The sequence below is a fragment of the Amblyraja radiata genome, chromosome 14 (assembly GCF_010909765.2).
Source record: "Amblyraja radiata isolate CabotCenter1 chromosome 14, sAmbRad1.1.pri, whole genome shotgun sequence".
Taxonomy (NCBI): domain Eukaryota; kingdom Metazoa; phylum Chordata; class Chondrichthyes; order Rajiformes; family Rajidae; genus Amblyraja; species Amblyraja radiata.
In genome coordinates, this window is record NC_045969.1 from 55,011,651 (window position 1) to 55,141,185 (window position 129,535).

Genomic DNA, 129,535 nt, shown 5'->3' on the forward strand with positions numbered 1-129,535 from the left:
ATGGACAGAGCTAATGGTACGACAGGCTGGGCCAAAGGGCTTTTGGTGCTGCGTAACTCCAAACTATAAATAATTAATGAAAAAATAAGTGAACATATTGAAATATTAACTTGCTCTTAGTTTCCACTGCTGCACTATACCAAACCCAGTGTTTTAGAATTACTCTGAATTGCAACAAATAATTAAGTCATGGTGATGGCCCGTCAGAGACGACAATAGCATGGTTTTGTCTAGACTTGCACAAAAAGCTGTGCATGGGAGACATTAAGGTGGAGAGGAACACACGAGCAACCCCATCCTCTCGGCCGCAGGAGCTGGATTCCGTGGCACAGTTAGACGTTACTGCTGGAATCTCCCTTGTAGCGTTGTTCCAATCCTGCCATCAGTGGTGCTCCAGATCTGCAGACTGCTGTGCGCGGGACTCGAGAGGCTGTAGGGGGGTGGGGAGTAAACTGCAGGTGTTTTATTCTTGTCAGGGAGGGATTTCCTCTTACAACAACCTTATGATGTTGAGGAAATCCCGTTTTGTCATCCGTTCGCGTTTTTTTTCCAACACGTTGCTGGTCTATTGAATCGCTGGATTTGAAAGTCGGGGCTCAAATTCAAGGCCTTCAAAATCACAGATTGCAAGTTCAGGCTAAAACAAAAGGTATGTAGGACGTTTACTTAACTTCTTATCTATTTTTTGGTGTAATTTAATTTTAATCTGATGATGCGAAATGTTAATTAGGCCCCGATATCGGCAACATGATCATTATCCGTATTGTGTAATTGTCTATACCTGATCATGCTAAATATCTGACTAAAAACTTCCACAGTACATACAGATCAGATTGTGGCCGCCGCCATGTTGAACCTGTATGTATGTCTGTGTAAAACAGCCCTTGTGACAAGGGTTGTCCTCGATCACAGCTTTTGAGTTAAATCAATATAAATCAATAGGGAACAAGATGCTAATTTCCTAGTATGAAAATGACCATAATTTTTTTAATACTGAAGATATGGAAGTGAATTAGGTAAATATTAAAGGTTTTTTAATGCTTTATCTGATGGGATAAATTACAGAATTGATTTTTAAAGTCTCAAAATTTTGTGACATTCCTATCCCATGTCTTCTTTCGTGCTTTGACATGCCCTTTGCACACCAGTCTTCCTGGCTGTTGAACCCTCCAGTGGATTTCCTCCGCCCAATCCTCCGGAACAGAGTACGCACGTTAGGCTGAATCTACCGGCGGTTTGATTTGAGACCCGTCCGCAACCCTCACTTGGTTTAGCCCGCCAGCCGAAGCAGCTTACCTAGGTATGTTGCAAAATCTACCTTAAGCGTCGCTGCAGATCTGTCCAGATCTGTCAAGTATGCGATTTTGGCACCATTGAGAGGGGGGCGGGTTTAAAACACGATTTTCCCTAGGCTGTTCAAATCGAGCTTGTTCAGCCTGCTGAGTTGCTGACGAAAAATCGCTTGGAAGTTTGTTCGCTGGAGATATTTTTACATTTAGCGGGTTTATTTAATTATAATAGTTTAAAAATTATCCTCCAAACCCGCGACCGCCGACCACGGGCCGGATCTCATACAGGGAACAACGGAAGGTAGGTTGTTTATTTTTACATTAAAAAGCGCTTCTTAAGATCCCTTTATACAAAGTTTAATGTTGCGAGTAGCTAATTTGGGGCCCCATTAAATCCCGCCGTATTTTTCTGGGCATTTGGGCTTCAAATCTACTGCAATGGGAACGTTCTAAACCAGCGCGTTCCACAGGGTCCCACTCGAAAGCTGATTTAAATGGCCATTAATTTACAGCAATTGAACACTAAATTCCTTCCATTTGACCTATAAATTAATGTAAATGAGATTTAAAACATGTTTTATTGTGAATTCTTTGTGAATGTTATTTGGACACTTAGGCTATTTAAAAATGTTAATCTTTTCTTAAGAAATGGATAGATGTTTAGATCTAGTAATTGAAGTTTGGAATTAGCTACAATTTGGTAACTAGCTAATTATATGCTTTAATTTCAGGTCATCCAAGTAAGATTGTTTTATATTTGTTTCAGAATGCTTCAATCTATGATAACTGAAAATTTCATTCAATTCTCTTAATTTTTAAGAAAGTTATGGGCTTTTGACTGTCCACGATCACAGCTTTTTTGTTATGTCCATAGAAAATCAATAGGGAACAAGATGCTAATTACCGAGTATGAAAATGGCCATAACTTTTTTAATACTTGAGATATGAAAGTGAATTAGGTGTCAAATTAAACTTCTTTTTATACTTTATCTGATGGGATAAATTGCAGACTTGATTTTTAAAATCTCAAAATTTTGTAACATTGCTAGTTTACCAGGATGTGGCCGCTGTCGCATGTGAAGAGAGAGCAGCAGCAGCTAAACCGCGCCAGCGTACACTCTCCCTTCCGACAGCCATCTTGGACACAGACTAACATATTCACTTACACACTTACACACAAGATCCAGCGCGGCGACCCAGGCAAGACATCGCCCGCTCCGCTCCGCGATAGCGCTCCAGCACTGTGCCGCCACCGAAGCGCTGGGCGGTCCCCGCCAGGAAAACGCTGCTCCACTCCCGCTGGTAGGCCACGAGGACGGGTCGACGGGGCAGCCCAGAGAAAAAGCTGCCTCACCGACCAGGTAGGGACCTAGAAATATTGTTACCCCTTTCCCCCCACATTAAAAAGTCTATTTCTCCCACAAACAAGGCACAGGACTCACTAAAACTACAAAAAAAAGTGAATTAAACGGACGGCTGCTGGTTAGCAGCCGTTCCCCAAGATGGCTCCTCCTCCATGTTAACAGGAGCACAACTGGGTGCCAGGTGTGGACCAAAGGTGGACGAAGTACCCCTCAAAGGAGCACGACATGTCCCCACCCACCACCACCCCCAGAGGTGCTACCACCCCCCAGAGGTGCTACCCCTCCCCGAGCACTCCCACACACCTAAATTAAGTCACAGAGGTCGGAAATACTATTATTTAAATACTATCTATACTAAATAGGCCTCCCGGCCCACTCGTCCATGATGCCCCATCTACACAGGTCTACTTTGCCCACGTTTGCCCTGTATCTCTCTGAACCTTTCCTATCCACGTACCTGTCCGCATTCTCGTGGGGTGGGGTTTCTCCAGGTGACGGGAAAGCGTCGAGGTCCTGCCCGGGGACTGAGGCGAGGCGAACCCCAGCTCAACCGTCCCGGCGCCCGTCCGCCCTGAGGCGGCAGGGCCACGTGTTAGGGCGTTTGGGCGGTTGCACGTGTTTGGGACGGGCGGGGGGGGCACGGTCACGTGCCGGGGGTTACGGGTTCTGTCACGTGCCGGGGGTTGCGGGCTGGTCTATGGCGTCGCTGCCGCCGCTCGTTCCCGTCGCGATGCCGCAGAAGAAGCCGATGAGGAACCCGTACTACTTCTTCATGCTGGAGAAGATCCCCGAGTTGCGCCGGCAGGGCGTCGAGGTGCAGGGGCTGAGGGATGCCGCCCCGCTCTGCAGCTCCGAGTGGGAGGTGAGAGGGCCCGGGCGGGGGCGGGTGTCACCCCGAGGCGGGGAGACAGCCTGTCTTGGGCGGGAGTGGAGGGTGAGCATGGCTGGGGAAGGAGCAGGGTGCATTCTAGGTTCCTTGCAGATCCTCTTTCCTCTGATTATTAATAATTTCAAATAAGCTTTGAATGAATCCTAAATTGGAGAATTCCAACGATTTACAAAACATATAGTAATGCTATTTTTTGCCCTAAGGTGTTGGAGGAGATAATCTTGCAATATCTACTATCTTGCAATGTCCCAGAATCGAGATCTTTTTAATGCATTTGTACTATCTAATGCACTTGTAGATGGTACAAAGTTTGAGGAACCAGTGATGTGAACCAGAGTATGGTCTCTTTTTAAAATATATATATTTTCTTTCCTACTGAAGACAGCATGTACCATGATGCCCCTGATAATTATGATATTTTTAATTCCAATAATCAAGGTTGTTCCCCTCCTATAACTTACAAATGGAAAACAGTTTAATCTAGCAGGCACAAAAACACAGGGTTGGGCAATATCAATATTCTTAACCTGAGCTGGAGAATTCCAATGATTCACACCCCATCGATTAAAGGCAATTTTGGTCCTAAATTATGGTGGAGTAGGAACTGCAGATGCTGGTTTACAAGAATGAGACAAAGTTCTGGAACATCTCTGGAGAACGTGAATTAGTGGTGTTTCAGATAAGGACCCTTCTGTAATTAGATGTAATGTTTGGAAGGGAAACAAAATAAACAATCAAGTTATCAAATCGATACCTTCTCAGTAGTTTTTTTTAAAAGAGATAAGAATGTGGATGGTTCCAACCTTTGTACAATGCTTGTTATATTTAATCTTTATTGAAGTCGCTGAGTGAAGTGGAGAAGGAAAAGTTTATTCGGATGGCACATCAATGGAAAGCTAAGAAAAATAATAAAACTCTGAACAAATCTGAAGGAAAAGAACAGGTTAGTTTATTTTATTTGTCCCTTGGAAAGTATGTTTGCTCTATCTCAGTCTAACTCTGACCCTGTCTAGTACAGTGTTAAACAAAATGGAACAAAGTATTTTTTTCTCATTTTTCAGAATCACATTTTGCCTTTGAGAACTTTGTAAATTTTTTAGATTGAGCAAATAATTTTGCCGATGAATGCCGATGTCTAATTAAAGCATGAATAATAGGTATTGCAATATAGTCATGTGGGAAGGAATGGCAGATGCTGGTTTAAACCAAAGATGGATACAAAAAGCTGGAGTAACTCAGTGGGTCAGGCAGCATCTATGGAGAAAAGGAATAAGTGACATTTTGGGTCTGAAGAAGGGTCTCAACCTGAAACATCACCTATTCCTCTTCTCCAGAGAAGCTGCCTGACCGGCTGAGTTACACCAGCTTTTTGTGTCTATCTTAATGCGATATAGTCGTTGAATACTCAATTCTCACCTAGCTTGTTATGTTTCTTGCAGATGCAAGATCCTGTCTGCTTTGTAACTACAAGGGAAATGAGCAATCCTCATGCCAACTGGTTTAGTGACAAAGGTATTTTAACTTTACTGAATCTAAAGCTTCTGCGGTAACATTAAAATAACTTTTTTTTAATTTCCATGGTATTTTTTTTTAATGTACTGGTTCTACTTTTTCCAGAAGTAACCGTCAGTTTTTCCTTGGAATAATCTTAGTTCAATTGATGAAGTCACAAGGTACTGCAGATGCTGGAATCTTGCAGAGAACACTTGCTAGAGTAACTTGGTGGGTCAGGCAGCATCTCTGGAGAACAAGAATAGGCAATAAACTGGAAAAAGCTTAAAATTACTGACTTGAATTACATTGCTCAACTATGTTTCTTTTTCATGATATTTATAATGCTGGGTTAGTTGCAGGATAAAGTTGCTGTGTCACATTTCCAGATGTGATCCTGTGGAAGTGCCTCAGTGGCTAGTGGTGTGCCTCAGGATTCGATGCTGGACCCATTGCTGTTTGTCATCTGTATCAATGATTTGAATGAGAACATTCATGGTATAGTTAGCAAGTTTGCAGATGACACAAAATTGGGGTGGTTTTGTAAATAGTGAAGATGGTTGTCAAAAATCGCAGCAGGATCTTGAACGGGTGGATGGGTGGGCTGATGAATGGCTGATGAATTTAATACAGAGAAATAAGGTGTTGCATTTTGAGAGCACTAACATGGGCAGAACCTACACAGTGAACGATAGGGCTCTGGGGAGTGTTGTAGAGCAGAGGGATCTAGGAGTATAGCAAGGCAACCTTGGCAGCTTTTTAGGTTGCCAAATGACATTTTAGGTGGTCATTTAAGATGGCTTGCATGACGCGTGCGATAATGTGCTCGGACGAAGTGCATAGTTACCAGTCGGAATTATACTCAATGAAGCATTCACATATTATTTCTGCTTCAAATAAAGTCACAAACTAAACATTCACCAATCAAGACATGATATATCCCACAATGACATGCAGCAAAATTATAAGACAGTAGATCCACTCTTTTTACACATTGCAATTAATGCAATTTCTATTAGTTCTTTCCACTTCCAAACAAAAATGTGGTTGAATTATTCAGCGTATGATCAACCTGTGTCAATAAATCCTGGTCCATGGTAACATATATGCGTACGTATAGTTGTGAATGTTGCTCATTAAATAACTACAGTACTGATATTCCATATTAAGAGCATTGATTTGCCGTTAAAATGAATTATGTAATAACGTGTCAACGGTAGACAGTGACACTGCGGTTTTAATGTTTCACGTGTTCACAATATAATTAATCCATCTTTATGGATTAAAACAATTAATAACATTGGGAATTAAAACATATTTGATTGCATTCCGTTATCAAACATAGTCAATGTTCGCTCTGAAGACATTTCCAGGACAATAGGGTCAGGGAGGGGGGTGTGTGTGAATCAGTGCGGGGTGGATAGATGGCGGGGGGGGGGGAGGGGGGTCAGAAGGCAGTCGGTGCAGAATGGATGGATTGAGGCAAGTGAATTAGTACGTGTTGGTTGGAGTAGGTAAAATTGTGAGGGGAGAGCACGGGGGATGTCAGTGATGTTGAATGGGGGGGTTCAGTACGGGATGGATGGGGTAGACAAAAGTGCTGGAGAAACTTAGCGGGTGAGGCAGCATCTATGGAGCGAAGGAAATAGGCAACGTTTCGGGTCGAGACCCTTCTTCAGACTGTTCCCCCCATTCTTCTTGAATGGGAGGATCAGTACAGGTTGGATGGGGGGGAGATCAGCGCAGGATGAATGGAGGGGGGGGGTCAGTACAGTGTGGATCGGAGGGTCTGTGCAGAATGATGGGGGATCACTACAGGATGAATGAGGAGAAGGTACTCTGTAAACAATGTTATAAAAGAGAAAACAAAACAGTGTCTATTTCTTTATGAATATATATATATATCCACACAAATACACACAATCTCCCTCCTGGGATTAATAAAGTTCTATTATATAGTATCGTGTGTGTAGGAAGGAACTGCAGATGCTGGTTTAAACTGAAGATAGACACACAAAGCTGGAGTAACTCAACAGGTCAGACAGGCTCTCTGGACAAAAGGAAAATATTACGTTTTGGGTTGGGTCTGAAAAAGGTTCCTGCACACCTTTGGAATATGGAAGGAAGCAAGAGCACCCGGAGAAAACCCATGCGATCAAAGGGAAAAGGAGCAAGCTCCATACAGACAGCACCCATATTCAGGATCAATTCCGGGTGTCTGGCACTTTTAGGCAGCAACTTTATGGCCAATGTACTGCCCCATAATCTTGAACGAATTAAAACATACAGTAGCTGTAAAGGGGGACATAGCGTCAGAGATTTAAGACTGAAAATGGATAGTTTCTTTTTTTAGTAACCAAAGTTATCAACGTATAATTTTTTGTGTGTTGGAAAACAAAATATAGTGGCACAGCTGGTGGACTTGCTGCCTCACACGCTAGGGATGTGTGTTCGATCCTTTCCTCAGGCACTGTCTGTGTTGAATTTGCACATTCTCCCTGCAAGCGTGTGGGTTTCCTCCCACATCCCAAAGACACATTGGCTTTGAAGGTTAACTTGTCTCTGTAAAATTGCCCCTAATGTGTAGGGAGTGGGTGAGGAAACTGGGATAACAGAACTTGTGTGAATAGGTAGACAAAAATGCAGGAGAAACTCAGCGGATGAGGCAGCATCTATGGAGCGAAGGAAATGGGCGACGTTTCTGGTCGAGACCCTTCTTCAGACTGATGTGAGGGTGGGGGCAGGAAGAATAATGGAAGAGGCGGAGACAGTGGGCTGAGGGAGAGCTGACGAGTGGTGGCGCCATAGAGTGTGGCAGCCTCGCCTGCAGCTGTTCGTTCATCACCCTTTTTAATTTTTAGTTTGTTAAAAATATTTGTTCTGGAGGCCTTTTAGTATTGTTATGTGGGGGGGGGAGGGGGAAACCGTTTTTTCCAATCCCTACCTGGGCGAGGATGCATCCTTCCGCATCTTCGCCCCCTCCTCGCAGACTACCATTTGGATTGGTGCGGCCTTTCCTGTCGGAGACCTGCCAGAGCTTCGAGCTGCAGCCTCAGCACTGAGGTGCCATCGCGGAACGTGGCGATGCCTTACCCGGGTCGCCGTGTTGGTGCTCCGGAGTGCTGGGCCTGCTGACTTCAACTTCGTGGAGCTGTGGTCTGCGGAGCTTCCAGCCGCGGCGGCGCTGACTTTATAAAAGCGGAGCCTGGGATCTCTCGCCGAGGTCGCCAGTGTTGGAGTTCCGCCCAGCGGCCTGTGGACTTCGGGAGCCGCGGTCTCCGGGAGGAAGTGGCCTTCGGAACTCCGAGCCACTGAGAGTGTTCTTCTGTTCCGACGTCGGAGTTCCGTCATCCCGGCGAGAGGGCCTGAAATATCAGGCTGCCGTAGTGGCGACTGCGAAGGCCTCAATAGGCCTCGACCACGGGTGAACATCGAGGAAGTGGACTGAACTTTGCTGCCTTCCTACACAGTGGGAAACGTTGATCCTGCTATGGGGGGATGTTTTTTATGTTTAATGTTAAATTCTATAATGTTGTGTTTGTTTTATTTGTGTGCTGCGATGCCAACTCAAATTTCACTGCACCAATTGGTGCATGTGACAATAAATGTCCTTTGTCCTTCGGAAGGGGAGGAGAAAGCAGGGACTATCTGAAATTGGATGTCAATGTTCATGCCGCTGGGGTGTAAACTGCCCAAGCTAAATATGAGATGTGCTCCTCCAATTTATGGTGGGCCTCACTCTGGCCATGGAGGAGGCCCAGGACAGAAAGGTTGGATTCGGAATGGGAAGGGGAGTTGAAGTGCTGAGCCACTGGGAGATCAGGTTGGTTATTGCAAACTGAGTGGAGGTGTTGTGTGAAGCGATCGCCAAGCCTGTGCTTGGTCTCACCGAGGATCATACGCTAAATAATCCAACCACATTTTTGTTTGGAAGTGGAAAGAAATAATAGAAATTGCATTCATTGCAACATGTAAAAAGAGTTGAGATACTGTATTATAATGTTGCTGCATGTCATTGTGGTATATATCATGTCTTGATTGGTGAATATGTTTAGTTTGTGACTTCATTTGAAGCAAAAATAATATGTGAATACTTCATTGAGCATCCCACTGGTAACTACGCACTTCTTCCGAGCACATTATCGCACGCGTCATGCAAGCCGTCTTAAATGACCACCTAAACTGTCATTTGGCAACCTAAAAAGCTGCCTAGGTTGCCCGGCTGGAAACATAGAAAAAAAGTTAAGTGAGAGCCCTGCACTAGCTTAAGTGATTGCAGTCAACATTTGGGGGGGAAATAGCATTTCAAAATAACCTAACCAAAGACAGTGAACAAACTTTAGAGTTGGATCTTGTCAAGATTCATTGGTTTGTGTAGAAAAAAATAATCATTTCAGTGGTCCCTTTGGGCCTGAGATGGAGTTGTTGCCTGTTCAACTTTTCTGTTATTAGTTATATCAATTGATATTAAGGTTTAATAAATGGCTAACAGGAAAATTCAGAGTCATCTGAAGGGGAATGAGAAAGTTGGCTGTTGCATTGCATTCTGTGATTAAAATGCTTGAGGTAATAATAAATGGTGAGTACGATGCTGACTTTTATCAGCATATCGATACTTAATCATCTAAAGTAATGCTAACACTGCAGAATGAACTCATCAGAAAGTGTTTTGCTTATAACTAGTCTGAAAAGAAGGGTCTCGACCCAAAAAGTCACCCATTCCTTCTTTCCAGAGATGCTGCCTGTCCCGCTGAGTTACTTCAGCTTTATATGTCTATCTTTTGCTTACAATGAAATTGGGGGAAAATCTATTCTAAAGGGCCTGTCCCACGATGCAAGTTTACCCAAGAGCTCTCCCGAGTTTTTTTTTTTAAATGGTAAGTACGTAGCAGGTACTCGGGAAACCCCTTCCCATTCCGAATCAAGCTCCTGGATGTCTCATAGCGGCTCGTAACGATAAAGGGAGGTACTCGGTAAACGCGGTAGCTCTTGAAACTCGTGAAGGTTTTTCAACAGTGAAAAATTTCCAAGAGTAAAAAAATACTCGTGATGAAGTACCACGATTTTGATTTTTTTAAACTCGGGAGAGCTCTTGGGTAAACTTGCATCATGGGACAGCCCTTAAGGATGAAGAACTAAGACCATGGCTCTTAATTGAAAAATGGCATGGCTGAATTTGCGATGTTCAATAAAATTAATTATTTAATATAGTATTAATAAAGATGGCACACTTACCCCAACAGTGCAAAAAATTGGAAGTCAAACTTGTTGCAGCTTATATTATCCATGCAATATAGTAAATCAAAAATACTGAATGATTATAGAAACCTAAAAAATGGATGACTGCTAATAATGAATCGTGATAGGGTTTGGTGCCATGAGTGACTTCAGTACAACATTTTCAATTTTTGTCAGAATCTAAACATTGTTATCTCAATCATAATTCTTGATTGTACTCAACCACAAAACATGGGTGACAGATTCTTAATCAAAATGAATAACAGTAAAGGTGCTAGCCAGCAGCTTTTCATGTTAGATCATGACAAAATTGGAATTAAACTGACCTCATTACCAGAGTGAGGTCACACGCGAACTGGGGGAGGAACAGCATTTTGTATTCCAGGGTAGTTTACAACAAACGTCAATTTCTCTAATTGAAGATAATTTAATCTCCACCCCCTCTCTTTCCACCCCACCCCCCCCCCCTACATTCCTTCCTCTAGCTACACTATTTGCAAATCTTCAATTTTTTTTGTCTCACATTTGTCTTTTCATCTGTCAATTCTTCAACCATCCCCTTTGTCCAACTGCCAAAGCCTTCCCTCGCCTGTGTTCATATATTACCTGCCAGGTGTTGTCCTGTCCCTCCTCCCTTCCAGCTTTCTTCCCCCTTACAGTCAGTCTGAAGAAGAGTCCTGACCTTAAACATCACCTTTCCATGGATGTTGCCTGACTCAATGAGTTACTCCGGCACTTTGTGACTTCATTTGTAAATCAGCATCTGCAGTTCCTTGATTCTACTTCTGACCTCAATGACACCTTGAAATCACAGCTACTGAGATGTCCTTGGTAGATTTCACTTGATCAAATCGGATGTATATTTTTCCCATTGTGAAATTGTGGTTATTGTGAAGAAATGTAGGAGGCACAGTTTGTAGAGCTGCATCCTCACAACACCTGAGACACGGGTTGGATCCTGATCTCGGGTACGTGATGTGTGGAGTATGTGTGGAGTTTTTACATTCTCCCTGTAGCATGTGGGTTTCCTTTGGTGCTCTATTTTCCTCCCACACCACAAAGACACATGGGTTTGTAGGTTAATTGGTCTCTGTATATTGCCCCTTGTGTGTAGCATGAGGAACTGAGATAACATAGAACTAGTGTGAACGGGTGATCGATCATCAGCGTGGACTTGGTGGGCTGAAGTGTCTGTTTCCATGCTGTATCTCTAAACTAAGCTAACGTTGAGCTATTTCATGTGTAAGAATTCTCTACTGATAATGATAATGTTTTTTTCTCTTCCAAAGAGGTTTGTGAAGAAGTTTTCCACTTTGTCAGCTTCCTGAGCCTGGCCGATCTTCCTTTGAATTGTGAACAACGCTTCCTTCCTTGTGAGATGGCTTGTATAAAATATTCCATGAGGAAAGGCATAATAGATGAGTTTCATTGCTTCATAGATCCAGGTGAACATCAGTGCGCTGTCTGTCTCACACTAATAGACCGAGGGAGAGTAATGTTCTCTGCAGCAGTTTGGAATAGGGAAACTATTTCTTATTGATTCCTTGATAATGGTGATGGTTAGAAGAACAACATTCTGTGGATGCTGTAAATCTAAAATAAGAACAGAAAATGGTAGACATGCCCAAGTTCATTCAGCAACTGTAGGGAGAAATAGAATTAACATCCGAACAGGCCTAAAACCTGATGAAAGGACATCAATCTGAATGGTTGAGTCTTATTTTTCTATCCAAATGTGCTCTTTGACCTTAATATTTCTGGTATATTCTACAGTTGTGCTGTTAATTGATAAGGGTCGACATTAGGTTCTGGAGCCAAAGTAAACTATTGATGTGCATCAGGCCAACTCACACTGATGGCTAGTTAACAGGGTGTAGAAAACTGACGAATAGTTGGAAAATACATGTTGGTGCTCTCTGGAGTTCTGCACTTCTGAGTTTGGAATGCACAAGAGGTTAGATGCAAGTGCCTCGCACCTGTCATTCTATGCTCTGATTCGAGCGCTGTGACCTGGGATGGTTCCATGATGTACTGAGTCGAAGGGCTCGATTCATTTTGTATCTGGGGACCCCCTGTGTTGTTCAACGAGAGTCTCGTTTGGTGGTGAGGAGTAAAGAACCATGCTTGAATTCAATTGTTCCAAAGTTTATGCTTCATAGACTTGAATCTCTTAACTTCAAACAAATATGATGGGGATGAAAGAAAGCTAATTGCATTTATAGAGAAAACAGTTGTAGATAAATGCTGTCAAGCTGGTTGAGAAGTGTTAGGCTAGGAGAGATTTGGGACTAGTTTTACACCATTAATGTTCTTGGAATTGACTTATTTTGTCAGACATTAGAAAATCGTTTTGAATGTGGCAATTAAGTGGTAAGAATCAATACTGACTTAAACAATTCTCGTGGGCATTATAGCGTGAAATGGAATCTCTATTTCGTGCAACAGTTGCTGTAGCTAATTTTAGAAGTTCAAATTTGAAAATGCACTTAAAAAAGGTATGCTACACCCTTTGCAGTGGTTTAAGAAGTAACTTGATTCTAAAGTTCTCTCAGCAATATTAGTGAGATATGGGAAGCTGTAAAAAGCATTAAAAGAAAGTTGTTTTTATTTGGAATGGAGCATGGAGAATATCTTACCCGAGTGATTTGAAGGAAGATCCCACTGTAACGGAATTTATTGTTCATGCAAGCCACGTGAAATGCACTTATAGTGCAATAATATGGCTGTTTGCTGCTCTTGAGCTGGGGTATGAGCGAGTATCCCTGCTCTCCCATGTGTCATAGGCCATGTATTTGTTTTAACTGGCATATTTTTTTACTGGGATGAAGAACTTTAAGATTCAATTTCAATTGTATTTGTCTGTCTGTAATCTATAATTTTGGCAAGTTATAAAAATGATATCGCTAACACTTTTTTAAACTTGGCAAATTGGGCAAAGCTCATTTTTTGCCTAATGTTTATTTTGACAACTTTTTTCAGTGAGAATTTTAAATTATTTTTGACTTGTGTTGTCAGTCTAGATTGTAACAGTTAACTAAGAGAGCCCAGAGAAGCCAGAAGAAAGATTTTTATATTGAAGCTCTAATCTCACTCTCCCTGATAATGACATATCCAACATTGTTTGAAATTATTTTCAAAAATAACGCATGTAATTTTTAAAATTTTCTTTCCCTTCTCTATGACTAAGGCACAATCCCGTGTGGCTTTCGATATCATTGCCAGGTTTCAAGTAAGTTATTGAAAATCGTTTTTGAAATAATTGCCATTTGTTTAATATCTTAAATCATGACCAGTTTAATTAAATGAGTGACTAAACATATTGATTCTGAAGGCACAGGAACTGCAGATGCCAGTTTACAAAATAATAACTCGGCTGGTCAGGCAGGATCTTTGGAGATCATGGATAGAAGATGTTTTAGGTCGCGACGTCTTCAGTCCTGATCTGAAAAGTCGCCAGAGATGCTGAGTTTAAAAAAAATTTGATTTTAAATCTGTGCATTGTTCGTGAATGTCAATTGCTCTCAGCAGATTTCAGGTTTGCTCTGTTCCAATTACTGTAGCACCTTTCCATTTCTTGGTAGCATTTACTTTATTATACAGACATTTGCATTTCCAAAACTAAAAATAATTTAAATAAAAGGTTATTTTCAGGGCAAACTGAACTGCACAAAATAAATAAAGTACATTTAGTGGAACAACTTATTAGTTCCATATTGCTGAGCTCCTGACATGCCAGAGAAATGTAGCTGTGTTCTCCAAAAAACAATGAAGCATATTGAAGTTGAAGGCCATCTTGGGTGATAACAAGTCGGCTACTTTACAATGTGGCACAAATTCTTTTGCAATGACTGCAAATTTAATAGATTAGATCTGTATTTCGAAATCTTCACCTTCTGCCTAGATAAGTAACAGAAGTCCTGCAGATTACCTTTGTTTACATTTTGACTATTTTAAGGAAGAAATGGGCCCGTCAAATGTGATGGGAAGAATGGGATAGTGTGGGGACTGTATCAGACAGTGTTAATGATGAGCGGGAGTGTGGGGAAGATGGGATAAAAGTGTGCTGGCAACAGGGTCTTTGGACAAGCTATCAACTTTTCTGATTCGAAAAGTCAATTAAGTATTCAAAACCTTGATCATTTTTTTTCTCATTACCCATATCGCTATCGTATTAGACAATTCTTCCAAATATTGAACTTCTTTCCAATTTGCCTGTTCTTTACGCTCCACCGCTATTTCTTCACATCACGACTGTGCAAATCCTTTGCATGTAATTTTAATCTCTTCCTATGCAGTCCTGTTCCTATTTTGGTTGCAAGGTGACTGTGGTATGTGGCCAAGATTAACACAGTATCTGCAGGGTGAGGTGACCTTGGTTCTGTTGTTCCTCCAGAAATAATTCTGTTACAGGTGATCCCGGTGATATAGGATATCTATGTCCCCAGAAAATACAGCACACTGCCATTTTCCGCATCATGAAACCATTTCACCCGTGCATGCATTGTTTCCACACAAGTTCTGGGAGGGATTTTACTCCATATCTTGAGTTGCAAAATATGAATTCTGCAATGGCAAATTTTTGTAACACGGGGTTGCCTGCGTTTTGATAGTACATGGGGGTTAAACCAAAATGTTAAATTCTGCTAATGTTGGAGGAAGCTGGATTGATCCATTTACATTGTTGCTATGGTAAGAATTTGAATGGTACTTTATTGTCACGTGTACCTCGATAGTGAAATTCTTTGCTTTGTATACAATCAAGTAAAATCTTACTGTACATAAGTACAATCATACCCAAGTACAAGAGTGCAACGATTGTCATGTAAGAATGTATTGCCTCAGTGAAGCTGACTAAGGGTGAAAACAAAGGGGGACCCGGCGTGGGGGGGGCGAGAACAAAGTGGGACCCAGCTTGAGGGGGGGGGGGCGCTAAAAGGGAGATCCGGTGTGGGGAGGGGGCTCATTGGGGCCAAATGGAATACTTTGTAACTTTGGTGATGGCCTATATGTAGTGACTCTTTGCATACCTTGTGAATGCAAAACAGAATCTGCCTGACATGTCACATGTGATAATAAAGTATCATTCATTCATATCGCAAGTATTGAAGTGTTCTCCATCTCACCTAATGCATGTTCCAAATTCCTCTGATGTGAGCACTGACATTTTTTACATGTGTTTTACTCCTCTGTTATCATGGACATACATTTGCAAAGAAAACTATAAAAAATGACTGATTACAAATCTGTTCCAATAGATGTCTAGAGATATTCTGTGGTGCTCAGTATTTGTAGGATAAACATAGGAGAAATCATAATTATTTTAAACTTGCCAGCTGCAGGAAAGATGATGGATCTTCAGTGGATTTTGGGGATAGCCCGACCTTGTCTTCCATATTGCCAAAGATCCTTTATCCCCAACCTTTCCTTTCTTCTTTTTGATGTGCCATTCTCCCAGCATTTGTCATTACAAATCTAAGTGATCATATTTACGTGAAATAAAGTTGATGTGATTAAAGAGGAATTTTCTTTTCTAGGTGACAACACTCATAAAATTCCACTTTCAAACTTTGAACACGCCAGTTCCAAATACAGAGAGATCTTTCAGCAGTTCATTGCTTTTATGAAGCCAGGAAAAAGCAACTGCTTCCTTCCAGTTTATTGTAAGGTAATATTGATATAATCCTAATGGAGAAATGCCATTGTTATCTTTTGGAAACTTCACATATGGGAAGGGGAAGAGTTGATATCCAAGTTCTAGAAGCAGAATTAGGCCATTCAATCCATCAAGTCTACACCACCATTCAATCATGGCTGATCTATCTTTCCCTGTCAACCCCATTTTCCTGCCTTCTCCCTATAACCCCTGACACCCATACAAATCAAGAATCTGTCAATCTCCATCTTAAAAATATCCATTGATTTTGCCTTTACAGCCATCTGTGGCAACAAATTCCACAGATTCACCACCTTCTGACTAAAGAAATTCCTCCATCTCCTTTCTAAAGGTACATCCTTTTATTCGGAGGCTATCGCCTCTGGTCCGAGACTCCCACTCATGGAAACATCCTTTCCACATACTCTGAAAGATCCAATTTGTTAATCATGGAGAAAGCATCTAATGCTTCAGATAAACCTGCCAGAACAGTGCACCATTTGATATTTTGTACACTGAAAATGTAATGCTCGAGACATTGTTGATGCAGTCTATTGGCTAATTAATTGTTGTTGTTCATGCTACACCTGCCTCGAATATTCACATTTGAACCATTTCCAGGTAAGATGACTAGAAATTAGTGGTTGTCCGTTGACAACTCTAAATTGGAATTTTCTTCAAGAAGTTCAGTTCTGCCAGGTCTGGCCTAGAGGTGCACGCTGCGAGGAGCATTTCTTAATTTTGGGAGAAATATGTATAATTTAACCTTGTGCAGTTATTGCCAAACACTATACACCCTGAGGGTTCTTTAAGGTTGAGAGCGGTGTTGTGCAGATTTTGAGCATCCATTCCCACTCCAGTGCTTGCTGTACTGCACTTTGTCAGTGCTGCAGTATAAATGAAGCTGCTTATCTAGCTCGAGGCTTGCAGTTTCGTTAATCCCATGAGACTCGTATCAACATACACCAGTCAGCAGCATCACATTCCTCCTTGAGATTAGGATCGAGAAAAAGAAGGCAGGAAGTATCTGTGTGCTGCACAATTATTTGCTACATAAATCAGTTATTGATTGCATTACATTTGGATGCAAACAAGGTAAGACTTGTGTTTATGGGACATGCATGTTGTATAAATGCAAAGCTTTTCTTTAGTGACATTTATTTTTACCATCAACATAATCCTAACTGAGGAATTTGTCAGAATAAGTGATTAAATACTGACCTTGACTTGGCATCCTCCACTGCCAGAGTGAGGCCACATGCAATCGAGGAACAGCAACTCTTATTCCACTTCACAACCCATCAGTATGAACCTAGAATTCTCAAGTTTTAGGTAACTATCCTACAAACAACCCCTTTTTAAAAATATTTTAATACATTTTTTCCTCTTTCCCCCCCCCCCCCATACCCCACCTGGATCCACATAAATTTCTCTCCTCCATCTATATTCCTTCAAATGGCTACACAATTCACACCTCTTCTATCCCTTTCTCACGTATTTTTGTCTGGCCTTTGTCTAACCATCTGCCTATTGAAATCCCCCTCGTGTACATCCACATATCACTCGCCAGGCTTTGACCTGCCCATCCTCTCTTCCAGCATTCTCCTCTTCCTCACCCAACTGAAGGGTTTCGACCCAAAACGTCACCCGTTCCTTCTCTCCAGAGATGCTGCCTGTCCCGGAGTTATTCCAGCATTTTGTGTCTACCTTCGACTTAAACCAGCATCTGCAATTCTTTCCTACACATTTCCCCACCGCAATCAGTCTGAAGAAGCGTCCTGGCACAAAACATCACCTATCAACGTTCTACACTTGTTGCCGGACCCACTAAGTTACTCTTAATTTTATCATGGATTATAATATATTCAGTGGACTTGTCAGTTGTCATACTGTCTTGATTTAGTTGAAAATAAGATTGCTGATCAATTAATTTTATTTCCGTTGATTTGGCTGGTTCGGGGAAAGACTTCATGTCTGAATATGCCTTTACATTCCTTAAATCTTAATCTGAAAGTGGTTCTTTTTCTATTATAGTTGGCCGAGTGCTTCAGAGTGAGCTGGTGCCTGAACTGGTTAGCCTGCAAGTCAGGTAGGTACACATTTGACATGTAGGATTTACCTGAGATGAAAGGATTGCTGCTACACTACTTATAATTTTGATTTGGATCTAATTTCAACTGTTTCATTCAGAATTTTATTGGAAAGGTATTGCTATGTAATTGTTCGTGATCATTTCCTGGAAATTGAACAGTATGCATTTAAAATTAGGTTTAGGTTTATTATTGTCATGTGTACAGAGTACAGTGAAAAGATTTGTTTTGCATGCTATCCAAACAGATATACCAGAATAATTGTCAGAGTGAGGCTAAACACAAATTGAAGGAACAGCATCTCATATTTTGCTTGGGCAGCCCTTCAGGTAGCCCTGGCATTCCCTCTCTCTCTATCCCTCCCCCACCCAAGTCGCACTAGCTTCTCATTTTCACCGTCAAACAGCTTCCTATTGCCTGTTTCTTTTATCATTACTTTTTTTGCATATCTTTCATTCATTATTCTTTATCTCTCCACATCACCATCTATATCTCTCGTTTCCCTTATCTCTAACCAGTCTGGAGTAGGGTCTCAACCCGAAACGTCAGCCATTCCTTCTCTCCAGAGATGCTGCCTGTCCCGCTGAGTTACTCCAGCTTTTTGTGTCTATCTTCAGAGTAAACTGATGCCTGAACTCAATCAGTTCAAACTCAAGTACAATAGATATAGCAAACGGTAAGATACCGAGTGTAGAATATAGTTCTCAGCATTGCAACACAAAGTCCAATGTCCTCAATGGCGTAAAGGTAAATCAAACAGTATCCAAGCATATGGAAGTATATGTTTAGAAGCCTGATAATGGAGGGGAAGAAGCTGTTCCTGTGTCTGGTGGTACACTCAGGATTCTATACCTTCGGCCAGATGGGTGCAGGTAGAAGGAGGAATGACGGGGGTGGTACAAATCTTTAATTGTGTTGACTCCTTTTCCGTGGCAGAGTGAAGTGTAGATGGAGTCAATGGTGGAGAGTCTGGTGCATGTGATGGACTGGGCTACATCCACAACTCTAATTTCTTGCAGTCTTGGGCAGAGCTGTTCCCAGGTCAACTGGTTTGTAGTTGGGGTAAATATTACTGAATTCAGATGCTTTGCATTCAGGTACTTACAATATATTCTTTCAAAAAGGTGATGTTAGTATTAAATATTGTGCCCTAGTTTTAGGTATGTTGCAAAGCCTACCTGAAGCGTCATTGAAGATCTGCTGTTGAGGGTGTGCGCGATTTTGGCGCCGTTTAGAGGGGGCGGGTTTAAAACGCGATTTTCTCTAAGCTGTTCCAATCGAAAATGTTCAGCCTAGTTAATTATTAACGAAAAATCGCTGGAAGACCCCGTCGCAAAAGCTATTATTAGGTTTAAAGGCCTTGAATAATAGTTATAGTAGTTTAAAAATCAATCTCTAAACCCGCGACCGCCAGCAACACAGGGTCTCATAAAGCAAATAGCAGAAGTTAGGTTGTATATTTTTACATTAAAAAGGGCTTCTAAAGATCCCTTTATACAAAGTTTACTATTGCGAGTAGCTCAATTTGGGCCCATTATATCGCGCAGTATTTTTCTCGGCATTTGGGGCACAAATCTACCGCAATGTGAACGTTCTAAACCAGCGCGTTCCACAGGGACCCACTGGAAAGCTGATTTAAATGGGCATTTATTTACAGCAATTAAACACTAAATTCCTTCCATTTGGCCTATAAATTAATGTAAATGAGATTTAAAAATCATGTTTTATTGTGAATTATTTGTGAATATTATTTGGACATTTAGGCTATTTAAAAATGTTAATCATTTATTAAGAAATGGATAGATGTTTAGATCTAGTAATTGAAGTCTGAAATTAGCTACAATTAGGTAACTAACTAATTATATGCTTTAATTTCAGGTCATCCAAGTAAGATTATTTTATATTTGTTTCAGAATGCTTCAATCTATGATAACTGAAAATTTCATTCAGTTCTCTTAATGTTTAAGAAAGTTATGGGCTTTTGACTGTTCACGATCACAGCTTTTTTGTTATGTCCATAGAAAATCAATAGGGAACAAGATGCTCATTTCCCAGTATGAAAATGGCCATAACTTTTTAAATACTTGAGATATGAAAGTGAATTAGGTGTCAAATTAAACTTATTTTTATGCTTTATCTGATGGGATAAATTACAGACTTGATTTTTAAAATCTCAAAATTTTGTAACATTGCTACTAGTTTATGTCATTGCAAGGTTTCTTTTGCAGTTCGATGATTGAGCAAGCATTTTGGTGACCAATGTTATTCTCAATGTGCTAATCTATTTCTGAACTTTAACCCTTGCAAGAAATCTTGCTTGCACATCGCTACTGCTGATATTACCAAAATCTAAAAATGTCATCAGCATTCATGCAATGGCAGTGGAGTGCAAAAATATGAATGCATTTTGTGAGTGATCTGATATACGGCGTGTAATAGCGCCACCTTCGTGTCGGAGGATTGTTAATGATTGAATAAACCACAGCACACTGAAGTCAATATCAGGTCACCAGCGGGTCTATTCGTATTCTGTGTCTGAGCATAAGATATCACAAAATGGCGATGAGGATGGGATCGTGGATTCCCCAGCTTTATTTGTTCGTAGATAAGGAATTCGACAGGCACGGAGAAGTGTGGTATAATTTTCGGTGTCACGGAAAGCTGAAAATCCGGTCACCAGCGTGTCCACTCGTATTCTGTGTCTGAGCATAAGATATCACATGATGTGTACCTTCCTGTAACACTCACTGATATCATGAAACATACAACTGGAATTGTGGCATTTTGAAATTGCACATCAGTGTTAACACTGGCTTTTAAACATGTTTCCTGTTCTTCCTTTGAAAACAAATGGGAACATTTTTTTAGAGTCATGGTGATACAGTGTGGAAAGAGGCCCTTTGGTCCAATTTGCCCACACCGGCCAACATGTACATCAATGATCTGGATGATGGTGTGGTAAATTGGATTAGTAAGTATGCAGATGATACTAAGATAGGTGGTGTTGTGGATAATGAAGTAGATTTTCAAAGTCTACAGAGAGATTTAGGCCATTTGGAAGAGTGGGCTGAAAGATGGCAGATGGAGTTTAATGCTGATAAGTGTGAGGTGCTACATCTTGGCAGGACAAATCAAAATAGGACGTACATGGTAAATGGTAGCGAATTGAGGAATGCAGTTGAACAGAGGGATCTAGGAATAACTGTGCATAGTTCCCTGAAGGTGGAATCTCATGTAGATAGGGTGGTAAAGAAAGGTTTTGGTATGCTGGCCTTTATAAATCAGATCATTGAGTATAGAAGGGGATGTATTGTTAAAATTGTACAAGGCATTGGTGAAGCCAATTCTGGAGTATGGTGTACAATTTTGGTCGCCAAATTATAGGAAAAAAGGTCAACCTAGAGCGAGTACAGAGGAGATTTACTAGAATGTTGCTTGGGTTTCAGCAACTAAGTTACAGAGAAAGGTTGAACAAGTTAGGTCTTTATTCTTTGGAGCGCAGAAGGTTAAGGGGGGACTTGATAGATGTCTTTAAAATGATGAGAGGGATAGACAGAGTTGACGGATACGCTTTTTCCATTGAGAGTAGGGAAGATTCAAACAAGAGGACATGATTTGAGAATTAAGGGACAGAAGTTTAGGGGTAACATGAGGGGGAACTTCTTTACTCAGAGAGTGGTAGCTGTGTGGAATGAGCTTCCAGTGGAAGTGGTGGAGGCAGGTCTGATTTTATCATTTAAAAATAAATTGGATAGGTATATGGACGGGAAAGGAATGGAGGGTTATGGTCTGAGTGCAGGTAGGTGGGACTAGGGGAGAATAAGTGTTCGGCACGGACTAGAAGGGCCGAGATGGCCTGTTTCCGTGCTGTAATTGTTATATGGTTGTATGTTACAACTACACTGGTCCCACCTGCCAACGTTTGATCCATATCCCTCCAAACCTGTCCTATCTATGTACCTGTCTAACTTTCTTAAATGGTACGATAGTCTCTGCCTCAACTACTTCCCCAGGCAGCACATTCCATACACCCACCACCCCTTGTGTGGAAAAAGTTACCCCTCAGATTCCTATTAAATCTTTTCCCCTTCACTTTAAACCCATGTCCTCTGGTCCTCGATACACGTACTCTGGGCAAGAGACTGTACATCTAGCTGATCTATTCCTCTCATGATGTTATACACCTCTGTATGATCACCCCTCATCCTCCTGTGCTCCAAGGAATAGAGTCCCAGCCTACTCAACCTTTTCCTATAGCTCAGAACCTCTAGTCCCAGCAACATCCTCGTAATTCTTCTCTGTACCCTTTCCAGCTTGACAATATCTTTCCTATATCATGGTGCCCAGAACTGAACACAATACTCGAAATGCAGCCTCCCCAACATCTTGTATAACTGCCACATGACCTCTCAACTTCTTAATGGAGAAAAAATATTATCTGCATTTAATTTTTATGCTAAATTAACCACTAATACTGAAAGGCAAGAAAAAGTGGTACAGTGTTCTTTTACTTTGGGTGGGGTGGGGCGACAAAAGTAATCAGAGTCCTGTGGAATAAAAATTGAATGACGTTAAATGAGGAATTAATCGTTCAATTATCCTTTATTATAGCATGTACTGAGGTACAGTAAAATTTGATTGATCCATACAGTCATACCAAAAAAGCTGATACAATACTACATAAAGATTAAACATAAACAGCCACCACAGTGGCATGTGAGAATCCCGAGGGCACACAGCATAAGCGGAGACCCTCAGCCATCAGTTCAATGTCCGGGCCACACACACGCTCCTTCATTGTGATGTGACCAGAGTTGTACTGACCGCTGTCATTCTCTCTGCAGTCCCTGTCCGTCCAAACAGTCAGAAAGCCATCCATGTTCGCACCAGACTCCAGGATATTCTCATGGCGAGATGTCCCCGAGACACCGAGATCACTGCACTCACCGCAATCCCTCCGAGTCCCCACTAGCACAGGCAGCACATCCATCTTGTTTGTCGGCGAATTCACATTCCAAAAAGTGATGGAAGGCAAATAACCTTTTACCTTCTTCCTCCTTTTCTCCCGCAGTCGGGGTGATCGAAGCTTCCGCAGCGGGGCGATCGAGGCCCCTGTGATTGGGGCGGTCGAAGTTCCTGCGGTTGGAGCTCCAAAAGTCGATCCCTAACGAAGGGACCACCAGCTCCACGATGTTAGGCCGCAGTGCAGACAGAGATACGATACGAAAAAGTCGCATCTCCGTCGAGGGAGCAGATTAAAAAGAGTTTCCCCCAACCCCCACATAATACAAAACTAAAGATACACTAAAACATACAAATAAAACAGACTAAAAACAAACAAAAGAACAAAGGCACGAGACGGGCTCCTGGCGAAGCTGCCACTTACGGCCCCATCCGGTGGTATGCGAGGCTTGTTCTGAACTGTGGTGGAATCAGGCGCAAAAAATAAGATCTCAGGCTGTGGGACCAGGGAGACTGGGAGTTTATTCCCTGTCATTCTTGAAGTATTGAGGAAGACGCCCATGTCTCTAGTCTGTCTTTAAGATTCACAGCCACTCTCAGTATATGGTTGTTTGCCATAAAAATAATTTTGTTCTGGTTTATGTTCTTTATTTATTTTTACAACAGGTGGCAGCAGCATTCCATTGAAGGCTTTTGAACTAGAAGAACTCGTAGTGAAACTTTATGAGCACAAGTTAAAAGAAAAGCCTTCAAAGGATTGTTTTGAAAGAATGCTGGATGTAATGCTTTGGGATTATGCCTCAAATACCAGGTATGGCCATTAAAAATATAGATCTTGTAAATTGTGTGATTATTGTGCTGCTGAGAGTTTGTGCAGGCTGACGGTTAGAACATCAAGCACTGGTCAGGAGGGGATTAGATCCCCAGGCCAGCAATGGAATAGCAGGATGTAATTCCTTCAGCACTTTGTGAAGATCAAAGAAATATCTCGTTCACTTCATAAAGAAGACAAGTTATAACCATTGCAACATTTGTGGATCTAACTATGTTAAAGGATTATGTATTATTGGAATTAAATGAGCTTGTTTATTTATCAGTGATCACATTTTTTTTTCCAAAATTGGAAAAACAGTACTTGAAGTTGATGTACTAACTAATGCATGGTGGAGCTCCAACTAAGTACATTTAAGAGTCTGTTAACAAAATGAAGACTCGTTTACCATTGGGATTAAATTGCAGTCCTCTGCCTATGTACAGTCGTGAACTGTAGATGCAGAGTGGGTTTAACGTGTACACCTGTTACGGTTTCCTTGTCAGTCCAAGTTAAGTAATGGTTGTTCACATTTTAGCCTGGCAAAGATAACAGGGCCACATTGATGCCAATTATCAGCCCTGTGTTTAAGAAAAGTTATCTGTACTTCCTAATGTTTCAAAAAGTACTATGTGTACTTCGAACGTACATATCTGTTGCGCTGCTGCAAGTATGAATTTCATTGTTCCATTTCGGGACATATGACAGTAAACCACTTGAACGTAATTGGGTCTGTAGTAACTCCATAGAGCATGGTAGCTCTAATGCAGGTGTATTATTGTATGTTCATGATATAGAAAGCACACTTCCGTATCTTTTATGGTGGTTGGTTATTCACCCACCATCATTCCAATTGAAGGAACGTTGAATGATGAGTGAATATCACCAGTGGTTTGAATGCTGGATGTTCTCATTTTGGATAACCTCGCTCTGTGTCCCTTTCTCACTCTGGGTTCCTTCACATTCTGCTCACCTTTTCCATTCTCCCCTTTGTTACCTAGACTCTTCACCCTCCCACCCCTTGTTCCATGTGCCTATCAACAATACCTATCCATCTTAGTTTCTTCTCTCTTGGTTCACCTTTCTCATCCCTTCTAACATTCAATTTACCAATCACCCTCCCTTGCCTGGTTCCATCTATCACCCTCCAGTCTCTGTCTCTACCCTCCCCACTTGGTTCCATCTGCTGAGTTATTTTTCTCTCCCCTTATCTGTTTTTCATCTATCGCCTACGTGTTTTTGTCTCAACAACTCTTCATTGTTGGTAAATATGTGAAGGAAGGAACTGCAGATGCTGATTTACACTGAAAATCGAAACAAAATACTGGAGTAACTCAGCGGGACAGGCAGCACCTCTGGAGAGAAGGAATGGGTGACGTTTCCGGTTGAGACCCTTCTTCAGACTGAGAGTCGGGGAGAGGGAGACTAGAGATATGGAAGGTCAAGGTGTGCATAGGACAGATCAGATAATGATCAAAGATCATTGTTAGTTGAGGGGAAGGTGACAACTAGGCACACAATCAGTAAAATTAATCAGGAGGTGAGTGAAGCTAGTCGGAGATCTTCGGTGTGGGAAGGACGGAGAGAGTGGGAAAGCAAGGGTTACTTGAATAATAATAATAATAATAATAATAATAAATAATAATAATAAATACTTTATTGATCCCCTCAGGGAAATTCAGATGTCCAGAAGCCCCCAACCAACAAACCCACAGATTCAAAACAAACGCAGACAGAAAATACATAGAATACAATGTGGACACTACCTGAGAGCAATAAATACTTAAAAAGACCAATAATTAACAATTAAAAATTAAAAATTGCAAAATGCATCCCCCTACAGCCTAGCGGTCCGAATTATAAAATCCAATGGCTGCAGGGGTGAAGGATCTCCTGAACCGCTCCGTTCTACAGGGCAGGGAGAGGAGCTGGTTATTGTTCCGAGTGCTCTTTTGACTCTCCAGAATTACATGGAGGGGATGCCCGGGGTTTTTCAGGATGACCTGCACCTTGTGCCTCATACGCCTCTCAAGCACATCCATCCCAGAGTCTACTCTCCCCTCCAGCACTGAGCTAGCTCGTTTAACCAGTTTGACCAGCTTCTTGTTGTTTTTTGCACTAATGCTGTTGCCACAGCAGACAACAGCGTAGAAAATAACACTTGCAACCACAGTGTTGAAGTTGGAGAAATCAATATTCATACCACTGGGTTGTAAGCTGCCCATGCGAAATATGAGGTGCTATTCCTCCTATTTGCGTTGGGCCTCACTCTGACAGTGGAGGAAACCCAGGACAGAAAGGTCAGTATGGGAGGGGGAGTTAAAGTGTTCAGCAACCGGGAGATAGCGTAGGCCGAGACAGACTGAGCGGAGGCGTTCAGGCTAGGTGATCGTTTCGCTGAACACCTTTGCTCAGTCCGCCTAGGCCTATGCGATCTCCCAGTAGCAAAACACTCCCCTTCCCATTCCCCTACTGACCTTTTTGTCCTGGGCCTCCAGTGTCAGAGTGAGGCCCAAAGCAAATTGGAGCAACAGCACCTCATATTTTGCTTCGGTAACTTACAACCCAGCGGTATGAATATTGCTTTGTCTAATCAAGTAACCCTTGCTTTTCCTCTCTCTGTCCCTCCCCCATCCTAGTTATCCAACTAGTTTCACTGTCCTCCTGATTAATTTTACTGATTGTTTGCCTCGTTGTTACCTTCCCCGTAGCTAACAATGAACTATTCCATATTTCCTTGACAATTGTCGTCTTTCATCTGTCGTTTTTGCACCTTATCCTTGCACGTCTCTAGTCTCCGTCTCTCCTGAATCTGTCGGATGGGTCTCGACCTGAAACGTCATCCATTCCTCCTCTCCAGATATGCTGCCTGACCCGCTGAGTTACTGCAGCATTTTTGGTAAACATGTTGCTCGATTAACACCTTCTGTAAAGAGGATACCATCAATGACCTTTATTATCCCAGTGCTATCTGCAGCATTTGAAATAAACCCAGCAAAGGTTGAAACATCTTTTCTTTCCGGGTGACACGGTGGCGTAGCGGTAGAGTTGCTGCCTTAGCGCTTGCAGTGATCCAGTTCGATCCTGACCACTGGTGCTGTCTGCACACAGTTTGTACATTCTCCCCGTGGCAACGTGGGCTTTCTCTGAGATCTTCGGTTTCCTCTCACTCTCCAAAGACGTACAGGTATGTAGGTTTATTGGCCTGGTGTAAGTAAATTGTCCCTACTGTATGTAGAATAGTGTTAGTGTGCGGGGATGAGCTGGTCAACGCGGACTCGGTGGGCCGAAGGGCCTGTTTCCGCACTATCTCTAAACTAAACTAATTCCAACCAGAAGATATGCACTATTCAATTTTCTTGCATCTATTTTTAAAATTTTATCATTAGCTCGGCATTTCAGCAGGCAGTGGGGAGTCAAATATTTGTATGGGTTGGTGTCATGCAGGGCAGACCACACACAAACTGGCTGTCCTTCCCTGAAAGGTCATTGGATCTCCAAGCTTAGATTTATCTGGGTTCAGCATGAACTGCCACAATACTGCTGCACAGTAACTGAACGGTAGTGTGTAAGTGGAACTTATGTGGTCTCATCAAAGTGAAATCACCAAATTATTTGACCCCTCTGCACAAAACAATTTTATTTCTTGTAAAGGTTACGTATTCTAAACAGATCCTTTGTCCATTTGTTAGTTCTCAGCTTTTATAATTCACTGTAATGTTTTTCTGCAGTCAATGAAAAAGAGAAATTCAACACCTACTTTACAACTAAAACTTGTTAGACATAGAAATGTAGGTGCTATAAAACATACCTCATTAAGATCCTGCAATGTATAACCTGATATTTTTCGATGGATGATGTTACATGAAATATTCTGTGATTAGATCTATGTGAAGTGGTAGAAATTAGTTTCTAAAACAAAGTGCATTCTTCCCCTCTAGGTGTAGGTGGCATGATGAACATGACATAATGCATTGTGCATTAGCAACTACCAAGAAATATGCGTAAGTGTAATTTTTTTTCCAGGAAAATCATTGATCATGTTGGAATGCGGATAAGGTCAATGGCAGTGCGTCCCACATACACATTTCAGTCAGTGCCTCTGTACATTCCTAACCCCATATCCTGTCTTTGGTCCACTTTGCGTAGCTTGTATCTGTTTGCAAAAATACATTTGCTATGAATTGCAATACCCAGGAAACAGAGTATCAAGTGTTTTCTCTGAGAAATGCTGAATGTTAATTTTTAATTAAGTATAGTTAAGAAGTGCTACTCCACTCATGTAATGCAGCATTTTTGCCACATTATGTAGAGTAGTCAGCTCTTCATCTGTATTCACCTATCACCCTCCAGGCTTTGTCCTGCCCCTCCTCTCTTCCAGATTTCTTCCCCACACCCCCACCCTGACCACAATCTGCCTGTAGAAGTCCCGACGCAAAATGTTACCTATCCATGTTCTCCAAACATGCTGCCAAGTTACTCCAGCATTTTTTCTTATTTTGTAAACCAACATCTGCAGCTCCTTGTGTCTACTGTGTACTTCAATCACCAGTTTATTAGTGAAGCAAATGGACTGTTGCCATATATTAAGATGCGTTCCGTGCTCTATCCAGAATGTTTTAAATCTTTTTTAATGTACCAAGATTTTCCAGCCAAACATTCGTATAGTGAAATGTATTCAGTGACATGTTATGGTTACAATGGCCACAAAATGTAGGTATACATTATACATTTTTGCTGCTCATTTCAGATACTGCATCAGTAATTCATTGGCTTCCGTGTACGATTTTGAGATAACAGCTGCACACATTCCAAAAAAAGAGCTGTTCAGTGGCACTGTCTTGAATCCTAAAGTATTAGTATTGGATCATTATTGTCAGGTAACATACTCAATATGTGCTAATCCTCTGGCATAATATTTTCCTGTGGGGTGTTTTATTTTTGTGGTAAGGTATTTGAACATAATTAGCTTTTCCTGTCAGAGTGAATATGTTTTAAATCATTTTGACAACAAATCAGTTACATCTTGAATTGTAAATCTTTGCATTTTAATATATTAGGATCCTGATTTATTCCATTGTCGAAGACTTTCATAGGTTAGATATTCCATTTCTGGTCTTGATTGATAGACGGCAGCTTAGAACACGTGGTTTATTTGTCCGGCAATCACAGAAATGGAGTTGCCATCACTAAATATCTTTATCAATGTTTCAATAATACCTTTGATGATTCAATGATACATTATTGTCACATGTTCCTAGGTACAGTGCAGTTCTTTGTTTTGTATACTAGACACTTGGCACACTAAGGGTCACCGTGTTTCTGGCGCCAACAAAGTTCCAAAAGTACTCATTAGAGTTATGTTGGTCCCCTGCTTTAGGATGAAAGATGTGGTGGTGTTGAATAATTAGTTTGATTATTTGCTAAAATGTTGCTTCAATAAATGTTATTTGCAGTGGTTACTGTTATTGCTATTAATTTTTAGTCTCGACCTCGCTGCTTTTTTAAGGCTGGACAGTGGTGCAGCTGGTGGTGCTGCTGCCTCACAGCGCCAGAAACCAAGGTGCGATCCTGACTTTGGGTGCTGTCCGTGCAGAGTTGCACTTTCTCTCTGTGACTGCACGGGCACCAACAGAAACAGACTGGCTAAATCCACCTTGCGCAGAGTTTTGGGAATTAGCTAATTATGTATGATAATGCCAACAAAGACAAATGCACAATGGAGAACCTCAACAGGTCGGGCAGCATCTGTGGAATGAGAAATAGTTCTTATCCTTCAGAATTGAGTTTAGCCAGCATTATATGTTTACATTTCAGATTTCCACAGGTATTTACTTTCATTTCCTGCAGTAAACAAACTCTGTGATGCAGTTCCCTGGCTGTTTTTGAAGGGATAATTTAGGACGGGGCACTATTCATGCAAACTGTGGGGAAACAAAAGTTGTAATTTATTTAGTAGAGCAGAGAGGTAGATTTGCAAATAACTTTCTGATTTTGTTAAAAGCCAGCTAATCCCTTGCAGAATCCGGCCGGACGCTATTTCCATTCACCCTCTGAAGCTAGCATTTCCAGCGGTAAGCAGAGTTGGTTTTTAAAACTAATTGTTTCAATTGATCACTTATCCTTTATCTCTAATTAAAATTTGTAAAACCCACTGTGTGTACTTTGATATAGCATAAATTATTTTCATTGGATCTGTACATTTATCTTCTAAAATAAAATGTTTACTGTTAATATTTGCAACCAAAAAAACAGTGCATTGTGGCTATTAATCACTGCAATCATATACTTATTAAAACTCTGATCTTGTTAGTGTGTGCGTGTATATGTGGTTGTCTTTACATCTTTGCAAAAAAACTACGTGGTAACGATAACATATTTACATATTCCGGTTGACATTTTTCCCGTCGAGACCGGGATCACCTTATGTGAACATTTCATGTTTTATTTCTCGACTTATTCTCGACATTATTGATTAGGTCAAAAGACTGAAATTAAAAACACCAGCTACAAATGATGATGTTACATTTGCTCAGCTAGCAGTGAGAAGCCTCAGTGAAGTTTTCAACCTATATTTGACACGTTATTCGCAATTAAAGCTTTAAAAATGCCAACTTTCACAAGATTTTTACATATTCTGATACACATTTTTTTCACCTCGAGGCAAGATCACTTTCACTGAACATTTTATGCTTTATTTCTCGAAATTACTGATTAATTAACTTAAATTTCAAACAGACTAGCTTCAAATGATGAAGTTTTTGAATTTCAAACTGACCAGCTTCGGCTGGTGTCATCACAATGGCAGCTTGAACTGATGACGTCATAGTGGATAGAGTAGAAGAGGAAGGGCGATTTGCAATTTTTTAAAAATAACACTGCTGAGGGAGGCAAGGGGTGTGCTGGAATCTTACGTTCACGAATGCCTTGAGTTGGAGGACAGCGTCTCCCATGGGGTCATTGGGTAGGGAACCGGTGCGTTGGGGGAGCAGACCCAATGTGCACTTCGGTATTATACTAAAACTCTAGTATTATACTAAAACTCTTCCCTTTGTTCTCAACATTCTAAATTTCCGTGTGTATGCAGGGTTGTGTTGGCTTTCTTTTAATCTACTTAATTTGTATCTTCTTCCAAAACGCTTGGCCACAGCCTTCCCATTTACACACATGCTACTCACATTTTTTCCCTTGACGGGATAAACATCTTCCCGTCGCATTCCAACCTATATTTCCAAAGTTGTTTAAGTTTTAATTGTTTATTTCAAAAAATGAACAGCTTTTCAGTGGGAGACTCTTGCAGCACTTTGCATTGATGATGTCACAGTGCCATCTCACAGTCGTCCAATCACAATGGATCTCATTTACATATATCACAATGGGACAGGGGTGGGAGACACGTTTCCACCAATGCAATCAACCTGGCGTGCACACTCAAATAACATCAAATAGTACAAGTTGTCCTTCACCTTCCCTATCTACCTCCCTCCCCTCTCTGCCCCCACCCTCCCCTCTCTGCCCCCACCCTCCCCTCTCTGCCCCCACCCTCCCCTCTCTGTCCCCACCCTCCCCTCTCTGCCCCCACCCTCCCCTCTCTGCCCCCACCCTCCCCTCTCTGCCCCCACCCTCCCCTCTCTGCCCCCACCCTCCCCTCTCTGCCCCCACCCTCCCCTCTCTGCCCCCCCCTCCCCTCTCTGCCCCCACCCTCCCCTCTCTGCCCCCACCCTCCCCTCTCTGCCCCCACCCTCCCCTCTCTGCCCCCACCCTCCCCTCTCTGCCCCCACCCTCCCCTCTCTGCCCCCCCTCCCCTCTCTGCCCCCCCTCCCCTCTCTGCCCCCCCTCCCCTCTCTGCCCCCCTCCCCTCTCTGTCCCCCCTCCCCTCTCTGCCCCCTCCCCTCTCTGCCCCCCCTCCCTCTCTGCCCCCCCTCCCCTCTCTGTCCCCCCTCCCCTCTCTGTCCCCCTCCCCTCTCTGCCCCCCCTCCCCATCTCTGCCCCCTCCCTCTCTGCCCCCTCTCCCCTCTCTGCCCCCTCTCCCCTCTCTGCCCCCCCTCCCCTCTCTGCCCCCCTCCCCTCTCTGCCCCCCCTCCCCTCTCTGCCCCCCCTCCCCTCTCTGCCCCCCCTCCCCTCTCTGCCCCCCCTCCCCTCTCTGCCCCCCCTCCCATCTCTGGCCCCCCCTCCCCTCTCTGCCCCCCCCTCCCCTCTCTGTCCCCCCTCCCCTCTCTGTCCCCCCTCCCCTCTCTGCCCCCCCTCCCCTCTCTGCCCCCCCTCCCCTCTCTGCCCCCCCTCCCCTCTCTGGCCCCCCTCCCCTCTCTGCCCCCCCTCCCCTCTCTGCCCCCTCCATCTCTGCCCCCCTCCATCTCTGCCCCCCTCCATCTCTGCCCCCCTCCCTCTCTGCCCCCCCTCCCTCTCTGCCCCATCCCCTCTCTGCCCCCCCTCCCCTCTCTGCCCCCACCCTCCCCCTCTGCCCCCCCTCCCCTCGCCTGTTCCCCCTCCCTCTCTGCCCCCTCCCCTCTCTGGCCCCCTCCCCTCTCTGCCCCTCCCCTCTCTGCCCACCCTCCCCTCTCTGCCCCCCCCTCCCCTCTCTGCCCCCCCTCCCCTCTCTGCCCCCCCTCCCCTCTCTGCCCACCCTCCCCTCTCTGCCCCCCTCCCCTCTCTGCCCCCCCTCCCCTCTCTGCCCCCCCCTCCCCTCTCTGCCCTCCCCTCCCCTCTCTGCCCTCTCCTCCCCTCTCTGCCCCCCTCCCCTCTCTGCCCCCTCCCCTCTCTGCCCCCTCCCCTCTCTGCCCCCTCCCCTCTCTGCCCCCTCTCCCTCCTGCCCCCTCCCTCTCTGCCCCCCTCCTCTCTGCCCCCTCCCCTCTCTGCCCCCCCTCCCTCTCTGCCCCCCCTACCTCTCTGCCCCCCCCTCCCTCTCTGCCCCCCCCTCCCTCTCTGCCCCCCCCTCCCTCTCGTGCCCCCCCCCTCCCTCTCTGCCCTCTGCTGCCCCCCTCCACTCTCTGCCCCCTCCCCTCTCTTGCCCCCCCTCCCTCTGCTGCCCCCCTCCCTCTCTGCCCCCCCTCCCTCTCTGCCCCCCCTCCCTCTCTGCCCCCCTCCCTCTCTGCCCCCCCCTCCCTCTTCTGCCCCCCCTCCCCTCTCTGCCCCCACCCTCCCTCTCCTGCCCCCACCCTCCCCTCTCTGCCCCCACCCTCCCCTCTCTGCCTCCCCCCTCCCCTCTCCTGCCCACCCTCCCCTCTCTGCCCCCCCCCTCCCTCTCTGCCCCCACCCTCCCCTCTCTGCCCCCACCCTCCCCTCTCTGCCCCCCCCCCCTCTCTGCCCCCTCCCCCTCTCTGCCCCTCCCCTCTCTGCCCCCACCCTCCCCTCTCTGCCCCCACCCTCCCCTCTCTGCCCCCACCCTCCCCTCTCTGCCCCCACCCTCCCCTCTCTGCCCCCACCCTCCCCTCTGCCCCCACCCTCCCCTCTCTGCCCCCACCCTCCCCTCTCTGCCCCCACCCTCCCCTAGAGCTCTATCTACCCTAGCTTATGGAAGGACCGTTAAGAAGCCTGATGGCAGGGAAATAAGCTGATCTGGACTGAGCAAGCAGGTCTCTGCAAAAGGGAAAACTCATCTGGGATTTCCTCCATCTTCTGGGACGCTAACTGAAACAGACTTGCGAAATCCATCTTGCACAGTGTTGGGAATCAGCTAACTGTGTATGGTCATTGTAATAAAGATGAAATGCCAAAAATACTGGAAAAACTCACCAGGATTTGCAGCATCTTTGGAATGACCAATAGCTACTGTTTCAGGATGAGATCCTGTTAAGATTATGCACCGGCAACAAAACAATAAAATTCTTAATGTGCTGCAGCTTTGCAGGTCCATTAATGCAATCACATTCAAATTTACAGTAATCCATATTACAATTAATAATTCGGGTAATACTAAGTAACCAGACCATAATAGTTCAAAACCATAGTCCATAGTGCAACCAAAGACTGTGCTGTAGTGTTCAAGAGCCTGATGGGTGTTGAGAAGAAGCTGTTTTTGAATCTGGAGGTCGCAGTTTTCAGGCTGTTATACTTTCTTCCCAATGGTAGCAACGAGACGAGAGGGTGGTGTGGTCTTTGAGGCTAGCTGCCTTTTTGAGGCAGCGCCTCCTATAGATCCCTTCGATGGTGGAGAGGTCAGTACCAGTGGTAGACCAGGCAGTGACTACCACTCTGTATTCACTGCTCCTCGGCGTTCCAAGGTATCACACCAGGCTGTGATGCAACCTGTCAGTATTCACTTAACTATGTTTTACCTGACAGTAACATATTAGGAAATAATTTTGATTTTTAACGCCTTTTTGAGTATTATCATTGAAAAGAATTGTCGTCTTTACACAATCCTTCTTTTGCAATGTAGGTAAAAGTGGTGTTATGACATCCAGTGTGATGGATTATCCAATCGCTGCTCGGTTTGGGAGAGGGAGAGGTACTCTTGCTGCCTGGCTGAATTTCCCATCTCTCCCAACACCAGGATTTCAGCAGTAGGTGCCCTGAATTACAACTAAGTAATTTAAAGAGAAACAATACAACCACTTAGTATTCAAAGCTAAGTATCTGCAAATGGTGCAGCTGTGGATATAACATGGGCACAGGATTATTAAATATAATGTGAAACCTTATAATGGGTTGCTGAGGGAAATAATTTTGTGATTACAGTTACATGATTGACAATTCAGATACTAATTTTTGTTAAATCAATCTTCATAGAAAAATACTAATTTTGCACACTGCAAGTAGCATGTAATTTCAAATTGAGATACATATTATTACTTTAAAAAAATTTAAATAGGAATTTTCTTTTGCTGGAGAAATGAACCAAGTTATGTGATTATTTTGTGTTCTAATGACTATGTTCCTGAAATTGTTCCTGTTAAAGTTGTTGTGAAATAAATGATTTAACATCTGTGTGCTTTGGTGACAATTTGTAGAGATATTTTAAGTTTTTAAAATGTACTTTAGGCATGCAAACCTGGGTGCTAAATGATACTGTACCTATTAACAAATGGAAACTTGTTTACTCACTTACGGAATGCACTAAATTACATTTGACTAACAAGCTGGAAGTGTAAAGAGGGGTGTTTGTAGCATGGGTTTAGGAAGATGGGATTGAAAACAAAGCACTTCCTAAAGTGATTTATAGCACCTACATTGTCCAATTTATAAGCATTAAATTCCTCCCAATAAGTGACAAAAAATGCAATTAAAAAAAAGTTTTTCTGCATAATAACAAAAAGGGGCATTGAAGCAATGTTGGGCAATTGTGGTTGATTTTTTAATTGTTTATACTTTGATTTTTAAACCTAAAAGAATTTTAAAACACCTTTGATCAAATATATTTAGGGTATGAACTTTGAGCGACTACAGTTACAAGAGGGCAGAACCCTTCCGTTTGTTCCTCTTGGTAAAAGTCCATAGACCTGGGTGTGGTAGATAATCATGTGGAAGCAATGGACCTTTGGCCTCTGCTGCTCCTGGGTGCACATTCAAATGAATGCAGTACAGTACAAGGACAGAAAATAAGCAGGAGTAGAACATCATGCCCCTTGAACCTGCCCTGATATTCAATCTGATCATAGCTGACCTATGCTGGCAGCAACTCCTCCCATGCAGTTGCACAGAAGACAGGGGAACCATATTGTTTAAGGGGTTGTCCAGTAGCAAGCTTTCAGCAGTAAAACGGGACTTCCTTGTGATATTTGCTCCTCCTTGCTATCTGCCAGCTTAGCTTACTTAGTCACGTGTACTATAGATAGTGAAAAGCTTGTTCTGCGGGCTATCCAATCAAATCCAGACAATGGATCCTCTTCTGGGACACCACGCAGAAAGTCACCATGTTCTAGCGCCATCTTGCAACTTCCAAGTCTCTGAAATGTCCGATCTGACCTAAGGAGATGTGCAGTTTTCTACATATCTCACTTTGTGGCCTGGCAGCCCTGGATGGGTGAAGTTGGGGTGGGCCTGGCCCAGCGCAATGCCGTCGACTCCTTCCACCGCCACTCCGTGTCTCTGCCGCAGCTCCACTCGCTCGCCCGGCTGCTGTAGTGCCTCCACCAACACCCGCGACCACCGCAAACGCACCGTCATCTCCAGCAGCCGCCCCTCTGCATCTGTCACGGTGTCCTGCCTCCCGAACCGATCGTGGACCATAAGGGCGCTTTCCAGAGGGTGCGGGAAATTAGTTTGTGCTCCGTTCACAGCCGCTGACCTTCCACTTCATTGTCCACCGCTGACGTCTATTTGTGTATACCTGCAATGTGTTACTGTGTACCTTCTTTTTTGACGGTCAAGCTTGTATATCGAAGCATCGCTTGTGGCTTTATGGAAAGTTCTGCACATACTGTTAATGTGTAGGATTGCATCGTAATATTGAGTCCGGGGTCTGCTGTCAAGTGAAACTGGTGTAATACGATTGTAATTAAACAGCAATCCTGGTGGTTGTTATGCCAAAACAGACAGTGCTTGAGTAACTCAGTGGGACTGGCAGCATCTCTAGAGAACATGGAAAGGTGACGTTTTGAGTTTGGAGTCTACAAGACTCATTTGAGTCTGAAGAAGGGTCGTGACCCAAAACATCACCTATCCATGTTCTCCAGAGATACTGCCTGACCCACTGAGTTTCTTCAGCACTGCCATATTTGTAATCCAGCGTCTGCAATTCCTTGTTTCAACGTTGTTACGCCAACTCTAATTGAAGGTTTGAATTGTTGAATTGGAGATGAAAGCTTTGACTTTACTCAGATTGTTTAGCCATCTACAATTGGAGTTTGCTGCTGTCATAGAAAGTAGGACCTTCAGCAGGGTAACGTAACTTCAGGTGACCTTATTAACAAAATCTGCTATTGACAAAAGACTAGCACCATTTAAAAAAAAGGAGGGCGAGGCAAAGCAACACTACAGACCTTTAGGACTTTATTCCTTGAAGTGCATAAGGCTGCGGGGTGATCTTATCGAGGTGTACAAAATCATGAGGTGAATGGATAGGGTGGATAGTATTTTACCCTGGGTAGGGGTAAAAGAAACACAACGGGTTTAACGGGAGGGATACCTGATAGGAACCTGAGGGGTAACTTTTTCACACAGAGTGGTGTGTATATGGAACAAGCTGCCAGAGGAGGTAGTATAACATTTTAAAGACATTTATATTTAAAGGGGCATGTATTGGAATGGTTTGGCGGGATGGGGCAAATGCATGAAGATGGGACAAGTGTAGATGGGGCATCTTGGTCGGCTTGGGCAAATTGGACCAAAGGGCCTGTTGCTGTACTGTGACTGACCACTGAACCTGTCATTAACTGTCGGCAAATGCTTGAATCCGAGTTAAGCAGCTGTTCAATGCTTGGGAAAATTTGGATGGGGCACAGTTGATATGGATTAATAATATCTACTTTTCAAGTTGTAACTTACAAATGGAACAGGACCAAACAGTGGGTGTGGCATGTTAGAACGTAGGACTTATAAAAGTGTCACAAGTTTAGTAATTGTTTTAAACTAGATTTAAATATTTGTCAAGTAGAACCAGGCCAAGAGATTACAGTAACAGCAAAATGGTCTTGCATGAGTTACACTTCATTATATTCTGTACATCCACATTAGTTGTATATGGGATGCAAACATTTGATAGTGAATGGATCTAAGAGAGTCCAAGGTGTCTGGAACTGGGTGAGCAAATAAACTGAGTGTGAAAGGTTGGTGAGATTAAACTGGAGGTTGCACCATGAACCAATGTCGTTCCTATCATCAACTAGACAGTGGTCCTGACTTACTAGCTACCTCACTGGAGACCCTCAAACTTTCTTTAATCAGATTTTACTGGACTTTATCTTGCACTCAATGTTATTCCCTGTATCTGTACACTGTGGATGGCTTGATTGTAACCATGTATAGTCTTTCTGCTGACTGGATAGCACGCAACAAAAAGGCTTTTGACTGTACCTCAGTGCACGTGACAATAAACTAAACTAATTGCTTTGCCATTTGCCCAAACAGTCACTACAGTAAAACGTGGAGCTAACTGAGATCTGAAGTGAATGCCAGTATAGATTTGCCTTGCATCACCTGCATCCACCTATCATTTGCCAGGCTTTATCCTCCTTCTAGAATCTGTCTGAAGAAAGGTCCAAACCCAAAACGTCACCTATTCCTTCTCTCCAGAGATGCTGCCTGACCCACTGGGTTACTCCAGCTTTGTGTGTCTATCTTTGGTTTAAATCAGCATCTGCTGTTCCTTCCTACTCAGGCCATGTAGTGAGAGGAGGAACATTAAATGGAACAATCTGAAAACTTCCCCAATTTAGCAAAATTTAAAACTTCAATCCAGTGCCTTAAATGTAACGAGTCTGCAATACCTTGAATAACATTAAGGCCGAAGGCAAACCCAAATACATAAAGCACGGGGAAAGCAACCCATTATGTCTGTACTGGCTCACAAGGCACTTTTTTGCACTACAATGCTGCACCATTGTGCTGTTTTGCACGTTGTGTATATATCATGATTGTGTACTGTTTACTCTGAGCTTCATGTGAACAAGAAATTTCATTGCCTACTCACAACCTAATCTCAATTTGATAACTGATGCCATCAAATTAGTATATTCATTTTCTCATTCAATAATTAAGGCAGCTTTGTCCAGCCATTATAAATACAAAATGTGTACACACAGTTTAAAAGTTAACAATAATTAACGCCACTCACACTTCAAATAATTTTGTAATAGAATGGATTTGTGAAAGCAGTGCACACAATATGAAGATATTTCACCCACAGCCCTTTTAATAGATAGAAAAAAATTAAAAAAACAAATGCATAAAGTTGCCTTATAACAAAGTTTCATTCTGTTTACTACTTATTGAATTCAAAGTTACAATTTATTTTACTCTTAAACAAGTCAAACTAATTTCAATGTTTTTAAAAAAAAAGCTCTTGTGTATATTATAGAAAGCACAAACAACGATAGAAACCTCTTCACAGTTGGGACTTTACCGATTTTTGCTTGTGGTTTGAGATCACAAACTCTTCATTCAATTACTTTGCACCAGGGCCTTTTCTATCCTTGTACAACCTGATGGCTTGAGCCTAAGTTGCTCACTATCAATGAAATTTCAACTGGGGGCGAAATGTAAAGGGCCTGTCCCACTTAGATTAGATTAGATTCCTTTATTGTCATTCAGACCTTTCGGTCTGAACGAAATTATGTTAGGAGACCTCCACTGCGACCTTAAGCAACTTTTAAAAAAGTCAAGGTCGCAGTGACCTACGACCTTCCTCCACTATGTGTACGACCCCCTACGACTATGTTGAAGACCTCCCTCGACTATGAAGAAGACCTTCGACTATGAAGACTGGCTTCGACCATGTACGTTTTACTCGAGGATGGTCTCTGGCAAATTGGTCCGTGAATGAGCACCCCCTTCCACCTCAGAGGACCACACCAAATACCAACAACGACCAGTGACGAGTGTACAGCTCAAATGATCACCCGATAAAATCATGACGTGTCTGCATTTTTTTTCTCACTAAAAAATGCCTCCCAGCTTTGTTTTTTTAATCATTCTGAAACAAGCAAGGAAGGAACTAGTTTGGAGGATGTTAGTAAAAATACAACTACTGCTGTTTGCAGTCGCCCTTTTTCTTCAGCAACCTTTTGAGAAAGGCAGCAGGGGAAGAGCAAGAGTGAAGAGGAAGCACAAGAAGAGGTCTCAATGGATGAATGGAGATGATGTGATGGACTGTCCCAGTACACCAGATGACTGGAAGAGAGTGGAGCTGGGCTTTGACAAAAGATGGAACTTTAAGCACACATGTGGGGCAGTGGATGGCAAGCATGCCATTCTTGTCCCTGTCCCTGTCCCTGTACCCCTCATTTTCATTATCGTATAGGATGGCATTCTGCTGGAACCATTCCTCAAGGTCCCCCTCCTGCTGCCTGGTGAAGGTGTAGGGCATAACCTTCCTCCAACCCTCCCTCACCACCAATGGGGCATCTGCCTCTGATGCTGTGTCAGACACAGGAGAAAGTGCTGCTCTGCTGCCTTCAAATGAGGCAGTGAAGGATGGGGTGGTGGTGGGGACATATACTCCCATCCTGGTCTCCTCCAGGGGTCTCTCATGCAGGGCTACCTCCTCCTGCACTATCACCTCCTGTGGCATCACCTCCTACCACTCCTCCTCCTGGGTGGGCAACACCTGCATGGTAGATATGCTGCCTTTTTGGTGCCATCATGGAAACACAAGTCTCCTCTCCAAAAAACTCTCCAGCTATGAATGAACATGTCCTGGAGTAAAAGAGGTGACGTTCTGCTGTTTAAATTACCTTTTTCACTGACCTTTTTTTCATCCCGGAGCTATTACCTTTGACCACCTTCGCCCACCTTCGACTACCTACGACTAACATCACGACCTACTACGACCGGCTTCGACTAGACTTACGACTAAAAAAATATAGATTTTTCCCACGGCGACCTATTTTTAGTCACAGTCAATTTTAAACATTTTGAAAAATACGCCGCCATTGGCTGAAGCCTCGACTACACTTAGACCACTCTCGACCGTGAAGGTGAGTGACGAAGACCTCCTGCGACCTCGTGGCGACCTTGCCACGACTACGGGTCTGGGGCAAACTCGCCAGAGATCGCGGTGGAGGTCGCCCAAGTGGGACAGGGGCTTAATACTCCAAGATCAGTCTGGCCACTCGAACAATTCCAAGCCCTGCAAATGCCGTATAGCATTATCCCCCTTCTAGAATCGGTCTGAAGAAAGGTCCAGACCCAAAACATCACCTATTCCTTCTCTCCAGAGATGCTGCCTGACCCACTGAGTTACTCCAGCTTTTTGTGTCTATCTTTGGTTTAAATCAGCATCTGCTGTTCCTTCCTGCTCAGGCCATGTAGTGAGAGGAGGAACATTAAATGGAACAATCTGAAAACTTCCCCAATTTAGCAAAATTTAAAACTTCAATCCAGTGCCTTAAATGTAACGAGTCTGCAATACCTTGAATAACATTAAGGCCGAAGGCAAACCCAAATACATAAAGCACGGGGAAAGCAACCCATTATGTCTGTACTGGCTCACAAGGCACTTTTTTGCACTACAATGCTGCACCATTGTGCTGTTTTGCACGTTGTGTATATATCATGATTGTGTACTGTTTACTCTGAGCTTCATGTGAACAAGAAATTTCATTGCCTACTCACAACCTAATCTCAATTTGATAACTGATGCCATCAAATTAGTATATTAATTTTCTCATTCAATAATTAAGGCAGCTTTGTCCAGCCATTATAAATACAAAATGTGTACACAGTTTAAAAGTTAACAATAATTAACGCCACTCACACTTCAAATAATTTTGTAATGGAATGGATTTGTGAAAGCAGTGCACACAATACGAAGATATTTTACCCACAGCCCTTTTAATAGATAGAAATTTTTTTTTAAAACAAATGCATAAAGTTGCCTTATAACAAAGTTTCATTCTGTTTACTACTTATTGAATTCAAAGTTACAATTCATTTTACTCTTAAGCAAGTCAAACTAATTTCAATGATTTTTAAAATAAAAAAAGCTCTTGTGTATAGTATAGAAAGCACAAACACCAATAGAAACCTCTTCACAGTTGGGACTTTACCGATTTTTGCTTGTGGTTTGAGATCACAAACTCTTCATTCAATTACTTTGCACCACGGCCTTTTCTATCCTTGTACAACCTGATGGCTTGAGTCTAAGTTGCTCACAATCAATGAAATTTCAACTGGGGGCATGAAATGTAAAGGGCCTGTCCCACTTAGGAGACCTCCACCGCGACCTTAAGCGACTTAAAAAAATCAAGGTCGCAGTGACCTACGACCTCCTACGACTATGTTGAAGACCTCCCTCGACTATGTTGAAGACCTCCCTCGACTATGAAGAAGACTGGCTTCGACCATGTACGTATTACTCGAGGATGGTCTCTGGCAAATTGGTCCGTGAATGAGCACCCCCTTCCACCTCAGAGGACCACACCAAATACCAACAACGACCAGTGACGAGTGTACAGCTCAAATGATCACCTGATAAAATCATGTCATGTCTGCATTTTTTTTCTCACTAAAAAATGCCTCCCAGGTTTTTTAATAATTCTGAAACAAACAAGCAAGCAAGGAAGGAACTAGTTTGGAGGATGTTAGTAAAAATACAACTACTGCTGTTTGCAGTAGCCCTTTTGCTTCAGCAGCCTTTTGAGAAAGGCAGAAGGGGAAGAGCAAGCGTGAAGAGGAAGCACAAGAAGAGGTCTCAATGGGTGAATGGAGATGATGTGATGGACTGTCCCAGTACACCAGATGACTGGAGGAGAGTGGCGCTGGGCTTTGACAAAAGATGGAACTTTAAGCACACATGTGGGGCAGTGGATGGCAAGCAAGCCATTCTTGTCCCTGTCCCTGTACCCCTCATTTTCCTTATCGTACAGGATGGCATTCTGCTGGAACCATTCCTCAAGGTCCCCCTCCTGCTGCCTGGTGAAGGTATAGGGCATAACTTTCCTCCAGTCCTCCCTCACCACCAATGGGGCATCTGCCTCTGATGCTGTGTCAGACACAGGAGAAAGGGCTGCTTTGCTGCCTTCAAATGGTGGGGACATATACTCCCACCCTGGTCTCCTCCTCCAGGGGTCTCTCATGCAGGGCTACCTCCTCCTGTGGCATCACCTCCTACCACTCCTCCTCCTGGGTGGGCAACACCTGCATGGCAGATATGCTGCCTTTTTGGTGCCATCATGGAAACACAAGTCTCCTCTCCAAAAAACTCTCCAGCTATGAATGAACATGTCCTGGAGTGAAAGAGGTGACGTTCTGCTGTTTAAATGACCTTTTTTTCATCCCGGAGCTATTACCTTTGACCACCTTCGACCACCTACAACTAGCATCACGACCTACTACGACCGGCTTCGACTAGACCTACGACTTAAAAAATATCGATTTTTCCCACGGCGACCTATTTTTAGTCGCACTCAATTTTTAACATTTTGAAAAATACGCCACCACCTGGCTGAAGCCTCGACTACACTTAGACCACTCTCGACCGTGAAGGAGAGTGGCGAAGACCTCCTGCGACCTTGCCACGACTACGGGTCTGGGGCAAACTCGCCAGAGGTCGCGGTGGAGGTCGCCCAAGTGGGACAGGGGCTTAATACTCCAAAATCAGTCTGGCCGCTCGAACAATTCCAAGCCCTGCAAATGCCATATAGCTGCCTGTCCCCCTCCACCCTAAAATTTACAGTATTCAGAAAATGGTTAAAAAAAATAGTTTTTAGGTAGGAAGCCAGGAATTGTTAATAAGTGGTTAATATGTCTTGTTTGTAATTACGATTATTGTAGTCACAATGAAGAAATAATCAGTAATACCACAATGAGATAAGAAAACAAATGACTAGCTGTCATCTAGTTATTTTCTTTGGATAATACAGCAGGGGGAAATGTTCAGCCCACTGAGTGTGTAGCACATCATTCACCTAGAGCAAGACACAAACTGCTGGAGACACTCAGCGGGTCAGGCAGCATCTGTGGAAGGAATGGACAGGTGTACTTTCACATCGGGGCCATTCTTCGGACTGTGTCTTTGCTACGACGGTCGTCTTCTTGCCTATGGTGTGCACAGCCTAAAGTTGTAGATCAAGGGTAGACATCCAGGCTAGGACAGCATCAGTTACTGGGTGGATGGCTTTGATGCCACCCGGGAAAAGCCTCAGTGAGCAGTCATTCATGATGTGTGGGATGTTCTGGTCTGGATATCCGCAGTCGCAAGCAGGGGTGTCTGTCATCCCCCACTTAGAGACATAGAAACATAGAAGATAGGTGCAGGAGGAGGGCATTCGGCCCTTCGAGCCAGCACCGCCATTCATTGTGATCATGGCTGATCATCCCCAATCAATAACCCATGCCTGCCTTCTCCCTATATCCCTTGATTCCACTAGCCCCTAGAGCTTGACCTCCACTGCCCTCTGAGGCAGGGAATTCCACAAATTTGCAACTCTCTGAGTGAAATGTTTTTTTCGCACCTCAGTCTTAAATGGCTTCCCCTTTATTCTAAGACTTATGCAGGTGATGGACTGTTCTTGCATGGAGGGTGCGGTTTCTGTTCAGGGTTAGCTATTGCTTGCTATGGAGGTGAAAACCCGCCAGTGACGACCCATTTTTCCTATTTCCTAACATCCCTCCAGTCTGAAGAAACTCGACCTCAAACGCCATCTGTCCATTCCTTCCACAGATGCTGCCTGCCATGCTGAGTTTCTCCAGCACTGTGTGTGTTGCGCAAAGTTTCAGCATCTGCTCCTCCTCGTGTCACCTCTTGTGATTCCATTCGTCTGTTTCCCAGTTCTCAGCAAGTTTCTTGCATTCTTTTATCCAGTCCCTTTTTGAAGCCATATCTGGTGGCAGGCACTACTTAAAGTGCTGCACCCTCGCATCAACCTTTATTCCTTTGTCAATCACCGAGTGATCTCGGGGGGGGGGGGGGGGGGGGGGGGGGGGGTGGTGGTTTCACTCGCTGAGTTTCTCCTATCTGACCACTGACTGGTTTGGAACACATTTTCTGTTCTGCTTTCATCGGACTAAAACTCAAAGCATTTCTTTGAACTTTTGTGAGCCCCACATATCATCAATAAAAAGAAGCCTTTAACAACCAAACTCGAAAGGAATGATATCTTTGACTTAGAGGATCATAAAACATGAATAATTAATATTGCGTAAAAATATTCAACAGGCAACATTTGGATATTTTTTAAACAGGAAAGCGATGCATATTTAGAAATAGCAGGATATGCTGCTGGATTCAACATGCTAAAAGTAAATGCTGCACTTTTAAGAATAAATCAAAATCTGAAGCAGTATTTGGATGCCAATGGCAAAACCTATACAAAAGAATATATTTTTAAAATGGCTCTCCTACTTAAATGTAATCGCCTTAGTATTAACTGAAGCCACCCCATAACTCAATTGATTTGAAATTTCACGACACAAATTATGTCACCCGTTGAACTAAAGATAATTGAAGAACAGCCTTAGTTTTTACACTTCATTGTCATCTGGGACGTATGTGGGTTTATTGGGTGGCACCAGTGGCTGTCTGACGGTGGTACGTGGAGAGTTCCTGCCAGCATTCTCGTTTGGATCATCCTCACGGTAGGTTCTCGCATTATCATCCCTTTTGGGATCTCTCTCCGCTGGCTCCTCATCCTCATAGCGTGGATCCCTGTAAAAACGCAACGTTGACCTCTTTATAGAACATTTAACAATACCAAACAAGAACAGGCCCTTCTTGTCTGTGCCAAGACTATCACTTACCTTCCTGCACATGATTCATATCCCTCCATTCCCTGCATATCCATTAAATATTCTTTAACACGGAATGTGGATCTGGCTAAAGCTTATTCACCGAGTTGGTCCTTATATTGGTGAACTTCCTATCCGAGTCATCACTCATAAACTTGTGTCTTTACATGCAGGTACTCCGGTGTACGAACATCCAATTTATGGACACCCCACACATACGGACAAGCATTTGGGAGCCCAGTGGGACAGATTTCCTGGCTGCGGTGGGCTGCAGGCATCATCTGGCAGGTGGGACCACAACCTTTCCATGTACCTTCTCTTCCCCATCCCCTTGATCCACTTCATGTGGATGTTGCCAGGACTTGTGTGGGGGGGGGGGGGGGGGGGGGGGGGGGGCGCTGATCTACAGGGAATGGTTGAGCAGGCTAGGACTTTATTCCTTGGAGCACAGAAGGCTGAGGGGCGATCTTATAGTGGTGTATAAAATCATCACAACTTCAGTACTCTATACACTGACTAATGAAGGGCAATGCAGCAAAAGCCGCCTTTGCTACCCTGTCCACCTGTGATAAGTTGATAAATGATAGGAGCAGAATTAGACCATTCAGCCCATCAAGTCTACTCTGCCATTCAATCATGGCTGATCTATCTCTCCCTCCCAACCCCATTCTCGTGTCTTTTCCCCATAACCCCTGACACCTGTACTAATCAAGAATCTATCTCTGCCTTAAAAATATCCACTGACTTTGTCTCTACAGCCTTCTGTGGCAATGAATTCCACAGATTCACTACCCTCTAACTAAAGAAATTCCTCCTCATGTCCTTCCTAAAGGAACGTCCTTTAATTCTGAGGCTAGGACCTCTGGTCCTAGACTCTCCCACCAGTGGAAACATCCTCTCCACATCCACTCTATCCAGGCCTTTCACTGGATAGCCCCTTTCAAGGAACTACGTACCTGCCTTCCTAGACCCCTCTGCTCTACAACATTCTCCAGGCCCATGCTATTCACAGTGAGGGTCCGACCCTGGTTGGACTTAACAAAATGCAACACCCTGCACTTTGATGATAAACTAAGATGCTGCCTAAGTAAACAAATTCCATGTTCTTATTATAAGGATAGAGAGTATCACCATTGACTGTAGAAGTGTCCTGTCCCAAAATGAGGCCTATCCATGTTCTCCAGAGATGCAGCCTGACTGGCTGAGTTATTCCTGCACTTTGTACCTTTTTGTTGTAAACCAACATCTGCAGTTCCTTGTGCCACCATTGTCAGTGTTCAATTATACTTACTCCATTTCATAGTCTTCGGGTAATTTTTCTTCACCTCGGCAACAGCAGCAGTAAACGATGATGCCAAGGATAATCAGCACACCCACCGCGCCCCCAATAATTCCACCATAAAATCCAATGCTCATGGATGCTACAAAATAAAACAGTCAGTACCAGTCAAGGCCCGTTAAAGAAAGATTGTCCGATTAACTATAATCTTTTTTTGAAAGGAAGTATCAACAAGACACGGTGAGGATACCGCATTTGATGAAGTAGTTCAGCAATTGATTGATCAAATCCCAGTGGATCCAAAGAAAGTGGCATTGGATTTGATGACTTATTTGACAAAGTAACGAGCATGTTAGATAACAAGGAAGCCAATGGATGTAACACACTTTGTTATACAAAATTTGGTTTGTGAAGTGCCCCATAAAAGAATACCGCATTAGATAAGCACCTGTGGACTTGAACATTAAGTCCAGGGGGTCAGATTTGGGGTTTTATACGTGTTCCAGATATATTGTCAGTGCAGAGGGGCTAGGAGCAAGGTCAAGTGTGCATCCCGGGTCAAGGTCTGGAATAGTACTAGGTGTGCAGTCAAAGCTGGGACAATGGCAGTGTTCAGCACTGGGAACCTAAGCAGGTAAGCAGCTGTGATCAGGGTAGAATAGAGGGCCAGGTGTAAGGCTGGACTCGGGGTCAGGAATGAGAGAAGGTATGCTACTGGAGTCAGGGTCAGGAGTAGTACCAGGTGTGCAGTGAGACCCAGGTTGGTTAACATGGGCCAAGTGCTTGATTATAATCTGATTTCCATACATGAATACACCAAGATCATTCATGTTCTGCATCTGTTGATCAGAGCTTGGCTCTACTATGGAATGTAATTTGGAATGTAATTAAGCCTAACCTTATTCATAGCTAATCCAATTTAAAGCATAAATATTGTATTCAAGTGTAAGTTAAAAGACTCGCTACAGTATGCACCAGATTGCACAATTGCACGCTCCCTTGGGCTTCGTCACTCACAATTTCTCACTCCCAACTCTCACCCAATGTTGGCAGCCCTGTTTATATGGAACAAGGAAGCCTGAAGGAAGATGCAAGTGAGGTGTAAAAAGTTGAGAGGCCCAGACAGAGTGAAGAGGAAATGCCCATTTCCATTGGCAGAGGGATCAATAACCAGGGAGTATGGATACAAACTATTTGGTAGAAGGATTAAAGGAATAGGGGTCTGGAATTTGCTGCCTACAGGATAGTGGAGATGTTGTTATTCGTGAAATTTTAATAAGTGTGTACCCAAGCACTTGGGGGGTGGTGACCAACAAGACTGTGAAGTGAGGGCTGGGAACTGGGGCCCACTAAAGTACTTCCATACTTGGGCTAAAGTACTTCCACACTTGGGCTAAAGTACTTCCACACTTGGGCTAAAGTACTTCCACACTTGGGCTAAAGTACTTCCACACTTGGGCTAAAGTACTTCCACACTTGGGCTAAAGTACTTCCACACTTGGGCTCAAGTACTTCAATACTCGGGCCAGACAAAAATGCTGGAGAAATCCAGCAGGTGAGGCAGCACCTATGGAGCGAAGGAAATAGGCAACCTTTCAGACCCTTCTTCAATACTCGGGCCAAATGGCTGCCCCTCTGTCCCCTAAAACCTCATGATCCATATCCCTCTAAGCCTTTCCTATCCATGTACCTGTCCAAATGTCTTTTAAATGTTGTGATCATACCTGCCTCAACTACCTTTGTAAAAATATTGCTCCTCAAGTTCCTGTCAATCTTTCTCCTCCACCTTAAACCCATGCCCTCTAGTTTATAATTTCCCTTATCTTATTTATTCCCCTCATGATTTTGTACTCCTGCCTCCTGCGCTCTAAGGAATAAAGTCCTAGCCTGCCCAATCTCTCCCTGTAGCTCAGGCCCTCAAGACCTGGCAATATCATCGTGAATCTCTTCTTGCACTCTTTTGTACAGTAGGTTGACCAGAACTGAGCATAGTACTCCATGTGTGTACTTCGTGCATTTAGATTATTTGAAATAAAAATGCTAAAGATAGAAGTGCTGTATTTCACATCATAAAATATCTGCGGCAATTGTACAGATAAATTAGAACAAAATAAATTAATACAAATAAAATTGAACAGAGTGACTTCTGTCGGATACTCACGTGGCATTACTGCTAAGGTGATATTGCAGGTCGCAGCTCTGATCTTATTTTTCGAGGTACAAATGAAGAAGCCAGATGTCTTGGCTGAAATATTTTTTAATATTAAACCATCTGCCTCTGAAGAATAAAATAATAAATGTTTTAGAATATTTAATTCAGAGTTAAGTTCTTCATCCTCAATCACGATTTTTCCTCTAATTGTGTTACTTTGCTGATGATGTGGTCATCTCTCAAAATTAAGCTGTGCTTGAAAATTTAGAGGTAAGTAGGCCTTCCGATGACCTTTTATTAAAATTATTGACGATATCACATTTCGCACTGTTAAATTGTCTTTTTGTTTATTTTTCATGCTTTAAAATCGAGCAATTCATAACTGGCAGTCTAATTTAGTTGAGTATAGGAGCAAAGAGTTAAGTTGAGTATAGGAACAAAGAGGTCCTTCTGCAGTTGTACAGGGCCCTAGTGAGACCACACCTGGAGTATTGTGTACAGTTTTGGGCCCCTAATTTGAGGAAGGACATTCTTGCTATTAAGGAAATGCAGTGTGGGTTTACAAGGTTAATTCCCGGGATGGTGGGACTGTCACATGCTGAGAGAATGGAGCGGCTGGGCTTGTATACTGGAATTTAGAAGGATGAGGGGATTCTCAGTGAAACATATAAGATTATTAAGGGTTTGGGCATGCTAGAGGCAGGAAACATGTTCCCGATGTTGGGGGAGTCCAGAACCAGGGGCCACAGTTTAAGAATAAGGGGTAAGGCATTTAGAACGGAGACGAGGAAACACTTTTTCAATTAGAGAGTTGTGAGTCTGTGGAATTCTCTGCCTCAGAGGGCGGTGGAGGCCGGTTCTCTGGATACTTTCAAGAGAGAGCTAGATAGGGCTCTTAAAGGATGCGGAGTCAGGGGATATGGGGAGAAGGCAGGAACGGGGTACTGATTGGGGATGATCAGCCATGATCACATTGAATGGCTCAAAGGGCCGAATGGCCTACTCCTGCACATATTGTCTATTAATCATTTGTGAAAATCTGCTTATTTTTTGGGGGGTTAAACACAATTTCAATTGATTTTAGTTTAACAACACTTATCAATAAAATAATGTTATGACGTTTTTGAAAAGTGTCTTTAAGAATGTTCTAGATCACTGGTTTTGCTTGTTCATGGCAGATTTTACATCAGAAAAAATATAGTGGGTTGTTAGCAGGTTAAGAAAAGATCATTTCAAAATTACTGCCCTTTTAAGTATATTTTGCCTTTCATTTAACAGCAGAGGTGTGGATTGGTGATGTATCCACAAGGACCACATACATAAAGAAAACTCTCACAATAGGTCCAATTTTCAGCTAATTCGCCAAGGTGTAGAGATTGAAATGGAAATAATAGAAATGAGAGCACTGATATAATGCTGTATTAGATTACCCAAGAACTGGGTGCGATCAATGATTGATTGAAACATGGAAACAGGCCCTTCGGCCCACCGAGTCCATGCCGACCCGTTCACACTAGTTCTGTTATCCTACTTTCTCATCCACTCCCTACACGAGAGGGACAATTTACAGAGGGCCAATTGACCTACAAACCCGCACGTCTTTGGGATGTGGGAGGAAACCCACACGATCACAGGGAAAACGTGCAAACTCAACACAGACAGTACTCAAGGTCTTTGGCGTTGTGAGGCAGCAGCTCGACCTGCTGCACCACCGTGTGCCCCAATAAGTTATTCTCATGACTGAAATAAAATCACAAGTTGGTATCTGCTTCATGAGGGACACATTGTGTTAAACAGCTGTGTGCTAAGTCAGATCACACGCAGGTTTTGATGAATATTTATAAAGGCTACGTACCCCGTTTGGACGTTAAAGGCAGTTCCCGTGGCTGATTCATGGGGCTGTAGTTTTGCCAGGAGTACACTGGGGCAGGCGACCCTTCCTCCGAGTGGCACATCAGTTTGACAGTCTCCCCATATTCTGCTTTGCCCTCTATTTTGCAAATGGGCGGCGTTGGAGGAACTGCAATTCAAAGACAGAAGTTTGTAAGTTCATGTCATAGGAGCAGAATTAGGCCATTCAGCCCATAGTCTACCCTGCATTTCGATCATGGCTAAAGATAGATACAGAGTGCTGGAGTAACTCAGCGGGACAGGCAGCATCTCTGGAGAGAAGGAATGGATGACGTCTCGGGTCGAGACCATTCTTCAGACTGATGATCATGGCTGATCTATCCTTCCCTCCCAACCCCATTCTCCTGCCTTCTCATCATAACCTTTGACACCCTTACTAACCAAGAACCTACCAATCTCTGCTTTAAAAATACCCAACAATTTGACATCCACCATCATCTGAGGTAATTCCACAGATTCACCACCCTCTGACTAAAGACATTTCTCCTCATCTCCTTTCTAAAGATACATCCTTTTATTCTGTGGCTGTGCCCTCTGGACCTAGAATCTCCCACTAGTGTAAAAATCCTCTCCACATCAACTCTATCCAGGCATTTCACTATTCGGCACGTTTCAATAAGGTTGTTCCTCATCCTTCTAAACTCCAGCGAGTACAGGCCCAGTGTTGTCAGACGCTCATCATATGTTAACCAAAATCATCCCCAGGATCATTCTTGTAAACTTCCTCTGGCCTCCTTCCTCAGATATGGTGCCTTCCTCAGGACTCCTTATTCAGACATGGTGCCCAAAATTGCTCACAATACTTTATAGGCCTGACCAGCGCCTATAAAGTCAGCATTACATCTAGGGTTGCCAACTGTCTCGTATTAGCCGGGACATCCAGAATATTGGGCTAAATTTGTTTGTCCCATACGGGACCGCCCTTGTCCCGTATTTGACTGCTACTTGAGGGGTTGAGTGGACTGTTGGTTCGGAGCGCTGTGTCCGGCCCCACCTCACCCGTCCCGACATAGTGCAGCCCATGGAGTGCCGGACTTTGCGCGCAACGTCGCGCAGCCCAGGCCAAAACCCCTCAGCTGACCCGCCGGCCGGGCTGTGTGTGCAGTCCAACACCCGGGCCAACTCATCATTCACCCAGCCACGGCAGAGCCGGTCAACGAATTGTTGTCGGAATTTGTCCCTTATTTTGACCTTTTGTCCCTTGGGAGTGAGAAAGTTGGCAACCCTCATTACATCTCTACTTTTGTATTCAAATCCTCTCAAAATAAATGCTAACATTGCATTTGCCTTCCTTACTACCGATTCAACTTACAAATCACCATTGCCCGGGTGATGTTTGTGGCAGGTTTCCTGAGGGTGCGTCCATCCAACTCCAATTTCTCCTTCGAATTTGTAAGTCAATGGGCTCCTGAATTGTTCTTTTCCACAGGTCCACATTGCTTACTTTGTCTCTCCAGCAGATGTTAAGTATTCTCCTAAGGCAGGTGCTAATGAATGTTTGTAGCCTGTTTGCAGTGTGTTTTGTGGTTTTCCATGTCTCTGATCCATACAGCATCACCTGTTTCACATTTGAGTTAAAGATGCGTATGTTGCTGGTGATTGAGATGTGTTTTGAGCTCCAGATCTTCCTGACCATGTTAACCATCACGCTAGCGTTATTGATTCTACTTTTTATGTCTGCCTCAGCCCCTCCAGTGATGTCCACAACACTGTCTAGGTATGTGAATGTTTCTACCTCCTCTAGAGCAGTGTTGTGCATAAGGAAAGTATTGCTGGTTTTGGAGTGGATCCTCATCACCTCTGGAGCATCTCTAGAGAGAAGGAATGGGTGACGTTTCAGGTCAAGACCCTTCTTCAGACTGGTTAGGGATAAGGGAAACGAGAGATATAGACGATGATGTAGAGATAAAGAACAATGAATGAAAGATATGCTAAAGAAACAGGCCATTGGTAGCTGTTTGTTGGGTGAAAATGAGAAGCTGGTGCGACTTGGTTGGGGGAGGGATGGAGAGAAGGAATGCCGGTATTACCTGAAGTGAGAGAAATCAATATTCATACCACTGGGCTGTAAACTGCCCAAGTGAAATATGAGATGCGGTTCCTCAAATTTGCATTTAGCCTCACTCTAACAATGGAGGAGACCGAGGACAGAAAGGTCTGTGTGGGAATGAGAAGGAGAATTAAAGTGTCCAGCAACCGGGAGATCAGGTAGGTTCAGGCGGGCTGAGCGAAGGTGTTTAGCGAAACGATCGTCCAGTCTACGTTTGGTCTCGCCGATGTACAAGAGTCCACATCTTGAACAACGGATACAGTAGATGAGGTTGGAGGAGGTGCAAGTGAACCTCTGGCTAACCTGAAAGGACTGTCGAGGTCCCTGGACAGAGTGGAGGGAGGAGGTATAGTGACAGGTGTTGCTACTTCTGCGGTTGCAGGGGAAGGTACCTGGGAAGGGGGTGGTTTGGGTGGGATGTGTTAACCAGGGAATTGTGGAGGGAATGGTCTCTGCTGAAGGCGGAAAGGGGTGGAGATGGGAAAATGCGGCTAGTTGGAGGTGGCGGAAATTTTGGAGGATTATGTGTTGTATTGACGGCTGATGGGGTGAAGGTAAGGACTAGGGGGACTCTAGTCTCTGTTGCGACTAGGGGGAGGGGGAGCAAGGGCAGAGCTGTGGGGTAACGAGGAGACAAGATTGAGGGTCATATGTATGATGGGAGGGGAACCCCCGTTTCTTAAAGAATGAGGACATCACGGATATCTTCGTCACTTCTTAGCCCACTCTCCGTACTTGTCCAAGTCCTTCTGCAGACTCCCTGCTTCCTCTACACCGCCTGCCCCTACACCTATCTTTGTATTATCTGCATTCTTGTCCATAAAGCCATCATCCAAATCATTGATGTACAACGTGAAGGTTTCAATTGCCTGTCTCGAGCGGCAAGTTCATGCCAATCTCACTAATTCCAGTATAGGGTCATGCATCGGGATGGGACATTTCCTGTGGAACCATATGTAACATCCTGCATTTGTAATGTGCCTTTAATGTAGTAAGATATCTAAATTGCGTTTCAGAAGCTTGTAATGGTTGCACTTGGGACTGGGGTTTTTTTGCGCTAATGTTGGGGTTATTTTTAATGTATTCTATTGTTTATTGTATTTTCCATGAGCAGTGTGTTCGCAGGCCTGTTATGCTGCTGCAAGGAAGAACTTCATTGTCCTGTTTTTTGTACAGATGACAATTAAAACACTCTTGACTCTTATGAAACCAAGTTTGACACAAGGAGGAGGCATGCTCTACAACTCTATTGACGTAAATGGGCTGGGAATGTTACGGGAGATAGGAAATGTGGCCACATAGATTCAAGTCATTAAATTTGTAAATTTGCCTGCTTATTGTACGACAAAGCGAGTGAAAAATTTTGCTGTGAAAATCTATTTGCTTCAGTCACATGCAGTGGGGAAGGGATTGTCACACCAGCCTCTCCTGTGGGCTGTTCCACGTCAGTTGCCCAAGGTCATTGACTTGTAATTACCTCCTACTTCAAGGGAAGTTAGGGATGTAAATTGCACAGTGCACACATAACGAGAACAAATAAAATAGTTGCCAGCAGCTTGATGCAGTTGACTGCTTGCCCAGAGATGCAGTGCGTGTGTGTGCACATTCCACACTGAGGGGGGGGGGGGGGGGATGGGATCCAGTATCTCCTGAGTAATGCAGCAATTGCAGTCTTCACCCCTTTCTAGGCCAGAGGTTTCGGGAGTTGCCAGAGAGGACAACTACACTGCACAATTAGAGTCAGAGTCGTACAGCACGGGAACAGGCCCTTTGGCCTGACTTGACCATGCCGACTAACATGCCCCCATCTACACTCGCCCCACATGCCCACGTTTGGCCCATATCTCCGTTTCATCCGTGCAGGCACGGAAATCGCTATCACAACATGGAGGGGACCGGGGGGGGGGGGGGGGGGACACAATTTCCTGGCGGCCACGCGCGCACGCGCACACTCACAGACGTGAGGCTTCGGAGGCTTCAGCCGTGGGCCCTGTGGACGGTAATTACGGGAACGACGACCCAGGCTTATGGCCAGCGCTGAGAAGCAGCGCTAAATCCAGCTCAGCTCTGCCTGTCTCGCCGGGTTAACCTACAGCCCTGTCTGGAATGACGGGACACCAGTCTGGAGCCGCAGAGCTAGCGCTGCTCCTCCGCGCTGGCTGTAAGCCTGGGCCGTCGTTCCCGTAAGTCCAGGCAGGGCTGTAGGTTAACCTGGCAGGACAGGCATTTGAGCTGGATTTAGCGCTGCTTCTCTGCGCTGGCTGGGGGCACCACTCTGGACGTCTCTGGGGGCACTCGGGTGGGGACGGTCCAATGGCAGTTCAGCAGCGATTGCAGCGCAGGAGACCCGGGATCGATCCTGGCTGCGGATGAGGCGCAGGTCTGTGTCCAGAGCAGCCGAGAGTGTTTGTCGCTTGTGACCCTATGACCTAGGCATGCAATTCAAGCTCGGATCTATGATCTTTGCTCCACGGACGTCTCCCTCCAATCACTGCGCTCTATCCTCAGTCTGCCTCTGACAGACACCTCCCTCCTCCAATCATCATGGGTGTCCCCCCCCCCCACCCATTGCCTGCTGACCGACGTCTCTCTCGTCCAATTGGCGCCCTCAATCATCAGTCCCACCCCCACAGTCTAGCGGAAAGCAGAAATTTCTCCGGGTTTTAAAATCTGGATTACAAAAAATGGGGGGCGGGGGGGGTCGTCCCCCCTGGCCCCTCCGGGATTTCCGCCCCTGCATCCGCATACCTCTCCACAGACCAAGAACAAATTGGGTCAGAAAATATGACTCAACAAGAGGCCACAGAAAAGGGTGTTATTAGAAGGGAAGAACAAAATGACGGGCCTGCAATGATCTGCAGCTGCTGGAATCCTGAATAAAAGGTACAGTGGTGGAGGAACTCAGCGGGTCAGGCAGCACCTGCAGAGGGAATGGACAGGCATCGTTTCGGGTCAGGACCCTTCTTCGCTCTGCACAAACCTCTTATGACGGTACATCACAACAACCTCAAACTACATTTTAATATTCACGGCAAAATCTGCGACTCAAAGTTTGTGGTGTTACTGTCAAGTAAGATCGAGTCTTACTGGAGACATTTCCAATGTTTGTTGTTTAGTCACACACAAGGTCATAGCAGCATTTCTAATATAGAAAAGCTGTCCAACCTTAATGATTCTCATTGTGAATGTGAAGAACTTATTACAAGGCAAAACATCCTGGCTGATGTCACCTTCAAGAAATACGTCAAGGATATTTAACGAACGGCAAGCTATGTTTGAGAAAATAACCTTGATATATCATTTAAAAACGCATTCAAAGACCTGGACATTTTACATGAAAGCTAGTAATGACACATTACTACTAAGCAAGCTGAAATCTGCATAGAAATATTTTCCGAAGCCCTTACCCAATACAATCACATCCACTGTTTCTTTCCGCGTGCCAACCAAGTCAAGAGGTGTTGTGACTTCTACCACGTAGGATCCAGTGTCAGTTATCTGCGCATTCTGGATCGCTATTGAACAATCTTCCCCGTTGGCATTTCCTGTAAAGTTTACTCTGCCCTTGTAGTTTTTTCCAACGCTGTACATTCCGTCGTAGAAGTACTGGATTACATCGATCTAAAAAGAACAGTAGAACTTAGTATTGGACAAAGCAGACACAAAGAACTACAGATGCTGGTTTACAAAAAAAGACACAAAGTGCTGGAGAAACTCGGTGGGTCAGGCAGTATCTGTGGATAACGTGAATAGGTGACGTTTCGAGTCGAGACCCTTCGGCACATCCTGTCCATCATGACCAAGTTGTCCCTACTTAACCTCTTTTGCCTGCATTTTGTCCATATTCCTCAAAACCTTTCCAATCCATATATCTTTTAGTAATTGTATGCGCTTCCATAAGCAGTTCAGTCCTGATAAGGACTACACTGTGAGTGAAAAGGTTACCCCTCTTAAATCTCTCACCTTAAGCCTGTGCCCTCTAGATTTAGAATCCTCTACCCTGGGACAAAGACAGTGAGCGTTCACTCTCTCCATGCCCCTCATGATCTTGTAGACCTCAATAAGGTGGAAGTGGATCCTGAGGCTTAACTGCCACCCAAGAGGTGCTCGACCGATGGGATACCTGGGTCAGAGTTTCTTGGTTCCCAGGGTGGAGGTGGTGAGAACAGCCGCTGGATGTGAGGGCGGACATTGGACACACTCATGCCCATCTTTATTGACAGTTCTGAGATACAAAACACTGAACCTTTCCAGCATAAACAGACTGCACCCATACAAAAATAAATTCAACTTGAAAATCCTTTATGACTAAAAGCAATGGATATGTGTTTAGTTTTGAGATTGAGCATGGAAACAGGACCATCAGCCCGCCGAGGCCACGCCGACCATCGATCGATCACCTGTTCACACCAGTTCTATGTTATCTCCCTTTCCCCATCCACTCCCTACACACTGGCGGCAATTTACAGAGCACCAATTAACCTACAAACCCGCACGTCTTTGGGATGTGGGAGGAAACCGGAGCATCCGGAGGAAACCCACACGGTCACAGGGAGAACATGAAAACTCCACTACCGTGCCAAAGATATTTAGGAAATAAGGCACAAGCAGGGTGCTGTAGGCTACAGACAATCTCACTGAGTGACGGAACTTGTGAATTGATTGGCCATCTCGAGTGTATGGACATCACCATTAATAGTACTTGTAAGCAATTCATTTCAAGAAGTCCTACCGCAGAGACAAATGCTTACCGTTGGATCATCTCCACTCGGTACTTCTTCGACTAGAATCCATTCAATGTTAAGATTGGTTTTAGTTGGTGCGATGGTTTGATAGGTACATTGTAAATGTAAAGCATCTCCTCGAGCTATTTCCATGTGCGGGACCTTCACGTTGATCATCATTGCATTCAAGGATGTAAGTGCTTTAGATTTTAAAAAAGAGAATAAAATATGTTAGCCAAATTATAGGCCCAACTGAATCTCAAAAACATCATTTACCATTCTCTCAAATCATCTGTGATCTACATACAGCTCCGACACCACAATCCTGATTAGAATTCTCATCCCACCAGCTTGCCTGACACACAAATACATTTGGTATAGTCAGCTCTCTCTGAGAACTATGACCCTGACAAGTGCAAGTGGACCGGGATGCCTTCTCCGGCAGTGTGAAACAGAATGGTGGTAACGAGGAAGAGATTGAGAGCTGAAAAACCTATAAAGACATTGTGTGAAGTCTTTTAACTTAAAAAATAGGCCCAGCACTCCACACCATCAAATGCAGCCACAACAGGCGCTGCCTCAAGAAGGCGGCATCTATCATGAAGGTAGTGTTGCCAACTGTCCCGTATTAGCCGGGACATCACATATATTGGTTTGTCCCATACGGGACCGCCCTTGTCCCGTATTTGACTACTACTCGGCTCGAGGGGAATGTCGGGTCGGAGCTCCTCATCTGCCACCGCCTCACCCATCCCGATGTAGTGCAGCCCATGGAGTGCAGCAGCAGCTCCTTGCCCGTGGCCCCGTCGTTCAGTATTCCGGCCTTTGGACCTTCGCTTACCGCCGACACCACCACCACCCCTCCTTCTCATGGCCTCCTTCATCATCGGTTCATGAGTTGGACGGAGCGCCGGACTTTGCGTGGCCTGGGCCAAAACTCCTCAACTGGGCTGGGCTTTGTGTGCAGTCCAGCACCCGGGCCAACTGATACACCCAGCCACGGCCAAGTCAGTCAATGAAATGCTGTCGGGAATTTGTCCCATATTTTGACCTTTTGTCCCTTAGTTGGGAGTGAGAAAGTTGGCAACCCTACATGAAGGATCCCCACCATCCGGGCCGTACCCTCTTCTCATTGCTACCGTCGGGCAGGACGTACAAAAGCCTGAAGTCCCACACCTCCAGGTTCAGGAACAGCAACTTTCCTACATCAGACACAGGCAACTTTAATCCAACCTCCCTACAGAATACCACTGTACCACTTATTTGGATTGATTGAAAGATACAGCATGGAAACAGGCCCTTTGGCCCACCATCGATCACCCGTTCACACTAGTTCTATGTGATCGCACTTTCCTATCCACTTCCTCCTCACTGGGGGCAATTTACAGAGGGCCAATTAACCTACAAACACGCACGTCTTTGGGATGTGGGAGGAAACCAGAGCACCCAGAGGAAACCCACGTGGTCACGGAGAGAGTGTGTAAACTCCACGTAGACAGCATGAGGTCAGGATCCAACCTGGGTCTCTGATGGTATGTGGCAGCATTTCCACCCACTGCATCACATATGCCTAAATGCTGCTGCAAGATTTTCACTGTCCCCTCGACTTAAGTCTATGCCCTCTAGTTATGGAATCCTCTACCCTGGGAAAAAGCTTGTGAGCATTCACTTTATCCGTCCTGCTCATGTTCTTGTGAACCTCCACAAGCACAGCCCACAGTCTCCTACGTTCAAAAATAAAAGGTCCCGGCCTATCCAACCTTTCCCTACAACTGATTTCAGACCGATGGTCTCAAAAAGGGTTCCAGCACAAAACATTGTCTGCCCATCCCTCCCACAAGTGCTGCCTGACCCGCTGAGTTCCTCCAGCACTTTGTGTTTTTCTAGACTGTGACAGTTAGTTGACCGCAAAAGTTTATTTTGATATCTGAAGATGTTTTGTCAGCAAACACTCTTTGCTGACATAAATGATTTGAACATCCTCTCCCTGTTTGTAAGGATTGAAAAAAATCCTCAGTACAGAATGGTGATAAGGTTTGGTTAATTTAAAGTTTTGAACATACTCGTAAATAAGATTGTACTTTAATAATCTCTAATGTAAACAGGAGCACAAGGAAATGCAGTTGTTGATTTACAAATAAAGACACAAAGTGCTGGAGTAACTCAGTGGGTCAGGCAGCATCACTGAAGAACATGGATAGGTGACATTTCAGGTCAGGACCATTCTTCAGGGCTGCTGTTCGAAGTTCAGTCTGAAGAAGGGTCCCGACCTGAAATGCCAGCTATCCATGTTCTCCAAAGATGCTGCCTGATGCACTGAGTTACTCCAGCACTTTGAATTTCTAATGTAGGTTACAGATAGCTGAGCAAGTTATCTTGGGTTGTGTGTAGCTTAAGGTTGGAGACACCTTCATAGAGTCGAACAGCACAGAAACAGACCCTTCAGCCCAACTCATCCATGCCGACCGAGGTCCCCATCCAAGCCAGTCCCATTTGTCTACATTTGGCCCATATCCCTCCAAGCCTATCCTATCCACATATCTGTCCAAGTGTCTTTTAAATGTTGTTATAGTCCCTGCCTCAACTACCTCCTCTGGCATCTTATTCCCTACACCCACCATCCTCTGAGTGAAAAAGTTGCCCCTCAGGTTCCTATTAAATCTTTCCCCTCATACCTAAACCTTGTGCCCTCTGGATTAAGAATCCTATACGCTGGGGAAAAGCCGGTGAGAATTCATTTTATCCGTACCCCTCATGATCTTGTCCACCGCACCAGCCTCTTACGCTTCAAACAAAATAGTCCCAGCCTATCAAACCTCTCCCTGTAACTCAAGCCCAGGTCAGCATTTGGTGGCCCCTTATTAGATATCAACTTTTATTGCTTTGTTTTTATGATATTAAATTTAGTTTTACTAGAATGTTGCCTGGGTTTCAGCAACTAAGTTACAGAGAAAGGTTGAACAAGTTAGGGTTTTATTCTTTGGAGCGCAGAAGGTTAAGGGGGGACTTGATAGAGGTCTTTAAAATGATGAGAGGGAAAGACAGAGTTGACGTGGATAAGCTTTTCCCACTGAGAGTAGGGAAGATTCAAACAAGGGGACATGACTTGAGAATTAAGGGACAGAAGTTTAGGGGTAACAGGAGGGGGAACTTCTTTACTCAGAGAGTGGTGACTGTGTGGAATGAGCTTCCAGTGAAGGTGGTGGAGGCAGGTTCATTTTTATCATTTACAAATTAATTGGATAGTTATATGGACGGGAAAGAAATGGAGGGTTATGGCCTGAGCGCAGGTATATGGGACTAGGGGAGAATATGTGTTCGGCACGGACTAGAAGGGTCGAGATGGCCTGTTTCCGTGCTGTAATTGTTATATGGTTATTGTCACGTGTACCGAGGTAAAGTGAAAAGCTTTTTTTGTTGCATGCTATCCAGTCAGCAAATTGATTCATGATTACAATCAAGCCGTCCACAGTGTACAGATACAGGATAAAGGGAATAATGTTCAGTGCAAGGTAAAGTCCAGCAAAATCAGATTAAAGATCATTTTAAGGTTGCTGGTGGCCTTGCCGAGGCAGCGTGAGGTGAAGATGGAGTCAGTGGAAGGGCGGTTGGTTTGTGTGATGGTCTGGGCAGCGTCCATAACCCCCTACAGGTCTTCAATGGAGCTGTTCCCAAATTATGCTGTGAAGCATCCTGATAAAATACCACCTACACCGCATTTGTAGAAGTTGGTGAGAGTTGTTGGGGACTTGCCGAACTTCCTCATCCTTGTAAGGAAGTCGAGGCTCTCTCGGCCATTGCTTCGATATGGCTGGTGCAGGACAAATGGCTGGTGATATTTACTCCTAGAAACGTGATATTTTCATCCATCTCTACTATGGTGCCATCAATGTATTCCGATGTGTGAGTACCGCTTCGCTTCCTGAAGTTGATCACTATCAAGATACAAGATACATATATTTGTCACATGTACCAACTGGTACAGTGAAATGTGTGGTCGCCATACAGCCATACGAATAATAATAGTCTTTAACACAAACATCCCCACACAGTGGGATCAAAGTTTCCCACTGTGAGGGAAGGCTCCAAAATCCAGTCATCCTCCTCTCTTGTCCTCCCGTGGTCGGGGGGCTCCCGAACCCCCCGTTGTCGCCGCTACAGGCAGCCCGATGTTCAGGCCCGCTCGACGGGGTGATGGAAGTCCGACGTTGGGACTGGAGGGCATCCTCAGCGGCTTGGACATCCAAATTGGCCACCTCCTACTGGAGTCCGTGGCTCCCGAAGTCCACAGGCCGCAATGGGCAGAGATTCAACGCAGGCGGCCCTCGGCAAAGGCCCTTAGGACTCCGCGGTGTTGAAGTCAGCGCCGCCCACGCTGGGAACTCTCCAAACCGCAGCTCCGATGTAGAAGCAGCAGGCCCAACACTCCGGAGCTTCGACGGCGATCCAGGTGAGCAATCGCCCGCTCCGCTATGTATCGAGCGCTGCGCTGCCGCTGCTGAAGCTCTGGTCCGTGTCCCCGGCAGGAAAGGCCGCTCCAATCCAGGTGGTAGGGCGAGGACGCGACTCGGAGAATAGTCGCATCCTCTCCTTCGTGTTGCTGACATTGAGAGAAAGGTTGTTGTCTCGGCACCAGTTTACGAGGTTCTCAATCACCTTCCCATACCCTGTTCATTATTTGACATAAGTCACCAAAATGTACGTTTTCCCCAAATGATTAGCTCAGCACACCGATATTCTGGGTGACAACGGAGGGCCAATCAACACAGACAGCTTAATGCATTGATTTAAACGTTTCCATTCACAAAATGACTGATTTAGGCCAAAGGTACCAGAACCAGAAGCTGCCTCAAAGATCCTTAGTTTTCAGCATTTCTCCCTACGATCAAATGATAGGAAAACAAACTCCTTCAGAGAACATTAGTCGGGAGATTGGAAGTACATTCAAAAGCAGCAACTATTTCACTGGATAAATAATGCATATTTCTGGTCAGCAAAAACAAAAATAAAGTAGTGGTTAATGATTGAGGAAGTCACTCACCTACAGTCTGCTAAAGGGAATCGTGAATAACACTCAAAAAAGAACCATGTGGACCGTTTCAAAAAAACAGATCTTTGGAGATTGGGAAAGGGAGAAAATCTGGACAGGCCGTACGATAGAGTGAACAAGGGCAGAACCAATTGATCTATCTCATTGGAGGAGAACATAGAACTGTACAGCAGCAGAACAGGCCATTCGGCCCACAATGTTTGCCAAACCAGATGACAAGACCAAGACTAATCTGCCTGCATGTGATCTATGCATGTCCATGCACCTATCCAAAAGTCTCTTAAACACCATCATCATATCTGCCTCCACCACCACCCCCATCAGTGCGTTCCAGGCCTCCACTACCCTCTGTGTAAAAAAACATGCCCTGCACATCTTTCAAATGTTGTCCCTCTCATCTTAAAGCTATTTCCCCTTATATTTGAGTTTTCCACCCTAGTTAGTTTAGTTTATTGTCACGTGTACCGAGGGACAATGAAACATTTTTGTTGTGTGCTATCCAGTCAGCAGAAATACACAATTACTCTCGAGCCGTTCCCAATGTACGGATAAATGATAAGGGAGTCATAGAGTCATATAGAGATACAGCATGGTCCAACGTACCCACACCGGCCAACATGTCCCAGCTAAACTAGTCCCACCTGCCTGCGTTTGGCCCATATCCCTCCAAACCTGTCCTATCCATGTACCAGTCTAACTGTTTCTTAAAAGATGGGATAGTCCCAGCCTGAACTACCTCCTCTGGCAGCTTGTTCCACCCACCCACCCTTTGTGTAAACAAGTTACCCCTCTGATTCCTATTAAATCTTTTCCCCTTCACCTTAAACCTATGTCCTCTGGTCCTCAATTCACCTACTCTGGGCAAGAGACTTTGTGCATCTACCCAATCTATTCCTCTCATGATTTTATACACCTCTCATAGATTTAAAAAAAAACGTTTAGTGCAAGATAAAGTCAGTAAAGCACAATCAAAGATAGTTTGAGGGTCACCAATGAGGTAGATAGCAGTTCAGGACTGCTCTATGGTTGTGGTAGGATGGTTCAACTGTCCCTGAATCTGGAGGTGTGCATTTTCACACATCTATACCTTTTGCCCGATGGGAGAGTGAGAAAGAAGGAATGGCCAGGGTGCAACTCATCCTTGAGAAAAAGTTGATGTCTGTCTACTCTATCTCTGCCTCTCATCATTTCATATGCTTCTCTCAGGTAAAGAAAGTTTTGTGGTGTGGTTTGATGGAGGAGGAGAGGACTGTTGCTGATTGAGATGGAGTTAGGGGGGGAAATTGTTTTTAGTCAAAGAGCTTTTATGATCCCTGATGTCGAAAATGGAATTGGCAATTTCAAACAGGATTGGATATGCATCTGTGGATGCATAACGTGCCGGGCAAGGGACAAAGAGCGAGAGAATGGGGCCACGCAGTTACTCTTGTGTACCCCAGCGTATACCTGTGTCAGAACAATGCTGGAAATAACTCTTTGCTGCCCTGTGTCATTTTGTGATTAACACATTCGATTTGCAAGTTTCATTTCACATTAATAATGTAGACAAAATGATGATGAACAAAGTTGTGTTTTGATCACAGGTTGGGAAGAAGGATTGTTTGTATCTTCCAACGGCCTGTTTATTGCACAATTGTGGCACAGGTTTCAGGCACGCCCAGTTTCTGGCATGGCACACCTCACCTCTGCATGAAACAGCTCTGCGACAAGGAGAAGGAAGTGGCAATTACCCACAGCAGTGCTACTGTTGAAAGATGGGATAGTCCCAGCCTGAACTACCTCCTCTGGCAGCTTGTTCCAAGTCAGCTTTGGCCTGAGTTAGGTTTAGGTTTATTATTGTCAACTGTACTGAGGTAGCATGAAAAAAAATGCTGCTTGCTATGATAATACTACACATAAATACAGTCAAGCCAAACTCCAGTACAATTGATAGAGCTATGGGGAAGATACAGAATGCAGAATATAGTTATCAGCATGGCAGCAAACCAGTTCCAGAGACAAAGTCCAATGTCCGCAATGGGGTAGAGGTGAATCAGACAGTATTCTAGCTCATGGAAGGACAGTTCAGAAGCCTGATAACAGAGGGGAAGAAGCTGTTTCTGAGTCTGGTGGTGCACGCTTTCAAGCTTCTGTACCTTCTGCCGGACAGGAGCGAGGAGACGAAGGAATGACTCTGGCAGGAGAAGTCTTTGATGATGTTGGCAGCTTTTGCGAGACAGCATGAGGATTAGATAGTCAGTGGTGGGGAGTTGGGTCTGTGTGATGGACTGGGCTACATCTAAAACTCTCTGCAATTTCTTGCAGTCTTGGGCAGAGCTGTTTCCAAACCAAGCTGTGATGCAACTCGACAGTGTGCTTTCTGTGTTGCATCTGTAGAAGTTTGTAAGAGCCACTGGAGACACGCCAAACTTCCTCAGTCTCTTGAGCAAGTAGAGGCGGTGATGTGCTTTCTTGGTACAGACCATTAATCAACGACCCACTCACAAGAAATGAAGAGTCTTTTAACATTTTAAAAAGAAAGTTCTTCTAAAGCAAAACACAACGTGCTGGAGGAACTCAGCAGGTCAGGTCGTATCTATGGAGGGAATGGACCAGTGACGTTTAGTTTCGGGTCCCTTCTTCAGACTGATGGAGTAAGGGGGGTAAGAAAGGTGGGGGGAGGGAAGGGGGCAGGACAAAGCCTGGCAAGTGATAGGTGGATACAGATGAGGGGGTGATCGGCTGGTGGGTGGGGTAAGTGACTAAGGAACCAAAAGAATGTCAAATAAGGAGAGAGGAGGAGGAGTGGAGCTGGAAGGAGGGATATGGGTGGGAGGGAGAGGGGATGAGAGGGGGGTGGGTGAAGGGAGATGTGGTCGTTGGGGGTGAGAGCTGAATGTAAGGATGAGGGGAAATGGCTCTACCCGAAATGTCACCCATTCCTTCTCTCCAGAGATGCTGCCTGTCCCGCTGAGTTACTCCAGCATTTTGTCTACCTGGAGTGATTTGAAATGTACATGTAATGAGAATATCGATAAACAAGCGGGCGGTGCGGGCAGGCAGGCCCGGTGCGGTTGGGTTCAGACTGAGCTGCCGGAGACGTGACAGGGAGCGGGCAGCCGAGTGTTGGGGGTTAAACACTGACATTACTAAACCCCACCACCACACAACCCGCCGTTAAACGCAGGCCAACTCCAACCCCGAAACCGGACGGTCAGACAGTCACACACAAAACGCTGGAGTAACCCAGCGGGACAGGCAGCATCTCTCGAGAGAAGAAATAGGGGAACCGGCCCTTCGGCCCAACCGTCCATGCCGACCGAGATACGCCATCTAAAATAATCCCAGTTCATGGAGATCCTGAATAAGACACAAAGTGCTGGAGTAACCCAGCGGGACAGGCAGCATCTGTGGAGAACATGGATAGATGATGTTCTTGGTCGGGACCATTCTTCACACTGGTCTCCAACATTCCTCCAGTCTGTGTCTTTTTTGTGCACTTTGTGTCTTCCCCTCCCCCCTTTCCCCCCTAAACCAACATCTGCAGTTCCCTCCGTCTCCTCGCGGAAACCCAACCCAGTTTCCAAGCCCCAAATGTGGCCGCACAAGTTCCCGCACAGTTGCCAACACGACCCAAGTTCAGAACAAGATCCAACCAGGTGCACCTTTTCAGTCGGGAGGGAGATTTAATGGAGACCTGAGCGGTAATTGCTTTACACAAAGGGCGGTGGATATAATGTTCGAGCTGCCGGAGGAGGCAGTTACTGTCGCGACGTTTAAGAAACATTTGGACATGGATAGGACAGGGTTTGGGGGATACGGGCCAAACACAGGCGGTGGTGTAACTGGGACATGTTGCTCGGTGCGGGCCAGTTGGACCAGTTTCCACAATCTATGACTCAATAATTCCAGGTATTTTAAAGATGAGATTCATAATGATAGATGAACTAGGCCCAACTGTACAAGTTACCAACTCTCCCAGTCTCGGCTGTGCTTACACCGCGCACAACTCTCGGAGTTTTGGAGACTTTCACTATTTGAAAGTTAATGTCCGGGCGACCAGGTAAAGGTGCTACAGGTTGCAATGCCCCGGCAGCTCGATGTGAGCCCAGACCCTTGTGTGGGCTGAACGGGGGGAGTGGGTGTGAGCAGGGCGAGTGTGCAAGGTGTGCCCGGTCCAAATCCCACACTTACCGGCCAGCAGGTAGAGGAGCGCGGCGCCGCTCATTGCGCCGAGAGCAGCGGCCGCGGGAGCTTCGCCCCGACAGCGAGGGAGGGAGGGAGGACAGGTGAGCCGGGTCCAGGTGAGCCGGGGTCGGGCACAGGTGAGCCGGGTCCAGGTGAGCTGGGGTCGGGCACAGGTAAGCCGGGTCCAGGTGAGTCGGGCGCAGGTGAGCCGTTTCCAGGTGAGCTGGGGTCGGGCACAGGTAAGCAGAGCCGCGCCGCTCCCCTCCACCCGGAAAACGGAGATTGTGTCAATCAGAGCACATCCACCACCCTCCCCGCCGCGGTGATTGGGCTCAGACACACCCCGGTCCTGCCCCCTCTATCTCTACCTCTCCCCTCCTGTACTCTCCGTGCGGACAGGCAGAGGAAGCACAGGTGAGCCGGTTCCAGGTGAGCCGGGGTCCTCCCTCTCAGCGGCCGCTGGTGCCCCGGGGTCATTATAAAAACGGTCTTTATGAAAACCAATAAAGAATGTCTGAGGAAGAGCTCCGACCCGAAACGTCACCCGTTCCTCCTCTCCAGGGATACTGCCTGTCCCGCTGCGTTACCCCAGTAAACCGGCAACTGCAGTACCTTCCTGCACAAGGACGTTTTCATTTGCTTAGATGAACGAGAAGAGATTGTTGTGTACAAGTTTCCTCCCCATCTCTCCCCTGTCCTTTACCCCCTATCTCTCTCCATCCCCCCCCTCCCCCCCCCCGCATCTACCCCATCACAATATGCAATTTGTCCAACCGTCTGTTTAACAACCCTCTCCCCTCACCTGTATCTGCCAGGCTTTGTCCCACCCCACTTCTCTTCCAGCCTTCTCCCCCCCCCCCACCCCCCATCGGTCTGATGAAGGGTGCCGACCCGAAACGTCACCTATCCATGTTCTCCAGAGATGCTGCCTGACCCACTGAGTTCCTCCAGCACTTTCTGTGCTTTTTTTTGTTCAATGATACTTTATTGTCACAGGTACCTGGCATATAGCAACCTGATCTCCCGGTGGCTCAGCACTTCAACTCCCTCTCCCATTCCGAATCCGACCTTTCTGTCCTGGGCCTCCTCCATGGCCAGAGTGAGGACCACCGTTAATTGGAGGAGCAGCACCTCATATTTCGCTTGGGCAGTTTGCACCCCAGAGGTATGAACATTGACTTCTCTAATTTCAGTTAGTCCATACTTTCTCCTCCCCTTCTCAGCTCTCCCTCAGCCCACTGGCTCCACCTCTTCCTTTCTTCTTCCCGCCCCCACCCTCACATCATTCTGAAGAAGGGTCTCAACCCGAAACGTTGCCTATTTCCTTCGCTCCATAGATGCTGCTGCACCCGCTGAGTTTCTCCAGCATTTTTGTCTACCTTCGATTTTCCAGCATCTGCAGTTCCTTCTTAAACAGGTACACTGAAACTCCTTGTTTTTGCATACAATGCACAAAGTACGCAAAGGGTGGCCACGTAATTGGCTCAGACAAAGTTACAAGAGATACGAGGAACTGCAGACGCTGGTTTACAAAAACGACACGCGCTGGAGTAACTCAGCGGGTCAGACAGCATCTCCGGAGAACATTTCAGGTCAGGACCTTTCTGGAGATAATCAAGGCATCAGGTAAAATGAACTGTACATCAGAGCTGTACATCAGCTGTTAAAGCCTTCCACTTCTCACCTATCCATGTTCTTCACAGATGCTGCCTGACCCAATGAATTACTCCAGCACTTTGTGTTTTTTCCCCCTTATAATGTGTAAAATCTATAGTTAATATTATTTGTTGTGATAAACTGGAAGAGCTGGAAGCCGGTGTTACTGCTTGAATCATTGAAAGATACAGCATGGAAACAGGCTCTTCAGCACACCAAGTCCATGCTGACCATTGATCACCCGTTCATACTAATTCTAAGTGTAGCATATCCTGCGGTTGCAAGGGAAAGTACCGGGGAGGGCATGGTTTGGGTGGGAAGGGACGAATTGACCAGGGAGTTACGGAGGGAGCAGTCTCTGCGGAAAGCTGAAAGGGGAGGAGATGGGAAGACGTGGCCAGTGGTGGGATCCCATTGGAGGTGGTGAAAATGTCGGGGGGTTATCTGTTGTATGCGACGGTGGAAGGTGAGGATGACGGGGAATGGTTGATTCTGCGGTCGAGGAAGAAATGGAGGGCTTTAACACCCTCCTGATGGAGGTGTAGAGTGATTGGACATCCATGGTGAAGATGAGGGAGTGGGGGCCTAGAAAACGGAAGTCATGCAGGAGACGAAGTGCGTGTGATCTATTAATTCTGTTATCCCACTTTCTCATCCACTCCCTGCACACTAGGTGTAGGAAGGAACTGCAGATGCTGGTTTAAACCGAAGATAGACACAAAAAGCTGGAGTAACTCAGCGGGACAGGCAGCGTCTCTGGAGGGAAGGAATGGGTGACGTTTCGGGTTGAGACCCTTCTACAGATTAAGGACATGGGCAAATAAACAGTCACTGTTTAAAATCTCCAAACAATGCTTTGTGTGTAAAGAATGAAGATTCATGTGTTGTCTTTTCTCTGACTGGACAGCACCAAACAAAAGCTTCATTGTATCTCGATACACGTGACAATAATAAACTAAACTAAACTCAATTAAACATTTGTAGCGGCAAATTTCTGATATCCATTCGATTTCTTCAGTGGTTTGGATTTACAATTACAACTGGTACACACAAATGCTGGAGAAACTCAGCGGGTGCAGCAGCATCTATGGAGCGGAGGAAATAGGCAACGTTTCGGGCCGAAATCCTTCTTCAGACTGACAACTGTTGTTTTTCAGGAAGAACCAGCGAGAACATTATGCAGCTCCACTCTACTCCACATTTCCATGGCGTGCCTTTCTGCTGAAACTGTTGGTGGTTTTAAGGTAACCCATGACAACTGATCTAGAAACGTACTACTTCCCATATGGTCTGGTACGTACAGGGAACTGGACTCCCATAATGGTGAGCACGATAATCTACCACAACAGCTGGGCTTGAGGTGATGGAAACACAGAACTTTTATTATATTGTTTACAGTGTACTATGTTTACATATACTGTTGTGCTTCTGCAAGAAAGAATATCATTGTTCTTTCTGGGACATCTATCTATATATTATCCTTTTTTCTATGTGTGTGTGTCCATCAGTGTGATTGTATTTTCGCCAAAACGGTACACGGTAGCGCTAATTTGTTTGCAGAATCTTACTCCGCTTTTACCCGTCGTCGGTCTAATCAACTTTCCTTCAAATTTGAAGTTATATTTCACAAGTTAATGATATTTAAAGCTTTAAAAAATCCAACATTAACAAGATTTTTACTGTTAAAATCCTTCCTGCCAGTTTCCAACAAGCTTCGATAAAAAGTTGCAATACAGGAACACTCTGTGCTTCCACCAACCTTTCACCTGAATGGGATATCACAGTCCTCCACTCGACATTTGCAACAATGTTGCCATCATACAACACTTACTCCAGCTGCTGACAGGACGGGGAGGGTGAATTGGTATTGCAATTTGGGAAGTGCAATTGCAAAGACCAGTGCATGGGTTTGCTGGAATCTTACGTTCGGCAATGGGTTGAGTTGGGGAACCACGCCTCCCGCGGGGGCTACCGGTTAGTGGTGCAATATTGCGTTGGGGAACGGGTTGTGTTGCGGGACCAGGTCTCCCATATGACAGGGACCCAACGGGTCCCATTTGGTCTAGTATGAGTGACAATAAAACCCTCTTGACTCTTGAATGAAAGCTGATATGATGGACATTTTGTCCTGGTCGTGCTGCTGTCCCACAGCAGCAGGGACCCAGGTTCGATCCTGACCTCGGGTACTGTCTGTGGGTTTCCTCTGGGTGCTCCGGTTTCCCAAAGACATGCGGGTTTGTCGGTTTGTCGGTTAATTGACCCTCTGTAAATTGCCCCAAGTATGTAGGGAGTGGATGTGAAAGTGGGATAACATAGAACTAGTGTGAAGGGGTGACTGCTGGTTGGCATGGACTCAGTGGGCCGAAGGGCCTGTCTCCATGCTGTATCTCACAAACTAAAACTATTACTATATAAAGATTTCCAAAAACTTAGCACAATAGGAGTAATCCATTTGACCCAACTTGCCATTCGAAAAGCAACCTGTTTACGTTTTTCACAATTATCAGTCTGAAGAAAGGTTCCAAGCCAAAATGCCGTCTGTCCATTCACTCCTCAGATGCTGCCTGACCCACTGAGTTCCTCCAGCACTTTGTACTTAGGCAGGTGGAGCAATGATTTAGTGGAAGACACAACTCCTCTGTGTCAGGTACGGGCCATGAGGAAATGCTGAGTGTAATATTCATCTTGAAGCATCAGGAACTGACTTTATTGACCAATTCAGCTTTAATATGCCAGCTCCCCATCATTGGTGATGTCCATGAATAATAATGACAAAATCAACTTACAAACAAGGGTGAAAGTGTGGGCGGTTCTGGTTTCTAAAACACCTTACACAAAAATATCAGCTTGACTGAGTTATGACACAAGTCTGTAAATATAGGTGAGGTAGAGATCACAGTGTGTTGTATTGGGCGTGGATGCAAAACTACTGCCTCCACAGTGTGAGATCACACAATCCCAGGCATTCAAACAATAACAATAGTAATATCAATGAGTAGGCAGGAACTGCAGATGCTGAAGTAACTCAGGGGGTCAGGCAGCATCTCTGGAGAAAAAGGATGGGTAATGTATTGGGTCGGGACCCTTCTTCATAATTTTCACTAAGTGAAGGTCACTAAAGGGCCTGTCCGACTTGGGTGTCATTAGCGCGTCATTTACCCGTCAGGCCGACAGTGACTGTTGTGCGAAAATAGTCGAGCAGTAAAACAGTCGCGCGCCAAATAGCGCCAGTCTCCGGGGCAAATATTTTCCCAGTGAAAAATGTGTAAAACTCGGCGTGGTTTATACCCGGGTGATCACATGGTGCGGCGTTCAAATGACGCTAGAATGGCACGACAACAGCGTACGGCCGGCGTGCGGCAACGCATGGTTATGGACGTTGACGCACGGTAACGCATAATAAATCAGCATAGGCAATGTTTGTGTGTCACTGTGCGCCACCACGCGCTACACGTACGCTATCAGTACGTCAGCGTGCGCAAGGGATACGTCACGCAATCCTGGGGCGATAGGGAAGCACCGCGTGTCACTGCATACGCCACCGCGCCTCGCCACGCGGGAACCAATTTTTAGGATGTCGCGTAAATGTCGCGTAAATGACGCCCAAGTGGGCCAGGCCCTTTACTGTGAACAGGTGATCAAAGGTATATCTTTCATATTTTTATATGTGTTTTCTTCTGAAGAATAAACATTATCTTATCCATTTTTGAATGTTCTGAATGGACATAGGGGAGTAATGGGACATCTATCTATCTGTCCTGTGGACATTATTCCCTTACCCTGTGAGTTACCAAACAACTTCATTTCACACACCAGAGCCGCCAAGACTGCAGGCACCAACATGTTTTGAAAGAATCCTGAGCTCCAGTTGTGGGAGGTGTGGTGAAGATGTCAGCTCGTGGGTTAAAAATAGCGTGGGCCCGAATTATTCAAACCGCACAGGCCAGAAGTTATGACAGTAGTTATAAAGCCACAGATCACGGAAACAGGCCCCTCAAATATAGAAACATAAAAAATATGTGCAGGAGGAGGCCATTCGGCCTTTCGAGCCAGCACCGCCATTCATTGTGATCATGGCTGATCGTCCCCAATCATTAACCCGTGCCTGCCTTCACCCCATATTCCTTGATTCCACTAACCCCTAGAGCTCTATCTAACTCTCTCTTAAATCCGTCCATTGACTTGGCCTCCACTGCCCTCTGTGGCAGGGAATTCCACAAATTCACAACTCTCTGGGTGAAAAAGATTTTTTCTCTCACCTCACTATTAAATGGCCTCCCCTTTGTTCTAATACTGTGGCCCCTGGTTCTGGACTTGCCCAACATTGGGAACATATTTCCTGCATCTAGCTTGTCCAGTCCTTTTATAATTTTATATGTTTCTATAAGATCCCCCTCATTCTACTAAACTCCCGTGAATACAAGCCTAATCTTTTCAATCTTTCCTCATATGACAGTCCCGCCATCCCAGGGATCAATCTCGTGAACCTACGCAGCACTGCTTCAATCATAAGGATGTCCTTCCTCAAATTAGGAGACCAAAACTGTACACAATACTCCAGATGTGGTCTCACCAGAGCCCTATACAACTGCAGAAGGGACCACATTGGTGAGGCCACATTTAGAGCATTGTGTTCAGTTCTGGGCACCATGTTATAGGAAAGGTGTTGTCAAGCTGGAGAGGGTACAGAAAAGATTTATGAGGATGTTGCAAGGACTATGTGAGCTATAGGGAGAGGTTGAGTAGGCTGGGACTTTATTTCCTGGAGAGCAGGTGGAAGATGGGTGATCTTATAGAGGTGTACAAAATCATCAGAGAAATAGATCAGGTAGATGCACAGTCTCTTGTCTAGTGTAGGTGAATCGAGGACCAGAGGACATACAGTAGGTTTAAGGTTAAAGTATGTATGTAGTTAAAATATGGTTTGTTTGAAGTAAAAAGGCACTGACTACAAATGGTTGTTTGGGTGCTTTGGCTTGAAGTTGAAAGGCACTACTTACTGCAAATGGTGGCTTGGGTGCTTTGGCTTGAGGTTGAAAGGCACTACTTACTGCAAATGGTGGCTTGGGTGGTTTGGCTTGAACTTGAAAGGCACTACTTGCTGCAAATGGTGGCATGAAGTTGAAAGGCACTACTTACTGCAAATGGTGGCTTGGGTGCTTTGGCTTGAAGTTGAAAGAGCTGCTGTAGATTTGGAAGCAACAGCAGGAGGAGTTTAGCAAGAGATAAGACTGATTGGCTCTAGCCCAAGTGGGAGGAGAGAAGTGTGTGTGCAGGGAAAACAGTTGAAAACTGAGAAATTTGGTTTGTAAATTGGTAAATTAGGCAATTTATCAGTCAATATAAGCAGGTGCTCTTGGGGAGTGGCAGTGAGGAGCGGCCTTGTGAGGGAAGTGTGAATCTTTGGCTCGAGAGTCTTCGGAGGGGAGGAGACTACGCAATACGCTTGAGAGGGAGAGACGAAAGAAGGAGATGTCAGGCAAGCTGATTCTGTGCGATGCTTGCAGTATGTGGGAGGTCAAGGACACCGCTGGTGCCTCTGGCTGCTACAAATGCGAGAAGTGCATCCAGGTAGAGCTCCTGAAGGGCCGTGTTGGGGAACTGGAGAAGCAAGTGGATGACCTCCGGTTCGTCCGAGAAACGGAGTCGTTCCTCGACAAGTCCTACAGTACGATTGTTACACCTCGGGTACTGGAAGAGAGAAGGTGGGAGACAGTGAGAAAGGGAGGGAAGCATGGAATGCCAACGTCCCCGGGTGTTGTACCTCTTGTGAACAGGTTCACCCACTTAGAAGCTGTCGCGACAGAAGACGTGTTTACACTGAGCGGCGGGCTGGCTTGTGATGCGAATAGGGCTGTTGAGCCAGAACCAAAAAGGCCTAAGGCAGGCAACGCCATTGTAGTGGGAGACTCCATTGTGAGGGGTACGGACAGGGGTTTCTGCGGCAACAGACGGGATGCGAGGATGGTGTGCTGCCTTCCTGGTGCCAGGATCCAGGATGTCACGGACAGAGTGCAGAAAATCCTCAAGGGCGAAGGTGAACAGCCGGAAGTGGTAGTGCATGTCGGCACAAATGATGTCGGAAAGAAAGGGATGAATATTCTGCAGCGTGACTTTAGAGAGCTCGGAAAAATGCTGAAAAGCAGGACCTCCAGGGTTGTTATCTCCGGTTTGCTTCCAGTTCCTCGTGCTGGCAAGAGCAGGAACAGGGAGATACGGGACCTGAACGCGTGGCTGAGGAACTGGTGCACGGGGCAGGGATTTAGATTCTTAGATCACTGGGATTTGTTTTGGGGTAAGGGGGAACTGTACAAAAGGGACGGATTGCATCTTAACAGGTGGGGGACCAGCATTCTGGCAGGCATGTTTGCCACTGCTACACGGGTGGTTTAAACTGAATAAGGGGGTGGGGTGTCGAATGGGATAGTTGAGGATGGAGTTAAAGGGAAAGGGTTTCTTAAATGTGTGAGCGTAGAGACAGAGGGGTGTAAAATGAGGGTAGAAGCAATAGGTAGCAAGGTGAAATGTGGCAGGCAGACAAATCCAGGGGAAAAATCAAAAAGGGCCACTTTTCAACGTAATAGTATAAAGGGGGGGGGGGGGAAGGATTTGATTAAAAACGTGTACTTAAACATGACGAAATGTAATGAGGAGCGGATACTTAGAAAGAAAAGTGAAATCTCTACCGAAATGGAAAAGATGTCGGCGATTCTGCGCCCGGTTTCGGAGTTGCAGGGAATCAAAGGAAGAAATGCAGCCGGAAGCCGTACATGTAAATGGATCCATTCCGATTGGACATCTGCGAGCATCGGGCATTGCGATTGGATATCTGCGAGCATCGGGCATTGTGACATCACACGATGGGAACGAATCGAAAGGCAGGCAGGCAGCCGGACGGACGGCAGGCGACGGGCACACAGTTTTAAAGATAGATAGAAGATATATATGTGTGTGTGTGTGTGTGTATAGGTGTGTGTACACACACACACACACACATATGTATATGTATATATATATATATATGTGTGTGTGTGTGTGTATATGTGTGTATGTACATGTTTGTATATGTGCACATGTATACACACTGAACCTTTATTATATTGTTTACAATGTACTATGTTTACATATTCTGTTGTGCTGCTGCAAGTAAGAATATCATTGTTCTTTCTGGGACATCTATCTATATATTCTAAAATTATTGTCTTGTTTCTGTGTGTGTGTGTGTCCATCTGTGTGATTGTATTTTCGCCAAAACGGTACACTGTAGCGCTAAAATCTTTGCAGAATCTTACTCAGCTTTTACCCATCGTCAGTCTAATCAACTACAGGTTTGATATTATATTTCACGTTATTGATATTTAAAGCCTTAAAAAAAGCAACGTTAACAAGATTTTTACTGTTAAAATCCTTCCTGCCAGCTTCCAACAAGCTTCGATACAAAGTTGCAATAGAGGAACACTCTGTGCTTCCACTCTGTGCTTCCACCAACCTTTCACCTGAATGGGATATCCACTCAACATTTGCAACAATGTTGCCATCATACAGCACTTACTCCAGCTGCTGGCAGGACAGGAGGGGGAGGGTGAATTGGTATTGCAATTTGCGAAGTGTAATTGCAATTTTTTTTCAAGTCCAGTGCTGGGTGAGGCAGTTGTTTGCTGGAATCTTGCGTTCGGCAATGGGTTGAGTTGGCGAACCACGCCTCCCATGGGGACTACCGGTTAGTGGTGCAATATTGCGTTGGGGAACAGATTGCGTTGGGGAACGGGTTGCGTTGTGGGACCAGGCCTCCCATATGACAGGGACCCAACGGTTCCCATTTGGTCTAGTATGAGTGACAATAAAACCCTCTTGACTCTCTTGACTCTTGAATGAAGCTAATATGATGGACATTTTGTCCTGGTATTCATAGATCCAGGGCAGCAGAGTGGCGCAGTGGGTCGTGCTGCTGTCCCACAGCGGCAGGGACCCAGGTTCGATCCTGACCTCGGGTACTGTCTGTGGGTTTCCTCTGGGTGCTCCAGTTTCCTCCTACACCCCAAAGACGTGCGGGTTTGTCGGTTAATTAACCCTCTGTAAATTGCCCCAAGTATGTAGGGAGTGGATGTGAAAGTGGGATAACATAGAACTAGTGTGAAGGGGTGACTGCTGGTTGGCATGGACTCAGTGGGCCGAAGGGCCTGTCTCAATGCTGTATCTCACAAACTAAAACTATTACTATATAAAGATTTCCAAAAACTTAGCACAATAGGAGTAATCCATTTGACCCAACTTGCCATTCGAAAAGCAACCTGTTTACATTTTTCCCAATTATCAGTCTGAAGAAAGGTTCCAAGCCAAAATGCTGTCTGTCCATTCACTCCTCAGATGCTGCCTGACCCACTGAGTTCCTCCAGCACTTTGTGCTTAGGCAGGGGGAGCAATGATTTAGTGGAAGACACAACTCCTCTGTGTCAGGTACGGGCCATGAGGAAATGCTGAGTGTAATATTCAGCTTGAAGCATCAGGGACTGACTTTATTGACCAATTCAGCTTTAATATGCCAGCTCCCCATCATTGGTGATGTCCATTAATAATAATGGCAAAATCAACTTACAAACAAGGGTGAAAGTGTGGGCGGTTCTGGTTTCTAAACAACCTTACACAAAAATATCAGCTTGACTGAGTTATGACACAGTCTGTAAAAGTAGGTGAGGTAGAGATCACAGTGTGTTGTATTGGGCGTGGATGCAAAACTACTGCCTCCACAGTGTGTGATCACACAATCCCAGGCATTCAAACAATAACAATAGTAATATCAATGAGTAGGCAGGAACTGCAGATGCTGAAGTAACTCAGGGGGTCAGGCAGCATCTCTGGAGAAAAAGGATGGGTAATGTATTGGGTCGGGACCCTTCTTCATAATTTTCACTAAGTGAAGGTCACTAAAGGGCATGTCCCACTTGGGTGTCATTAGCGCGTCATTTACCCGTCAGGCCGACAGTGACTGTTGTGCGAAAATAGTCGAGCAGTAAAACAGTCGCGCGCCAAATAGCGCCGGTCTCCGGGGCAAATATTTTCCCAGTGAAAAATGTGTAAAACTCGGCGTGGTTTATACCCGGGTGATCACATGGTGCGGCGCTCAAATGATGCTAGAATGGCACGACAACAGCGTACGGCCGGCGTGCGGCAACGCATGGTTATGGACGTTGACGCACGGTAACGCATAATAAATCAGCATAGGCAATGTTTGTGTGTCACTGTGCGCCACCACGCGCTACACGTACGCTATCAGTACGTCAGCGTGCGCAAGGGATACGTCACGCAATCCTGGGGCGATAGGGAAGCACCGCGTGTCACTGCATACGCCACCACGCCTCGCCACGCGGCAACCAATTTTTAGGATGTCGCGTAAATGACGCGCAAATGACGCCCAAGTGGGCCAGGCCCTTTACTGTGAACAGGTGATCAAAGGTATATCTTTCATATTTTTATATGTGTTTTCTTCTGAAGAATAAACATTATCTTATCCATTTTTGAATTTTCTGAATGGACATAGGGGAGTAATGGGACATCTATCTATCTGTCCTGTGGACATTATTCCCTTACCCTGTGAGTTACCAAACAACTTCATTTCACACACCAGAGCCGCCAAGACTGCAGGCACCAACATGTTTTGAAAGAATCCTGAGCTCCAGTTGTGGGAGGTGTGGTGAAGATGTCAGCTCGTGGGTTAAAAATAGCGTGGGCCCGAATTATTCAAACCGCACAGGCCAGAAGTTATGACAGTAGTTATAAAGCCACAGATCACGGAAACAGGCCCCTCAAATATAGAAACATAGAAAATATGTGCAGGAGGAGGCCATTCAGCCCTTCGAGCCAGCACCGCCATTCATTGTGATCATGGCTGATCGTACCCAATCATTAACCCGTGCCTGCCTTCACCCCATATTCCTTGATTCCACTAACCCCTAGAGCTCTATCTAACTCTCTCTTAAATCCATCCATTGACTTGGCCTCCACTGCCCTCTGTGGCAGGGAATTCCACAAATTCACAACTCTCTGGGTGAAAAAGTTTTTTCTCTCACCTCACTATTAAATGGCCTCCCCTTTGTTCTAATACTGTGGCCCCTGGTTCTGGACTTGCCCAACATTGGGAACATATTTCCTGCATCTAGCTTGTCCAGTCCTTTTATAATTTTATATGTTTCTATAAGATCCCCCTCATTCTACTAAACTCCCGTGAATACAAGCCTAATCTTTTCAATCTTTCCTCATATGACAGTCCTGCCATCCCAGGGATCAATCTCGTTAACCTACGCTGCACTGCTTCAATCATAAGGATGTCCTTCCTCAAATTAGGAGACCAAAACTGTACACAATACTCCAGATGTGGTCTCACCAGAGCCCTATACAACTGCAGAAGAGGCCACATTGGTGAGGCCACATTTAGATAAATTGTGTTCAGTTCTGGGCACCATGTTATAGGAAAGGTGTTGTCAAGCTGGAGAGGGTACAGAAAAGATTTATGAGGATGTTGCAAGGACTATGTGAGCTATAGGGAGAGGTTGAGTAGGCTGGGACTTTATTTCCTGGAGAGCAGGTGGAAGATGGGTGATCTTATAGAGGTGTACAAAATCATATGAGAAATAGATCCGGTAGATGCACAGTCTCTTGTCTAGTGTAGGAGAATCGAGGACCAGAGGACATACAGTAGGTTTAAGTTTAAAGTATGTAAGTAGTTAAAATATGGTTTGTTTGAAGTAAAAAGGAGAGAAGTGTGTGTGCAGGGAAAACAGTTGAAAACTGAGGAATTTGGTTTGTAAATTGGTAAATTAGGCAATTTATCAGTCAATATAAGCAAGACTGCTCTTGGGGAGCGGCCTTGTGAGGGAAGTGTGAGTCTTTGGCTCGAGAGTCTTCGGAGGGGAGGAGACTACGCTATACGCTAGAGAGGGAGACGAAAGAAGGAGATGTCGGGCAAGCTGATTCTGTGCGATGCTTGCAGTATGTGGGAGGTCAAGGACACCGCTGGTGCCTCTGGCTGCTACAAATGCGAGAAGTGCATCCAGGTAGAGCTCCTGAAGGACAGTGTTGGGGAACTGGAGAAGCATGTGGATGACCTTGGGTTCGTCCGAGAAACGGAGTTGTTCCTCGACAAGTCCTACAGTACGATTGTTACACCTAAGGTACTGGAAGAGAGAAGGTGGGAGACAGTGAGAAAGGGAGGGAAGCATGGAATGCCAACGTCCCCGGGTGTTGTACCTCTTGTGAACAGGTTCACCCACTTAGAAGCTGTCGGGACAGAAGACGTGTTTACACTGAGCGGCCGACTGGCTTGCGATGCGAATAGGGCTGTTGAGCCAAAACCAAAAAGGCCTAAGTCAGCCAAAGCCATTGTAGTGGGAGACTCCATTGTGAGAGGTACGGACAGGGGTTTCTGCGGCAACAGACGGGATTCGAGGAAGGTGTGCTGCCTTCCTGGTGCCAGGATCCAGGATGTCACGGACAGAGTGCAGAAAATCCTCAAGGGCGAAGGTGAACAGCCGGAAGTGGTAGTGCATGTCGGCACAAACGATGTCGGAAAGAAAGGGATGAATATTCTGCAGCGTGACTTTAGAGAGCTCGGAAAAATGCTGAAAAGCAGGACCTCCAGGGTTGTTATCTCCGGTTTGCTTCCAGTTCCTCGTGCTGGCGAGAGCAGGAACAGGGAGATACGGGACCTGAACGTGTGGCTGAGGAACTGGTGCACGGGGCAGGGATTTAGATTCTTAGATCACTGGGATTTGTTTTGGGGTAAGGGGGAACTGTACAAAAGGGACGGATTGCATCTTAACAGGTGGGGGACCAGCATTCTGGCAGGCAGGTTTGCCACTGCTACACGGGTGGTTTTAAACTGAATAAGGGGGGTGGGGTGTCGAATGGGATAGTTGAGGATGGAGTTAAAGGGAAAGGGTTTCTTAAATGTGTGAGCTGTAGAGACAGAGGGGTGTAAAATGAGGGTAGAAGCAATAGGTAGCAAGGTGAAATGTGGCAGGCAGACAAATCCAGGGCAAAAATCAAAAAGGGCCACTTTTCAACATAATAGTATAAGGGGTAAGAGTGTTGTAAAAACAAGCCTGAAGGCTTTGTGTCTCAATGCAAGGAGCATTCGTAATAAGGTGGATGAGTTGAATGTGCAGATAGCTATTAATGACTATGATATAGTTGGGATCACGGAGACATGGCTCCAGGGTGACCAAGGCTGGGAGCTGAACATCCAGGGATATTCAATATTCAGGAGGGATAGACAGAAAGGGAAAGGAGGTGGGGTAGCGTTGCTGGTTAGAGAGGCAGATTAACGCAATAGAAAGGAAGGACATTAGCTTGGAGGATGTGGAATCGATATGGGTAGAGCTGCGAAACACTAAGGGGCAGAAAACTCTAGTGGGAGTTGTGTACAGGCCACCTAACAGTAGTAGTGGAGTTGGGGATGGCATCAAACAGGAAATTAGAAATGCGTGCAACAAAGGTAAAACAGTTATAATGGGTGACTTCAATCTACATATAGATTGGGTGAATCAAATTGGCAAGGGTGCTGAGGAAGAGGATTTCTTGGAATGTATGCGGGATAGGTTTCTAAACCAACATGTAGAGGAACCAACGAGAGAGCAGGCTATTCTAGATTGGGTATTGAGTAATGAGGAAGGGTTAGTTAGCAGTCTTGTTGTGCGTGGCCCCTTGGGCAAGAGTGACCATAATATGGTTGAGTTCTCCATTAGGATGGAGAGTGACATTGTTAAGTCAGAAACAAGGGTCCTGAACTTAAAGAAAGGTAACTTTGAGGGTATGAGACGTGAATTGGCCAAGATAGACTGGCAATTGATTCTTAATGGGTTGACGGTGGATATGCAATGGAAGGCATTTAAAGACTGCATGGATGAACTACAACAATTGTTCATCCCAGTTTGGCAAAAAAATAAATCAGGGAAGGTAGTGCATCCGTGGATAACAATGGGAAATCAGGGATAGTATCAAAACAAAAGATGAAGCGTACAAATTAGCCAGAAAAAGCAGCCTACCAGAGGACTGGAGAAATTCAGAGTCCAGCAGAGGAGGACAAAGGGCTTAATTAGGAAAGGGAAAATAGATTATGAAAGAAAACTGGCAGGGAACATAAAAACTGACTGCAAAAGCTATTATAGATATGTGAAGAGAAAAAGATTAGTTAAAACAAATGTAGGTCCCTTGCAGTCAGAAACAGGTGAATTGATCATGGGGAACAAGGACATGGCAGACCAATTGAATAACTACTTTGGTTCTGTCTTCACTAAGGAAGACATAAATAATCTGCCGGAAATAGCAGGGGACAGGGGGTCAAATGAGATGGAGGAACTGAGTGAAATCCAGGTTAGCCGGGAAGTGGTGTTAGGTAAATTGAATGGATTAAAGGCCGATAAATCCCCAGGGCCAGATAGGCTGCATCCCAGAGTACTTAAGGAAGTAGCCCCAGAAATAGTGGATGCATTAGTGATAATTTTTCAAAACTCTTTAGATTCTGGAGTAGTTCCTGAGGATTGGAGGGTAGCTAATGTAACCCCACTTTTTAAAAAGGGAGGGAGAGAGAAAACGGGGAATTACAGACCAGTTAGTCTAACTTCGGTAGTGGGGAAACTGCTTAGAATCAGTTATTAAAGATGGGATAGCAGCACATTTGGAAAGTGGTGAAATCATAGGACAAAGTCAGCATGGATTTATGAAAGGTAAATCATGTCTGACGAATCTTATAGAATTTTTCGAGGATGTAACTAGTAGAGCGGATAAGGGAGAACCAGTGGATGTGGTGTATCTGGACTTCCAGAAGGCTTTCGACAAGGACCCACATAAGAGATTAGTATACAAACTTAAAACACACGGTATTTGGGGTTCAGTATTGATGTGGATAGAGAACTGGCTGGCAGAAAGGAAGCAAAGAGTAGGAGTAAATGGGTCCTTTTCACAATGGCAGGTAGTGACTAGTGGGGTACCGCAAGCTCAGTGCTGGGACCCCAGCTATTTACGATATATATTAATGATTTGGACGAGGGAATCCAATGCAACATCTCCAAATTTGCGGATGACACAAAGCTGGGGGGGGGGGGGGCAGTGTTAGCTGTGAGGAGGATGCTAGGAGGCTGCAAGGTGACTTGGATAGGCTGGGTGAGTGGGCAAATGCATGGCAGATGCAGTATAATGTGGATAAATGTGAGGTTATCCACTTTGGTGGCAAAAACAGGAAAGTAGACTATTATCTGAATGGTGGCAGATTAGGAAAGGGGGAGATGCAACGAGACCTGGGTGTCATGGTACACCAGCCATTAAAAGTAGGCATGCAGGTGCAGCAGGCAGTGAAGAAGGCGAATGGTATGTTAGCATTCATAGCAAAAGGATTTGAGTATAGGAGCAGGGAGGTTCTACTGCAGTTGTACAGGGTCTTGGTGAGACCACACCTGGAGTATTGCGTACAGTTTTGGTCTCCTAATCTGAGGAAAGACATTCTTGCCATAGAGGGAGTACAGAGAAGGTTCACCAGACTGATTCCTGGGATGTCAGGACTTTCATATGAAGAAAGACTGGATAGACTCGGTTTGTACTCGCTAGAATTTAGAAGATTGAGGGGGATCTTATAGAAACTTACAAAATTCTTAAGGGGTTGGACAGGCTAGATGCAGGAAGATTGTTTCCGATTTTGGGGAAGTCCAGAACAAGGGGTCACAGTTTAAGGATAAGGGGGAAATCTTTTAGGACCGAGATGAGGAAAACATTTTTCACACAGAGAGTGGTGAATCTCTGGAATTCTCTGTCACAGAAGGTAGTTGAGGCCAGTTCGTTGGCTATATTTAAGAGGGAGTTAGATGTGGCCCTTGTGGCTAAAGGGATCAGGGGGTATGGAGAGAAGGCAGGTACAGGATACTGAGTTGGATGATCAGCCATGATCATATTGAATGGCGGTGCAGGCTCGAAGGGCCGAATGGCCTACTCCTTCACACCTATTTTCTATGTTTCTAAAGGCACTGCAAATGGTGGCATGGTGGCTTGGGTGCTTTGGCTTGAAGTTGAAAGACACTACTTACTGCAAATGGTGGCTTGGGTGCTTTGGCTTGAAGTTGAAAGGCACTACTTACTGCAAATGGTGGATTGGGTGCTTTGGCTTGAAGTTGAAAGGCACTACTTACTGCAAATGGGGATGGCTTGGGTGGTTTGGCTTGAAGTTGAAAGGCACTACTTACTGCAAATGGTGGCATGAAGTTGAAAGGCACTACTTACTGCAAATGGTGGCTTGGGTGCTTTGGCTTGAAGTTGAAAGGCACTACTTACTGCAAATGGCGGCTTGGGTGCTTTGGCTTGAAGTTAAAAGGCACTACTGCAAATGCACTTACTTCCTGTTTGCACTGTATATTGATTTTAGGTAAAACGCTACCACTTACGGCTGTGATTTTTGGCCATCTTACTCAGTCCGCTGAGCAGGTGCAGAGAATTCTTCCCATCAATGAAAAATAAAAGTGTTATTAGTGTTTAAAAAATGTTGAGAATCTCTCTCCTGTCAATCACGCCCTGAAAGCCACACCTTTTCCGGTGGGAGTGGGAGGGGTTATAAAACCCGGAAGTGTGGATGTGGCTCAGTCTCTGCATGATGGGGAGGGAGAGGTCATGACTCTGTCTGAGCTGTGAATCAACTGAACACACTGAATGCCTACTGAACTGTGAGTTTGGTGTTTTGTGTGGTTTTATGGTGGTTTCACCCAGCATGAAATGGTATGAAGCTGCATTTGAATTTGGTGGCCTTGGACCCTGCTCGAAGTGGAATGAATGCACTGAATTTGGTGGCCTTGCACCCTGCTGAAAGTGGTATGAAACTGCACTTGATTTCGGTGGCCTTGCACCCTGCTTGAAGTGGTTGGAAACTGCACTTGAATTCGGTGGCCTTGCACCCTGCTCATAGTGGTAAGTAACTGCATTTGAATTTGGTGGCCTTGCACCCTGCTTGAAATGGTAGGAACATGGATTTGAATTTGGTGGACTTGCACCCTGCTTGAAATGGTAGGAACATGGATTTGAATTTGGTGGCCTTGCACCCTGCTTGAAATGGAATTTCAAGGAATAGTCATGAGTCAACTGCCAGCCCACCAGCTGTGAGTGAGCTGCCAGCAGATTAGGCTTGAGGGACTGAGCTGCCACCCCAAGAACCCATACCAGCGCTCCAGAAAGCCCCCCCACTGGCCACCAATATTGGATTTGGTGGAGAGGTGGAATATTGCGTCGGGGGACCAGCCCTCCCGTGTGAACATGGGACCCAACGCGTCCCACTTAGTCTAGTTTTCTATGTATCTATGTTTCTACCAACGTCTTATACAACTGCAACATGACCTCCCTACTTCTATACTCTATACTCCGACTGATGAAGGTGCGGAAGGTAAGACCCCCCCGGTTCTTCCTCCTGGGCCCTTCGTCCAGCGACCGCCACCATCTCCTCTCCGGGCAGATTCCTGGTTCCACCAGTCAGACCTGGCATTCCAATCGTACAAAGCAATTAAAACACAAAGCATTAAAATACATTCATCAGCAGTGAATTAAAATCCCAATTCTTTACTAATCCCAATCCCTTGAAAATTTTTTTTTTTCAATTCTGCAAACTGTGTGGAAGATCCTGCCTCCCCAACAATGAGTGACCATTTACAATCCACAACTCTCTGCTCCATTGGTGTGTGAAATATTGATCTTGTGCACAGAGACATTACCCATCTTGTCCGTGGTGCTCAGTCTGGTACGTTTAAACTCTTTCCACAGCTGACATTTGACAGCAGCATCCGGGTGCTCCCTCTCAACCTGCTGCAGAAAGAACAAGATCCATGATTGTTTGATTTAATCTCTGATTTGTTGTCAGCGCACGCTGCTGAAGTATTGCTCTTGCTGCAACCCACCACCCTTAATGCAGCGGCATATTTTCATATCTTTCAGGTAATTAGCACCCTAGCCACTAAATGAATGCGAATGGTTGAAGGGGGTGTCTTCTAAACGCATGCGAGCTCACTCACAGAGACCTTCAGAGCTTCTCTTCAAAACACAGTCTTTTGATGAATAAATGCTTTATTGTTGATAGAAAACAGTAAGATACATCCAAACTTTTTCCGACTCGTTATTACAATCTTCTTCGAACTCCAGCTTATCACTTCTGCTTAAGCATTTAAGTTCCAAACATGCCCAAAAACTGGTCATAAATCCCACCCACAATATAACGGGCAGTCTAAAATTTAAAGGCACATGCCATCATTAATGACAGGCAAAACAGGCCAAATGGCCACTTCATACCGGCCCCTAATTGTTCCAAGTATATAACGAGGCAATTACTAATAAACATTTAAAAAGTAGCCATGAAGGCTTAACATATATCAAAATCAAAAGGTCAGGGAATAAAACCCTGTGGCTCCTCGTCGGGAAATTAACCCCGGTCTCCCGCGTGACAGGCAGGGATACTAATCACTCTACTAACGAGGAAAAAAATAGCATGCACTTTAAATCCGCAATCAGAATTCTTCATCGACTCTTCCATCTTCACTTTCGCCTTCTAGAAGCAAGCACAACTTGGTTATTAATCTTATTACAACAGTGGTTTTAGTTCAAAGTCGTATCGTGCATACCAAACCCTTAAAATCAGGCATGATACCCAGTATATAGTCCAAAAGATAATAGTCCAAACCTTTGATAGCATGAAAAGTCTTCCTCCATGTCCGATCAACTCATTGATGTGTTGTAACAGTAAAGTTGAAGCGTGAAGATCCTTCAAAAGAATAGTCAAGTCAAGTCAAGTCGTCACATTTATTTATACAGCACATTTAAAAAACAACTCTCGTTGGCCAAAGTGCTTTACATTTGTTATAAGAATAATATAAACAAACAAATTACATACATATATACATATAGCCGTCGCTCAGTGGACGTCAGGAAAGGCTTGGGAGTACAGATAAGATTTTAGTCTTGACTTAAAGGAGTCGATGGAGGGGGCAGTTCTGATGGGAAGGGGGATGCTGTTCCACAGTCTAGGAGCTGCAACCGCAAAGGCACGGTCGCCCCTGAGCTTATGCCTGGACCGTGGGATATTCAGCAGCCCCAAGTCGGCCGATCTGAGGGACCTGGAGGTGGAGTGGTGGTTGAGAAGACTGTTTATGTAGGTGGGGGCAAGCCCATTGAGGGCTTTGTAGCCATAGAGGAGGATCTTGAAATGTATACGGAACCGCACAGGGAGCCAGTGGAGAGAGGCCAGGATCGGGGTGATGTGGTCCCTTTTTCGGGTGCCCGTCAGGAGTCTCGCTGTGGCGGTTTGGACCAGTTGCAGGCGGGACAGGGAATAACAGGATCTTTAGCAATAAAGTTCACCATTAAGTTTGATTTAATGTCCGAGTCATTAGCAAAGATTTCAAATCCCAGCTCAAGCTTTGGCCATTCTCTGTCTGGCTTGCAAAGAGATTTTAGTTTATTGATCCATTTCTTCTTGCTTAAGAAACGGTTCACTGTCAATTCTCTGGAAACTTCATTTGCAGAATTTTCTTCTGTGTCAACATACTTCAGTTGCACCACAGTTGTAACTCACGATGCTCTTTCCATTGGCAGATTGTCTTTGTCCAAATCCAACTCTCTGGTTTCTTTGGCTCTATCATCTAGTGGAATGCTTTCACAATTGTCGCTGTTCCACTTAGAAAGTGTGAATCCTCCCTTATTGCAAAGAGAAGTCAAATGTTCTATTGGTAGAATCGCTTTCTGCTCAGTAGACCTGGATTTTAAGCAATCATCCTTGTAGAAATTATTCTTCAAAGAGATTCTTCTTTCATGAAATTTACTCTTCTCGCCAAACTTGTGTTTCAAAGTCTGGGTACGTTGCTCTGCCATACTACGATTATTTGGCAGATTAACACTTTCTTGTTTGAAAGGTAAGTCCACACAACAGTGTCTGTCAGTTTTCACTGAGTAGTTCATAACATCCATGAACTTCAACTCTTCTTTCGACATCTCTCCCGATTCCTTGCTGGTACTTTCATTAGAGTCATGATTGTATGGCTTCATCACCGACTTTTCTAATTTATCAGTAGACATTTGATTAATAGCAACAGCAGGACAGTTCTTCTGATTTCCGATTTTGTGGTTCCTTTTCAAGGAGCCATAGATAACCCATCCAAGTCATGTTTTCATAGCATACTGTCCTTCACCTTGGCTCCTAACAATCTGTATAGGTTCCAAAGCCTTCAAAACATTCATTCCGATAAGTAGATCAACACTAGAATTTATTTCAGTTATCTTGACATCCTTCAGGTAAGGCCATTGGTTTATGTCTTCATATCTTGGTATATTTTGACGACCAACCGGCATAGTTCCATGCGGAAACACTTCAGATATTGGTATGAAATGATCTTCATCCAAACTGGATATCTCCATACTCGTAATGTAATGACTCATGCTCTCGTTATCTTTATTCATGGTACGTAATCGAATCTTAGTCTCTTCTCCTGTGATATTCAATCTTCTCGTCAGGCTTTCTGTACAAAAGGTAGTCGAACCTCCGTGATACAGGTAAGCATATGTTTGCAACACTGCATTCGTCTTGCTGTTCCTTACTTGCACTGGTAAGATAGAAAAATTACAAGCTTCTACCCCGACCCCAATATGAGCAGTTATTTGAGGCGAGGTGCTAGCATTTCTAGTGGTTGGTTTCTTGCCCTTTTCTGTTTGTTCTGGTTCATCTTCTTCTACCCAATGCTCTGGTAGCTCTTCTTCAATGTGAAGTGCTTCAGGATGATATTGATTGCACTTATAACAAATTATAGGACTCTTACAGTCTCTTACCATATGTTCCTTTTTCAAACATCCAAAACAGGTTCCCTGCTCTTTCAAGAACTCCATCTTGTCTTCATATTTTTTTCATCTTGAATCTTCGACACCATCTTATGGTGTGACCAACTTCATCGCATAATAAACAAAATGCTATTTGCTTGCTAGTAGACACCTTTCTTTTTCTTCCACCTGTCTTTTCCACAGGTATGGTCGTGATAGCAAAACTACTTCTCTTAGATTCAGATCTTTCTTCAGTTTTGGAATAGGTAGAACCTTTGTTAGTTGCCATCGGTTTGTAGTCTTCAATATTCCCGTAGTGTGGCTCTAACATGTACCGTACTTCCCTGTCCAAGAATTCCACCAGGTCTGGTAGCCTGGCTACTTGGTTCCTTTCCTGCCCAACCTCTCCCTGTAGCTCAGGCCCTCAAGACCTGGCAATATCATCGTGAATCTCCTCTTGCACTCTTTCCAGCTTAATGGCATCTTTCGTAGAGTTGGGTTGACCAGAACTGAGCATAGTACTCCATGTGTGTGCTTCGTGTATTAAAGATTATTAGAAATAAAGATAGAAGTGCTGTACTTCACATCATAAAATATCTGCGGCAATTGTACAGATAAATTAGAACAAAATAAATTAATACAAATAAAATTGAACAGAGTGACTTCTGTCGGATACTCACGTGGCATTACTGCTAAGGTGATATTGCAGGTCGCAGCTCTGATCTTATTTTTCGAGGTACAAATGAAGAAGCCAGATGTCTTGGCTGAAATATTTCTTAATGTTAAACCATCTGCCTCTGAAGAATAAAATAATAAATATTTTAGAATATTTAATTCAGAGTTAAGTTCTTCATCCTCAATCATGATTTTTCCTCTAATTGTGTTACTTTGCTGATGATGTGGTCATCTCTCAAAATTAAGCTGTGCTTGAAAATTTAGAGGTAAGTAGGCCTTCCGATGGCCTTTTATTAAAATTATTGATGATATCACAATTCGCACTGTTAAATTGTCTTTTTGTTTATTTTTCATGCTTTAAAATCGAGCAATTCATAACTGGCAGTCTAATTTAGTTGAATATAGGAGCAAAGAGTTGAATTGAGTATAGGAGCAAAGAGGTTCTTTGTGCCTGGAGTATTGGTGTACAGTTTTAGCCCCCTAATTTGAGGAAGGACATTCTTGCTATTAAGGGAATGCAGGTTTACGCAGAATAAGGGTTTACAAAGTTAATTCCCGGGATGGTGGGACTGTCATATGCGGAGAGAATGGAGCGGCTGGGCTTGTATACTCTAGAATTTAGAAGGATGAGAGGATATCTCATTGAAACATTATTGAGGGTTTGGACATGCTAGAGGCAGGAAACATGTTCCCGATGTTTCGGGAGTCCCGAACCAGGGGCCACAGTTCAAGAATAAGGGGTAAGGCATTTAGAACGGAGACGATGCAACACTTATCAATAAAATAATGTTATGACGTTTTTAAAAAGTGTCTTTAAGAATGTTCTAGATCATTGGTTTTGCTTGTTCATGGCAGATTTTACATCAGAGAAAATATAGTGGGGTGTTAGCAGAAGTTAAGAAAAGATCATTTCAAAATTACTGCCTTTTTAAGTATATTTTGCCTGAAAGTGTAAACCCTTTCATTTAACAGCAGAGGTGTGGATTGGTGATGTATCCACAAGGACCACATACATAAAGAAAACTCTCACAATAGGTCCAATTTTCAGCTAATTCGCCAAGGTGTAGAGATTGAAATGGAAATAATAGAAATGAGAGCATTTATATAATGCTGTATTAGATTACCCAAGAACTGGGTGCGATCAATGATTGATTGAAACATGGAAACAGGCCCTTCGGCCCACCGAGTCCATGCCGACCCGTTCACACTAGTTCTGTTATCCCACTTTCTCATCCACTCCCTACACGAGAGGGACAATTTACAGAGGGCCAATTGACCTACAAACCCGCACGTCTTTGGGATGTGGGAGGAAACCCACACGATCACAGGGAAAACGTGCAAACTCAACACAGACAGTACCCAAGGTCTTTGGCGTTGTGAGGCAGCAGCTCGACCTGCTGCACCACCGTGTGCCCCAATAAGTTATTCTCATGACTGAAATAAAATCACAAGTTGGTATCTGCTTCATGAGGGACACATTGTGTTAAACAGCTGTGTGCTAAGTCAGATCACACGCAGGTTTTGATGAATATTTACAAAGGCTACGAACCCTGAATGGACATTTGAGGCAGTTCCCGTGGCTGATTCATGGGGCTGTAGTTTTGCCAGGAGTACACTGGGGCAGGCGACCCTTCCTCCGAGTGGCACATCAGTTTGACAGTCTCCCCATATTCTGCTTTGCCCTCTATTTTGCAAATGGGCGGCGTTGGAGGAACTGCAATTCAAAGACAGAAGTTTGTAAGTTCATTCAGATTCAGATTCAGATTCAATTTTAATTGTCATTGTCAGTGTACAGTACAGAGACAACGAAATGCAGTTAGCATCTCCCTGGAAGAGCTACATAGCAAATGATTTGAATAAATAATAATAAGTGATAATAAGTGTCCGGGGGGTGGGGGGGTGATTGGCAGTCACCGAGGTAGGTTGTTGAGTAGAGTGACAGCCGCCGGGAAGAAGCTGTTCCTGGACCTGCTGGTTCGGCAACGGAGAGACCTGTAGCGCCTCCCGGATGGTAGGAGGGTAAACAGTCCATGGTTGAGGTGAGAGCAGTCCTTGGCGATGCTGAGCGCCCTCCGCAGACAACGCTTGCTTTGGACAGACTCAATGGAGGGGAGCGAGGAACCGGTGATGCGTTGGGCAATTTTCACCACCCTCTGCAATGCCTTCCGGTCGGAGACAGAGCAGTTGCCATACCATACTGTGATGCAGTTGGTAAGGATGCTCTCGATGGTGCAGCGGTAGAAGTTCACCAGGATCTGAGGAGACAGATGGACATTCTTCAGTCTCCTCAGGAAGAAGAGACGCTGGTGAGCCTTCTTGATCAGAGTTGGGGTATTGTGGGTCCAAGAGAGGTCATCGGAGATGTTGACTCCCAGGAACCTGAAGCTAGAAACACGTTCCACCTCCGTCCCGTTAATGTGGATGGGGGTGTGCGTACCGCCCCTGGACTTCCTGAAGTCTACAATGAGCTCCTTGGTCTTCTTGGAGTTAAGGGCCAGGTTGTTGTCAGCGCACCATGCTGCTAAGTGCTGGACCTCCTCCCTGTAGGCCGACTCATCATTGTTGCTGATGAGGCCAATCACCGTTGTATCATCTGCATACTTGATGATGGTGTTAGTACCATGTACAGGTGTGCAGTCATAGGTGAAGAGGGAGTAGAGGAGGGGGCTCAGCACACAGCCCTGTGGAACGCCGGTGTTCAGGGTGAGGGTTGAAGAGGTGTGCTTGTCTAACCTAACAGACTGGGGTCTGTTGGTTAGAAAGTCCAGTATCCAGTTGCAGAGGGAGGGGTTGACGCCCAGGTTACTGAGTTTGGTGATCAGTTTTGATGGTATAATGGTGTTGAATGCTGAGCTGTAATCGATGAACAGCATTCTTACGTAAGTGTCTCTGTTGTCGAGGTGGGAGAGGGCGGAGTGAAGTGCCGTTGAGATGGCATCCTCCGTACTCCTGTTCTTGCGGTAGGAAAACTGATAGGGATCCAGTGTGGGGGGTAGGCAGCTTTTGAGAGGTGTGCCAGGACCAGCCTCTCGAAGCACTTGGTGATGATGGGGGTAAGTGCAACTGGGCGAAAGTCGTTGAGGCTTGCCGCAGTGGAGTGTTTTGGCACTGGCACGATGGAGGTGGTTTTAAAGCACGTGGGGACAACTGCTTGGGCAAGTGACAGGTTGAAGATGTCAGTCCAGACGTCTGTCAGCTGCGCAGCACAGGCCCTGAGCACGCGCCCGGGGATGCCGTCAGGGCCAGCAGCTTTACATGCATTAGTCCTACTCAGTGCCACGAATACGTCGTAGGGGGTGAGTGTGAGGGGTTGGTGATCGGCAGGTAGCACAGCCTTGATGGCTGTCTCTAGATTGTCCCTGTCGAAGCGGCCATAGAAGTGGTTAAGATCCTCAAGGAAGGAGGCGTCGCTGGATGTGGGGGTGGTGTTGGAGGGTCTGTAGTCCGTGATGGCCTGGATGCCTTGCCACATGCGTCGGGGGTCGGAGTTGTTGTTGAAGTGCTCCTCAATCCTGAGCTTATGGCACTATTCATGTCATAGGAGCAGAATTAGGCCATTCAGCCCATAGTCTACCCTGCATTTCGATCATGGCTAAAGATAGATACAGACAGGCAGCATCTCTGGAGAGAAGGAATGGATGACGTCTCGGGTCGAGACCATTCTTCAGACTGATGATCATGGCTGATCTATCCTTCCCTCCCAACCCCATTCTCCTGCCTTCTCATCATAACCTCTGACACCCTTACTAACCAAGAACCTACCAATCTCTGCTTTAAAAATACCCAACAATTTGACCTCCACCATCATCTGAGGTAATTCCACAGATTCACCACCCTCTGACTAAAGACATTTCTCCTCATCTCCTTTCTAAAGGTACATCCTTTTATTCTGTGGCTGTGCCCTCTGGACCTAGAATCTCCCACTAGTGTAAACATCCTCTCCACATCAACTCTATCCAGGCATTTCACTATTCGGCACGTTTCAATAAGGTGCCCCCTCATCCTTCTAAACTCCAGCGAGTACAGGCCCAGTGTTGTCAGACGCTCATCATATGTTAACCAAAATCATCCCCAGGATCATTCTTGTAAACCTCCTCTGGCCTCCTTCCTCAGATATGGTGCCTTCCTCAGGACTCCTTATTCAGACATGGTGCCCAAACCCCGCGTCAGACCCCGTCTCACCCGTCCCGACGTAGTGCAGCCCATGGAGTGCAGCAGCAGCACCTCGCCCGTGGCCCCGTCGGTCGGCAGCCCAGCCAACTGTCTGACCTTCGGACCTTCATTTACCGCTGACACCACTGATACATCGGTTCATGAGTTGGATGGGGTGCCGGACTTTGCGTGCGACGTCGCGCGGCCCGGGCCGAAACTCCTCAGCTGGTCCGCCGACTGGGCTTTGTGTGCAGTCCAGCACCCGGGCTAACTCATCATTCACCCAGCCATGGCCAAGTCGATCAATGAATTGCTGTCTGAATTTGTCCCTTATTTTGACCGTTTGTCCCTTATTTGGGAGTGAGTGTAAACAAGAGTTTTACATGATATGTAATCCAAGATCATCTTTAATCGATATGCAAACTATAGCAGTACAGTAGCTTGTTAGTTGTCAGAGCATCCTGACTGCTTCCAGAACTGAGCAGTGTAGGAAGTGGGTGTTAATATAAATGGCATAGTAAGGTGGGGTTAGTGATGCTAACCTATATGATTGGTTGTCATGCATAAACCAATCTACAGTTGGCAACCCTCATTACATCCCTACTTTTGTATTCAAGTCCTCACAAAATAAATGCTAACATTGCATTTGCCTTCCTTACCACCGATACAAATGAGCATTTGGGAATCCTGCACCAGCACTCCCAACCCAAGTCCCTTTAACACCTCTGATTACTGAATCCTCTCCCCAATGAGAAAATAGTCTATGCCTTTATTACTACTACCAAAATGCATGACTCCACACTTTGTTACGTTGTATTCCATCTGTCACTTCTTAGATAGACACAAAAAGCTGGAGTAACTCAGCGGGACAGGCAGCATCACTTCTTCTTCTTCTTCTTCTCCTCCTTCTCCTTCTCCTTCTCCTTCTCCTCTAGGGAGCATAGGCCATTGACAAATGTCCTCCACCTCACTTGGTTGTTGGCAGTTCTTTCGAGATCTCCCCAGTTGAGATGTCTGCCTGGACACCTCTTCTCCAGCAGTTCCTGGGGCGACCTATTTTCCTTTTTCCTTGGGGGTTCCATTTCAGGGCTTGTCGGGTGATGTTTGTGGCAGGTTTCCTGAGGGTGCGTCCAATCCAACTCCATTTTCTCCTTCGAATTTGTAAGTCAATGGGCTCCTGACTTGTTCTTTTCCACAGGTCCACATTGCTTACTTTGTCTCTCCAGCAGATGTTAAGTATTCTCCTAAGGCAGGTGTTAATGAATGTTTGTAGCCTGTTTGCAGTGTGTTTTATGGTTTTCCATGTCTCTGATCCATACCGCATCACCTGTTTCACATTTGAGTTAAAGATGCGTATGTTGCTGGTGATTGAGATGTGTTTTGAGCTCCAGATCTTCCTGACCATGTTAACCATCACGCTAGCCTTATTGATTCTACTTTTTATGTCTGCCTCAGCCCCTCCAGTGATGTCCACAACACTGTCTAGGTATGTGAATGTTTCTACCTCCTCTAGAGCAGTGCTGTGCATAAGGAAAGTATTGCTGGTTTTGGAGTGGATCCTCATCACCTCTGGAGCATCTCTAGAGAGAAGGAATGGGTGACGTTTCAGGTCAAGACCCTTCTTCAGACTGGTTAGGGATAAGGGAAACGAGAGATATAGACGATGATGTAGAGATAAAGAACAATGAATGAAAGATATGCTAAAGAAACAGGCCATTGCTAGCTGTTTGTTGGGTGAAAATGAGAAGCTGGTGCGACTTGGTTGGGGGAGGGATGGAGAGAGGGGGAATGCCGTGGCTACCTGAAGTGAGAGAAATCAATATTCATACCACTGGGCTGTAAGCTGCCCAAGTGAAATATGAGATGCGGTTCCTCAAATTTGCATTTAGCCTCACTCTAACAATGGAGGAGACCGAGGCCAGAAAGGTCTGTGTGGGAATGAGAAGGAGAATTTAAGTGTCCAGCAACCGGGAGATCAGGTTGGTTCAGGCGGGCTGAGCGAAGGTGTTCAGCAAAACGATCGCCCCAGTCTGCGTTTGGTCTCGCCGATGTACAAGAGTCCACATCTTGAACACGGATACAGTAGATGAGGTGGGCAAGTGAACCTCTGCCTAACCTGAAAGGACTGTCGAGGTCCCTGGACAGAGTCAAGGGAGGAGGTGGTAGGACAGGTGTTGCATCTTCTGCGGTTGCAGGGGAAGGTACCTGGGAAGGGGGTGGTTTGGATGGGATGTGTTAACCAGGGAGTTGTGGAGGGAACAGTCTCTGCTGAAGGCGGAAAGGGCTGGAGATGGGAAAATGCGGCTAGTTGGAGGTGGCGGAAATTTTGGAGGATTATGTGTTGTATGCGACGGCTGATGGGGTGAAGGTAAGGACTAGGGGGACTCTTGTCTCTGTTGCGACTAGGGGGAGGGGGAGCAAGGGCAGAGCTGTGGGGTAACGAGGAGGCAAGATTGAGGGTCATATGTATGATGGGAGGGGAACCCCCGTTTCTTAAAGAATGAGGACATCACGGATATCTTCGTCACTTCTTAGCCCACTCTCCGTACTTGTCCAAGTCCTTCTGCAGACTCCCTGCTTCCTCTACACCGCCTGCCCCAACACCTATCTTTGTATTATCTGCATTCTTGTCCATAAAGCCATCATCCAAACCATTGATGTACAACGTGAAGCTTTCAATTGCCTGTCTCGAGCGGCAAGTTCATGCCAATCTTACTAATTCCAGTATAGGGTCATGCATCGGGATGGGACATTTCCTGTGGAACCATATGTACCTTTGTACCTTTAATGTAGTAAAATATCTAAATTGCATTTCAGAAGCCTGTAATGGTTGCACTTGGGACTTTAGGGGGGGGGGGGGGGGTTTGCGCTAATATTGGGGTTATTTTTAATGTATTTAACTTTCTATTGTTTATTGTATTTTCCATGAGCAGTGTGTTCGCAGGCATGTTATGCTGCTGCAAGGAAGAACTTCATTGTCCTGTTTTCGGTACAGATGACAATTAAAACACTCTTGACTCTTATGAAACCAAGTTTGGTGTTATTAGAAGGGAAGAACAAAATGACGGGCCTGCAATGAACTGCAGCTGCTGGTATCCTGAATAAAAGGTACAGTGGTGGAGGAACTCAGCGGGTCAGGCAGCATCTGCAGAGGGAATGGACAGGCATCGTTTCGGGTCAGGACCCTTCTTAGCTCTGCACAAACCTCTTATGACGGTACATAACAACAACCTCAAACTACATTTTAATATTCACGGCAAAATCTGCGACTCAAAGTTTGTGGTGTTACTGTCAAGTAAGATAGAGTCTTACTGGAGACATTTCCAATGTTTGTTGTTCAGTCACACACAAGGTCACAGCAGCATTTCTAATATTTCTAATACAACCTGATCTCCCGGTTGTTGGACACTTTAATTCTCCTTCTCATTCCCACACAGGCCTTGCACCCTGCTTGAAAAGGAATTTCAAGGAATAGTCATGAGTCAACTGCCAGCCCACCAGCCATGAGTGAGCTGCCAGCAGATCAGGCTTGAGGGACTTAGATGCCACACCAAGAACCCATACCAGCACTCAGGAAAGCCCCCCCACTGGCCACCAATATTGGAATTGGTGGAGAGGTGGAATATTGCGTTGGGGGACCCGCCCTCCCGTGTGAACACTTAGTCTAGTATCATTTAAAAACGCATTCAAAGACCTGGACATTTTACATGAAAGCTAGTAATGACACATTACTACTAAGCAAGCTGAAATCTGCATAGAAATATTTTCCGAAGCCCTTACCCAATACAGTCACATCCACTGTTTCTTTCCGCGTACCAACCAAGTCATAAGGTGTTGTAACTTCTACCACGTAGGTTCCAGTGTCAGTTATCTGCGCATTCTGGATCGCTATTGAACAATCTTCCCCGTTGGCATCTCCTGTAAAGTTTACTCTGCCCTTGTAGTTTTTTCCAACGCTGTATAATCCGTCGTAGAAGTACTGGATTACATCGATCTTAAAAGAACAGTAGAACTTAGTATTGGACAAAGCAGACACAAAGAACTACAGATGCTGGTTTACAAAAAAAGACACAAAGTACTGGAGTAACTCAGTGGGTCAGGCAGTATCTGTGGAGAACGTGAATAGGTGACGTTTCGAGTCGAGACCCTTCGGCATATCCTGTCCATCATGACCAAGTTGTCCCTACTTAACCTCTTTTGCCTGCATTTGCAGCTTCCATAAGCAGCTCAGTCCAGATAAGGACTACACTGTGAGTGAAAAGGTTACCCCTCTTAAATCTCTCACCTTAACCCTGTGCCCTCTAGATTTAGAATCCTCTATCCTGGGACAAAGACAGTGAGCGTTCACTCTCTCCATGCCCATCGTGATCTTGTAGACCTCAATAAGGTGGAAGTGGATCCTGAGGCTTAACTGCCACCCAAGAGGTGCTCGACCGATGGGATACCTGGGTCAGAGTTTCTTGGTTCCCAGGGTGGAGGTGGTGAGAACAGCCGCTGGATGTGAGGGCGGACATTGGACACACTCCTGCCCATCTTTATTGACAGTTCTGAGATACATAGAAACATAGAAAATAGGTGCAGGAGTAGGCCATTCGGCCCTTCGAGCCAGCACCGCCATTCAATATGATCATGACTGATCATCCAACTCAGTACCCCATCCCTGCCTTCTCTCCATACTCCCTGATCCCTTTAACCACAAGGGCCACATCTAACTCCCTATTAAATATAGCCAATGAACTGGCCTCAACTACCTTCTGTGGCAGAGAATTCACAGATTCATCACTCTCTGTGTAAAAAATGACTTTCTCATCTCGGTCCTAAAAGACTTCCCCCTTATCCATAAACTGTGACCCCTTGTTCTGGACTTCCCCAACATTGGGAACAATCTTCCTGCATCTAGCCTGTCCAACCCCTTAAGAATTTTGTACGTTTCTATAAGATCCCCTCTCAGTCTTCTAAATTCTAGCGTCGCAGCGGCCTCTGCAGTCCGTCTGTCTTCTTATTATTTTTTGTCTCGTTTGAATGTAGTTTTTTTTTTTTTAAACTGGGTATGTGTGTGGGGTATGTGTGTGGGGGGCGGGGGGTGGTGAAACTTTTTAAATCTTTTCCCTGTAAGGAGAACCCAACCTTTTCTCTGTCGGGTCTCCGTTGTCGTTGGGGCCTAGCACCGTGGAGCGGCCTCCAGCAGGAACGACCTGGGGCTCCAGTCACGGAGCCTGCGGACCTACTCACCATCGCGGAGCTGGCCGAGTTCGGAGCGGTGGTGGCGCATGGCTGCGACCCGACCCCGGGGTTTCGGAGGCTTACCGCAGGTCTGGTAGACAGTAACACCGGGAGCCCGCGGGTCCCTGCTGGGAGACCGCTTTTCGGGGCTTCCGCAACGGCGACTTCACCCGCCCGAGTTGCGGGGTTGAAGATTATCTGGAGCGGGGCCTTACATCATCGCCCGGCGCGGTTTAATGACCGCGGGACACTTACCATCGCCCGCCGGGGGCTTTGACTGACATCGGGAGGAGAATGGGGAGAGCAGGGGAAAGATAAGTCTTTGCCTTCCATCACAGCGAGGAGGAGATGCGCTGTGATGGATGTTTGTGTAAATTGCGTTGTGTCTTGGTTCTTTTCCTTGTGTGTATGACTGCAGAAACCAAATTTCGTTTGAACCTCAATGAGGTTCAAATGACAACAAATAAATTGTATCGTATTGTACAAGCCGAGTCTATCCGGTCTTTCTTCATATGAAAGTCCTGCCATCCCAGGAATCAGTCTGGTGAACCTTCTCTGTACTCCCTCTATGGCAAGAATGACTTCCCTCAGATTAGGAGACCAAAACTGTACGAAATACTGCAGGTGTGGTCTCACCAAGACCCTGTACAACCGCAGTAGAACCTCCCTGCTCTTATACTCAAATCCTTTTGCTATGAATGCCAACATACCATTTGCTTTCTTCACTGCCTGCTGCACCTGCATGCCTACTTTCAATGACTGGGGTACCATGACACCCAGGTCTAGTTGCATCTCCCCCTTTTCCTAATCGGCCACCATTCAGATAAAAGTCTACTTTCCTGTTTTTGCCACCAAAGTGGATAACCTCACATTTATCCACATTATACTGCACCTGCCATGCATTTGCCCACTCACCCAACCTATCCAAGTCACCTTGCAGCCTCCTAGCATCCTCCTCACAGCTAACACTACCCCCCCAGCTTTGTGTCATCCGCAACCTTGGAGATGTTGCATTCAATTCCCTCATCCAGATCATTAATAAAAAAAGTAAATAGCTGGGGTCCCAGCACTGAGCCTTGCGGTACCCCACTAGTCACTGCCTGCCATTCTGAAAAGGACCCGTTTACTCCTACTCTTTGCTTCCTGTCTGCCAGCCAGTTCTCTATCCACATCAATACTGAACCCCCAATACCGTGTGCTTTAAGTTTGTATACTAATCTCTTATGTGGGACCTTGTCGAAAGCCTTCTGAAAGTCCAGATATAACACATCCACTGGTTCTCCCTTATCCACTCTGCTAGTTACAAGACACTGAACCTTTCCAGCATAAACAGACTGCACCCATACAAAAATAAATTCAACTTGAAAATCCTTTATGACTAAAAGCAATGGATATGTGTTTAGTTTTGAGACACAGCATGGAAACAGGACCATCAGCCCACCGAGTCCACGCCGACCATCGATCGATCACCTGTTCACACCAGTTCTATATTATCTCCCTTTCCCCATCCACTCTCTACACACTGGGGGCAATTTACAGAGCACCAATTAACCTACAAACCCGCAAGTCTTTGGGGTGTGGGAGGAAACCGGAGCATCCGGAGGAAACCCACACGGTCACAGGGAGAACGTGTAAACTCCACTGTCCCGCCAAAGATATTTAAGAAATAAGGCACAAGCAGGGTGCTGTAGGCTACAGACAATCTCACTGTAGCAATGTTATAACATAATTTTTAAATCTCATTGTCTTGGGTTTATAGGCCAAATGGAAGGAATTTAATGTTTAATACCTGTAAATTAATGGCCATTTAAATCAGCTTGTGAGTGGGGTTTTCTGGAACGCGACCATTTGGAACGTTGAGGCTGAGGTAATTTTATTCCCCCATATCGGCAGCAAATACACTGCCGGTTCTTCGGGGAAAAAAATCACCGTTTCGCAACTTAAAATGTGAATTAAATGCATCTTAAGAAACACTTTTATACATAAAAATAAACTACTTTCTTTTACCTGTCCCCTACATAAAATCCGGCCCCGTTGTCGGCGTTGACGGCTTCAGAAGCTGATTTTAAAATCACTCCAGCGATTAACTTGTCGGGCAATTTTTTTTAAAAAACACACAGAACGGCCGTCAGAACGATTCTTTAGCAAAATTTTGCACTCCAACAAAATATAATCCAGAAACAGGTCGGAAAAAAAACGCGTTTTAACCCCGCCCCCCCCTCAAACGCGCCAAAATCGCGCACACGGCCAGTGGCAGAATTGCAACGCCGCTGAAGGTAAGTATTGTGACATACCTACTCACTGAGTGACGGAACTTGTGAATTGACTGGCCATCTCGAGTGTATGGACATCACCATTAATAGTACTTGTAAGCAAGTCATTTCAAGAAGTACTACCGCAGAGACAAATGCTTACCGTTGGTTCCATTTCACTCGGTACTTCTTCGACTAGAATCCATTCAATGTTAAGATTGTTTTTAGTTGGTGCGGTGGTTTGATAGGTACATTGTAAATGTAAAGCATCTCCTCGAGCTATTTCCATGTGCGGGACCTTCACGTTGACCATCATTGCATTCAAGGATGTAAGTGCTTTAGATTTTAAAAAAGAGAATAAAAAATGTTAGCCAAATTATAGGCCCAACTGAATCTCAAAAACATCATTTACCATTCTCTCAAATCATCTGTGATCTACATACAGCTCCGACACCACAATCCTGATTAGAATTCTCGTCCCACCAGCTTGCCTGACACACAAATACATTTGGTATAGTCAGCTCTCTCTGAGAACTATGACCCTGACAAGCGCAAGTGGACCGGGATGCCTTCTCCGGCAGTGTGAAACAGAATGGTGGTAACTGGGAAGAGATTGAGAGCTGAATAATCTATAAAGACATTGTGTGAAGTCTTTTAACTTAAAAAATAGGCCCAGCCCACACCATCAAATGCAGCCACAACAGGCGCTGCCTCAAGAAGGCGTCATCTATCATGAAGGTAGTGTTGCCAACTGTCCCGTATTAGCCGGGACATCACATATATTGGTTTGTCCCATACGGGACCGCCCTTGTCCCGTATTTGACTACTACTCGGCTCGAGGGGAATGTCGGGTCGGAGCTCCTCATCTGGCACCGCCTCACCCATCCCGATGTAGTGCAGCCCATGGAGTGCAGCAGCAGCTCCTCGCCCGTGGCCCCGTCGTTCAGTATTCCGGCCTTTGGACCTTCGCTTACCGCCGACACCACCACCACCCCTCCTTCTCATGGCCTCCTTCATCATCAATTCATGAGTTGGATGGGGCGCCGGACTTTGCGTGGCTTGGGCCAAAACTCCTCAACTGGGCTGGGCTTTGTGTGCAGTCCAGCACCCGGGCCAACTCATACACCCAGCCACGCCGAGTCAGTCAATGAATTGCCGTCAGGGAATTTGTGCCATATTTTGACCTTTTGTCCCTTAGTTGGGAGTGAGAAAGTTGGCAACCCTACATGAAGGATCCCCACCATCCGGGCCGTACCCTCTTCTCATTGCTACCGTCGGGCAGGACGTACAAGAGCCTGAAGTCCCACACCTCCAGGTTCAGGAACAGCAACTTTCCTACATCAGACACAGGCAACTTTAATCCAACCTCCCTACAGAATACCACTGTGCACTTATTTGGATTGATTGAAAGATACAGCATGGAAACAGGCCCTTTGGCCCACCATCGATCACCCGTTCACACTAGTTCTATGTGATCGCACTTTCCTATCCACTTCCTCCACACTAGGGGCAATTTACAGAGGGCCAATTAACCTACAAACAAGCACGTCTTTGGGATGTGGGAGGAAACCAGAGCACCCAGAGGAAACCCACGTGGTCACGGAGAGAGTGTGTAAACTCCACGTAGACAGCATGAGGTCAGGATCCAACCTGGGTCTCTGATGGTATGTGGCAGCATTTCCACCCACTGCATCACATATGCCTAAATGCTGCTGCAAGATTTTCACTGTCCCCTCGACTTAAGTCTATGCCCTCTAGTTATGGAATCCTCTACCCTGGGAAAAAGCTTGTGAGCATTCACTTTTTCCGTCCTGCTCATGCTCTTGTGAACCTCCACAAGCTCAGCCCACAGTCTCCTACGTTCAAAAATAAAAGGTCCCGGCCTATCCAATCTTTCCCTACAACTGATTTCAGACCGATGGTCTCAAGAAGGGTTCCAGCACAAAACATTGTCTGCCCATCCCTCCCACAAGTGCTGCCTGACCCGCTGAGTTCCTCCAGCACTTTGTGTTTTTCTAGACTGTGACAGTTAGTTGACCGCAAAAGTTTATTTTGATATCTGAAGATGTTTTGTCAGCAAACAGACTCTTTGCTGACATAAATGATTTTAACATCCTCTCCCTGTATGTAAGGATTGAAAAAAATCCTCAGTACAGAATGGTGATAAGGTTTGGTTAATTTAAAGTTTTGAACATACTCGTAAATAAGATTGTACTTTAATAATCTCTAATGTAAACAGGAGCACAAGGAAATGCAGTTGTTGATTTACAAAAAAAGACACAAAGTGCTGGAGTAACTCAGTGGGTCAGGCAGCATCACTGAAGAACATGGATAGGTGACATTTCAGGTCAGGACCATTCTTCAGGGCTGCTGTTCGAAGTTCAGTCTGAAGAAGGGTCCCGACCTGAAATGCCAGCTATCCATGTTCTCCAAAGATGCTGCCTGATGCACTGAGTTACTCCAGCACTTTGAATTTCTAATGTAGGTTACAGATAGCTGAGCAAGTTATCTTGGGTTGTGTGTAGCTTAAGGTTGGAGACACCTTCATAGAGTCGAACAGCACAGAAACAGACCCTTCAGCCCAACTCATCCATGCCGACCGAGGTCCCCATCCAAGCCAGTCCCATTTGTCTACATTTGGCCCATATCCCTCCAAGCCTATCCTATCCACATATCTGTCCAAGTGTCTTTTAAATGTTGTTATAGTCCCTGCCTCAACTACCTCCTCTGGCATCTTATTCCCTACACCCACCATCCTCTGAGTGAAAAAGTTGCCCCTCAGGTTCCTATTAAATCTTTCCCCTCATACCTAAACCCTGTGCCCTCCGGATTAAGAATCCTATGCGCTGGGAAAAAGCCGGTGAGAATTCATTTTATCTGTGCCCCTCATGATCTTGTCCACCGCACCAGCCTCCTACGCTTCAAACAAAATAGTCCCAGCCTATCAAACCTCTCCCTGTAACTCAAGCCCAGGTCAGCATTTGGTGGCCCCTTATTAGATATCAACTTTTATTGCTTTGTTTTCATGATATTAAATTTAGTTTTGTTTATTATTGTCACGTGTACCGAGGTACAGTGAAAAGCTTTTTTTGTTGCGTGCTATCCAATCAGCAAATTGATTCATGATTACAATCAAGCCGTCCACAGTGTACAGATACAGGATAAAGGGAATAATGTTCAGTGCAAGATAAAGTCCAGCAAAATCAGATTAAAGATCATTTTAAGGTCTCCATTGAGGTAGATGGTTGGTTAGGACCGCTCTCTAGTTGGTGATAGGATAGTTATGTTACATAGATACATAGAAAATAGGTGCAGGAGTAGGCCATTCGGCCCTTCGAGCCTGTAACGCCATTCAATATGATCATGGCTGATCATCCAACTCAGTATCCCGTACCTGCCTTCTCTCCATACCCCCTGATCCCTTTAGCCACAAGGGCCACATCTAACTCCCTCTTAAATATAGCCAATGAACTGGCCTCAACTACCCTCTGTGGCAGAGAGTTCCAGAGATTCACCACTCTCTGTGTGAAAAAGTTTCTTCTCATCTCGGTCCTAAAGGATTTCCCCCTTATCCTTAAGCTGTGACCCCTTGTCCTGGACTTCCCCAACATCGGGAACAATCTTCCTGCATCTAGCCTGTCCAACCCCATAAGAATTTTGTACGTTTCTATAAGATCCCCTCTCAATCTCCTAAATTCTAGCGAGTATAAGCCAAGTCTATCCAGTCTTTCTTCATATGAAAGTCCTGACATCCCAGGAATCAGTCTGGTGAACCTTCTCTGCACTCCCTCTATGGCTATAATGTCCTTCCTCAGATTTGGAGACCAAAACTGTACGCAATACTCCAGGTGTGGTCTCACCAAGACCCTGTACAACTGCAGTAGAACCTCCCTGCTCCTATACTCAAATCCTTTTGCTATGAAAGCTAACATACCATTCGCTTTCTTCACTGCCTGCTGCACCTGCATGCCCACTTTCAATGACTGGTGTACCATGACACCCAGGTCTCGCTGCATCTCCCCTTTTCCTAATCGGCCACCATGTTGCCTGCTAACAGCTGTGAAGAAACTGTCCCTAAATCTGGAGGTATGCGTATTCACACGTCAGTACCTCTTGCCTGAAGGTAGAGGGGAAAAGAGGGGGTGACTGGGGTGAGACTGATCCTTGATTATGCTGGTGGCCTTGCCGAGGCAGCGTGAGGTGAAGATGGAGTCAGTGGAAGGGCGGTTGGTTTGTGTGATGGTCTGGGCAGCGTCCACAACCCCCTACAGGTCTTCAATGGAGCTGTTCCCAAATTATGCTGTGAAGCATCCTGATAAAATACCACCTACACCGCATTTGTAGAAGTTGGTGAGAGTTGTTGGGGACTTGCCGAACTTCCTCAGCCTAGTAAGGAAGTCGAGGCTCTCTCGGCCATTGCTTCGATATGGCTGGTGCAGGACAAATGGCTGGTGATATTTACTCCTAGAAACGTGATATTTTCATCCATCTCTACTATGGTGCCATCAATGTATTCCGAGGTGTGAGTACCGCTTCGCTTCCTGAAGTTGATCACTATCAAGATACAATATACATATATTTGTCACATGTACCAATTGGTACAGTGAAATGTGTGGTCGCCATACAGCCACACGAATAATAATAGTCTTTAACACAAACATCCCCACACAGTGGGATCAAAGTTTCCCACTGTGAGGGAAGGCTCCAAAATTCAGTCATCCTCCTCTCTTGTCCTCCCGTGGTCGGGGGGCTCCCGAACCCCCCGCTGTCGCCGCTACGGGCAGCCCGATGTTCAGGCCCGCTCGACGGGGTGATGGACGTCCGACGTTGGGACTGGAGGGCATCCTCAGCGGCTTGGACATCCAAATTGGCCACCTCCTACTGGAGTCCGTGGCTCCCGAAGTCCACAGGCCACAATGGGTAGAGATTCAACGCAGGCGGCCCTCGGCAAAGGCCCTTAGGACGCCGCGGTGTTGAAGTCAGCGCCGCCCACGCTGGGAACTCTCCAAACCGCAGCTCCGATGTAGAAGCAGCAGGCCCAACACTCCGGAGCTTCGACGGTGATCCAGGTGAGCAATCGCCCGCTCCGCTATGTATCGAGCGCTGCGCTGCCGCTGCTGAAGCTCTGGTCCGTGTCCCCGGCAGGAAAGGCCGCTCCAATCCAGGTGGTAGGGCGAGGACGCAACTCGGAGAATAGTCGCATCCTCTCCTTCGTGTTGCTGACATTGAGAGAAAGGTTGTTGTCTCGGCACCAGTTTACGAGGTTCTCAATCACCTTCCCATACCCTGTTCATTATTTGACATAAGCCACCGAATCGTACGTTTTCCATAAATGATTAGCTCAGCACACCGATATTCTGGGTGACAACGGAGGGCCAAACAACACAGACAGCTTAATGCATTGATTTAAAAGTTTCCATTCACAAAATGACTGATTTAGGCCAAAGGTACCACCACCCCCAGCAGTGCGTTCCAGGCCTCCACTACCATCTGTGTAAAAAAACATGCCCTGCACATCTTTCAAACGTTGTCCCTCTCATCTTAAAGCTATTTCCCCTTATATTTGAGTTTTCCACCCTAGTTAGTTTAGTTTATTGTCACGTGTACCGAGGGACAATGAAACATTTTTGTTGTGTGCTATCCAGTCAGCAGAAATACACAATTACTATCGAGCCGTTCCCAATGTACAGATAAATGATAAGGAAGTCATAGAGTCATAAAGAGATACAGCATGGCCCAACGTACCCACACCGGCCAACATGTCCCAGCTAAACTAGTCCCGCCTGCCTGCGTTTGGCCCATATCCCTCCAAACCTGTCCTATCCATGTACCAGTCTAACTGTTTCTTAAAAGATGGGATAGTCCCAGCCTGAACTACCTCCTCTGGCAGCTTGTTCCAAGTCAGCTTTGGCCTGAGTTAGGTTTAGGTTTATTATTGTCAACTGTACTGAGGTAGCATGAAAAAAAATGCTGCTTGTTGCCTGCTATGATAATACTACACATAAATATAGTCAAGCCAAACTCCAGTACAATTGATAGAGCTATGGGGAAGATACAGAATGCAGAATATAGTTATCAGCATGGCAGCAAACCAGTTCCAGAGACAAAGTCCAATGTCCGCAATGGGGTAGAGGTGAATCAGACAGTATTCTAGCTCATGGAAGGACAGTTCAGAAGCCTGATAACAGAGGGGAAGAAGCTGTTTCTGAGTCTGGTGGTGCACGCTTTCAAGCTTCTGTACCTTCTGCCGGACAGGAGCGAGGAGACGAAGGAATGACTCTGGCAGGACAAGTCTTTGATGATGTTGGCAGCTTTTGCGAGACAGCATGAGGATTAGATAGTCAGTGGTGGGGAGTTGGGTCTGTGTGATGGACTGGGCTACATCTAAAACTCTCTGCAATTTCTTGCAGTCTTGGGCAGAGCTGTTTCCAAACCAAGCTGTGATGCAACTCGACAGTGTGCTTTCTGTGTTGCATCTGTAGAAGTTTGTAAGAGCCACTGGAGACACGCCAAACTTCCTCAGTCTCTTGAGCAAGTAGAGGCGGTGATGTGCTTTCTTGGTACAGACCATTAATCAACGACCCACTCACAAGAAATGAAGAGTCTTTTAACATTTTAAGAAGAAAGTTCTTCTAAAGCAAAACACAACGTGCTGGAGGAACTCAGCAGGTCAGGTAGTATCTATGGAGGGAATGGACCAGTGACGTTTAGTTTCGGGTCCCTTCTTCAGACTGATGGAGTAAGGGGGGTAAGAAAGGTGGAGGGAGGGAAGGGGGCAGGACAAAGCCTGGCAAGTGATAGGTGGATACAGGTGAGGGGGTGATCGGCTGGTGGGTGGGGTAAGTGACTAAGGAACCAAAAGAATGTCAAATAAGGAGAGAGGAGGAGGAGTGGAGCTGGAATGAGGGATATGGGTGGGAGGGAGAGGGGATGAGAGGGGGGTGGGTGAAGAGAGATGTGGTCGTTGGGGGTGAGAGCTGAATGTAAGGATGAGGAGAAATGGCTCTACCCGAAATGTCACCCATTCCTTCTCTCCAGAGATGCTGCCTGTCCCGCTGAGTTACTCCAGCATTTTGTCTACCTGCAGTGATTTGAAATGTACATGTAAGGGTATATCGATAAACAATGCGGGTGCACGGTGCGGGCAGGCCCGGTGCGGTTGGGCTCAGACTGAGCTGCTGGAGACGTGACAGGGAGCGGGCAGCCGGGTGTTGGGGGTTAAACACTGACATTACTAAACCCCACCACCACACAACCCGCCGTTAAACGCAGGCCAACTCCAACCCCGAAACCGGACGGTCAGACAGTCACACACAAAACGCTGGAGTAACCCAGCGGGACAGGCAGCATCTCTCGAGAGAAGAAATAGGAGAACCGGCCCTTCGGCCCAACCGTCCATGCCGACCGAGATACGCCATCTAAAATAATCCCAGTTCATGGAGATCCTGAATAAGACACAAAGTGCTGGAGTAACCCAGCGGGACAGGCAGCATCTGTGGAGAACATGGATAGATGATGTTCTTGGTCGGGACCATTCTTCACACTGGTCTCCAACATTCCTCCAGTCTGTGTCTTTTTTGTGCACTTTGTGTCTTCCCCCCCTAAACCAACATCTGCAGTTCCCTCCGTCTCCTCGCGGAAACCCAACCCAGTTTCCAATCCCCAAATGTGGCCGCACAAGTTCCCGCACAGTTGCCAACACGACCCAAGTTCAGAACAAGATCCAACCAGGTGCACCTTTTCAGTCGGGGGGGGGATTTAATGGAGACCTGAGCGGTAATTGCTTTACACAAAGGGCGGTGGATATAATGTTCGAGCTGCCGGAGGAGGCAGTTGAGGCAGACACTGTCGCGACGTTTAAGAAACATTTGGACATGGATAGGACAGGGTTTGGGGGATACGGGCCAAACGCAGGCGGTGGTGTAACTGGGACATGTTGCTCGGTGCGGGCCGGTTGGACCAGTTTCCACAATCTATGACTCAATGATTCCAGGTATTTTAAAGATGAGATTCATAATGATAGATGAACTAGGCCCAACTGTACAAGTTACCAACTCTCCCAGTCTCGGCTGTGCTTACACCGCGCACAACTCTCGGAGTTTTGGAGACTTTCACCATTTGAAAGTTAATGTCCGGGCGACCAGGTAAAGGTGCTACAGGTTGCAATGTCCCGGCAGCTCGATGTGAGCCCAGACCCTTGTGTGGGCTGAACGGGGGGAGTGGGTGTGAGCAGGGCGAGTGTGCAAGGTGTGCCCGGTCCAGATCCCACACTTACCGGCCAGCAGGTAGAGGAGCGCGGCGCCGCTCATTGCGCCGAGAGCAGCGGCCGCGGGAGCTTCGCCCCGACAGCGAGGGAGGGAGGACAGGTGAGCCGGGTCCAGGTGAGCCGGGGTCGGGCACAGGTGAGCCGGGTCCAGGTGAGCCGGGGTCGGGCACAGGTGAGCCGGGTCCAGGTGAGCCGGGGTCGGGCACAGGTGAGCCGGTTCCAGGTGAGTCGGGCACAGGTGAGCCGGGTCCAGGTGAGCCGGGGTCGGGCACAGGTAAGCAGAGCCGCGCCGCTCCCCTCCACCCGGAAAACGGGGATTGTGTCAATCAGAGCACCTCCACCACCCTCCCCGCCGCGGTGATTGGGCTCAGACACACCCCGGTCCTGCCCCCTCTATCTCTACCTCTCCCCTCCTGTACTCTCCGTGCGGACAGGCAGAGGAAGCACAGGTGAGCCGGTTCCAGGTGAGCCGGGGTCCTCCCTCTCAGCGGCCGCTGGTGCCCCGGGGTCATTATAAAAACGGTCTTTATGAAAACCAATAAAGAATGTCTGAGGAAGAGCTCCGACCCGAAACGTCACCCGTTCCTCCTCTCCAGGGATACTGCCTGTCCCGCTGCGTTACCCCAGTAAACCGGCAACTGCAGTTCCCTCCTGCACAAGGACGTTTTCATTTGCTTAGATGAACGAGAAGAGATTGTTGTGAACAAGTTTCATATAACCATATAATAACCATATAACAATTACAGCACGGAAACAGGCCATCTCGACCCCTCTAGTCCGTGCCGAACACATAATCTCCCCTAGTCCCATATACCTGCGCTCAGACCATAACCCTCCATTCCTTTCCCATCCATATAACTATCCAATTTATTTTTAAATGATAAAAACGAACCTGCCTCCACCACCTTCACTGGAAGCTCATTCCACACAGCTACCACTCTCTGAGTAAAGAAGTTCCCCCTCATGTTACCCCTAAACTTCAGTCCCTTAATTCTCAAGTCATGTCCCCTTGTTTGAATCTTCCCTACTCTCAGTGGGAAAAGCTTTTCCACGTCAACTCTGTCTATCCCTCTCATTATTTTAAAAACCTCTATCAAGTCCCCCCTTAACCTTCTGCGCTCCAAAGAATAAAGCCCTAACTTGTTCAACCTTTCTCTGTAACTTAGTTGCTGAAACCCAGGCAACATTCTAGTAAATCTCCTCTGTACTCTCTCTATTTTGTTGACATCCTTCCTATAATTAGGTGACCAAAATTGTACACCATACTCCAGCCCCATCTCTCCCCTGTCCTTTACCCCTATCTCTCTCCACCCCCCCCCCCCCCCCCATCGGTCTGATGAAGGGTGCCGACCCGAAACGTCACCTATCCATGTTCTCCAGAGATGCTGCCTGACCCACTGAGTTACTCCAGCACTTTCTGTGCTTTTTTTTGTTCAATGATACTTTATTGTCACAGGTACCTGGCATATAGCAACCTGATCTCCCGGTGGCTCAGCACTTCAACTCCCTCTCCCATTCCGAATCCGACCTTTCTGTCCTGGGCCTCCTCCATGGCCAGAGTGAGGACCACCGTTAATTGGAGGAGCAGCACCTCATATTTCGCTTGGGCAGTTTGCACCCCAGAGGTATGAACATTGACTTCTCTAATTTCAGTTAGTCCATACTTTCTCCTCCCCTTCTCAGCTCTCCCTCAGCCCACTGGCTCCACCTCTTCCTTTCTTCTTCCCGCCCCCACCCTCACATCATTCTGAAGAAGGGTCTCAACCCGAAACGTTGCCTATTTCCACTGCTCCATAGATGCTGCTGCACCCGCTGAATTTCTCCAGCATTTTTGTCTACCTTCGATTTTCCAGCATCTGCAGTTCCTTCTTAAACAGGTACACTGAAACTCCTTGTTTTTGCATACAATGCATAAAGTACGCAAAGGGTGGCCACGTAATTGGCTCAGACAAAGTTACAAGAGATACGAGGAACTGCAGACGCTGGTTTACAAAAACGACACGCGCTGGAGTAACTCAGCGGGTCAGACAGCATCTCCGGAGAACATTTCTGGTCAGGACCTTTCTGGAGATAATCAAGGCATCAGGTAAAATGAACTGTACATCAGAGCTGTACATCAGCTGTTAAAGCCTTCCACTTCTCACCTATCCATGTTCTTCACAGATGCTGCCTGACCCAATGAATTACTCCAGCACTTTGTGGTTTTTTTCCCCCTTATAATGTGTAAAATCTATAGTTAATATTATTTGTTGTGATAAACTGGAAGAGCTGGAAGCCGGTGTTACTGCTTGAATCATTGAAAGATCCAGCATGGAAACAGGCTCTTCAGCACACCAAGTCCATGCCGACCATTGATCACCCGTTCATACTAATTCTAAGGTAGACAAAAATGCTAGAGTACCACAGCATCTATGGAGCGGGGGGCGGGGGGGGGGGGGGGGGTTAATGCGAACCGAGCGGAGGTGTTGGGCGAAGCGATCGCCAAGCCTATGCTTGGTCTCACCGATATAGAGCAGCTGACACCTAGAGCAGCAGATGCAATAGATGAGGTTGGAAGAGGTGCAGGTGAACCTCTGCCTCACCTGGAAAGACTGCTTAGGATCTTGAATGGAGTCAAGGGGGAAGGTAAAGCGACAAGTGTAGCATTTCCTGCAGTTGCAAGGGAAAGTACTGGGGAGGGCATGGTTTGGGTGGGAAGGGACGAATTGACCAGGGAGTTACGGAGGGAGCAGTCTCTGCGGAAAGCTGAAAGGGGAGGAGATGGGAAGACGTGGCCACTGGTGGGATCCCATTGGAGGTGGCGAAAATGTCGGGGGATTATCTGTTGTATGTGACGGTGGAAGGTGAGGATGACGGGGAATGGTTGATTCTGCGGTCGAGGAAGGAATGGAGGGCTTTAACACCCTCCTGATGGAGGTGTAGAGTGATTGGACATCCGTGGTGAAGATGAGGGAGTGGCGGCCTAGAAAACGGAAGTCATGGAGGAGACGAAGTGCGTGTGATCTATTAATTCTGTTATCCCACTTTCTCATCCACTCCCTGCACACTAGGTGTAGGAAGGAACTGCAGATGCTGGTTTAAACCGAAGATAGACACAAAAAGCTGGAGTAACTCAGCGGGCCAGGCTACATCTCTGGAGGGAAGGAATGGGTGACGTTTTGGGTCGAGACCCTTCTTCATGTCTCCACCTGAAACGTCACCCATCCCTTCTCTCCAGACATGCTGCCTGTCCCACTGAGTTTCTCTACGTCCCTACACACTAGGGGCAATTGTCCCTCAAACCCGCATTTGGGATGTGGGAGGGAACTGGAGCACCCAGAGGAAACCCACACGGTCACATGGAGAACATGCAAACTCCACACAGACAACAGCCGAGGTCTGGATCAACCGGGTCTCTGGTGCTGTAAGGCAGCAGCTTTACCAACTGCTGTACAACACATTCATTGCCTATCTCCCTGCCAGTAATGGGTAAAAACCTGTGATGCCTGTGACACATTTTCGATCCTAAGTTACTCTTCCATCGTTCAATCCTTCTTGGACAATTTCAGGTAAAATTTTGAACTAAGGAGAGATGAATGGGAGATAGACACAAAAAGCTGGAGTAACTCTGCGGGACAGGCAGCGTCTCTGGAGGGAAGGAATGGGTGACGTTTCGGGTCGAGACCCTTCTACAGATTAAGGACATGGGCAAATAAACAGTCACTGTTTAAAATCTCCAAACAATGCTTTGTGTGTAAAGGATGAAGATTCATGTGTTGTCTTTTCTCTGACTGGACAGCACCAAACAAAAGCTTCACTGTATCTCGATACACGTGACAATAATAAACTAAACTAAACTCAATTAAACATTTGTAGCGGCAAATTTCTGATATCCATTCGATTTCTTCAGTGGTTTGGATTTACAATTACAACTGGTACACACAAATGCTGGAGAAACTCAGCGGGTGCAGCAGCATCTATGGAGCGGAGGAAATAGGCAACGTTTCGGGCCGAAATCCTTCTTCAGACTGACAACTGTTGTTTTTCAGGAAGAACCAGCGAGAACATTATGCAGCTCTACTCTACTCCACATTTCCATGGCGTGCCTTTCTGCTGAAACTGTTGGTGGTTTTAAGGTAACCCATGGCAACTGATCTAGAAACGTACTACTTCCCATATGGTCTGGTACGTACAGGGAACTGGACTCCCATAATGGTGAGCACGATAATCTACCACAACAGCCGGGCTTGAGGTGATGGAAACACAGAACTTTTATTATATTGTTTACAGTGTACTATGTTTACATATACTGTTGTGCTTCTGCAAGAAAGAATATCATTGTTCTTTCTGGGACATCTATCTATATATTATCCTTTTTTCTATGTGTGTGTGTCCATCAGTGTGATTGAATTTTCGCCAAAACGGTACACGGTAGCGCTAATTTTTTTGCAGAATCTTACTCCGCCTTTACCCGTCGTCGGTCTAATCAACTTTCCTTCAAATTTGAAGTTATATTTCACAAGTTAATGATATTTAAAGCTTTAAAAAATCCAACATTAACAAGATTTTTACTGTTAAAATCCTTCCTGCCAGCTGCCAACAAGCTTCGATAAAAAGTTGCAATACAGGAACACTCTGTGCTTCCACCAACCTTTCACGTGAATGGGATATCACAGTCCTCCACTCGACATTTGCAACAATGTTGCCATCATACAACACTTACTCCAGCTGCTGGCAGGACAGGACGGGGAGGGTGAATTGGTATTGCAATTTGGGAAGTGCAATTGCAAATTTTTTTAAAGACCAGTGCATGGGTTTGCTGGAATCTTACTTTCGGCAATGGGTTGAGTTGGGGAACCACGCCTCCCGTGGGGGCTACCGGCTAGTGGTGCAATATTGCGTTGGGGAACGGGTTGTGTTGCGGGACCAGGCCTCCCATATGACAGGGACCCAACGGGTCCCATTTGGTCTAGTATGAGTGACAATAAAACCCTCTTGACTCTTGAATGAAAGCTGATATGATGGACATTTTGTCCTGGTCGTGCTGCTGTCCCACAGCGGCAGGGACCCAGGTTCGATCCTGACCTCGGGTACTGTCTGTGGGTTTCCTCTGGGTGCTCTGGTTTCCCAAAGACATGCGGGTTTGTCGGTTTGTCGGTTAATTGACCCTCTGTAAATTGCCCCAAATATGTAGGGAGTGGATGTGAAAGTGGGATAACATAGAACTAGTGTGAAGGGGTGACTGCTGGTTGGCATGGACTCAGTGGGCCGAAGGGCCTGTCTCAATGCTGTATCTCACAAACTAAAACTATTACTATATAAAGATTTCCAAAAACTTAGCACAATAGGAGTAATCCATTTGACCCAACTTGCCATTCGAAAAGCAACCTGTTTACATTTTTCCCAATTATCAGCCTGAAGAAAGGTTCCAAGCCAAAATGCCATCTGTCCATTCACTCCTCAGATGCTGCCTGACCCACTGAGTTCCTCCAGTACTTTGTGCTTAGGCAGGGGGAGCAATGATTTAGTTGAAGACACAACTCCTCTGTGTCAGGTACGGGCCATGAGGAAATGCTGAGTGTAATATTCATCTTGAAGCATCAGGAACTGACTTTATTGACCAATTCAGCTTTAATATGCCAGCTCCCCATCATTGGTGATGTCCATGAATAATAATGACAAAATCAACTTACAAACAAGGGTGAAAGTGTGGGCGGTTCTGGTTTCTAAAACACCTTACACAAAAATATCAGCTTGACTGAGTTATGACACAGTCTGTAAAAGTAGGTGAGGTAGAGATCACAGTGTGTTGTATTGGGCGTGGATGCAAAACTACTGCCTCCACAGTGTGAGATCACACAATCCCAGGCATTCAAACAATAACAATAGTAATATCAATGAGTAGGCAGGTACTGCAGATGCTGGAGTAACTCAGGGGGTCAGGCAGCATCTCTGGAGAAAAAGGATGGGTAATGTATTGGGTCTGGACCCTTCTTCATAATTTTCACTAAGTGAAGGTCACTAAAGGGCCTGTCCGACTTGGGTGTCATTAGCGCGTAATTTACCCGTCAGGCCGACAGTGACTGTTGTGCGAAAATAGTCGAGCAGTAAAACAGTCGCGCACCAAGTAGCGCCGGTCTCCGGGGCAGATATTTTCCCAGTGAAAAATGTGTAAAACTCAGCGTGGTTTATACCCGGGTGATCACGTGGTGCGGCGCTCAAATGACGCTAGAATGGCACGACAACAGCGTACGGCCGGCGCGCGGCAACGCATGGTTATGGACGTTGACGCACGGTAACGCATAATAAATCAGCATAGGCAATGTTTGTGTGTCACTGTGCGCCACCACGCGCTACACGTACGCTATCAGTACGTCAGCGTGCGCAAGGGATACGTCATGCAGGTGGCGCGCGAGGATTTTGAACATTCCAAAATCCTGGGGCGATAGGGAAGCACCGTGTGTCACTGCATACGTCACCACGCCTCGCCACGCGGCAACCAATTTTTAGGATGTCGCGTAAATGACGCGTAAATGACGCCCAAGTGGGCCAGGCCCTTTACTGTGAACAGGTGATCAAAGGTATATCTTTCATATTTTTATATGTGTTTTCTTCTGAAGAATAAACATTATCTTATCCATTTTTGAATTTTCTGAATGGACATAGGGGAGTAATGGGACATCTATCTATCTGTCCTGTGGATATTATTCCCTTACCCTGTGAGTTACCAAACAACTTCATATCACACACCAGAGCCGCCAAGACTGCAGGCACCAACATGTTTTGAAAGAATCCTGAGCTCCAGTTGTGGGAGGTGTGGTGAAGATGTCAGCTCGTGGGTTAAAAATAGCGTGGGCCCGAATTATTCAAACCGCACAGGCCAGAAGTTATGACAGTAGTTATAAAGCCACAGATCACGGAAACAGGCCCCTCAAATATAGAAACATAAAAAATATGTGCAGGAGGAGGCCATTCGGCCCTTCGAGCCAGCACCGCCATTCATTGTGATCATGGCTGATCGTCCCCAATCATTAACCCGTGCCTGCCTTCACCCCATATCCCTTGATTCCACTAACCCCTAGAGCTCTAACTAACTCTCTCTTAAATCCATCCATTGACTTGGCCTCCACTGCCCGCTGTGGCAGGGAATTCCACAAATTCACAACTCTCTGGGTGAAAAAGTTTTTTTCTCTCACCTCACTATTAAATGGCCTCCCCCTTGTTCTAATACTGTGGCCCCTGGTTCTGGACTTGCCCAACATTGGGAACATATTTCCTGCATCTAGCTTGTCCAGTCCTTTTATAATTTTTTATGTTTATATAAGATCCCCCTCATTCTACTAAACTCTCGTGAATACAAGCCTAGTCTTTTCAATCTTTCCTCATATGACAGTCCCGCCATCCCAGGGATCAATCTCGTGAACCTACGCTGCACTGCTTCAATCATAAGGATGTCCTTCCTCAAATTAGGAGACCAAAACTGTACACAATACTCCAGATGTGGTGTCACCAGAGCCCTATACAACTGCAGAAGAGGCCACATTGGTGAGGCCACATTTATAAAAATTGTAGGTACACAAAATTGCTGGAGAAACTCAGCGGGTGCAGCAGCATCTATGGAGCGAAGGAAATAGGCGACGTTTCGGGCCGAAACCCTTCTTCAGACTGATGGGGGGTGGGGGGGAGAAGGAAGGAAAAGGGGAGGAGGAGGAGCCCGAGGGTGGGCAGAATGGAGGGTGGGAGGAGACAGTTAGAGGGTTGAGGAAGGGGAGGAGACAGCAAGGACTAGCAAAATTGGGAGAATTCAATGTTAATGCCATCCGGACGCAAGGTCCCCAGACGGAATATGAGGTGCTGTTCCTCCAATTTCCGCTGTTGCTCACTCTGGCAATGGAGGAGGCCCAGGACAGAGAGGTCGGATTGGGAATGGGAGGGGGAGTTGAAGTGTTGAGCCACCGGGAGGTCAGGTTGGTTACTGCGGACTGAGCGGAGGTGTTCGGCGAAACGATCGCCCAACCTCCGCTTAGTCTCCCCGATGTAAATCAGCTGACATCTAGAGCAGCGGATGCAGTAGATGAGGTTGGAGGAGATACAGGTGAACCTTTGTCGCACCTGGAACGACTGCTTGGGTCCTTGAATGGAGTCAAGGGGGGAGGTGAAGGGACAGGTGTTGCATTTCTTGCGGTTGCAACGGAAAGTGCCCGGGGAGGGGGTGGTACAGGAGGGAAGGGAAGAATTGACAAGGGAGTTGCGGAGGGAGCGGTCTTTGCGGAAGGCAGACATGGGGGGAGATGGGAAGATGTGGCGAGTGGTGGGGTCACGTTGGAGGTGGCGGAAATGGCGGAGGATTATGTGTTGTATTTGCCGGCTGGTGGGGTGAAAGGTGAGGACCAGAAGGACTCTGCCCTTGTTGCGAGTGCGGGGATGGGGAGAGAGAGCAGTGTTACGGGGTATGGATGAGACCCTGCTGCGAGCCTCATCTATGGTGGCGGAGGGGACTCCCCGTTCCCTGAAGAGCACGGACATTTCCGATGCCCTGGAATGGAATGTTTCATCCAGGGAACAGATGCGGCGTAGGCGGAGGAATTGGGAGTAGGGGATGGAGTCTTTACAGGGGGCAGGGTGGGAAGACGTGTAGTCCAGATAGCCATGTGAGTCAGTGGGTTTGTAATGTATGTCGGTCAGGAGTCTGTCCCCTGCGATGGAGATGGTGAGGTCAAGGAATGGTAGGGAAGTGTCGGAAATCGTCCAGGTGTATTGGAGTGCCGGATGGAAGTTGGTGGTGAAGTGGATGAAGTCAGTCAGTTGTGTGTAGGTGCAGGAGGTGGCCCCAAAGCAGTCGTCAATGTAACGGAGGTAGAGGTCGGGGATGGGGCCCTGGTACGTCTCGAACAAGGATTGTTCAACGTACCCGACAAAGAGGCAGGCGTAGCTGGGGCCCATGCGTGTGCCCATAGCTACGCCTTGTGTTTGGAGGAAATGGGAGGAGTCAAATGTAAAGTTGTTGAGGGTGAGGACCAACTCCGCTAAGCGGAGGAGAGTGTCAGTGGCTGGGTATAGGTTGCTCCTCTGGTCGAGGAAGAACCGGAGGGCTCCGAGGCCATCCAGGTGGGGGATGGAGGTGTGGAGTGACAGGACATCCATGGTGAAGATGAGGGGGTGAGGGCCAAGAGAGTGGAATGCGCGGAGGCGGCGGATAAATTGTGTTCAGTTCTGGGCACCATGTTATAGGAAAGGTGTTGTCAAGCTGGAGAGGGTACAGAAAAGATTAATGAGGATGTTCCAAGGACTATGTGAGCTATAGGGAGAGGTTGAGTAGGCTGGGACTTTATTTCCTGGAGAGCAGGTGGAAGATGGGTGATCTTATAGAGGTGTACAAAATCATATGAGAAATAGATCTGGTAGATGCACAGTCTCTTGTCTAGTGTACATACAGTAGGTTTAAGGTTAAAGTATGTAAGTAGTTAAAATATGGTTTGTTTGAAGTAAAAAGGCACTTACTGCAAATGGTGGCTTGGGTGCTTTGCTTGAAATTTATAGGCACTACTTACTGCAAATGGTGGCTTGGGTGCTTTGGCTTGAAGTTGAAAGGCACTACTTACTGCAAATGGTGGCATGAAGTTGAAAGGCACTACTTACTGCAAATGGTGGCTTGGGTGCTTTGGCTTGAAGTTGAAAGAGCTGCTGTAGATTTGGAAGCAACAGCAGGAGAAGCTTAGCAAGAGATAAGACTGATTGGCTCTAGCCCAAGTGGGAGGAGAGAAGTGTGTGTGCAGGGAAAACAGTTGAAAACTGAGGAATTTGGTTTGTAAATTGGTAAATTAGGCAATTTATCAGTCAATATAAGCAAGACTGCTCTTGGGGAGCGGCCTTGTGAGGGAAGTGTGAGTCTTTGGCTCGAAGTGCCCTGTGAGTAAAGTGTGAGTCTTTGTCGAGGAGAGGAGACTACGCAATACGCTTGAGAGGGAGAGACGAAAGAAGGAGTTGTCAGGCAAGCTGATTCAGTGCGATGCTTGCAGTATGTGGGAGGTCAAGGACACCGCTGGTGCCTCTGGCTGCTACAAATGTGAGAAGTGCATCCAGGTAGAGCTCCTGAAGGACCGTGTTGGGGAACTGGAGAAGCAAGTGGATGACCTCAGGTTCTTCCGAGAAACGGAGTTGTTCCTCGACAAGTCCTACAGTACGATTGTTACACCTCGGGTATTGGAAGAGAGAAGGTGGGAGACAGTGAGAAAGGGAGGGAAGCATGGAATGCCAACGTCCCCGGGTGTTGTACCTCTTGTGAACAGGTTCACCCACTTAGAAGCTGTCGGGACAGAAGACGTGTTTACACTGAGCGGCGGACTGGCTTGCGATGCAAATAGGGCTGTTGAGCCAAAACTAAAAAGGCCTAAGTCAGGCAAAGCCATTGTAGTGGGAGACTCCATTGTGAGAGGTATGGACAGGGGTTTCTGCGGCAACAGACGGGATTCGAGGAAGGTGTGCTGCTTCCTGGTGCCAGGATCCAGGATGTCACGGACAGAGTGCAGAAAATCCTAAAGGGCGAAGGTGAACAGCCGGAAGTGGCAGTGCATGTCGGCACAAACGATGTCGGAAAGAAAGGGATGAATATTCTGCAGCGTGACTTTAGAGAGCTCGGAAAAATGCTGAAAAGCAGGACCTCCAGGGTTGTTATCTCCGGTTTGCTTCCAGTTCCTCGTGCTGGCAAGAGCAGGAACAGGGAGATACGGGACCTGAACGTGTGGCTGAGGAACTGGTGCATGGGGCAGGGATTTAGATTCTTAGATCACTGGGATTTGTTTTGGGGTAAGGGGGAACTGTACAAAAGGGACGGATTGCATCTTAACAGGTGGGGGACCAGCATTCTGGCAGGCAGGTTTGCCACTGCTACACGGGTGGTTTTAAACTGAATAAGGGGGATGGGGTGTCGAATGGGATAGTTGAGGATGGAGTTAAAGGGAAAGGGTTTCTTAAATGTGTGAGCGCAGAGACAGAGGGGTGTAAAATGAGGGTAGAAGCAATAGGTAGCAAGGTGAAATGTGGCAGGCAGACAAATCCAGGGCAAAAATCAAAAAGGGCCACTTTTCAACATAATAGTATAAGGGGTAAGAGTGTTGTAAAAACAAGCCTGAAGGCTTTGTGTCTCAATGCAAGGAGCATTCGTAATAAGGTGGATGAGTTGAATGTGCAGATAGCTATTAATGACTATGATATAGTTGGGATCACGGAGACATGGCTCCAGGGTGACCAAGGCTGGGAGCTGAACATCCAGGGATATTCAATATTCAGGAGGGATAGACAGAAAGGGAAAGGAGGTGGGTTAGCGTTGCTGGTTAGAGAGGAGATTAATGCAATAGAAAGGAAGGACATTAGCTTGGAGGACGTGGAATCGATATGGGTAGAGCTGCGAAACACTAAGGGGCAGAAAACTCTAGTGGGAGTTGTGTACAGGCCACCTAACAGTAGTAGTGGAGTTGGGGATGGCATCAAACAGCAAATTAGAAATGCGTGCAACAAAGGTAAAACAGTTATAATGGGTGACTTCAATCTACATATAGATTGGGTGAATCAAACTGGCAAGGGTGCTGAGGAAGAGGATTTCTTGGAATGTATTTACGGATAGTTTTCTAAACCAACATGTAGAGGAACCAACGAGTGAGCAGGCTATTCTAGACTGGGTATTGAGTAATGAGGAAGGGTTAGTTAGCAGTCTTGTTGTGCGTGGCCCCTTGGGCAAGAGTGACCATAATATGGTTGAGTTCTTCATTAGGATGGAGAGTGACATTGTTAAGTCAGAAACAAGGGTCCTGAACTTAAAGAAAGGTAACTTTGAGGGTATGAGACGTGAATTGGCCAAGATAGACTGGCAATTGATTCTTAATGGGTTGACGGTGGATATGCAATGGAAGGCATTTAAAGACTGCATGGATGAACTACAACAATTGTTCATCCCAGTTTGGCAAAAAAATAAATCAGGGAAGGTAGTGCATCCGTGGATAACAAGGGAAATCAGGGATAGTATCAAAACAAAAGATGAAGCGTACAAATTAGCCAGAAAAAGCAGCCTACCAGAGGACTGGGAGAAATTCAGAGTCCAGCAGAGGAGGACAAAGGGCTTAATTAGGAAAGGGAAAATAGATTATGAAAGAAAACTGGCAGGGAACATAAAAACTGACTGCAAAAGCTTTTATAGATATGTGAAGAGAAAAAGATTAGTTAAAACAAATGTAGGTCCCTTGCAGTCAGAAACAGGTGAATTGATCATGGGGAACAAGGACATGGCAGACCAATTGAATAACTACTTTGGTTCTGTCTTCACTAAGGAAGACATAAATAATCTGCTGGAAATAGCAGGGGACCGGGGGTCAAATGAGATGGAGGAACTGAGTGAAATCCAGGTTAGCCGGGAAGTGGTGTTAGGTAAATTGAATGGATTAAAGGCCGATAAATCCCCAGGGCCAGATAGGCTGCATCCCAGAGTACTTAAGGAAGTAGCCCCAGAAATAGTGGATGCATTAGTGATAATTTTTCAAAACTCTTTAGATTCTGGAGTAGTTCCTGAGGATTGGAGGGTAGCTAATGTAACCCCACTTTTTAAAAAGGGAGGGAGAGAGAAAACGGGGAATTACAGACCATTTAGTCTAACGTCGGTAGTGGGGAAACTGCTAGAATCAGTTATTAAAGATGGGATAGCAGCACATTTGGAAAGTGGTGAAATCATTGGACAAAGTCAGCATGGATTTATGAAAGGTAAATCATGTCTGACGAATCTTATAGAATTTTTCGAGGATGTAACTAGTAGAGTGGATAAGGGAGAACCAGTGGATGTGTTATATCTGGACTTTCAGAAGGCTTTCGACAAGGTCCCACATAAGAGATTAGTATACAAACTTAAAGCACACGGTATTGGGGGTTCAGTATTGATGTGGATAGAGAACTGGCTGGCAGACAGGAAGCAAAGAGTAGGAGTAAACGGGTCCTTTTCACAATGGCAGGCAGTGACTAGTGGGGTACCGCAAGGCTCAGTGCTGGGACCCCAGCTATTTACGATATATATTAATGATTTGGACGAGGGAATTGAATGCAACATCTCCAAGTTTGCGGATGACACGAAGCTGGGGGGCAGTGTTAGCTGTGAGGAGGATGCTAGGAGGCTGCAAGGTGACTTGGATAGGCTGGGTGAGTGGGCAAATGCATGGCAGATGCAGTATAATGTGGATAAATGTGAGGTTATCCACTTTGGTGGCAAAAACAGGAAAGTAGACTATTATCTGAATGGTGGCAGATTAGGAAAGGGGGAGATGCAACGAGACCTGGGTGTCATGGTACACCAGTCATTAAAAGTAGGCATGCAGGTGCAGCAGGCAGTGAAGAAGGCGAATGGTATGTTAGCATTCATAGCAAAAGGATTTGAGTATAGGAGCAGGGAGGTTCTACTGCAGTTGTACAGGGTCTTGGTGAGACCACACCTGGAGTATTGCATACAGTTTTGGTCTCCTAATCTGAGGAAAGACATTCTTGCCATAGAGGGAGTACAGAGAAGGTTCACCAGACTGATTCCTGGGATGGCAGGACTTTCATATGAAGAAAGACTGGATAGACTCGGTTTGTACTCGCTAGAATTTAGAAGATTGAGGGGGAATCTTATAGAAACTTATAAAATTCTAAAGGGGTTGGACAGGCTAGATGCAGGAAGATTGTTTCCGATTTTGGGGAAGTCCAGAACAAGGGGTCACAGTTTAAGGATAAGGGGGAAATCTTTTAGAACCGAGATGAGGAAAACATTTTTCACACAGAGAGTGGTGAATCTGTGGAATTCTCTGTCACAGAAGGTAGTTGAGGCCAGTTCGTTGGCTATATTTAAGAGGGAGTTAGATGTGGCCCTTGTGGCTAAAGGGATCACAGGGTATGGAGAGAAGGCAGGTACAGGATACTGAGTTGGATGATCAGCCATGATCATATTGAATGGCGGTGCAGGCTCGAAGGGCCGAATGGCCTACTCCTGCACCTATTTTCTATGTTTCTATGTTTCTAAAGGCACTACTTACTGCAAATGGTGGCTTGGGTGCTTTGGCTTGAAGTTGAAAGGCACTACTTACTGCAAATGGTGGCTTGGGTGCTTTGGCTTGAAGTTGAAAGGCACTACTTACTGCAAATGGTGGCTTGGGTACTTTGGCTTGAATTTGAAAGGCACTACTTACTGCAAATGGCCGCTTGGGTGCTTTGGCTTGAAGTTAAAAGGCACTACTGCAAATGCACTTACTTCCTGTTTGCACTGTATATTGATTTTAGGTAAAACGCTACCACTTACGGCTGTGATTTTTGGCCATCTTACTCAGTCCGCTGAGCAGGTGCAGAGAATTCTTCCCATCAATGAAAAATAAAAGTGTTATTAGTGTTTAAAAAATGTTGAGAATCTCTCTCCGGTCAATCACGCCCTGAAAGCTACACTTTTTCCGGTGGGAGTGGGAGGGGTTATAAAACCCGGAAGTGTGGATGTGGCTCAGTCTCTGCATGATGGGGGAGGGAGAGGTCATGACTCTGTCTGAGCTGTGAATCAACTGAACACACTGAATGCCTACTGAACTGTGAGGTTGGTGTTTTGTGTGGTTTTATGGTGGTGTCACCCTGCATGAAATGGTATGAAGCTGCATTTGAATTTGGAGGCCTTGGACCCTGCTTGAAGTGGTATGAAACTGCACTTGAATTTGGTGGCCTTGCACCCTGCTTAAAATGGTAGGAACATGGATTTGAATTTGGTGGACTTGCACCCTGCTTGAAATGGAAATTCAAGGAATAGTCATGAGTCAACTGCCAGCCCACCAGTCGTCAGTGAGCTGCCAGCAGATCAGGCTTGAGGGACTGAGCTGCCACCCCAAGAACCCATACCAGCACTCCAGAAAGCCCCCCCCCACTGGCCACCAATATTGGAATTGGTGGAGAGGTGGAATATTGCGTCGGGGGACCAGCCCTCCCGTGTGAACATGGGACCCAACGGGTCCCACTTAGTCTATGTTTCTACCAACGTCTTATACAACTGCAACATGACCTCCCAACTTCTATACTCTATACTCCGAATGATGAAGGTGCGGAAGGTAAGACCCCCCCCCCCCCCCCCCCGGTTCTTCCTCCTGGGCCCTTCGTCGAGCGACCGCCGCCATCTCCCGCCATCTCCTCTCCGGGCAGATTCCCGATTCCACCAGTCAGACCTGGCATTCCAATCGTACAAAGCAATTAAAACACAAAGCATTAAAATACATTCATCAGCAGTGAATTAGAATCCCAATTCTTTACTAATCCCAATCCCAATTCTGCAAACTGTGTGGAAGATCCTGCCTCCCCAACAATGAGTGACCATTTACAATCCACAACTGTGCTCCATTGGTGTGTGAAATATTGATCTTGTGCACAGAGACATTACCCATCTTGTCCGTGGCGCTCAGTCTGGTACGTTTAAACTCTTTCCACAGCTGACATTTGACAGCAGCATCCGGGTGCTCCCTCTCAACCTGCTGCAGGAAGATCAAGGTCCATGACTGTTTGATTTAATCTCTGATTTGTTGTCAGCGCATGCTGCTGAAGTATTGCTCTTGCTGCAACCCACCACCCTTAATGCAGCGGCATATTTTCGTATCTTTCAGGTAATTAGCACCCTAGCCACTAAATGAATGAGAATGGTTGAAGGGGGTGTCTTCTAAATGCATGCGAGCTCACTCACAGAGACCTTCAGAGCTTCTCTTCAAAACACAGTCTTTTGATGAATAAATGCTTTATTGTTGATAGAAAACAGTAAGATACATCCAAACTTTTTCCGACTCGTTATTACAATCTTCTTCGAACTCCAGCTTATCACTTCCGCTTAAGCATCTAAGTTCCAAACATGCCCAAAAACCCGTCATAAATCCCACCCACAATATAACGGGCAGTCTAAAATTTAAAGGCACATGCCATCATTAATGACAGGCAAAACAGGCCAAATGGCCACTGCATACCAGCCCCTAATTGTTCCAAGTATATAACGAGGCAATTACTAATAAACATTTTAAACATAGCCATGAAGGCTTAACATATATCAAAATCAAAAGGTCAGGGAATAAAACCCTGTGGCTCCTCGTCGGGAAATTAAACCCCGGTCTCCCGCGTGACAGGCAGGGATACTAATCACTCTACTAACGAGGAAAAAAATAGCATGCACTTTAAATCCGCAATCAGAATTCTTCATCGACTCTTCCATCTTCACTTTCGCCTTCTAGAAGCAAGCACAACTTGGTTATTAATCTTATTACAACAGTGGTTTTAGTTCAAAGTCGTATCGTGCATACCAAACCCTTAAAATCAGGCATGATACCCAGTATATAGTCCAAAAGATAATAGTCCAAACCTTTGATAGCATGAAACGTCTTCCTCCATGTCCGATCAACTCATTGATGTGTTGTAACAGTAAAGTTGAAGTGTGAAAATCCTTCAAAAGAATAGTCAAGTCAAGTCAAGTCGTCACATTTATTTATACAGCACATTTAAAAAACAACTCTCGTTGGCCAAAGTGCTTTACATTTGTTATAAGAATAGTATAAACAAACAAACTACATACATATATACATATAGCCCTCGCTCAGTGGACGTCAGGAAAGGCTTGGGAGTACAGATAAGATTTGAGTCTTGACTTAAAGGAGTCGATGGAGGGGGCAGTTCTGATGGGAAGGGGGATGCTGTTCCACAGTCTAGGAGCTGCAACCGCAAAGGCACGGTCGCCCCTGAGCTTATGCCTGGACTGTGGGATATTCAGCAGCCCCAAGTCGGCCGATCTGAGGGACCTGGAGGTGGAGTGGTGGTTGAGAAGACTTTTAATGTAGGAGGGGGCAAGCCCATTGAGGGCTTTGTAGACATAGAGGAGGGTCTTGAAATGTATATGGAACCGCACAGGGAGCCAGTGGAGAGAGGCCAGGATCGGGGTGATGTGGTCCCTTTTTCGGGTGCCCGTCAGGAGTCTCGCTGCGGCGGTTTGGACCAGTTGCAGGCGGGACAGGGAATACCAGGATCTTTAGCAATAAAGTTCTACCATTAAGTTTGATTTAATGTCCGAGTCATTAGCAAAGATTTCAAATCCCAGCTCATGCTTTGGCCATTCTCTGTCTGGCTTGCAAAGAGATTTTAGTTCATTGATACATTTCTTCTTGCTTAAGAAACGGTTCACTGTCAATTCTCTGGAAACTTCATTTGCAGAATTTTCTTCTGTGTCAACATACTTCAGTTGCACCACAGTTGTAACTCACGATGCTCTTTCCATTGGCAGATCGTCTTTGTCCAAATCCAACTCTCTGGTTTCTTTGGCTCTATCATCTAGTGGAATGCTTTCACAATTGAAACTGTTCCACTTAGAAAGTGTGAATCCTCCCTTATTGCAAAGAGAAGTCAAATGTTCTATTGGTAGAATCGCTTTCTGCTCAGTAGACCTGGATTTTAAGCAATCATCCTTGTAGAAATTATTCTTCAAAGAGATTCTTCTTTCATGAAATTTACTCTTCTCGCCAAACTTGTGTTTCAAAGTCTGGGTACGTTGCTCTGCCATACTACGATTATTTGGCTGATTAACACTTTCTTGTTTGAAAGGTAAGTCCACACAACAGTGTCTGTCAGTTTTCACTGAGTAGTTCATAACATCCATGAACTTCAACTCTTCTTTCGACATCTCTCCCGATTCCTTGCTGGTACTTTCATTAGAGTCATGATTGTATGGCTTCATCACCGACTTTTCTAATTTATCAGTAGACATTTGATTAATAGCAACAGCAGGACAGTTCTTCTGATTTCCGATTTTGTGGTTCCTTTTCAAGGAGCCATAGATAACCCATCCAAGTTGTGTTTTCATAGCATACTGTCCTTCACCTTGGCTCCTAACAATCTGTATAGGTTCCAAAGCCTTCAAAACATTCATTCCGATAAGTAGATCAACACAAGAATTTATTTCAGTTATCTTGACATCCTTCAGGTAAGGCCATTGGTTTAAGTCTTCATATCTTGGTATATTTTGACGACCAACCGGCATAGTTCCATGCGTAAACACTTCAGATATTGGTATGAAATGATCTTCATCCAAACTGGATATCTCCATACTCGTAATGTAATGACTCATGCTCTCGTTATCTTTATTCATGGTACGTAATCGAATCTTAGTCTCTTCTCCTGTGATATTCAATCTTCTCGTCAGGCTTTCTGTACAAAAGGTAGTCGAACCTCCGTGATACAGGAAAGCATATGTTTGCAACACTGCATTCGTCTTGCTGTTCCTTACTTGCACTGGTAAGATAGAAAAATTACAAGCTTCTACCCCGACCCCAATTTGAGCAGTTATTAAAACTCTGATCATGAACGCTTTTGGCCCACTGTGCTGCGATTTCCAACAGAACGCCGCCACCTATGGCAATTTTTGGCCACCTCGCTCAGAGCCCCCCTCCGCTTTACGGGTGCGGAGGATTTTTCCCATCCATGACAAATCAGAGAGATATTAATGTTTTTAAAAAAATCTCCATTCTCTCTGCTGCCCCTGCTGGAGGGAGGGGGAGGGACTATAAAACCAGGAAGTGGTGTGCCTCACTCAGTCTCTGCAAGATGGATGAAGCCAAGGGTCACGTCTCTCTGAGCTCTGAATAGCACTGAACAAATGTCTACACAACTGTGAGTCCCCTTAATGTGGGTTGAAAATGAAAATATGGTTTGTTTGAAGTAAAAAGGCACTGCCTGCAAATGGTTGTTTGGGTGCTTTGGCTTGAAGTCGAAAGGCACTACTTACTGCAAATGGTGGCTTGGGTGCTTTGGCTTGAAGTTGAAACGCACTTCTTACTGCAAATGGTGGGTTGGGAGCTTTGGCTTGAAGTTGAAAGGCACTACTGACTGAAAATGGTGTCATGAAGTTGAAAGGCACTACTTACTGCAAATGGTGGCTTGGGTGCTATGGCTTGAAGTTGAAAGGCACTACTTACTGCAAATGGTGGCTTGGGTGCTATGGCTTGAAGTTGAAAGGCACTACTTACTACAAATGGTGGCTTGGGTGCTTAGGCTTTAAGTTGATAGGCACTACTTACACCAAATGGTGGCTTGGGTGCTTTGGCTTGAATTTGAAAGGCACTACTTACAGCAAATGGTGGCGTGGATGCATTGGCTTGAAGTTGAAAGGCACTACTTACTGCAAATGGTGGCACTTGAATTTGGTGGCCTTGCACCCTGCTTGAATAGGAATTTCAAGGAATAGTCATGAGTCAACTGCCAGCCCACCAGCCATGAGTGAGCTTCCAGCAGATCAGGCTTGAGGGACTGAGATGCCACCCCAAGAACCCATACCAGCACTCAGGAAAGCCCCCCCACTGGCCACCAATATTGGAATTGGTGGAGAGGTGAAATATTGCTTCGGGGGACCCGCCCTCCCGTGTGAACACTTAGTCTAGTATCATTTAAAAACGCATTCAAAGACCTGGACATTTTACATGAAAGCTAGTAATGACACATTACTACTAAGCAAGCTGAAATCTGCATAGAAATATTTTCCGAAGCCCTTACCCAATACAGTCACATCCACTGTTTCTTTCCGCGTGCCAACCAAGTCAAAAGGTGTTGTGATTTCTACCACGTAGGTTCCAGTGTCAGTTATCTGCGCATTCTGGATCGCTATTGAACAATCTTCCCCGTTGGCATCTCCTGTAAAGTTTACTCTGCCCTTGTAGTTTTTTCCAACGCTGTATATTCCGTCGTAGAAGTACTGGATTACATCGATCTTAAAAGAACAGTAGAACTTAGTATTGGACAAAGCAGACACAAAGAACTACAGATGCTGGTTTACAAAAAAAGACACAAAGTACTGGAGTAACTCAGTGGGTCAGGCAGTATCTGTGGAGAACGTGAATAGGTGACGTTTCGAGTCGAGACCCTTCGGCATATCCTGTCCATCATGACCAAGTTGTCCCTACTTAACCTCTTTTGCCTGCATTTGCAGCTTCCATAAGCAGCTCAGTCCAGATAAGGACTACACTGTGAGTGAAAAGGTTACCCCTCTTAAATCTCTCACCTTAACCCTGTGCCCTCTAGATTTAGAATCCTCTACCCTGGGACAAAGACAGTGAGCGTTCACTCTCTCCATGCCCATCGTGATCTTGTAGACCTCAATAAGGTGGAAGTGGATCCTGAGGCTTAACTGCCACCCAAGAGGTGCTCGACCGATGGGATACCTGGGTCAGAGTTTCTTTTTTTTTTTCAATTCAATTTATTGTCATTTGGACCCCTTGAGGTCCAAACGAAATGTCGTTTCTGCAGCCATACATTACAAACAAATAGACCCAAGACACAACATATTTTACATAAACATCCATCACATCGCTGTGATGGAAGGCCAAAAAAACTTTTCTCGCCACTGCACTCTCCCCCCCGATGTCAGAGTCAAAGTCAAAGCCCCCGGCGGGCGATGGCGATTGTCCCGTGGTCATTTAAGCCACGCCGGGTGATGCAAGGTCGCACACCGGGTCTTGGTGTTAGAGCCCCCGGCGTGCGCTCGCAGTCCCGCGGCCATTCCAAGCCGCGCGGGGCGGTGATGTAGGCCCCGCTCCAGGAGCTCCTCAACCCCGCAACTCGGGCGGGAGAAGTCGCCGTTGCGGGAGCCCCGAAAAGCGGTCTCGCTCCAGGGACCCGCGGGCTCCCGGTGTCGCCGCCCGCCAGACCCGCGGTTGCAGCCACCGAAACTCCGGGGGTCGGGTCGCAGCAGCGTCCACCACAGCTCCACCCGCTCTGGACTCGGCCAGCTCCGCGACGGTGAGGCGAGTAGTCGGCACCACAGCCCCCGGTCTTCCTGTTGGAGGCAGCTCCTCGTTGCAGCCCCAACGACAACGGAGACCCGACAAAGAAAAGGTCGGGTCTCCCGTGCAGGGAGAGATTTAAAATGTTCCCCCAACCCCCCCCACACCACCCCACCCCCCACACACACATACCCCAACAAAAATAACAAAAACTACATAAAACATAGACATAAAATAATAAAAACGCAGACGGACTGCAGAGGCCGCTGCTGACGAGAGTCGCGCCG

General features: G+C 45.7%; 3 protein-coding genes across 3 annotated transcripts in view; 1 reads left to right on the forward strand and 2 right to left on the reverse strand.

Moving 5' to 3' along the window:
- Positions 1-3,321: 3,321 nt before the first annotated feature.
- mael (maelstrom spermatogenic transposon silencer) lies at positions 3,322-34,963 on the forward strand. Its single transcript, XM_033033392.1, has 12 exons — positions 3,322-3,515; positions 4,384-4,485; positions 4,982-5,054; positions 11,561-11,716; positions 13,459-13,500; positions 15,806-15,936; positions 17,959-18,013; positions 23,643-23,787; positions 27,729-27,791; positions 28,538-28,667; positions 29,792-29,861; positions 34,166-34,963. Exons 1-12 carry the CDS (start codon positions 3,351-3,353, stop codon positions 34,291-34,293), a joined length of 1,260 nt encoding a protein of 419 aa, XP_032889283.1. The 5' UTR covers positions 3,322-3,350; the 3' UTR covers positions 34,294-34,963.
- Positions 34,964-44,173: 9,210 nt separating this feature from the next.
- On the reverse strand, positions 44,174-108,809 carry LOC116980799 (cell surface A33 antigen-like). The gene is made up of 7 exons (XM_033033393.1): positions 108,499-108,809; positions 100,387-100,559; positions 96,529-96,742; positions 90,146-90,310; positions 48,552-48,668; positions 46,403-46,532; positions 44,174-45,031 (listed from the first exon to the last, which is right to left on the reverse strand). Exons 1-7 carry the CDS (start codon positions 108,530-108,532, stop codon positions 44,848-44,850), a joined length of 1,017 nt encoding a protein of 338 aa, XP_032889284.1. The 5' UTR covers positions 108,533-108,809; the 3' UTR covers positions 44,174-44,847.
- Positions 108,810-125,889: 17,080 nt separating this feature from the next.
- Positions 125,890-129,535, reverse strand: part of LOC116980251 (immunoglobulin superfamily member 11-like) — a 21,068-nt gene continuing 17,422 nt past the window's right edge. Inside the window, exons 2-3 of the mRNA XM_033032304.1 lie at positions 128,023-128,236; positions 125,890-125,921 (exon numbers count right to left, since the gene is read on the reverse strand). Of these exons, the coding sequence (XP_032888195.1) occupies positions 125,890-125,921; positions 128,023-128,236 (246 nt within the window). The remainder of the gene's footprint in view (positions 125,922-128,022; positions 128,237-129,535) is intronic.

What these genes read in the sequence shown, in the direction of transcription:
- mael (XM_033033392.1), top strand. Translation starts at nt 3,351, where the DNA reads ATGGCGTCGCTGCCGCCGCTCGTTCCCGTCGCGATGCCGCAGAAGAAG. An exon ending in CAACTGGTTTAGTGACAAAG is followed by an intron (nt 5,055 to 11,560) that starts GTATTTTAACTT and finishes TCTCTTCCAAAG; the next exon opens with AGGTTTGTGAAGAAGTTTTC. An exon ending in TCATTGCTTCATAGATCCAG is followed by an intron (nt 11,717 to 13,458) that starts GTGAACATCAGT and finishes TCTATGACTAAG; the next exon opens with GCACAATCCCGTGTGGCTTT.
- LOC116980799 (XM_033033393.1), bottom strand. Translation starts at nt 108,532, where the DNA reads ATGAGCGGCGCCGCGCTCCTCTACCTGCTGGCCG. An exon ending in GCTCCTCTACCTGCTGGCCG is followed by an intron (nt 100,560 to 108,498) that starts GTAAGTGTGGGA and finishes TAAAATCTAAAG; the next exon opens with CACTTACATCCTTGAATGCA. An exon ending in AGTGGATGTGACTGTATTGG is followed by an intron (nt 90,311 to 96,528) that starts GTAAGGGCTTCG and finishes TTTGAATTGCAG; the next exon opens with TTCCTCCAACGCCGCCCATT.